The 141896-nt window shown below is 26.1% G+C and overlaps 2 protein-coding genes across 3 annotated transcripts; one reads left to right on the top strand and one right to left on the bottom strand.

Moving 5' to 3' along the window:
* Positions 1–1091: 1091 nt before the first annotated feature.
* LOC107173570 (uncharacterized) lies at positions 1092–6267 on the top strand. The gene is made up of 3 exons (XM_015524154.2): positions 1092–1761; positions 4758–4991; positions 6103–6267. Exons 1-3 carry the CDS (start codon positions 1504–1506, stop codon positions 6220–6222), a joined length of 612 nt encoding a protein of 203 aa, XP_015379640.2. The 5' UTR covers positions 1092–1503; the 3' UTR covers positions 6223–6267.
* A 34818-nt stretch (positions 6268–41085) lies between these two features.
* Positions 41086–141195, bottom strand: LOC149057780 (uncharacterized). Of its 2 annotated transcripts, none has more exons than XM_089224358.1 (5): positions 141028–141195; positions 137080–137454; positions 71913–72017; positions 50798–50918; positions 41086–41676 (listed from the first exon to the last, which is right to left on the bottom strand). In XM_089224358.1, the coding sequence occupies exons 2-5, from the start codon at positions 137334–137336 to the stop codon at positions 41512–41514; spliced, it is 648 nt and encodes a 215-aa protein (XP_089080484.1). In that variant the 5' UTR covers positions 137337–137454; positions 141028–141195; the 3' UTR covers positions 41086–41511. The 2 variants fall into 2 exon arrangements, with proteins under 2 accessions (XP_089080484.1, XP_089080485.1); XM_089224359.1 differs by having other exon boundaries at positions 137080–137451.
* Between the last annotated feature and the right edge of the window lie 701 nt (positions 141196–141896).

The following is a 141896-nucleotide window of genomic DNA, read 5'->3' as shown; positions in this document are numbered from 1 at the left end:
TTAATAAGTAAGTGTCATATTGAAATTCTATTGACCAAAATAATAAAGTGATAAGAGTTCACTGTATAAAATAAAGTAAAGATTAATTATCTATGAAAAACCATGTGTTAATAAACATGTGAAAAGACTTAAGATTTTATAATTTTGATTTATATTTAAATACATTGTTAAAGTAAATATTATATTTTTGTACAAACTAAACCTGAATATATTAAAATTTTATATTTTACATCAAATAAGTATAATATTATACTGATAAGAAATAAAATTTAAAAAAGATACATTTATTTTATAGATTTGTTTTTATTTGATTTTTCCTATCTTTTTATTGGCTGGCCGTGAGGTTAGGAGGTTATGAGACTTGTTAAATTTTTTTTTTCTGATTTAAATATTATGAATTTTACCATTGTAACATATTTAATAATACATAATTAGCTATTCATATTTTGTAAGCCCAATGGCCTATGCTGCCGAGGGCTCTTTCCTAATAATAATAATAAAAAAAAAAAAAATACATAATTAATACTTCATATTATTTTATGCTATATTGATGTTTATTATATGAAAAGATATTTGAACATATTTGAACAATAATTGTAATAATAAAATATAAATTATATTATTGTGATTTGTGTACAATTATGCTGTTCGTCAAATTGACGAGTTACTGAATATTGATAAAACAAGTTGAGATTGTTTACTAAACTGTATTTTTTACACGCAAAAAAAAAATAATAATAATGGATGTTATGTTTGCGATTATGAATTTGTAAACGGTATATTTTCTGAAAGTATTGTTTGGATCCAATTAAACTGTAATCCCTGACTCAATAAAAAAAATTATAAAATAGGTTTTTATATTCATTAAAAAACATCGGCAAAATATGTAAAATATGTAAAATATGTGTTATATATATTTAATCATATTTTAAATTCAATATTATTATCTATTTTTGTCAGGAGCAAAGGAGAATACAAAAAATTAATATAAAACCAAGGACTGCTTTTTCGTGATTATATAGTACCTATGTAATATTCTTGTTCGTATTTAACTCCACTGTCAATTCTAAGTCAAGCATTTTTATGCATTTTATACATTTATGTATTTAAATATTAATATTGTAATATCGTTTTGGTTGTATAATTTTTCAATTACTCCACAAATCGCAAACACTCTCACTTATAGAAGTAACTACGAGAAATAAACGCGTGTATTTACTGTTAAATTGGATGAAAAGATAATTATGTACAAGACACCAAAATCACAGAACTGATTACCACTGATTTCGGAGCGAGCAGGTCCGACTATAGTCCGACTAAGAATCGTGATAAATATCGTATACTTGCGATGCACAACAACAACATTGTTTATCGGATCGTGTCGACTACGTATTAATTTACATGTTTGGTATCGTCGTGAAAGTGACATATATTATTAAAAGTCATTTTTATGCACATTAAATGTATTTATTTTATTGATTCACTATTTTACACCGATTTCAGATGACAAATAATTTTGACACGACAAACCGTTCGGATTTTACGTGGCCTTTTCTGGCGGAGAGACAGCGGATTTTTGATTGGGATCGATACGAATTTAAAGCCGAAGCGGAACATCCACATTTTCCGGTACCACAGACATTTTGTAACGTAGAGACACTCAAGACGATACCGTACTCACAAAGGTTGCCTTTCGATTTCGATTGCCACCCGAAACCCATTTTGAGTAGCCAGAAACCTATCAGTCACTACCCCTCCGAGGTATGCAAGACATAATATTATTATTGAGAAACGTATCTGTCAGATAAGTTACTCAACTGGAATGCTGCACTGACTGCCACAGTCGTATAATTGTTTAATATAGGTAGGTACGCGCTGACATCAAATTCCGTGTTTAACTATTAATTGACAACTTTGGTTATTCAACGCCACCGACACGGCTTGGTTTAATATCTCATTATTCTCCTGTTTTAGCTATTATAGTATCCCAGCAGACACCCATAAAGCACTCACAACTATACCTTTTTGTCCATCTATCTATTTATTTATCTAAGATACACAATCTAATCACATTTTTTTTTTTTAGGTTTTTTTACTTATCATTATATTAAAGAATACAGCTTATTGGGCTTCTTTCATATGTGTATCAGCTCTTTTCTTTCTTTTATGAGTGTGAGTTCTCTCCTAATATATATGTAGTTTTCTTCTAATAGGTTACATATTTAAATATTTTACTTTTAAATAAGTAAACGATACGTAGACATTTTCTCTCTTATGTATTATTTATTTTAACCATAATTATGTGACTTTACACTATTCCTATTAGTTCTTAATTATAATTAATTTCAAGTTCGTTAAATTATGATTTGAGAATGTATGATTATATGTATAATTTTTTGTTAAATTAATTAATTTAAATTTTAATAAAAATTCTCGCAATAATCATAATTAATATTAATTATTGTTGTAATTAGTACGAGAAATAGTAATCACAGACCAGTTTTGAATAAGATGATCGACATTTTGTTATACAATATAGGTTTAATGATTTACCATTCTTATATTTCGATCATTATTAACACTAGTATAATATTATATGAGTGTATATTTTAACATAGAGTTAAATTAAGTTCAATATACTGTAATAAAATATATATTATAAAAAATAACTTTAGTAACGAAAATTTTGTTGGTAATGGATTTAATTTTTAATTTTTTGTCTTACATTACAGAATCACAACTTAAAATCTATGAAAATTTAAGCAAAAAATATTGGTTACACATATTGTAATACCTACCGATGGATATTTTCTCTTTTTTCATGAGACAAGCATTAGGTATCTTAAATTCGTTTTGAATAAGCGATCAAATGTTAAATGTCGATACTTTTATCTACAATTTAAAAAAAGTTATAAATTACGATTATTTTTTTAAAAACTAATGGATAAATAGAGATAAAGTTTTGTTTTAATTTTTTTTTAAAAATATATGACGAACCCATTTAGGTTCAATTACAGAGTTATAGTCTACAGATTTAGGAGTTGAATGATTTCGTCGCGTGAGACATACAGATAAAACCAGATATATCGTGTGGTTTAAGGCCATTTATGATATTATATCCTTCGAAACACTTTGGTCAAAGTGCTGCCACTGCTGCATCTACTATGATTACATTTTTATTGAGTTTGAACGTATATTATTTCAAGGGAATCGAATTCACTTCGAATTATTAACTTTTAGGTTTCATTTACTGTATTTCTCTTGTTATTTTAAATTAACACAACCGTAAATAAACACCACAGAGTTTCGATTGGTTTGTAATAAATAATATCAATTTTATCGAATTTTACAGATAATTTATTGTAGATTAATTATATTAAGCCACGAAAAGTGAAATATCCGACCTAAGAAAGTTATTAAATAAGTATTTATAGGTCTTCCGGAGTATCAAAATCCCTAAATTTAGTTCTCCATACTCCATCCATGATTATTATATATTTGCTTATAGTACCTTAAGGTACTCTAAATAATAATATTTTCAGAAATTTTACTGTATAGAACAGTTTTGTGTATTTATGTATCAATTATTTGTGGATGAGACGTACAACTTTCTAGAATCAAATAGGTATGGTGTGTTAAATTTCTGATGGAAAATGTTATTTATGAAAAATTGAATTTTTGATAAAATTAAACAATCCAAAAGTATATGATTTTCATACGTTACTTCAATATTGAACTACACAATATTATTCTTTAATTTTTGGTGAATTCATGTAATCTATTATGATTTGCAACCCTAATTTTGATTGACTGGTACGTTTCATTCCAAGTATATATTTCATATGCAAACTGATCATAACGGAAACAGAGAATTTTTTTATGCATAAAGCAACTTTTTTTAAAATTCTTTTCGTTTCTTTATGAAATATAATCGGTCACCCGCGAAACACACACACACAACTACACAAGACACCCGCACGATTCTGAATAATTGACGTTTCACCAGTTCAGTTGCTATATTAAAAGAAACGTAGTTCACAAAACCTTCTTGATTGTCTGCGATCAAAAGGATAGCTTTGATCTGTACACCACACATGGGAAAAATATTAATATTATTTTTCATCATGCAATGACTATTCATTCTATGTTATCACAAGCAATGTTCCTTATAATGATAATGTAGATTACCAATGTAGAACCATCTTTCTCTTTTTGATAACTATTTATTCATAGCTCGGTAGGTTCTTTATCTTGTACATTTTCTTATTTGTTATTAATTAATTATTTAAAGCTATAATTCATACGTTAATACTTAATACATTATAATATTATGTAAATGTTATTGAGCTTCCAGTCAGTATTATTAATAAAAAATATAAAAAATATAATACGTAAAAATAAACACATTTTAGTTACATTTTTACATCTACTACATTGTATATGCATTTAAATACGTTTTTGTGATATATTTTATTATAAAATGATAGTAGGTAGAATACCGTTTCTATCAATGTGCTTTACTACATAGTTATTTATTCTTGGGCCAACCACACTATTATGCGGTGTTGTACGAACTTATATATATGCGAATATACTCGTATATAGGTATATATGTACGACTTTTACGTATAGGAGAAAATCGGCCCGAACTCAAAACGCATAAAAGGTCGTATGTGTAATGCGTTTATAAAATATAATATATTCTTATGTATACGTTGTAAATGGTAGGTAGTCTATACATTTGCATCGTTTTACAGAAAGTGATTGAGTACGATAAAGATAGAGCAGATGCAAGATCGAATATCCTGAGGACGAGACCCAGAGTTTTCAAGTGTCCTCAAATCAGTCTCGATGATGTATCGGCCGACAGGCGGGACATGGTGTGCACCTTCGTGTACAGCACTTCAAAAACAATGAGTGAACTAACTTCTGGCGTGCCGGAGGGTCGTCCGATTCCCGTCGACGAACCATCAAAACCATTCACGGACCCGGTAAAATAATTACGTTTTTTCCCCTTCGTGGCTTCGTGTCCACAATAAAATGAATATTAATTATTATGATTTACGTCACCATGCGTGTTGGCAATAATTAATCGACACTGCATGTTAAGTAAATATATACGTTATATGTACCTATACTATATACTACAAGTAACGGCACAGATTCATAATACATATTGTGTGTATTATATCCATATAACAGTCGTTTAGCTCGCACATTGGTCCAGTGGTGGTCATCACGGTAATATCGGATATGTTAGACCTTAAAGTAAAAAATCTGCCCATGCGCCGTTTGCAGCATTACCATCACACCACAGCTATAATGAAATATTTAATATATCTAATGTTATATTTATATATTATCGGATGAAATAGCTGTTCAGTGTTCGTCAACCTTCTAATGGAACTTGCGTTATAGCCACGGCGGGTTTAATCAAATCGACTAACTCTCAGCAAAACGCACAGAAATAATTTCATCTCTCTCCATGTTTCCCCACTTCTCATCATATACATTTTAAATTATTATAATGATAAAAATTTAGAATGCATTGGAATTTAAAACTAAAAATAATAAGGTCGGTTGCTTTTATTATAAATCAAAAGTTAGTTTTAAAATGTGTATACTGAAGAGAAGGAATATTTTTTTCCTATAGTATGATAAATGTGCACGTTATAATATATTACGTTAAATATTATATTTATATAATTATATGTAGTACGTGCCTAACGTATAAAATAATAGGAACAATTTGCAAATATCTATGTAATTGTTTATTTTCTTGTCTTGCACAAATTATTGAAAACTATTATCTGCAGTATAATTCAATAACACGATTCACGATTAAACGTTTATTAAATATGTGATGTTTTTTTTTTTTTTTAATTAATTTACTTATAAATAATAATGTTTATAGTATAGTATTGAGTATATAACAAGTGATAATAATCTAGTTTCATATAAATGTATAATATTTTTTATATAACAGGATGTTTGAATTCATCTATAGTTCTAAATTGCAATTTTCAATTTATTTTAACAAATAAATTAAATATCGTGTGTATATTATATTTATGCAAAACATTTTGTTTGTTGTGTGTTAAGGGGAAATTCCAAAAACAGCCATTATACAAGACCATAAATCCTGCAAAAAATTGGCGACGTGTCAGCATTGAATGGGATGAAACGCAGAGACGCATTTTCGGTGGCCGGTCTATAAACTGATATCCACATTAAATTATAGTTAAATTGCTTATGCTTTATTGAAAGGTGGTATATTTATTTTATAAATTTTATACGGTTTAGATTTTATAAACACGTAAAAATACAAACAACTAAGTATGATTTTCTATTTATGATAGTACTATAAAGAACTTATTTATGAAAAATAATGATAAAAATAATTGTTTATTATTATTATATAATGAAACCTTTCTTTACGAACACCTATTATAAATAGTAGACATTTAAAAAAAGTCGATGTTTTTTAAAGAAAAATCTACATCTTTTCTATGACCGAACCTTCTGAATACCAGACATCTCCTCCAATTGGTGGACTGGTGGACAAAATTCAGTGACCGAAATTATCCGGGATTTAAAGCCTTAAAGATTTTACTGTATCTACTATCTATTACACATAATATTAAAAATGACACTTTACAATGAATATATGCCGAATAACTAATCTTTAGTAGTATTATAATTATTACATAGTCTCAAGACAATCCTTTTTTTAAAATAATATTATAAGTAATTTACAATCTATACAACATATTATTATGTACAATGAGAAAATTTGATAATTAATGGTAAGTGACGGGAGAATTTAACATTTGTGGGCAGGTATTCAGCAGCACCACCCAGCCGAGTACATTTTTAGTATCGTGTGTGTTTTTTTTACGTTAGTATGTCTCTAGATCACTGGCTTTTCAGTCTTCTACATACACTATCAGGAAGTGAGGTGGAAGAAAGTTGATTTATTAATGAGTTACTGTGAGAGTTCAAGTTGGTGTGCAATTTAAAGTAATATAACTTTGCTAATTGATTGAGTGTAGGAATTTTAAGATCGTTGTGTAGATTATTGTTTTTGAAGCATCATGGAGAAGATGTTATTTTAGTCTTAGGCAGATGGATTGAAAAGCCTGAAGCGTTTTGGGAAGACTATAATTTAGAACTAAAATATACGTTATTTTAAAACTTACTATATTACATATTATATTGTAACAATGTTAGAAATATAAATGCATATAGAAAAATTAATTATTCTATTTAAGTTTTACATTATTATTTTTTATAAATTTGTTTTTCATTTTAACTACTTATTCAAGTTTAATTATATCAATAACTATACTGATAAAAGAAGATAAAATCTTTTTTGTATTATATAATATTCATAAAACACAATATATTTCCTCAATTGTGGCAGAAACTATTATGTTTAAAACTTTTTTGTTGAAAAAAATAGGTACCACATAATATTTATCCTCTATCCCGAGGCTACCCCCTCCCATTTGTTTGTGTATACTGATATTATTGCCTAACTAAGCCAGTAAGCTACGAAGTACAAATTCACAATTCCGGGGCGTATATATCATAATTATACTTTATTCGTCTACCACCTGTACCTTTATTTTATAAATTACACACTAGAGTAAAATTAGCCAGTTTCACGTCACTGCTGTATATTGTTCCTTATTCTTAATATAAATTATTATTTCGTGGTTCATATATTATAATACTTATAGGTTTTTATTTATATGTTACCTGTTATTTTACTTATATGTATAATATTATATTATGAATTATGTATTGATGAAGTACCCCGTAGTCATAGATAAGAAGATAATAATTTAATTACCAGGAGGATTGTAATTTCATTACTGCAAAAAAACGTCACGCCCCAAGTTTATATCTCTTTTTAATTTAAACTCTGACAAATATAACATATTAATTAATTTATCTAATGACTTATATTGGTATTACTGGCGTATTGTTGTAGGTATTAACTGGATAACATTGAGATTTTATCGAAGAAAATGATATACTTGTCAAAATAATAATTGTATTCATTTATTTTTAAAATGTTGACATTATATTATTGTTTTGAAGTATATTATGATACTAACTACTTACCTAAATTTTTATGCAGATGTTGGATACGAGATGAAATCCCCATATCCAAATAGGTACATAAAATATGTCACTAGCTACAGTGGTGTGTTTGCAATTAGTATTCAGTCAGGGTTCTTCACCGTACCCGCCAGAGTGAAATATAATTCTCGATTTATATTTTACTTAATCTCGGTTATTAGGAAGTTATTATTTAAAAGCGTTGCTCATAATATAACGTATCTTTCGAATTGGTTTAATTACGAAGCATTTAAACAACCTTTGTTGATAATTAGTGTTGTGCCATCATTTAAAGTTTAATTATAATTCACTGAATATACACGTAGTAGTGTAGTACTTATATATAGGTACTTACTATGTTTTTCATTACTTATAATTTATAAGCTCGTTATACCTGTTTGCGTCACCACTGTAAAGTTAAATTAGATAATTTTAATCCATCCGTCTATATTATTGTATTTCATTTACAAATATTGTGAATAATTAGCATTTGGCAACAACGTCAGAATGTGCACATTGGTATGTATGTATATTATATTGTTATGATTATTTGAATATTATAATTATGATATTATCAATATTGGTATAAGGACGAAACACGCGGATTTTGCCATTTTGGATTAAAGCTTCTGGCTTTGTTGGTCTTTGGCATATGATGTGAATATATTATAGGAATTATGATAGGTATACCTTCTATACCGCGTATCGGTGAAATGTGATCATATAAAAACATGGATAGGTACACATAAAACCACTATAAGTGTTACAATGATGAATCCGAAGTAAACTCTTAAGATATGGCAATGTGGCATATGTTCAGTAACCAACACCCCTTCCCCCCACAACCACAAAATATATTTCCAATAGGTCAACTTAAAGACAAAATTCGATAAATATTGCGCCCCGTTAAGAGGATGTGATTATATGCATGCAGCATGTGTTGCCATACAAACGTACAACATAGTCAATTTCCATTAAGCAGAATCAATTTTATGCTGTTAATTATAATATATTATACAGTCGATTTAATTTTTATCGTATAAATAAAGTTAAGATTATATGTATTATTTCGTCAGTTCTTTAATATTTCAATTTTAAAGTGAATTAAAAAACTCTTTGTCTTAAAAATATAATATTTTCTTTAATCATAAGAATTCAAGAGAAAACAATTGCCAGTTACAAAAGAATCAAGAAAAAAGAAATAAATTAATAAAAAAAAGGAATTTTTCACGTAAAACCAGTTTTTGACCAAATCGAATTTCGTATTTTTGGTGTATTTCAAAATTGAAAAACTCTAGACTGTTCTGTAAACATTTTAATTTATATATTTGCATTTTAAAAGCGTTATAAATATTCGAATACATTCGAATATTTTTGTGCTACTTACTCATTTATATTTTTAGACATTTTAAACTTTCTTATTTTATTATTTTGTATGTGTTATATGATTTTTATTTGCGAATTAATGTAATGTAATTGTAATTAGGTTACAAGGTTGCTCATCATATTATTAAGTTGGTCTTCCAACAAGAAAACAAACTCAAAAATAAATAAATATATTTTTTTTATAAATGTTTCAATTTCAAATGTCTACGATATTCGCAAATCCGCCATTTCATTTATTAATTAGGCTAGACAATTTAATTCAAGGTTTATTATATAAATTAAATATATACATATTATATTACATTACATTTCAAATGAAAAATAACAATTACCTAAGTACATTTTGTTGTACTCAGTTTATACAATTTTATTCGAAAGGCCATGACATTTTTCACCTCTACATATATTATTATTTACTTCATATTCACAATTAAATTTAAAAAATATTTAAATTTATTTTAAGTCATTTTTATACGGCAAGTCTATTCATACTATTCTATTGAGTGTACGAATTATTCGTAAAGGCATAACCAATGGGGTAATAATACATTGAAAATGATTTAAGTAAAAAAGGAACAAAATAAATTAAAATAATGAATAATAATATTTGTTATAATAACAGTAACAGAGCTATAATAATACGAATTTATAAGTTGAAATTTAAATATTTAATCCATTTAATAGCTTCAGGGGTTCATTGAAGATATTCTAGAGTTTAACGTTGAATTTTATCTTTGGGTAGACTCGTGTGGTACGCACTATATAATTTGGTTAGGATGACCGCAGCTACTGTAGTTTGACTTATGAACAATGACCCATTCGCGCAGGTATATGCGGTTCCCACATCTCTTACATCTTGTTTGAATCCAGTTAGTTATACTAAATAAAATAATATTAAAATATTTATTTGAAAAAAATTTATAAGAATTTTGTTGATAAAAATTAGTGTGACATTCAACCGACCGTATTAATATTTATATTAACAGAAAAATAAATTACTTATATCAATATAAATAGTGTATAATCTAATAAGTTCTTCCTTAGACATATTGACTGACAAGCTACCTTCGCTCAGCATTATATTTCGTGTACCTACAATAATTAACATTGAATTCAAATTTTAAATTTAATACAATATCGATTATAGCTAGCGATCTTCTTAATGGCGAGATATACTCAACATCTTCTGTATAACAGAGCGAATTTCACCAGTTTATTATATTATAAAAAATGTAGGTACCTATTGTGGAATCCGATCTTTGAAAATTATACAAACTATATTTTTCAAATATTTAAAATAGTAAACGTAATATAAATAGTATTTTTTTATTAAAAAATTCGACAAAATAAGAAATGCCCGACATACTTAAGATGTATAAAAAAAGGTTTATCGGCTCAATTTAAACATTATTATAAAAATTTTAAGTTGGTTCAGCTATTGTTATCAACTATTTAACACTGTTCGGGTGTATTAGCGAAAAATAAAACATTTCAATTTGATGTCAAACTTTACCCGAGGAATCATGATGGCTTTGTAAATCGAACATTTACTATAAAACAGTATTTACGAGTCTCCTTTTTTTCGTTAATAAATTATTGATTAGCTTTGAATGATGTTTTTTCAGTACAACCATGACCCATGGGTGAATGTTTGGGGCGGAGGTTGAAATCTATAATTAATAATCATACAGTAGCATTTGAAAGCAGGGCTTTGATTCTTTGATCCTTACAATTACAACCTATGTTTTTTATAAACTCAACTCACTATTTACCAAATATTATTATACGCAGGTACAGGTATATTTGTATAGAAGTTTTCCGTTACGCATTTTTTTTTTTTTTTTGTCAATACAGTATTTTAAACACTTCAAAACACTGAACGAACGTATTCTTATATTATGCTGGTATATGCATATATATATTATAATAATTAATTACGTTCTCGCTGAATGCAAGTGACTTTATTCGCACGTATATTTAAGTAAATAACGAATACGTATACGTTTTAATATAGTCAACATTATTCGACTTTCATTGGTTTTATGTGAACACTGCAGACACACAACGCACGCGGCGGCGCCTCTGTTACTCTCCCGCTATAGTTAGTCACTCGTAGCAGCATGCTATTAATATGGAAAATTTACGGTCGAAATCGCGTAATACAGGATAGGCCGTCGGAAATGCTGCAAGTGCGCTTTAGTTCGATGGCCATAAACATTTTGATATGTTAGAAACACTCGGCACGGATTAACGGTTAAAACCTCTTTTGCCTGTAATATGTAACATTAATTATTATTATTAATTAGATGACGTGTGCGCGCGCGGACGGTTTTGTGTACTTATTTATTGTGAACCTATTACAAAGCGTATCGTTCGGATTTGCGCGTACATTGGCCATGGATGCGATGCGAATCTTAAAAACACTACACCCTACCCTGACGCAAATAAATAAATAAAAACGGGATATGCACGTCGAGCTCTAATTTTCGCTCAACTCGCTCGGCTTGGCTTTAAATAGTTTTGTTCGAGAATTCGCGATGTTAATTTGAATTCAATCATCGCCGTTGACAGTTGAAGGTTGTCAAAAATCACACGTATCAGCATTTCACTTGAGATTTCCATACACACGTTACGTGCACTTTTATGTCTGCCTGACTGCGTGGTTCTCGAATTCTACATATATCTATATATACTCGCGAAAACTATAAACAAATTTGAAAAATCCTCTTTTTGAACTCCTGATTTCTGGTATTCGTCTATGGTTTTATAATTACGTTTTGTGACAATATTTTTGAGCAATGGAGATTTTTATGACCAAAAGTTTGTACTTTTGTAGATATAGTAATTATAGGATAATAATAATAATGAAAAAATGATCATTATTGTAAAATCGATAAAATCATATTTTCAGTTGGAATCTGAAGAAAAAAAATACTATATCATATAGGCTGTCCGTGCTGTAATCTTGTAAAATAAATACAAACATCGGCGGAGAGTGTGTTGCTAAATAGAGTAGAGCAGTAAAAACATATATATATATATATATTATACCAATTATAGTGGTAGATGTAAAAGCGTACATATTATAATATTATGTAATTTTAATCGAAACGCCGCGGCCAAAATGTTTATCGTTATTCGTTTTAGTGTTTATTTCACATTAATTCGGTGTTTATTCCCGTACAGAGAATACATGTATATACATAGATATGTGGGCCGACGCTCTTCAATATTCATGGAATACTTTGGACGGCGGACAAAATATGTGTACGTCCCTTGTCGTGTGGCTTAACATAGGACAATGTAAAATTATTTTAAACAATAGAAACTTTAGAGGTGGAACTTTCCGAGATAATTTATATAACACATAACATTACTTCTGAAATAAATAATAATAATATATCGTGTTCAGTGTTTAAATTTTACTTAGATATTGTTACAAAAATATATTTTGAAACAGAGAGCCAGGAAGTTGGAATATCCTACATTCTATTAGAAGCCCTTCACCCGAAAAAATTATGATATCCTTTATAATCAAGTCTTATTTAATTTTAGATCGTATTTCGTACATTATGAACACAGTGAAATTTAATGTAACGTAAAAATGTATATGATAATTCACTACAGTTAGTGGTCATAATCACCGAGGCGTCATTTAGTTATATACATATTATTTTTCTTGTAACGGACGAATCTCGGTTAAATCAATTTCACTTATTGTTGAATGATTTTTCTTCTTATAACATTTCTATTATATATCTTGAGTTAGTATGACAGGTATGTGCATATTGTATATAATATGCATAACATTAGCATCGTGCGTATAATTTGTAGTTTTAGAATATATAATATACGACATTACGATTGTATAGGTACATTTAACCTATTACAAGCTACGACTTTTCCAAAAATTAAATTTTTTTTATTTTTTGAAGAAAAAAAAACATTATTATTAAATCCGATAAACGTCTATTTGATGTGTTACGAAGATTATTTAATATTTTAGATTTAGATGCTAAAAAAAAGTTCAAAATATTTATGAATTATTAATTAAAAGATAATAATACAATCACATTTCAATTTATTACGTAAAATGTGTTTTATAGTTGTTACAGTTCCATTTGTTTAAATATTGTCATTTGTCATTATATATATATATATATATATATATATATTTGTTTATTAGCATTTATAACCTTTTAGTTTATTTAATTATGTAAAATTCAAGGTTAGGTACATATAATATACATCTGTTTTGTGATTTAACTCCTGTAAAATTCATATTTTGTTCAAAGTTTGCTTAATATAGTTTACTAAGCAATAAATTTATTAAATATGTTTATAAACTTCTGTATAAGCCCTTCTCTCCACACAGTGTCGTACGCAGCAGATATATCAATAAATGCAACATTTGTCTTCAGTTTTTTCTGAAACCGTGCCTCGATCATTGTAGTGATCGCTAAGACCTGTTCCACACATCCACGGTTTCTTCTAAAACCTGCTTGTTTTATTAGTGTTTATCCAGGGTTGGTTGTATTCAGTTTAATATTAATCTCTCTAAAAACTTGTATGGCACACTATCGTAAGGAGTGACACTGGTCGATAACTTGATGCCTCCGTACTTGGATTTCCAGATTTAAGTAGAGCTATTATTTTTGACTTTTTAAGAATGTTAGGTATTTTCCCACATTCTCTGACCCCAATTTATTTAGTATAACGCCCATGCTTTCCGACTGGAATGAGTGAAGCTTAGATTTTCCGTTGTTTTTTGGTATCGTAACTTTCTGTTGTCATAGAGTGCTCTTATTATTATCGCCAATTCTTAACCGATTAAAAAACTGGACACGGAAGATATGGACATACGATGTTCAAGTGGAAATTAAAGGACAGTCCAGAATGTGATTGTGGAAATGACATCCAGACTACTATGAGACATATTACAGACGAATGTCCGAATAAAAGATTCGAGTTGGGCATTAATGGGATTAACGAAGTTACGAAGGAAATATTTGAATGGATAAGGCCTTGGACATAGAAATCTAGATTTGACTAGATACTGAATAATGTACCTACTGTTATTAACATCACGTATAAATGTTATTGTATTATTGTTGCCATACGAATAAAAAAAAATGTATTAAATTGTAGGTACAGTTGACAAAATTGAACAAATAATTTACTATAACTGTTAAGAACCTAAGATAAGTAAAAATGTATAATAATCATCAGGGTTTAGGACTTATAGCATGGGTGATGTAAAATATAGCAGAGTGATATACAAATACGTTTTATATAGTACGGACGATTCAAATATGAAATTTTTTTTTTTGTCATACTGACGCATATTTAACGATTTGTATCGATTGATGAATAATATTTTTGTTCAAAATGAATTAATTAAAATATTGAAAGATTAATTACAAAAGTTCTTTTTGAGTGTAGTCATACTGTTTGTGTAGCTATCTGTCACAAAAATGTTGCACATGAACGCGATTTCCAGTTCGGAAACACCTTATAATTAAATGCAATCACAAGAGTAAACATTTTACTAACAAACAACACATTTTTAGTAAATATTTACCTATGTTATATTATATAAATGTGTGTTTTTTTCAGAACATTCAAAACCCGATTTTAAAGATTTTATTTTTATTTTTTTTTAAATTTATTAATTAATAATTATATTTAAATCGCAATTTTTTTTTATATTAAATGAAATAAATCATTTTTTTAATGACTTTTTAAGTGCTTTTCATTTCTAATTTGTATTAATTAATTTATACAACAAATGTGAAGGTTTCTAATTAGTGCTTGTACATTATTAAAATACATAATAGGTATATATGTGGAAAGATTTTCATAAAATATGTGAGTTAAGATAGATTTAGCAAATATTCTTTGTTTTTTCCTTTTAACAGCTAGGTATCATAGAATTGTGCACATTTCAGCTAAAAATTACGGATGTTATTGTTATTAAATGTAAGTAAGTAATCGTACTAAATACCTATACCTACCTACCTATTACATTATTATTTATTGAATTATTGTTTTCATAAATATATGGATATGACATTATATATTAATTATAGATTACCTAATTCTAATTTTTAGATTCTGAACGAAGTGATGAATGTATTGATTTTACAATGATGTGTGTTTTTTTTTTTTTTTTTTTTTGTGTCTGTGTACAGCATAACTAGTCGAAATAATGCTTCGATTTCAAACTTTGGGGGTGGTTTCCGATGTAAAATTGAAGATCCTTGGTGCATTATAGAGGTCAAAAGTAAACATTTTCCAACAGTTTTCAAAAAAATCGAGAAAAACAAAAAAAAAATGACAGAAAAACGGGAATTTTTACGCAAAATCAGTTTTCGACCAAATCGATTTTTTTATATGGTTGTAATTCAAAAAATAATCACTTTAAATACTTGAAATTTTCACCAAATGTTTATGTTAGTGTTCTCTATATACAGTTTAATTTTCAAAAATTTTTGACTTTTTTTGAGTTATTTATAGACCACTGAAATTTACACTTTTTTTGAGAATTTTTTTTTGAAGTGTCGGTAAAAAAACGTTGGACGACCAAAAAAACTTGAAAATTTAATACAAGGTTCCTTATGAGTTGTTCTTATTGTAGCTAAAAAAAATTAAAAATCGTAAGTCACAATTTTTTTTAATAAGCTTTTATAGTTCAAAATTTTACGAAATCTGTCGAAAACGTGAAAATTTGCAAGTAATTTTGAAGTTGAAAAATCATAAAATTTTTTGCGTTTATAACTAAGGATTAAAAATACAACACTAAGTTTTCCATAAGTTTTCCTTCAAGTAGCTATAGAGAAAACTCGAAGTATCATTATAGAAAAAATTTTAAGTGCGTTTGAATTTTAAATTTTTACGAAATAGCGTAACGATAACGATTTATCCTGAAACGATTTAAAATATTTGTTATTATTCAAAAAGTATGAGTCCTAGATACTTGAAAATTTTACCAGTTATTAAGATTGGCATTTTCTTTACATGATTCTTACTGGTTCTTTTGGTTCTAGCAGTAATAAATAAAAATAAGTATTAACTTATAGGACTATATATGCGTATATGCCACCAGTCCCTAAAGTATTCAAATTTTCGTATTACACACATAGTTCCAAATCAGTCAAATCTAAATTATACATAGTACGTATCAAAATAATAATATGTATTTACAAAAAATTTTTTTTATATAAAACTCATTTTAAGGCTTCTAACACATTTTTACAATAGCAGGTGAAAAATAAAATAAAAATATAGTCACAATTTTTATTTACGAGCTTTCAAATTTTGAATTTTGACAACATACGTAAAAATCATGAAAATTCGTAAATTATTTTATGCTAGAAATTCATAAAAAAATTTCCTTTTATATCTAAGATTTGAAAATTTAATATAAGGCTCCTAACATATTTTTACAATAGCAGGTGAAAAATAAAAGAAATATATTGGCACAATTTTTTTTTACAAGCGTTCAAAGTTTGAATTTTGACAACATAAGTAAAAATCACGAAAATTCACAAATTATTTTAAACTAGAAATTCATAAAAAATTTTCTTTTTAAATCTAAGATTTGAAATTTTTTAATAATCTATAATATATCCTAGACAGATAAACTGTCTTCGTTCAGAATCGTTTTTCGTATACAATGATATAATAAATATGTTAGTATGTTTTATAATAATTTCAGCACCTGTAAGTTGCAACTATTAAACATTAATTATTATATTTATAAATTTTAATTAAAATAAACTTATTAAATCAACGTTGTTTCATGTAAGCAATAAGATGTCTCAAAATGAAACGGTGAGGAAGGATGGATAATTGAAGTTTAAATCTGAATTTCCTGTTTAAAGATATATTACGATGTAGGTACCTATAAGCTATCGTGTATTGCGTGTAAGCCATAAATTAGAACACACGCCTGGTTACCCAATTCTTATGTTAATGTTTTAAAGATATCTTGTGGGTTAATATTCAATGAAACATTAATATTGTATTACCTAGGTATATACGAAAATAAGATATAAACTTAATTTTTATTTCGGACAAAACAAAAGTTAAAAAAGTTTCCAAAATTGAAAATTTTTTTAAATTGTTTAAAAATATTAATCAACTATTCCATACACGCTAGTGTATCCAATTTCCTATCGTGAAATGAGATAATCATCAATCTATAAAGATTAAATCAGTATAAGCCTATTTATTTTTCTTCATTTCATGTCGTTTTTGGTCGTTTAATCCAGATGTGTGTTTAAGCACATATCATATATATATATAGAGTATTTAACGAGTGGGTACTTAAAAAGAGAACAGATAAATGTAAACCACATATATAGTATTATGCTTGATAGATGGTTTGGATATATTTCATGCTGTGAAATTTCTGGTAATAGAATTTCTGGTAATAGAATTTCTGAATTATAAAAATTGTACATTTTGAAATATTTTACTATTTGAGTATTTAACTAATCACACACCAAAATAAAACACAAAATTTATTTAACTTTAGTCAGTTTTAGTTTATCACATTTAAGTACTCGCCAACTTAATAATTTTAGCTTATTTTGCGTCCAGTAATGTACCTGTTATGAATGGACCAGAATTTGAAAAATAGCGTCAAGTTGGTATATTTTACATGCACAGTAAAATAAACACACTTCTCCACATTGTGATAAAAATTAAAGCCCTATGCAATTTACTTAATTAGGATTCATATACGAAGGGAACCCATAATATAAATAGAACATTATACGGTTCAATAAACTTTTTATTTTACCCCGTGACAGCCTACTTTAAATATTATATTACATAGTTATTTGTTGAGCCTTGTATAATTTTAAAAACTAAAGGGTACTTTATGAAATTTAAATTAAAAAATGTTTAAGTTCACAGCGGTCGTTTGCAAGACTTGCAGATTGTTGCAATTTACAAGGAAAATGACGATATTATTTCTTACATTTTGATGAAACTTGGTTGTGAGGTACGCCTGTACGAAAAGTTTGTTCACTTAACAGTTTGTTAACATTACATTGATGAAAAGGCAAGTTTTACATACTGAATAGGTAGTAAATATTGATTGGTATTACTGTATCGGTTTGAATTCTACATACATATTACATGAAATGTGAACAATTCTACAAATGTGACTTGGTATGGCATACGTATACTCGTAATTGTATGATACGATTATAATTAATGAATAATAACGTTATATTATGCATGTAACAATATTTTATGATTTAGTATAATTTAATATAGATATATATGACAAAAAAAATACATATTATATATTATATAATATTGGTAGAAATATAAATAGGTATGATATTGGGTTGAACTATTTAAGAGTGGACATTTATTACTCCAAAAAATATTATAATGACTTTTTTAGAAGTTTTCTATTCGATACATTTTTATTTATATGTATTTAATGTACTATGTAGATCAGTGGAGTTGTATAGGACATAGGTGATGTATCTCAGTTTCATAATGTACTAACCGGTTAAATGTTAATGATTATTGACACGTATTTTTTGTATTAAAATTTTAAATAGTAATAAATTAAAAATAATTCATGTGTATGATAAGAAAAATACTCTACTTCTGATTACAAAATTGGAAATATATATTGTATAATACTTTTGTAAATTAGAATTTGATATTAGTTCACATATAAAATAAAAGTTAACGAATTGTAAAAGCTACATTTTCATGTATTTTAAATTTTCTCAAAAGGTAATGTCTAAAAAGTTAATATTTATATAAAAAAACGAGTAAATAATTACTGTTTAATGAATCATCTTACACCTATATAGATGTATAAGATATATGCATATTTCGCATAATGTATAATACTTTATAGACGACTCCTTTGTCCGATTAATGTTTAGTGTTCTATATTATATTTAATAATGGTAATCAAATTAAAATTCGTGATTTATAATATGCCACCGTATTTCTTGGGTGAATTCCCTTATTTGATAATATATAACCATATAAGTATGCTGCTGCTGCTGCACCTCATATGATATATACTCGTAATCATGTTAAAATTATAATTACAGAATAAGTTTCAAGCGTGTAATTATTTCTATTTACCGAGACGCGTGTTGTTAACAGATGATAAGAAAACTTGAAATTTAAAAAAAATTAAATTAACCTTTTCGAAAAAGATGCAGACATCTTCCGATGGATAAAATCATACAGTTTTAAACACGTGTTATTTTGTTTTGGACAAATAAAAAATGAATCGTAGAAACTTGAAACTTTTTGTTATGAGGTATATATTATACATTTTTATTTTCTATTCAAATTATTAAGTTGTACTACGTGTAATTGAATTATAGTCTATAGATTATTAATTATAATAATATCAGTAAAATGTATTATGTAGCAATTTAAATAAAAGTATTGTAATTTTTATTTTAGTAAATATAATTGGTATGGCAATAATTTTACATATTAATAATAATAATAAAAAAAAAGTTAAAGGTGGCGGTTACTGGGCGGAGTACCTATTTAGACAATATAACCTTGCAATTATTAATAAAGTGAATGCGATGTTTTGGGAAACATTCAAAAAGTAAACAATATCATAAATTAATATACCTAGTAAAAGTACACTAATTTACGCTTAACAACTTAATGATGTTAAAAATTCTTTATTATATCAATAAGTTAGATGACCTTGTATGTCAGAAAGACTTTAATTTAATAAAAACAAAAAAAAAATATATAAGCACATAACTTAATTTTTTTATACCATAATTTGTGATACTTACTCGTAATTTAATTTTCCTAAATGTTGTATTATAACTAAAGAGGTTATCTTAAGATTATAAAGTTCTTAAAAGTTTAAAAAATGGTTCTAATATCCTCCATAAAAAAAACTTTAAAATATTCTCTTAATAATGCTCTAACTAGTAAAATATGCTTGTTTTTACCTTTAACAATTTAAAAATATGTATACTAGTTACAATAGAAACGTATTATGTAAAATATAAAGGTAGTATAAGTTAACATTATACACTATAAATGTATAATATTTACATTTATTACCATGTAATAATAAACTTAAACTTAAAAATAATTATTGAATAGTGCATACATTTTCTTTGATAAATTATTTAAATTCAGTCATACTTTTTTTTTCCTGTTAGAATCGACAGCAGAGGAGGATCTGTTTGCACAATAAATTCAGTCAAACTTAAAACAACTAAAAAAATCAATTTAGTTTCAGTTTCAGTACAATAAAAATAAAGAACAATTTCTATCATTTTTGATGAATATATAATTAAATATATTCTTAAATATGAAGTATAATCTGAATATTCTTTAATCGTTAAAATATGCAATTAATTATAATGTACAAAATACATTTTTTTCTACGAATTCTGAAATGAATATGTTTAAATTATTTACTCCCGTTGAGTCGCGTAAAATCAAAAAATAGATGTGAAAACCGCTGTTCAATTATAAAATTATGTATACGCTTAACATAGATTCACCTAATTTTTATAAACTTTGATGTGTATTGTGTTTATGCTGTATATATAATATATTATTGTATATTGCATTATACGCATTAATGGGCAAATCGTGTTTAATCAGGCGATAAAACAATGTTTTTTTCAATCCTTTGTATACTTTGCAGTGTATATTACAATCACAGATTTCGAACGAATTAAAATTTAAAATTATTTTTGTATTGACAATTTACAGGTACAAAAGGTATAATCCTCGTGTTACTAAAATACACAGAATTTCGATGCTATAGTACCACCACCATGTAAAAAGCTTAAGTGGAGCTTATGCTAACGTTTTTTTTTTTATTAATTTGGTATAAATTCAACTCTATGTCTTTTAGAACGAGCTTGTAGAAAATAATTCGGGTGACGAACTCACGTAATAAGGATTATGGTGTTGCATGCGGGACGTATTTAAGCCGTTTTCTTACAGAACAATATAATATATAAAGGTGTATAAAAGCTTTCATACCAATACCTTGTGAATTAATAACTATAAATTATTTCCATTTTCGTCATCCTTATATATCACACGTTTTACAATATCTGAATATTACCAGTAATCTGCAGCTATAATTAAATCATATTCAAACGTAATACTTAGTTAAGTGTTTTCTGTTAGAAGGTCAAATATAAGAAATATTCCTATTCATTTTGGCTTATGCGATTCTCTAAGCATTATTTACTAAAATAATTTGGTGGTAACAGTAACCCCGTAAAGTTATTATTAAAATGTTTCTTAAAGTTGTGAATAATATGATGGTGACTGCATTTATCAAGATGTTGAGTTTGTAAAGTAGTAGACTTCTTAGTTTTACATGTGTAATTTTTCTGTAATTGGACTGATTCTGATTACTGTTAGTATATATATTTTAGTTTAAATATAATTTTGAATAATTAAATAATAATAAGTAATTATTTATAAAATTAATGACTACATTTTAATACATGAATATTATATTTTTTTTTGAATATGAGGATAAAATATTATTGTAGATCTATATAACTGCAAATGGCGCAAAACACAATAAATTTTATGTTTACTCGTAAAGTAATCCATTTTTCACTGTTGTTTTTAATCTAAAGGCAAGAATGTTATTAAAGGACCAAGTATTATTTTTACATACACAAATGGGTACAGGGATGCCTTTGCGCTATATAAACAATGATAATAGAAATAATACAATGTATTTGTGTTGACGAGGTAACACAACATACTAATGATAATTTAACTAAAGCTTCACTTAAGGACTAATAAATTTATAAATTTATACTTTTGAGTCCCCAAAGTAGAGACAAACCAATTTTCTACCAGAAAAACCACCCTCAATGTAGAAAATAGTTTTAAATATAAAATAGACATAAGTTGTTTTTTTTGTATTGATTTGTAATTTGTGGTGCAATTTTGGAAAAACGAGTCTTGGAAATGCATCCGTATTACTTCTGGTAGATCAACTAAAGTGCTAGGCAAAACTTTTTCCCTACAAAGTATACATAAATATATAATATTAGAGCAAAACAAAAAATGTTTCAACTGCTGATCATTAAAAATGCAAAAAAATAATACGACTCGGAACCGCACGTTCGCATCCTTGTCATAGCCATTTAGTGTCATAACTCATAACTGTTTGTGGTTAGAATTTTAGGAAACTTATTTTGTAATATCTATCGTTATACCAAAGTAGAAACCTGAACGTGTATCATATTTTGTATTACATGTATACATAAAAAACAAAACAAAACAGCCAAAGAAACTCGCCGGGTAGGCAAATCCAGGAAACCCTGTCGCTTTCGAACACAGCCAGGCCAAGTATTCTATATTGAACGAAAATGTGACCCAGTAATGTTAATTGTGCACGCGCTCGATTTTGGCAAGCCCGAAAATGGCCAGACATTATAGCTTGCTTACGCTTAAACGGCTACCGAGTGGAGTTTATATATACGTAGGTTAAGGTAGGTATTATTATTATACTGCACTTAAACTATACGATACATCGATATAGCTAAGAAGCCAGCAGTTTACAGTCATGAAAGTGTGATGAGAGATTAATATGATCTGCAGATAATGTAATATTTTACTATCTACCTACAGATATTGAGATATTATGCGTGTTTGTCAGCTGTTCATTTTACAACACTTGCTATTTAGAGAATGTAAGTGATTTTTTTTCTCTCTCTATTCCACGTGCAGAATAGCAAATTTAACGTTTACAATAATGGTTTTAATCATAATAATTTCTAAAATAAGAGTGAAATTATCTGTTATAAAATTTAAAGGTTAGAGTATTGACTATAGGGTATTTCATAGGCTTTTTATTATATTTTAATTCTAAAGTTATTCTAAAATGTGCAAACAATTTAAAATTGTAAAATACTCATAACTCGCTGACCAAATACGGCGCGACATCCTCTTAAGAAATAATAGACATTAAATGTAAACCATGTAAATTATAATCTGTATTTGCATTTCGGTATAACTTTAGTCGGAGTATATTATGTGATGTCCAACGCCCCACATTTTTTGAAAATATTATAGGAGACTTGAGTATCTTTTCAAAATAATTGCCAATTGGACTTATTTTCGCCTAAATGTATAGTTTGTTGATTCTTTGTAAACTTTTACTAATTTGAGTATTAATATAGTAGGTGGTCATCATAGGTATGAATTATAATAAAATATAATATTAAAGGCTCCTTTTTATTTGATTTGAATTCCTGCAGTAACCAGTTGTAATGCATACCTACATTTTGATATGGGTAATGATGTACCTGTATATAATATGATCAAATAAACGGTGATTTTTATTGAATACCTACATTTAATGAATTAGAACCCGTTAAAACAGCATACCTATAGAAGAAGATAATATGCGATATGGTGTTGCGTACAGTGATTAGTACCTATGTATATATATACTATGTACTGATAAATTACAACGAACAGTCCAGAAATTAATTATTGTTTCCATCTATCTGTACTTACACCTCGGTATTATATATGTATACAATATACATAACAATAGGTTTATGCTTTTCGAAATTCCCGTTTTACATTTAAATATATTATCATCGTATAAGTAGGTAGGCACTTAAATATATTATACTCGGTGTGCATGTGCGTCCGGTGGGTGCGTTTAACGTTTTAGAAATACTCTGATCTGGCTACTGGATACACCACGTATATAATAGTATAATAAATTATGCATACTACCAAGTTTTATACAAACAATAAATTAATCATCAATTATCAACTACGGATATAATTTTCATTAACCTCCTAATTGCAGTTAAAATTATGAAGATTGTTTTTTATTTCAGATTCCGAGCGGAGCGAGGAATGTATTGATTTTACCATAATGTGTGTATGTTTTTTTTTGTCTGTTATCACGTTTTGGGGCAGTATAAGTGCTTCGATTTTCGACATCAGTATCTATCTCGTTCGATCAGAAAGTGAACTTAGTCGGTAGTTTGAGAGTCAAAAGTAAAACATTTTCAATATTTTTCTAAATAATCAGGATAAACAAGCTAAAAACTAAGGGAAACCAAACGTATGGTAAATAGTATTGTAACCGTTTATATTATCTACGCGTATACTGTCGTATTATACAGTGTAAATGGGTAAGTATTATACAAAAATTATAGCATGTAAATTCACCGAGTTATATTTTGCATTATGCAATAATACCATGAATAACAATGTATTCCTACTTTGTGTACCTAGTATACAAAATGTGTAATAGAATAACCTGACAAATGAAATAGCTTTTGTTCTAATCAATAATCAAGACTACTTAACTGGCACTTGGTGCTTATAAGTATACTCATTGTTATTTGTCAGGTTTTTCTATTACATACTATGTATACCATTCGCGATCTACTTGCAGGTTTAAAAAATATATATTTTTTTATTTAAAGAAAAGTCGGATCAGATTTTTTTTATAACCAATCATGCGGTTCCATCGCCTAATGTCAGCTTTTATGATGTCACAAAATACACTGTACTACATAAGCTATTAGGGAGTATGTTATAACAAAGGAGCTAGGTTTGTAATGGTATAACAATTCGTTATTTTTTGTACTAAATTGTAAATATGACTGCAGACGTTTTTATTACAGGTATAAGGTAAATGCATAAAACGGCCGGTGTTTTATTTTTTTAAATTTTATTTAAATTGTTTTTGCATTTTTTCAAAGTAGTTAATTTCATTTACATATGTTTTCATTACAGATAATTACAGTGATGCCTATAACTTATCAGTTGTAAACGTCAGATTTTTTTCCACGAAGGTCAATGTATTGTATATTTTTCTGCGGTTTTATATTTAAACACATTTAAAAAAAATGTTTATTAATACCCATAATCAAGAGCAGGCAAGAATTAACTAAGCTATACTAAGTACTTTACGTTAAAATGAGTGTGATGGACAGGATTACACAAGACATATTATAAAAAAGTAGGTACCTAGCTATAATAATGTCTAACTATCCAAAAAAAAATTTTTTTTTTGCAGTATTTGTTGATTGAAACGACCTTTAGGTCTTCGTCAATGCTTATCACAAATAGGTAGTAGGGCGATAATGTGATTTATTTATGTATGTATATATCACTATATACATGATAGGTACTACCCCCCTTCTCCAAGAGGAGACATGAGCGGTCTTCACTCCCAGTGTAGTGGGACCTAGTTGGAAACCGGATGACGCGACAGTGTGGGGATTTGGTGATCACGTAGAACCACACAATTTTTTTTGTTGCACTTTGTTATGAATCGAACCGATGACTGTGTGAGTCGTAGTCAACTGCGTGACCAGCGCCGTCGTTAGGTTTTGCGAGGCCCTGGCAACATCTTTAAAACTGACCACAATCACGTTTAATAAATTGTTATTAATCAATTCAAATCAAATGTTTTACTTATATTTTTACATGCTAATTAAATATTTAAGAATTAATTTCTAAAAACTATTAAATATTTTTAGCTTACACTGTTTAGTAACTAATACTACTGATATTATTGATTTTATTACAATTAAATATCATAATATTATTATTATAATAAATATTGTTTGATAAATAATTATATTAGATTTTAAACATTATAATATTATAGTTTACGAAAAATATGGTTAAAAGAGCGAGGCCCCGGCAAATGTCCGATTTGGCCGGGTTCACACGACGGCGCTGTGCGTGACCACTGCCCCACTCAGGCCCCTAAACAAAAAAATATTAATAATAAAAAAAAACTCGACACCCAACTATACTTTTGAAGCGGTTGCGATGTACAATTAATGAATAACAATAACGACAGTGATAATAAACTATTATTATTATTATTATTATTATTTGTATAGTATTGTTACAATAATTCGATGCGATTTGGCGGGTACACCGGGTGGACCTGCAAACACACGCAGTCGGTCGTCTCGGCCGCGACGGAAATACAACAACAACAATAATAATAATAATAATAATATTAATTTATACGGAAACCGGTCGCATAGCGCTATCTAGCGGGTATTAAACGCGGGGCCGCCACGATCGGCGGCCGGTCGAGCTATGCACAGTAACGGTTTACGATCGCTCTACCTCGTGACGGCATTAGTCGGATGCTAGGTATATATACAGCCCATCCGTAACAGAAACTTGCGGAGGTCTGACGCACAGCTACCGCCCCAAATCGCCAAATGGTGAACCAACCACGACGGGTGACTAACACTGATGACTGTATCAGCGATGACTGATAATAGTAATAATAATAATAATCATGGGGTGAGGTGTGTGCGGAAGTTTGATCCGGCCGGCGACTTCTGCCCCCTCTCCACGGAGAAAACTTGTTCAACTGTGAACAATCAACGTGCGAGGTGTGAATACACACACGCTATGGAGCAGCTGTGTTTGTATAATACCACCTAAACCAAAGTCGCGGAGTTGTGCGTAATCCTCGACCTCCAAAAAATTTTTGTTTTTTTTTCCTACTGTTTTTCAATTTGAGATTTTGGCGTTAAAATTAAAATCATTTTTAATCCTCGGCAGAACTACAAAAACTGTTGCCAGTTGGCAGTTATCGTATTTTTACAATCACTAAATACTAATAATTGCAAATAAATAATAATAATGACTATTGGTTACACGTAGGTACATCAATATTTTAGTATAATTGTTACAGTGATTGTTTTATCCCTTTTACTTACTAAACCGTAACAGAAGAATCAACAACTACCTACATTTAATCGTTTTAGGTAAAGCGTGTTTTTGAACTGTTAAACCCTTGTGGATATTGTTTGATAATTTCAGTTCGGAAATGTTTTATTTACGTCATATAAATGGACTGCCGATCAGCGATGTGTAAATATGTATTCATACGCTTGTATGTTACAATATTTGTATATTTCAATTTCATACCTAGGCATCGTTTTCATTCGACAAAATAGTGAAAATAATATTTGCAGCGAGTTGGTCACGTCATGACTAAATTATGAAAATTATTTTCGCGTTTTTAAATTTAAACATAGAACAAAAAAATAATGTTGGAGAATATATTATAATATATTGATAATTTATCAACTAATAAGGTAGGTTGGTTGTCGAGAGTTACTGCTGGGTAACTACCTCTCTCCTGAGGCAATTCACTAGCTGCCAATTAATATAATTTTTTTCTCCCATATGCTTATTGTAATTTATATTTTACAGAATGTATACTATTTTCTAATCGATGTAAAAAAAAAATTAAGTAGAAATAATAATTAGTGAATTTAATTATTATTCATAATTATTAATATCTTCGATATCATTACTCAGTTCTAGAAATATACTTTGCCAGGCCCATGTGTAGGTAACTAACTTTATTTTTTATGCAAAAGTTAAAATAAGTAATAATATTAATAAAAATGTATGAGGATACAGAATACAAATCCATAACGATTTCCATGTCAGTTTAACTCATTTATTTCTACTATTCTACTCATTTGAATCATTTATTAATGCATATAATCAATTTAAGTGTGTATTTGAATATTTGCACGTCTAAATATATAAATAAATATGGTCTATAATATTCTAGACATCTATATCGGTACTTGTATTATAAGCTTATTAGAACTTTATAAAGACCATAGGCGCAACTAGACCTCTGAAACGTGGAGTGCTATACTATTAAAAACATTAAATTGATGTTATTTCATTATAATTATAATTATTAGATCTAAAATATCAAGGGGTGCTAAAGACCCTTTTGCACCCCCCTAGTCGCGCCAATGATAAATACTAAGTTTAACTTATTGAAGAAACAACAAGATAAAAATTCAAAAAATATCAACTATAAATAATTACAATTATTGAAAGTTGGTAAATATAAGTAATATCTAATGAGTTTTGATATAAAAATCACATGAATATATAATTAAAAATTGTTTAATTGATGCATTCTTTTTTATCAGTTATAGCATAAATACTTGTATATGAAATTGACTATTATTATTTAATGAAAATCTATTATACACTCATAGCTTAAAAACTTGGTACTCACTAAATGTATCATTGGTCGGTTATACAAAATAATTCAAAACTGTCATATTTGTTGTTATGTTTTTTTGAACAACAAATTGGAAATGGAAGTTCTAAAACTGGAATTAAATAAAATAATTGTTTTGGTTATTTATTGTACAATATGCTGTTTTTTTATTATTTTTTTTACAATATTTTTATATACCTAAGTTAATAATCAAATATTTATTAGATTTTACATTTTTTAGCGACCCATTTAAAATTATTTGCTGTATACCTAAGTTTTATACTTATATAGGAATAATAGGGATATACTTATAATATTCTAATAATAGGAGTAATAATATTGGTTTTAATATATTTACTCACAGTTATAATATTATATTGATATATTTATAAATATAATCAATTGTTTGGTAGAGTTCGATTTTCGCAATTTTTACTTAGTATAGAATTAACTTGGATTGAATAATTATTGTCAACTTATAGGATCAATATTGTGTTATGAAATAGTATATAAATATAACATTTTATAATAGTTTTTTATAAAACAATAAGAAAATATTAGCTGTCAGCTGTTGTATTGTGTCACGCATATAACACAATATCACACATGGCATAATATTCCATTAAAAATAAAAGTTGAATTTTAAAAATCCTTTTATTTAAATATATTATGCATACAAAAAACGAAGTATTCAAAGTTCTAGATTACGTTTGAAGCTAACTATATTTATCTACACAGAGTTTAATAATTCCCTATTCAAACATCCATTAACCACCTACAGAAAAACAATATAATTTATATTATACTGCTTATTTGGTTTATATTATAGTCTTATTGAGACTAAATGGCAAATGCACGCTCGTCGATCATGCATGAATGATATTCGGGTTAAAATTCCTATACACGAATGGAATATCTGGGATATATTTCTTAAACTCAAGTATTATATAAACTGACACGCTATACCGTTTTTAACAATTTAATCACCACACAGCGTAGCGTTTTAAAATGGTGGTCGGCGTTGTGAAAAATGTTTTATTGTTGACAATATGCTCATTGGGCTACGCAATATAGGTTGGTTAATGGATATTCAAATACAATATTATTATACACATGATAAGTAGGTACACTTTAATATACCAGCTACGTGGTAGTTTAATATGTAAAATAAATAATAATAATAAAACTGTTTTTGTGTAAAGTATTTAAATATCTATGTAACATATATATTAAAATTATAATATTGAAATAATAACCCATTTTTTATTTTTACGCTGCATGCAGCTGAATAGTTCTTTTATATTAACTATTGCATATTATATTGAGTGACTAATAATCTTGACTAATATTTTACATTCTATCTACTCGAGAATCAGAAATCGTATTAGATTAGTTAAACTTTAATGTCAAAAAATCCAAATCTTCGAAGGCTAATTCGGGTGTACATGCTTTTAAAGTAATCTGGGAAGTTTCCAGTAGGAATCAATTCCGATACAAATATTTTTATGTGAAAACAAATTCGGAAATACTGGCGATGCGGACGAGTTACATTATGGTGGTGGCCGGAGGATGATCGTTTACTACATACGAATGCACACATTGAAGCACTTAGAATATTGCCTATACCTACCGAATTCCTAAAAAGAAAAATCCATGGCCCAAATCCCCTGAAACTAATGTTGTAGCTTCCGGTAGATATGTTTTTATAATAAATATTTGTTTACTTAGCTTAGTGAAAAATTTGAATTATGTTGTGTGCTTCATTGCTTTAGGATAAATAAAATATAACTACAAATATAGCCTACACGTATATACCTACTCAACGCGTGTCTTAAACTAAGTTTTTATATCTATGTAAGGATAGTTATATTTTATAGTTTAAAATACACATAAGCTTGTATAGCTAGTGGATAAAAAAAAGAATAATTCAGAAATTCGTGGTACAAAAATATTTTCTTGTTCGTATGACGTATGTGTAGCTTAGACGCTTAGTCGTATAATAAAATATTATACTCTTGCAGTTATATTTTAAGTAATAAATTGTTTTAAAATCTAAATCATATTTTATTTACCTATATTATGATTATTACAATTTTACAAAACTTAATAAGATATTACCTAAGTAAAAACCAGCTACAATGAAACGTCGATTTCCTAAAAACGAGCAATGACAAATTAATAAATACAATAAAATATACCTACGTAAAAGAAAAATTGTCTCGCGAGATTGTGACCTACTAGAATGTAGGAAAAATGTTTATACATTTTTAAGGTATTTCAAAATATTTTTTAAATACCATATACGGTACACCTTTTTGCGGTGACGGTCCTTAAAACGTCATCATGTTTGTAGGTAATCTGTGTATAATATATTATGCGTAGGTACCTACTTATATGACAACACGTTTACACAGTAGTGATCTAAGGTTGTTATTATTATTAGATCATTTGATATATTGATCAATTTATTGTAATTTCATAAAATAGACTTTATCTTTATTCTTGTATTAAAAATTAAAATTATTCCTTGTAATTGAGTTATAACATATAAGTTTATAATGTATAACGTATTTTAATTTTTTTCATAAATTGCAAATTATAGTGGTCTATATAATTAATAATTATTGAAGGTAGGTATACTTTGATATTCTATTGTTGTGATTTATTATTATTGTCTCAATATTTGTTTAGTATATACTGTCTTGTATGTTGTATACTCTATACTTAATAGGCTGTAAGTATAGTAGTCTTACATTGAAATATAAATAATATTTTAGCTCTTCTACAAGTTTGATTCGTTTGCTATCGCATCAATGTACGTCGAATGTACGTGTGTGTGTGAGAGTGTGTATACCTGCGTCCTTCACACGTGTAATAACAATAATAATAATAAATTTATTTCGGTGTTAAGTTTAACCATGTTATAGCCTGTAGTGTTTCAACTACTGCAGAGTGCAGGCGTGTTGCGATGAGAAAGAGCGCACATCGGGGATAATCTCCTTTAAGTTATGTCAGCCGGTAGGTTTGATTTTAAATATGATATAGTATTATTATGTATTGATGTTATCCGATAACATCATTGTATAACTGTGTTTTTGATTTAAAAATTATCACACACATACTTCATTGACACTTTTTCATAATTTCGTGAAAACTGACAGACATCTATGCGTTGTAATTAATAATTTTAACAAATAAATGAACTGTTTTTTACCATACATTATTAACTGAATAGTTTTTGTTTATTGGTAGTTTTTTCTACAACAAGTATTATTATTTTTTTTTACAAAATCAAGTCCCATCTTGTTTGTTGAACAACGAAAATACATTGAAACATTTAAAACCATAATAAATTCAATTTGTGATATCGATAACTAAATAAAAAAATATTGTTATGTTTTATATTGTTTATAATTATAGTTTAATTGGAACGTGTACTTATTCATATTCTCGTATTGATATGTTGGTAACAAAGTTTACGATAAAAAATGTAGTTTGTTATGAAACTGATATTTCACTTAATACCTACGTTTTTTATATAGCTAACAAGCTCTAATTTTATTTTAAACTTTATTTTTTTTTTTATTGAGAAGTGCATCTTTTATTTATATTTGTTATAAAAATATATTGTCATCATTATTTGACAGCAAAAAAATGATTGTTTTTTATTATGAAAAACGATTTTTCATGGATATTTAAAATAAATCAAAATGTTAACTTAAATTTAACTAGAAAAAATTTTTTAATAATATTAACTAATAGCAATACTAATAATGTATTGAGATAAAACGAATTAAAAGGGTACTTACCTACATATTATTCAACGAATACTTAGTATTTATTTATCATTTATACAATTATCGAATTGTTGTTGCTGTAATATTTATGTTCTGGACAAAAATTTAAAAAATTTTGTCAGACTTGAAATAAACCCGATACAATTTGTTTGTCACTATAAATACGGGATGACAACGTTAGGGTCGGTAACGGGTGCATTTCTCCTCTGTCCTAAACTTAATAAGAGCATCACAATGAAAAAGTATTAAAATCCTGGTTGATTTATGATTACAATTTGACCCTATAGTATTTGCAGACACATTTTTCCCGGAAACTTGCAAAACATAATAATACAACATAAGATAGGTATTATATACGCCATTTTAATCAATATCGTTTAATCTACATTTTTCCAACACGTCCTGGAGACCTGCATGAGACATAAATGAAAAAGTATTTGTTTAACGTTTTTTATAATGATTATTTATATAAATGTTTGATACTGAATGTGTTGGGAATTATCTAGGTAATGTTTTTTTTAAATTAATTATCTTTTAAAGTATCTAGATAATTATTTTATGAATTTATGATTTATCTTAGGTTTAGCTTAGATAAAAAATGGACTTATCCAGATAATTTGAATATTACAATGTCCCAACAAAAAATTATAATTTTTTTTAAATTTCTATATTATATAATACTACAAATATGAACTATGAGGCATGAACACCTCTATCATGTTTTGGCTAATGATATTGAATAAAACCGATTTCCTAATTTAGCCAAAAGACTAATTTCAATTAATTATAAAATTAGAAGAATTAAAAGGACATCGTAACCGCATGTGTTAAAAATAATAATATCAATAAAAGACTACGTACAGCCTTCAATAATAATTTTACCTTAAAGTTTTATAATAGATTAAAATGACAGCATACTATTGAAACTTGTGAACGAAAATGTATAAGCATTTGACATGGTTATAGGGAATTAGGGACACAAAAACCAACTTTTCCTTGAGATATATTTTTTTTCTTAGTTATTATATGCCTATGAATCAAGTGTTGATATAAATGTTATAATTAAAATAAAAAGCACAATCCATAGTTGTAATAAATATTATGCTGTCGTGTATATATAATTAATATAAATCTAACAATATAACAATAATAAATACCTAGCAGTATATATACGAAATAAGTCTAAAAAAAAATAATAATTATCTATATTTTTATCTAGATAATTTTTTAGTTATCTATTCCCAACATTGGTTCTAGTGAACATAAAAATAAAATATTTTATATTCACTCCAGGTAATATAGTTATGATTTTGAGGCTTATATTTAAAAAGTTTAACCTCTAATCATCTATTGAGTACGTGGGAGATGGTATTTTGCGCCACGAAAAAGTACATTTATAATAGGTACATTTAAGTATGTATGTAATTTGCACCAAAATATAAAAATATAACATGTATTTTGCGCCACATATACTAATTAATTTTGGTATTTTGCGCCACTAAAGAAAACAAAAGTTATTTATATTATTATAATATAAGTGGCGCAAATTACAATTTTAATAAGGTGAACAATGGCGCAAATTACAATTTTAGTAGGTATTCTAGGGCACAGATTACATAATTCCTTTTTATTTTATTTTATTTAGCGCAAATTACAAATTTAAAAAGTGGCGCAAATTACCAAAATACATTTTTAGATGTGGCACAAATTACATACGCCCGAGTACTTATATGTATCTTATTATAATATGCATGTGAATAGGATTTTAAAAGTAATATTATTTTTATCATAACTCATTTAAATAGTTTAATTAATAATAACTTAAAGGAAATCATTGCATTAAACTCAAAAGACGTCAACTATATGGCTAGACCGTTAGAATTAACAACGATTTATATAAATGTTAAACGTTATAAATTATATTGACAGTTAATGCAATTTGAATTTTACGTGTATTGAATTCATATATTCAGTAAATCGTGTTAAAAAATAATACCTAAAACGATTTCATAACAAATATATGCATATGTGTATTCGGCTATTGAATGTTGTATGTTATAATATTTAATTTTTTTTTTTTTACATGCATATAAACGATTCTTGTATAAAGGACTTTGTAAAAAATAAAAATCACGGTAGAATCAATTTGGCAGCTCTGCTATTTATAACACAAATGAGTTGTTCACTTAAAAGGTTTTTAACTAACTCTCGAATATAAATATATTCTTTTCTAGCCTTCTATGTAGGTTAGGTATCTTAAGTCGTTAATAGTGTGAAGAATGTTCGAAAAAGATTTAAAAGCTATTTTCGGTAGGTATGTGTATATTTAAAAGGTCGTATTCACGATTGACAAACATTTTTAAGCCAATTGACTTTTTTTGAATTTTCTTGTGTTGATGGAAAGTGAAAAAAAGAATTTATTGTTATAAAAAATAGTATAAGTCAGAAATGACTGGCAGCGGTTCGTTTTAATAACAACGCAATAGCGTTGCAAATTGAATTTATTTTATTATGCTATACCTATTTAATTTATATTTAAACAATACATTCGTTTAGTTTTTTGATCTAGAAAAAAATTAATTTAAGAACAATTACTGACATATATTTCAGTATAGTACGTGTATAAATTTCAAAAGATATTCAAGAAACTATCTAATTTATAAAATACTTAATTTAAAAAAATATATATATTTTTTTTTAATCTAGAAATTATACAATCTGTACATAAAAAAAAGTACAATAAGCATAAATTATGGTTTTTTTTTTTAAAAAATTATAATTAATGAGCTTGAATATCTTGAGGGAAGAACCAACCAGCGAAGGCACTTCGGTAAAATATATTAGTTATTATATTCTATATTGGCTCATTGGGTTTTATAAAGGTAAAATTATTAAAGATTACTTACATGCTATTAAAATTGTTGTACAACTGAACATGTGGAATTTTATACTATAGACAATAATTATTATTTATAAAGGAAATAACAATAACAACTATTGCACGGTAAAATAAACATTTAATATCTCACCACATGATTTTCTTTAAGTTATTATTAATTAAACTATTTAAATGAGTTATGATAAAAATAGCATTATTTTTAAAATCTTATTCACGTGCATATTATAATAAGATACGTTACATATAAGTATTCAATAAATGATTAGAGGTTAGGTTAGGTTTAAACTTTTTAAATATAAGTCTTAAAATCATAATATTACCTACTACCTGGAATGAATTTAAAATGTTTTATTTTTATGTTTAATAGAACAATGTACTCCGAGTACACAATTCGTTTTGTGTAACAGATACTTCAAAGGCTAAACTTTTATTTTGAATTTTTAGCATTTTTGTATAATTTTACTAATTTTTAGTGTATGTTGAAAAATTGTACGAGCTTTTAGTGTAAATTTAAAATCTTATATATCAAGATATATTGTGTTTTTAATATATTATGCTTTAATCAATTTTAAAACGTTAAATTAAAAACTGTAACTAATGGCTTATGATGCCGGGTTGTAAAATAATAGATCAATAAAAAAAAAATGTTTTATCAATCTGCTACAGCGGTTATCGGATGAGGTTTCTCACCAGAACTCAATAAAATACCAATTAATTGGTTAGTTACATTGTGATCGCATTTATTTTGAGTACAGGTACCCTATATTGTTTAGTTATTGTACGTACCTTGGTAAATCATTTTGTTTTTGTTATAGGTATTGTTAGTTTTTTATAAGATAAAGAAGTATCAAAAAATTCCAAAGTTAAATTGCTCATTTCGTTTGCGTGCCTATTAAGAAAAAAGTTGGCGTCGTTATTTAAGGTCATTATTGCGCTGACAAGATATTGTTAAAGGCACTTTGGATTATTCTTTGATAGTTTTTAAATAATTTAAATCCATGTCCTAATGATTACACTTCATACACTTCATAATATTATATTATGCAAGTATAAGAAAAGAATTGTGTTAATTTTATTGCTTGTACAATCAGTTATACCAAATAATTGTACATACCTATTAACTATTTACACATTATATTGGTTACTATAACAGTAATAAGGAAGTTGAAATTGTAGACATTCCAGGGCGCAGATAATAATTAACTAGTGGCGGCGATACGTTATTTTTCGCCAACGTTCTCTCATATTTATTTTAATTAGGTTTCTTATGTTCATTGTATTGTATACATCATTTTAAAAACACAAATTTCAATTTTAAGCTCCTGGCCAAATAAAATAATCTACAGTTTTAGTGAAATTATTTTATATTAGCTTTTAGCGTCGCAAAATTCGTTTTGAGATGTTGACTGTACTCGTCATTGAGTAAATCAGTGTAATGTATCTCTTATATTAGAATTCAATGATAAATCATTGAACAACAATACGATTCTGAACTACAACGTTCAATCAGCCTTTATTACTACGCGTATATTTTATACAATGTAATAGAAATTAATTTATTTCACTATTAGTAATACAGTAGCCAGTAGGTTGAATTTTTTTAATATATTAAAATTCTTACCTAAAAAAAATCACGTATGTACCTTTGATGTTTTTAAATATAGCTATAATAACTATTTCTGAGGAATTTTAATTGAATTTTCAAGTTTTAGACTGAGTTGAATTTTATTATTGTATTTTATATAGACGAAAACTATAAACAATCGAAAGTATATTTCAAAAAGATGAACTGAAAAGATGCTGAAGTATAAAACCTAATAATTTTGTTAACTATAAAATTGTCTTTAGACACGAAAAAAAATGTAACATTGAAAATTCAATATATTCATCGCTTCGTGACATTATGGTATTTTGAGTGCAATATTTTTATTAGTTGAATATTTTATAAATGAGTTTAAATAATTAGGTAATTTATTTTTTCAGGATGTATAACATTAAGTTATCATAATCATGTAATTAGTAATAACCCACGTTAAGTATCAAATAGTTAAATTTTAGAAACCAAAAATATTACACATATTACTATAAAAGATTTCTATTTTATGGTAACTATGTTAAATTTTTAAAATTCATAATTTTTACTATTAGAGTTTATTCAAAATGTCTGTACTTAAACTATAAATATATCACAATAATTAATATTATACCTTTCATAATAGTATGTATAGCCATGCAATACTTAATTCAAAAACATATTTTACTCCATTAGTGCAGATATTGTTAATAATTAATGTTGGAATAGTTTCTTCGTTTGATCTAGATGCAATTCAACATGAGTAAAGTTTTCTACCGACCGGTATTATTATTATATATTGTAACCAGAGCTCAACTTAGGAATTTTGGATCCCGGGTCAAATTTTCTAATGGGGCTCCAAAATTAATTATTACCTAAATTTTAAATTATCAACTTAAATTATAAATGTAGTCTTTATGCTATATAGATTTGTTATATTCAATTTATTTTATAAGATTATAAATCAATTATACCATAATAAAGGCTATAAGTAATTATTTAATGACAATTAATATAAATAAAACGATGAAATTAAAAATATAAATATAAATAAAGAAGTGTTGGTAAAAAAATTGTTATCATAACGATATAAAGTGCTTTAGACCAACTTTATCTTAAAACTTAATAGCTTATTTTATCGATTAGAGAATAATGATAAACTCCGTTATACGTACACCGATACGTGACTAACGAAACTACGACGTAACCAGTAATATCATACAATTATTTCAAAATGCCACTTTAATCATTAAATATCAACAGGGGCCCGGGGCTGCAGCTCCCCTAGCCCCCCTCTAAGTTGGGCTCTGATAGTAACCAGTAACCATGTTTAATAAAATTCACATCCACGGAGACGACTACGGATAAGTTAGTTTTATATACATATTATATCCAAAATTGATCTTTTCCATTTCATAATGTTGTACTAAAATAAATAATTGTTATGTACTTACTATTTAAACATGCTGATTTAACTGTTTTGTACTATTGTTGTCCTGTTGTTTGTTGAAACATGTACAAAAACGTAGACGTGTATATTAGGTATCCATCTCGTGTTATATATTTATGAGCATCGGGCGATGAAGGATAAAAATATGTGGGACTACAACACACTACTAGACTAAATATTTTCATGTAGTGGCGTAGACAAGGAGGGGGACGTGGGGGTCAGACCCCCCCCCCACATTAGATTTATCTTTGCTTACATTATGTAGTATGCACTATAATGTAATATTTTTTCATATTGTGAATTTTTTCATATTGTGAATTGTGATCTATCGAGCTATTGAATTTTGACAGTTTTTTCAATATACTGATTACTGAATACCATTATAATTTTATTTTCGTTTATTTATAGCAAATTAGCAAAGTAAACAGTAATATTTATTATTTTATTTGGTCAAAATGGTCGATGACGATTGACGACTACGATTATGCTTTATTATAGCTTAATGTCTTATTATTTATAGAGACAACAATATATTGTATATAATATGTATGACGTATGTCTATAAAGTTATGTTTACATATTTTGAATTATTCAATTTTATAATTTAAAATTTATTTTTTATTAATTTTATTAGACTTTAAATAATCATGCTAAACATGAATACCATAAACATTAAACTAGGTACCTTAGAAAAAAAATTTGAGAGGGTAGGGGATTTTCCAATTTTCACCTCTCATTTAGTTGTCGTTTTTTTTTTTTTTGATCCCCCCCCCCTTTCAGAAATCATGTCTACGCCACTGTTTTCATGTACGTACATAACTCAATAACTGTTATTATAGGAAATTTTATTATTACCGCAGAAACGTACATTAACAGTGTGTGATTTGGGTTCTTTAAAAATCTAAAATCGATTGGAGTTATTTTTGATGTCAATATTGGTGAAGTTGATGATTAGGGTTGCTTATATTTTTAATTATAAAAAAAACCGTTGATATTAATTGATTAACAACTATAATACAGTGACAATACGGGTGGCCATATAAATATTTATTTTTTTTTGCGTTTATAATAATTCGTGTGATAAATGTACAATATAATATTTAAAATAAGTCGTGAATGTCGTTTTGCTGTACAGTAGGTTACAAGTGGGTTACTGTAATGAATGGAATTAAATTTGAATCCAATGCTATTATATCATTGTAGACAAAAAACGATTCTGAGCGGAGACAGTTTATCTGTCTAGGATATATTATTATAGATTATTAAAAATTTTCAAATCTTAGATTTAAAAAGAAAATGTTTTATGCATTTCTAGCTTAAAATAATTTGCGAATTTTTGTGATTTTTACCTAGTTTGTCAAAATTCAAACTTTGAATGCTTATAAAAAAAATTGTTAGTTTGTTTATCCCGATTATTTAGAAAAATATTTTTTTCGAGAATTTTTTACTTTTGACCCCCCCAAAGTACCAACTAGATTCACTTTCTGATCTAACGAGATACTGAAGTCGAAAATCGAAGCGCTTTTACTGCCCTAAAACGTGTCGATAGACACAAAAAAAAAAATACAAAAAATACACATCATGGTAAAATCAATACATTCCTCGCTCCGCTCAGAATCTAAAATATTATAATTAAGGATAAGCGTTGGATGTAATCAATATTTATTATTGACTATTTGACCAACATGAATGAGATAACTACAATAGGATTAATCAATAGTGTTTACTATATTAGGTAATAGAAAATAAAGCCCAAATTCTATTGCGAATAAACATTGAGGAAACAATTATAAAAATAAAATCAGATTTTTGTCAGTCGTTACCATCTGCGTCAACTCAAAGTAGAATACTAGAATACATATAAAAACGCAACTGAAAAAATTAAAAAATATGTCCTGAAAAAAAGCACTTTCAAATTTAATATTTGGAATCGCTGTCACATAACATAAACTTCCATCGCTTTTTGCTAGATTTTATGTCAATTCAAAAAAAAAAGCAAATGGTATTCTACCCAAACCCTGCAGATTATAATAATCGTTTTAAATTTAACTTTTATATCATATTCATTGTTCTCATATATTAACTTAATTATAGATTTATTCGTCAAAGATTTTTAAATAAACATTATAAGTATAGTTAATTGAAAAAAAGTATTATTTGAACTTATTGAATGTGACATTTTTATTTCACACAATGTTTTTAACGACGAAAATAAATTTATATGATTCAAAAAAACTATTCATACACAAGATATACTTATAATATATTAGTGTCATTTTTTTTTTTTTTTTTTTGAAAGTTTAAAACATCATGTTTATTAATATTTTTTGGTTTAATGTAACCTTTTGAAAATATATTGTAAATGTATACCACGTGACCGAATCACGAAATAAATTATTTATGTAATATCAATATTGTATTACCATGGTAAAATGTATTAAAAACGTACACATGTGTTGGAATGAACCATTCCATAAATTAAGTATAGGAGCTTTTGGATGGTTTGGAAAAAAGTTTGCTTTTAACGATCTTATTTTATAATTTTCCATAAATAGATTATTTAAAGTTAAGTCATCTTGCTTCATTCGATTCAAGTAGTATAATGTCATTGTAATCAAAAATATTATAATATGATATACACCTATATGTATCATATATCGTGACTATTCAATATAATAATAAAATTATTATTTATCAACTTTTTGTCAATGAATACTAATAACATAAATAATAATAATGCATTAAAAATAATTTTAATAATTTCGGAATAGGTAAAAAGTATAACTCATGTTTCAGTAGTTAAATTTCATTCGTATCATGTTTTTTTATTTTAAGCCCAAGCAGCATAATAACATGGTCATAACCGTTCACATTAATGCAATAATACCTACATCATTATAATATTATTATCATAACTATTATATTATGTATTTTAATTTAACTATGATTTGCTGTACAAACAATGACGATATTACGTAGGATATTGACTTTAATGAATAAAATATCGTGCGATTTCTATAGTAAATAAGATAATGATATAATGAAATATAAATGTCTAACAAAATTCCCGTTGCGAATAGTAATAATAATCTTGTCTAAGTTCAATTGTATTGAATAGATAAACGTTGTATTGTTTATAAAATAAAAAAAGAAAAAAAAATTAATTCACAAAATAAAAATAATAATCATTGGTGTGTACAAAAAGGGAATGGTCGTTTAAGTGGCTGTTTTCTTTACTCTGAACCTTTCTTCCGCCGCCATTGAACCTTTCATAATATACGCCATGTTCAAAAACAATGCTGTCCACGCCGCGTGCATCTCTTCAGTCCATCGGTCGACTAGCGATGGCTGTATAGCCATAATGAATTGAGGCCCGATCAACTGTAAGCAAATCACAACAATGGATAATATAGTTGAAAAATAGCACTATACTATACTATACTATATACACAATACTATATCAAGATCAATCATTAATGTACCATTAATAAAGGTTACAACTTATATTAATGATACAATTTTAAATATTTAAATATATTTTAAGTTCTAAACGCAACAAAATATTATAACATAATTAATAGTATAGGTAATGTATTGGTTTTACTTTGAAATTATTTACTTCATTTAAAAATTGCAAATTGGACAGCGATCAGTTAGCAATGATTTAGGTTTACCGATTTTATTTATTTTTCTATAACCAATAAAATATGAAAATTCTTCATTTTACTTGTAACTTCACCAATGTGAGCATCGTAGGAAGATATGTATAGTGTGTATACTATATTATAATATCTTAGGGTGTATGGTCACAGTAGGTGAATGTTGACTCTGACTGTCACTGCTAGGCGGTCATAGTCCATAACATATAGGTAATATACATATGTAAAGGAAAATTAAGAAAGACGAGTTCTAACTATATAAAGTTATATTATGTTACATCATATATGTTAATAATGGTGTAGTAATAATTGATGATGTTATTTGGCGATATCCTGTCTTGTTTTTATTTTTATTTTTTAAATTAAAATTTTTGGGAAAATAAAACGATTTGACGATAACGTAATGAATTCACACTAGCAACAAGGTCCGTAAATAGTTTGCATAGAGCCTAGGTACGCAATCCACAATGCATATTATACATGTATGACAATCAAACACCACATAGAACATACTAATAACGTTCAATGCTTTGCAAAGAGCTTTCTAACTCTTTGAACACAATCTGTCGCGTATAGGAAAGACATTTATACTTATACTTTGCACGCGGCTAATGAGCATAAAATCTTCGTTTATCTAATTTTACTTATAATACACGATTAACAACTATATTACATGGACGAATTTATATGTATATTACAATGTTAAGCGGTGATGGCGGTGTTCAGCGCATAACATTTTAAACTTGTATCCAAGGCTGGGCATTAACGAGTTAAAAAGTTAAAGTTAAGTTAAAAAGTTAATTTTATCTTAACTTTTTAACTTAACTAGTTACTTTTGGATATTCATTAACTTAACTATTAACTTATTAAATTTATTTTTTAATTAACGTGAAATTAACGAGTTGATTTTCATTTTATGGAATAAGTTAAGTTAATTTTAAAAAATTTTATATTTTTCTAATCACTCTGTACTCTAAAGGAACACCCTGTATAGTGGTATACATCAGAAAATAATTTATAATAAAAGGTTTTATATTATTAAATTAATTATATCAAGTTACAATAAATATAATATAGACATAATATTGTCCCTTTATGACTATATATGGCATTATGGCTATACCTATATCATGCGGGTATATTAGTGTTATCGACGACCGAAGTCGTCATTTCGGGAAAAAATAAATCCAACAAGTCTAAAAATAAACAAAAACCAATTATCGATATTTTGATTTTGTGTGATGTACTGATGTGGGCCTGACATTTTATCAGTATTCAGTTGTGAACTTGTGGTTGTACACGAACGTCAAATAATTTTTTAGTATAAAGATTAATGCTACCTATTTAAGTTTAAATTTATAGTTTAACTATATGACTGAAATGTGTATGTTAAAATAATAAAATATTATCCAACTATTTCAACTTATTTATTATCTTTCTATTTAAATTATAATATGTTATATTTTAGTATTTTAGTAAGTATATAGCCATATAGGTAATACCTAGTATCTATTTAATACAATATTTAGTGATTATTTATTAAACACAGTAATACTCTATTTCAAACACACACTCACAAATAGTATCTGTTTACAAGGCTTGATTAAATAATATTAATTCATTATTTTTAGGTATTTATTACTTGTTATATATAGGTAATTACTGTTCTTTTTTTAGAAATGAAAACTTCAATGAAATACAATAATATACTGTATAAAGCATAAACATTTGTTATATAGTCATAAAAATTAGTTTTGGGTTTCAGGGTTTGTAAAAAAAGAAAGTATGTGTAAAAAAAAAAATTAACTTTTTTTTAACTTAATAAAAAGTTAAAAAAAAATGTGTATTAACTTTTAACTTAACTGAGTTAACCTATAATTAAATTAACTTTTAACTTTTAACTTTTTGTAATTGGTGCATATTAACTTAACTTAACTGAGTTAAAAAAAATCATTAACTTGCCCAGCCTTGCTTGTATCTATATTTGATAGTATTTTATACGAGATATGGGACAACGGATTTTCATGATTTTTCATAGCCTATGGCACTAAAAAAAAAAAAAAACAGGAATATAATATGATGGATCACATTAAATGATTTTAAATGTAATTCATAGTGGATTTGGATATACATGTTAGGTATTTTAAATGTACGTTAGTATCGCTACCGATCATCGTGTTTTAATTAAACACGAGCGCAAATTCGAAGAATAATTATCGTTGGGACTACATTGTATGCATAAGCGAAACGCTCGTGTATCGGGTATCGGTGCTTAAAAAAAAACTCACATTTTTCCACATCAATTGAAGACATCCCTTCACTATGTAATGTGCGATTCAACGACCATTAATAATTATTTTATTAGCTTTTTCAACCAAACATTCGCGGCAAAGTAGAATTTGAAATAATTGCTTTCGTATCCGATAAGTACCTTTTTATATTCACCAAAACAGATTAATAAGGGCGGCAACGATGGTCACGGTAATCAAAATATGTTGTGCTCGGTCGTTGTGTGCCGTAACGACCACGTTGTCCTGTGTATTACACGAAGACCGGGTGTGGTCTAGGTTAAGTGCACAAGAATTATCGTCCGCTGCTGGTGTTTTTATTGTTCGGGGTCGTTACGAAAAAAGGGTAAAGTTTACCTATAGTGACCAGGAGGAGGTCTATTTTTATAATATGCTTTATGGACTGCGGCGCGTGTGTAATTATTACACCCATTACAATTCGTAGGTCCATTATCGTGCAATTAGTTTGTCCCCTGCAGAGTAGGAAACATTAAGTTTTCTACGAGAAGCTGAGAGGTGATTTTCTTTGTTTTGATAAGAGAATAAAAAATGTATGTTAATAAGTATTATACTCATCAGTTATCATAATATAAAAACAAAGGTAATTAAAGAAACTGTGATAATTGAGATTTGTTACTTAGTGTTTTCGTTGAACGAAAGAATAAATACGTAAATTGTTTAAAATGTTATTAATAGTTCTCTAACACACAAAAAATATATTTTGTTTAAGTTTATTATACATTAGTTTTACACAATATGACAAAACTGTTGAATTAAGTCATGTACAATAATTTTCACATGCCCATGCACATGTCCTATATATAATTAAAGAAATTTAATTTAATTTAATAATATTATGTATATTAAATTATAATAATTTAAATGTATTAACCTAACCTTGCGAAGAAGATAATTTATACGTAAAACACGTTTTCAATTGTGTTTTAGGGAATTATTTATTATTTGTAAAAAATATAATTTCAAATTTGATTTAAAAAAAAAGTGTTTTTTTTCTGTATTTTTATTGATAATAACGAGAATAAAAAAAAATATTTTTTTTTTCGTAGTGATTAGTAAATTTTATATTTATATGATTAAATGGACTGTATAATTGTATACATATTGTGATTTTACGTTGATAAAATTTTACTAACAAAAAAAGACAGGAAGTAGGTTTGCAATAATATAAACCGTGGAAGTGGGCTTCGAAAGTATACCTCGTCCTTCTATTGGTCACTGTAAAAGACGTTAAACTGGAATCAAATGTTTAAAAAAAGGCGGGTAAGTCGTGCCTGTCGCTCTGCTGTACAGTAGGTTACAAGTGGGTTACTGTAATGGATTGAATTAAATTTGAATCCAATGATATTATATCATTGTATACGAAAAACGATTCTGAGCGAAGACGGTTTATCTGTCTAGGATATATTATAGATTATGAAAAATCAAATCTTAGATTTAAAATAAAATTTTTTATGAATTTCTAGCATAAAATAATTTATTCGTGATTTTTACGTATGTTTGTCAAAATTCAAACTTTGATCCTTGTAAAAAAAAAATTGTGACTATGAATTTATTTTATTTTTCAACTGCTATTGTTAAAATGTGTGAGAAGCCTTGTATTAAATTTTCAAGCTTTTCTACCGAACAAATAAATTTTTATCGATATTTATAGAAAAAAAAAAACTAAAAAAGTTGTCAGTTAACAGCTCAAAACAAATCTAAATATTTTGAAAATGTTATCAAATATAGAAAATGCCTATATAAACATTGAGTGAAAATTTCAAGTATCTGCAGTCATTTGTTTTAGACTTTTAGAGTTACGCCAAAATAAGAAAATTACTAAATGTGAAATCCAGTGGAAATCCAAAAAAATTTAAATTTCAAATGCTCATAAAAATGTAATTTGAATATCCGGTGGACTTTTTATTTGTGATAAAGATTGACAAACTTGTAAGGAATCTTGTATTAAATTTTCAAATCTTTGATTTAAAAATAAATTTTTTTATGAATTTCTAACTTAAAATAATTTGTAAATTTTCGTGATTTTTACATAATATGTTGTCAAAACTCAAACTTTAAATGCTTAAAAAAAAATTATGACTATGTATTTCTTTTATTTTGCAACTGCTATTGTTAAAATATTTTAGGAGCCTTGTATTAAATTTTCAAATGTTAGAATTAAAAAGAAAAACTTTTATGAATTTCTATCTAAGATAATTTGAACATTGCCGTAAATTTTACGTATTTAGTCAAAATTTGAACTTTAAATGCTTATAAAAAAAATTGTGATTATATATTTCTTTTATTTTTCAATTGCTATTGTAAAAATATATAATGAGCCTTGTATTAAATTTTCAAATCTTAGATATAAAAAGAAAATTTTTTATGAATTTCTAGCTTAAAATAATTTGTGAATTTTCGTGATTTTTACATAATATGTTGTCAAAACTCAAACTTTGAATGCTTTTAAAAAAAATGGTGACTATGTATTCCTTTTATTTTGCAACTGCTATTGTAAAAATATGTTAGGAGCCTTGAATTAAATTTTCAAGCTTTTCAGCTCAACAAATAAATTTTTATCGATATTAATTTAAAAAAAACTAATAATGATCGAACATTTCAAATGCCTATGAATAGTTCAACTATTAAGTCGAAAATTTTTGAAAATTTTATGGTGGATAGAATATACTTATATAAACATTCGGTGAAAATTTCATGTATCTATGGTCATTCGTTTTAAAGTTACATCAAAAACCAAAATCGATTTTGTCGAAAAATTAGTGTGCGTAAAATTTCCCGTTTTCCCTTAATTTTTAGTTTGTTTTTCTCGATTATTTAGAAAAGTATTAAGATTTATTTACTTTTGACTCCCCAAAGTACCAACTAGATTCACTTTCTGATTGAACGAGGCACTGAAGTCTAAAATCGAAGCACTTTTACTGCCACAAAACGTGATGACAGACACACAAAAAAAAACAACACACATCATGGTAAAATCAATACATTCATCGCTCCGCTCAGAATCTAAAACTGCATTCAAAAATACAATTCTGAGTGAATAGGTAAGTCAGTGTCTAATTATTAGGATATTTAATAATTTATTTATATTATTATTGGCAATGGATAATTTATAATTATTAAAGTAAAACGGTAGGTTGAAATTATTGTTGCCAATAAATCACACATATCATATTAATTTAATATTATAATATAATATACTTGTATATGATAAAACGATTAAAATTATAGATGTTGCATATAAATAATTTAAATTTAATCTAAATATATTTAAAATGTAATTAAATAATGGTAATTAAAGTAATATCTAGTCGAATGATTCGATGAGTTTCTATGATTGTATTACTTTATAATTTGTAAAATTAACACACTCCAAAAAAATTCAATTTAAAATATTCATAAAAGTTGTATACATATATTTTTTTTTATCATAACATTTATTTTAATTTTTGCAATCAGTGTAAAATTTTTTTACAATAAGCGCTATAGATGGAAGTATACATAAGAGGGCTTGGTTGGCTTGGTTGAAGAAGTTATTCAATGATATAGTACTTCATGGTGTGGGTAGAAGTGGTTAATTGACTAGCCGATTGATAACTCAAGGCACCAGCTACGCTTTAAACGTCGTCGAGGGTCACCTGGGATTGTTCGGAAATAGAGGGTTTGGATGAGGGAATTTCGGTGGTTCGCTAGTTTAAAGTAAAAGCAATTCTATGGGATTTTAGCAACGTTTTCGACTGTTCGGATGAAGAGGTCCCCGTGGAGAGTATCATTCTATACATAAAAATGAGCTTTAGTTATCTTCTGGAGGCATTTGGATTGAAATGTTTGGATTCTATTTATATTTGAGTCTTTGGCTGATTCTAAGAGTTGAATTCCGTAGGACCAGATAGGTTTGAGGAAAAGTCGTGTATAATTAAGTTGAATCCGATAAATGATGAGTCGTTGTACTCATTAAGTATTTTAATTAATTTATTTTTTATGAAAATAAGTATCTCAATAAATTTTAAAAGTTTTAAAAATTGAAATTTAATCTTTGAATGTGTAAAAATATTTATATCCCGTCTGAAAAAAAATACTTAAACACTAAATCTGTAAACATTGACACGGTACGCAGCAGCAGCCAGTACAAAGTACAGGCACCGCCGCGACCGATCTACGACTTTATCAACCACCACCACGGGTGACAACGACGCGACACCGTCGATTCTCCCTCCACGCCGAAAAGGCTAGGCGGGACGGGAAGACAAGTCGCGCCGGACGAGTACCGGCCGCCGGCGACATGGTCTCTCGTTCACCGACCGTCGTACCGATCTAGACCTCTCACCTACGGACAAGAACAACCACGACCGAACGATACTAAACCACGTGATTGCATCAACATTAACCAACGCTCGACACCGTACGCGCGTATTAGTGTTATTTGTGATTAAACTCAATAAAACGCCTTGTTAAGACGATACCACCAAATAGTGATTGTGTTTCGTTTTTTCACCACCACACCACCACATTAAATCAGCGACCGGCCTTCCACGGACCATCACCACCATCGTCACCATCGAAGCCGCGTCAACATGAATAATATTTTTAATGTCATATAGTATACTACAATAGTATTTAATTTCTGTAGTATCTCGAATTGCAAAAAAGTTCTGAAGTAATGAAATAAATGTTCTCCTTGCAAGGGAATTACACCATTATATAGTAAGTTGTAAAGTGTACAACTAAAGTAAAGTGTTTACACACACTAGACAGCTGGCAGTTTTTAGGTATACCGTTTTCGTTGCACATAAGCTAAAGTCGGTATCTATACACGAACTTCGACAATACCATGCCGTTCGTACTCGTTGCAACCATGTCGGAGAAGTTCAAAACAGTAAACTACAGTTCATTTTTTGATACAGATAGTATATATCTACACGAGGTTGATCATTTATTTTTCGTTCAAAATTAATGTCGACATTTTGAATTTGGCATATTTTCTTTTTCCTCTTTATTAAATTACCAAAAATACGCGTGACGACCGAGTATTGGTATTTGCTGTTAACGTTGTGAGGTGATGCATGAAATGGAATGCCAAGAGAATGATAGTGAGAGAGAGAGAGAGATAGAGAGAGAGAGAGAGAGAGAGAGGGAGAGGGAGAGAGTTATAAGTATAAGTATAATATTGCACCTTGGAATATGTATACAATTCGTATTTGCACAAGGAGCAAGCAGTAGTAGGTTGATACATTTCTACAGCATTAACAGACTGCCTGAAGAACAGGGTCGTTAAATGAATACAAAGTAAATGTTCGTAAGTCGTTATTTACTGTGCAAAATTGTACATATATAGTTTCTATAGAAACTGCGATTTGCGTTCGAATCTTTCGACCGATTTAGCGCGACTTTGACGTAAACTATATTAATATTTATTTCGATTCCATAATAAAATAATATACGCATAATGCATTATAATTGATTAAATATACATTTAATTTAAAAGTATATTTATATAATTTATAATATATTATAAATATATATTTAATCAATGGCATCATACATTATTTATCACCTAGGGAACATTGAAATTGCCTCAGCCGAGTAAAGCCGTGTTTACAGCTATGTTGTTTTTCGTATCGTTTCCAAAAGTTGAGATCATTTTGAGAACTCTGGAAATATCTTATAGAAGATTATGGTTAGAGGGTGATACCATGGTTGTCATGGCCAATTAGAATACCATAAGCCACACGACACGACAGACAACATAGTCGTAAACTTGGCTTACCGTGGAATGAGAAATTGAAAGCAGAGCACATAGTAAAATAAATTATTGTTGATTTATGTGAGAGAGTGGGAGGGTAGGAGGAAAAATCACCAATGTATGGTATTAAAATTATTTCAAATGTAATTCGTGTATGAAATAAATGATAAGTAAGTTATAAGGGAAAGTGTAATATGGTTTTGGTATGGGTATAAGATATGTGGAAAAAAGAAAATTTTAAACGAAAATAATGTTTTTATGACTTTCATGGAAAATGTGAACGACTGGAGAATGAGAAATAATCTAGCAGGTACTGGCTATAAAATAGTTTGATACTATCATGGTAAATTAATTTATGTTATAAATTGATTTATAATTCCTGGATTTTTTAAAATTAAACTTATCTTATAAAACGATTGAATATTTAAATAAATATAAATATTATTTAGCTTAGAGCATTAAGAGAAATTAATTGTAAATTCCATATATTTAACCATCATGAAATTTGTTCTTGTCACAACTCATCAATTTGTATATTATGAATAGATCTCATCTTAAAAAACGAAAAATGTTTGGTTTGATCATAATGCATTAACAGTATTGTCAGTATTATATTATTTTAAAGTATGTTCTGTAGTCGATTAACACTTTATATACATGCATAATAAATTACACAAACATGTCTACTTTGTATCTTTTAGATGAGTTGAAATGTACAGTTTCGATTAATTTCGTTTTGTTGGAATGTTTAAAATAATCATTATTAAGATTGTATTTAAATCAATTATACTCACATCTACGTATTTCTGTTTGGCGCCATAATGATAGTGTTTCTTGCCCAAGTCCCTTAATAGAGTTTCCAGTTTATCGGGTTCATATAAACGTGCGACAGCTTTTTGTACAAACGCCATAACCCTAAAACAAACACATAAGTTAGTTAATAATTATTGTAATATTGATTTTATATTGAAACAGTTTATTATTTTTAAATGTTAAAAGGTTTTTCTTAAGATGTTACTGATAAGAGATTATCCAAAGTTGAGTAGACTTTTTGGGTGTTGCTTGTGAAATTACGTTAGGTATGTATAATGTGTAATTTCACTATCAAAGACTATATCATTATAATTAGGGCCCAGAACTGCATGTATTTACATATTTCTATTTATAAAAATTTGCTAGGTAAGACAAAAATTTGAATCTTAACCTAATGTGTTGGCGTGCAAAATTAAATATTGCATATTTGGAACATTTCTAATTTTTACGTATATTTTAGCATTTTTCAAAAATATAATGCATATTTATGAAAAAATAGTACTAGATCATTATACAAATACTTAACACTATTTTCTATGTAAACCCTGAGAATGTGAAAAGAAAAAACTTTAATAAAAATCGACGTTCATTTTTCTTTGAACATTTATTCAAATCTTTAGTAGTTAACTGTAACTCTCCAGGTAACTTTGAAATATTGTATTATAAAAATGTATTAAATTTGTTTTAATTGATTTTTGCTCATGAGTTTTTATTTAGACAAGTGAATTTAAAAAATGCAACACACATTTGAATACATCAAACAAAATACAATTAAATTATATCAACTAGGCATTTAATACATTATTTTGTTCCGTATTAATTATTTACATTTTGAAACTAAACAAATTTAATTTAAATGCATTTTTGTTCATATATTTATGCATATATGTAAGCATATTTCGTATATTTTTAGTACATATATAATTCCAGCGCATAATTATAATTTATTATGTGCATTAAAATAAGGTAATCATCAATACCAACTAAAATAGTTGGTCAATGAAATATAATATAGTAAAGGATTCAACGTAAATAAATTTTAGAAAATAGTTAAAGTTTGACAATAAATTATATGATGATTACGTAGTTACAAATTTTTTTAAAGTTTAGTTTAACTATACAGGCCCATTTTTCTTAAGAAGTTAACCATATTGACCATATTGTTATTATGTATCTATTACCTAACAAAAAACCGATTTTAATTCAATGTTTAGGACAAAATGATCGTCAAATAATATCAAATATCATCAATATCATGCTGTTGGAACCACGGAAATATAATAGGTAAGTCGAGACGATGAATAGATACGGACATGACTGGAATATAGCTAATAGGTTCAATATGACTACCTACTGATATAGTATGGTAACTTAAAATATTGACTTTATCATGATATGAATACTTCGTGGAACTATGACAAAACCAAATACTTAACAATAATAACGAAGTTTTCATTAGTAAATTAAGTAATCCCTAACAGGTTTAGAAAATAAACGATAAATGCGTTTTATCATGCATACTCTTATGAAAAAATATAAAATAGTTCACCTTAATATCATGATCTATTGTATAAACTATAAATTTATAATATAAATAAATAATTGCACTTTAAAAAATAGTTAATTTGTATATCGATACGAGTTGTCGACATTATTTAATACATCGTACCTATTATATACAAAACCTTCACTCAAAGTTTCTTTTATCAAAAAATTCTATTTTTCCTTCTATATTAACCCGTCATATGCAAACGATAATAATATTTTATAATGAGTTTCACTGCGAATGATGGATCGTTTCAACCTGCCTCGTACCTAACTAGTAAATATAATACGTGTACACCCGTGAATTATTGTTTTTGTTTAGTGTGTTAACTATAAGCATATTGACTTATGTTGCCGAAATAACAGATTATTGCAGTCCTTTACACACGTTATATCGCATAATAATAATAATAGTATACAATTCGTAAATTATTCAACTATACATGCAAGACTACGACATGTTAACGCGCTTTCGATCGTCCAATACAATCATTATTTTTAAATTTGTTTATTATTATTACATGTCAAAAACACATAGGATAAAATACAGTATGATATCATAATATTATATTATATGGAAATTAATTGGTATTTGGCTTCAATAAGAAGCGTCAATGAACATAAATTATAAGGATCAGAGGTTTTTGACTTTTTTTACAGCGTGCCAAATTTCAAAATCTGTGAGAAGCTTTGGCATCAAAGGCCAAAGATGGGGACAGATAGATAATGCAATTGAAGATATCGTATAGTATAGTGAAAAATGTATATAAAATAATAATATACGATACATAAATCCGAAAATGTTCAAGCCCTTACGATACATATTTTTCGTTTGATAATCTATTTTCGGTACGTATTGTACAGACATTGCTATATAACTATTATATTTCTGGTGATCGTTTATTTAGTGTTGAGTTTTACGTGCAGCCTGTCGGACAGAGTTTTTTTAAAATTTTTTTTTATTCAAGATTTTACTTCAAAGGTCACTAAATGATAGCTCACGGAAAATTTTATTCGGTCCCAAACAAGAAAAATAATTAAAAAACTATAATATTATACGTTCTAGTGTTATAATTTATAATTTTTTTTCATTGGATTTTACCGATCTTAGCAATTTTAATTGACCGCGAACAATTTCCAGATTTCTAATGTGGCTCTTCAAAAATATTAATTAGCGACCCCTCAGAAAACTGAGTTTACTTAATAATATTGGATTAATTATATTATATTATTATTACCTTGTGGAAATACCCGTCAACCGTGCAGGCTTTCCGCAGAGCATCCGAGTTTCATTTGAACACAGAATTTTGAAGACTCGCGGGCGTTGCACGGCTCAACACTAATGTGACAGATTTTGATTTTATGTCATGTTGTATATTGATATTATTATTATTAATATACATTGTTCGTGGTTTCAAAAACAGGGTTGTAAACATTGTAAAACGTTTAACATGATCTTACTTTGCATCAGAAATATTGTCGTGGTGATGAGCAAAACAAGGGATCTCTGTGGTAAACACATAACATACCTAATAATAATACACCGTAAATTTTTAATATTTATGTAATATACATCACGCATAATATTATGTATAGCGATGTTTTATCGCACACCGTGAAGTGATTTACCGCGAGGTGTGTTTACACGTGTCAACAGTGGATATAGGGTTTCCATAAAAAAATATTATGTATATGCACACACGAGCTTTCATTAATAATTTATCAATGTTTGAGTCACGAGGATATCTGTGCACGGTTTTATGCAAACAGAGGTTTTATCTGACGGACTTATAAACAATATTTCGTTTCGACCCACGTCCTACCTATTAAGTCGATACAAGTTTAGGTAACCGTATTGCATTATACGTAGGTATTACGAATAAAATGGTATACTTTTCGAAAACAGTAGGTATTTTAGATTTTTGAAATAATTAATCAGAATTTGAACAAGATGAGTAGGCCATGTTGGTATGAATAATACGAAAAGCATATTAACAAAGATACACTGTTGTAAGTAAGCTCCATGTCTCCGGCCCCTCACTTTGGAATTTCGAAACAAAATTAACTCCATTCATTTGTGTTGGTTTGTGCTTCTAACCCCATCGTTTGCGCTCAAATCCTTCAAAAGTTGTCCAACCTTGAAAGTTGGGGGCTGAAATGCTACTTCCCAATGTGAGAAAAAATTATTTTGTCATGTGAATTTGATCACAACTGTTCACCTAACCATTGTTACTTACTATGTATATGTTTAAAAAAAAATAGGATATAACTTTATTTGTAGGGTAAATATACAACAGTTACAGATTACTTAATATTTTAATATATTATATTACGTATTTATGAAAACATAATATGTATCAGATAGACACGTGTTTAGATGAGTTAATTACGAAAAGTATAAGAACGTTATATTAAGTATGTAAATGTTTTTCTAATCCACATCAGTTTGATTTTCCAAAATATATGGAACGAACGTATTTAAAGTATAACATGTATTACAATTATATTTTTGGTGTTAGGTTGCAAGTCCACTTGTTGAGTCGCAAATATTTTTTTATTTCGTAAAATGGCGTAAGCCTAAAAAAAAAAAATTATAATTTTCTTATTCACAGGTGTATGGGTTTTTCTGGAAAACCAAATATTTTACGACTAAAGAAAATAGAGGTAACAATGATTATGTCGAAAGTTGTGATCAGATTTACATGGCAAAATAATTTTTTCTCACATTGGGAAGTAGCATTTCAGCCCCAACTTTCAAAGTTGGACAATTTTGGAAGAAGTTGAGCAAAAAGGAGGTGGTTAGAAGCACAAACCAGCACAAACGAATGGAGTTCGTTTTGTATCAAAATTTCAAAGTGGGGGTGGCTCGGGACATGGAGCTGGCAAAGTTCACGAAATTAACTTACTCAAATAATGTCGCTTCTGATATTTTGTATTCAAAATAAATATTGGAAATTTTAAATCAAATACTATTATTGCATACGGAAAACGGCTGTGTAAGGCTCTATTTTTAAAAATATTTTATAATTTATTTATATCAATATTCATACTTTATTTTTCTATTAGTTGTACGCCTAGTTTCGTAGTTGCACAAGTTAGACTTATTTTTAACAAAACATCGTAAATACCATATAATATAGTATTTATTATTATTATTATTTCATTATTAATGTGATTATTATAACTAAAAATTTAATCAATGTAACGAGAAATATATTTGGTTTTACAATCAATGAAAATAAAAAAAATGTTGTGAGCATGTTCAAAAGTCAGAGGATAATAATATGTTCCAGTTGAAATATGACCAGTGACCACGACGACTACGATGAGGTGATAACGTTGAAGGATGACTATGAACTTTAGAATTGAGAATAGAGAAGAAATTGCATTATACATAGAGTTTTTGCACAGAAAGACGTTGTAGAAGCGTCAATGAACATAAATTATGAGGATCAGAGGTCTTTGACTTTTTTTACAGCGTGCCAAATTTCCAAATCTGTGAGAAGCTTTGGCATCAAAGGCCAAAGATGGGGACAGATAGATAATGCAATTGAAGATATCGTATAGTATAGTAAAAAATGTATATAAAATAATAATATACGATACATAAATCCGAAAATGTGCAAGCCCTTACGATAAATATTTTTCGTTTGATTACCTATTATCCAATTGTAAATTGCCTACCAATAATTTATTATAAAAAAAAATCCACGTATTTTCGATTATTTAAGAGTACTGTAAGCTAACTTGTGAAGAAACTTTTTTCGATTTGCAAACATTAATTAGCTATTAAAATTGAAAATCGTATTAATTTTTAACTTAAGAATAATTTGAAAATGTTCAGATTTTTTTTAATAATTTTATACGGTTTGTTGAGAAATGTGATGTGTTAAGAATTAAATTTCAAACGTCAATAAAAATCAATTATAGCTTTAAATTTTTGATTCTTTAAGGTTTTTAAAATTACAATTTATAGTAGTTTTGTATTACATTTTATTTTGAAACTTTTTGACTGGATATGACGTGTTATAAACATGTTTTATATATAAATAAAACTAAAATTAAAAAAAAACCTGTATATAGCTAAAAATTAGTCTTTGAAAGTTTCTTTGAGTATTGGAAATGGACATTTTAGTTGTAGCGAAACATTTCAACTTTCTAGAGTTATTCATTTTGAATTACAATAAATCAATAAAATCTATTTCTTCAAAAACTGTTTTTTCATTCATATTTCAGTATTTCCGTAATTATTTTTTTGTTTTTCCTTATTATTATACAATTTTTACTGCTCCAAAAATAAATACACATTCACGTACGCACACACAAACACACATAATTGTAAAAACAATACATTCATTGTTCTCCACTGAATCTAAAATTCTATATTTTCATACCTCATACGTCATAATATAATTCAGTCGAACTTGGTTAACTCGAAACCGTCTATACCGCAAACTTTTTCCGGTCTTTAGAATTTATTATTATTATATTATCCTTGGATAACTCGAACTTTTTGGTCAATATCTTTATCTTTAGAGTTTAGGTTAATTAAGCCCGGGTGTATATTAATTTTCACACAAAATATAATGATATGAATGAAATACATTAAATTATTATTAATTATTAATTAATATTATTAAAATATTTTATTGTTTTAATTGAAACGTAACGTATGCATATTATGTCTTTCGATATAATATCATAATATGATGTTAAAGTTATATTATGAATATAATATAATAAACTAAATATCTAAGTAATTTCCAATTTTTATTTTGAAATATGAGTTTTATAAATATATAATATTGTATTGTAGAGTCGGAATAATATAGGTCATAATAACAATAATCGAACGACAGACGTCGTCACTTTTCCAAAATTATTGTATATATTATATTCTATAAAAATAAAACCACAAATAAATTAATGCAGTGAGTATAATTTTGATACATTTTTAATATAAAACAAAACCCATTTATGACGGAAATGTTAGTAATTTTATCATTTGTTCAAAATATATCTATGAAATAAATCGAATACTATATTATTTATCGTTGACAATTAATTAAATTATCAACATTATACAATCATTAGATGATATCTTAACCGGTTTGTGCTATAAAAAGTAACAATTTTGTTATGTTGTGTATTTTAGTATATAATAGTCAATAGGTTGTATGATTGAAAAAAATCAATTTACTCATAGTTTTATTATGTTTATAATTTAACGACGGATATACAATAGCGATATAATACTTTAACAAAGTTTTACCATGTGTGTTTGTTGCTGTTTGTTGACACCATAAACATAATTTATTCTTTAATGAACATGGTATAAAATATTGATGGATTATTACTATGGCTCAATAACGTAATAATATATCATTTGTATACTAAATGTGATATGCAAACATGATTTTGATAATTATGAATTTATGATGATTAATAAAAATGAATAAATAAGTAATAGGTGTGTATTGTGTATATAGGTTGCCGTTAATAAATAATTCGAATAGCTATAAAATATATTTATTTTTTATTTTTTTTAAATTCTTTGTACTCTGATTAAAAACAACGATTATTTCTCGTCTATATTTTTTTGTTAATTACAGTTCAGTACCTAATTTCAACAAAAAAAAAAAAATGTAAAAACGGGCAATTAGGTGATTGATTTTTTGTCGAGTAAGCCCCATCAGTTGATAAATCATTGCACACCAACAGAATTTGGTTTTCCCGAATATTTTGATAGTAATTACTGGTAATTTTCACTTTCATTATCTTTATTTTAATACTTTTAATATTTACATATTTTATTTTCTACCGGAAATCCACCTCCAAATTGAAATATTTTTTCTACTATAAAACGTGTTCACAGACAAAACAAACCTGTACATCATTGTAATGCCAAAACATTTATCGTTCTACTCAGAATCTAAAAATATATGATTCAAATTATTATAACACGTTGAGTACGTACCTACATAGTGTATTTTGTAATATAATTATAAATTGTGATATGTATTAATAATATAGAGTGAACTTTATAAGGTGAAAGAATTTTTACTCTGAAAGTAGAGAAAACTCAGAAAATTATCAGAGTTATCGATTCAATAATGTAAGATATGAGTATATAAGATTTAAATCTGAATGAGCAATTTGAAACTATATTGACCTTATAGTATACTCAGTAAGTGTAATATATGACTAAACAAATAAATCTTATTTTGCATAGTGAAATATTTTAGGTATTTAATCTGAACTCTATCCAATGTATGTTTTTAGTTTTTATTAAATAAAAAATAAAATAAAACCTTCACTGATAATCCTCCTCTAAAAGTAAGTGAAGTCTAAACACGTCATAATAAAACAAAATCTGACAGGACGGGTAGTCTTTTATACTTTTAGGATGAATAGGTATCATATGACATGCAAAAACAGATTAAAAATAAAACTAATACGTCCACTAAAAGTGTTACTAAAATTCTGTAGGCAGGAATGGTTAATTATTTTGTTTTTTTATTTAACTGTTAAGGACTGTTTCATTTCAAGTGGGTTTATATCATGTGTACGTAGTATTTTTTGTTTTCATGTAATCGGAGAATAAAAACTATAGACTTTGGTTTATTGTGCTGAGATATCGGATATTGTGTTCATGACTTTTAAACTAATATATCCAAAGAAAAATCCATATAATTCATGAATATTATAACGTAAATCTACATCGTCAACACGATACTCCTTTAAACGCCATGTTGGAAAAAGTGATTTTGTTCTGGTCCTTGTAAATTGTAATGAATGGCGCAAAAAAAAAAAATCACAATACATCAATATGCAATTGATTCTTGATTTAATGATAATAAAAACCAGTTTATATTCGATTATTATTTGTGAATATAATTTAGGTAATAAGTTTAATCATATTCTATGCACCAAGACACTATAGGTACCTCTATATTCTAGAGTTTTCAGACAAAATATGTTTAAACATTATAGGTTACCAATATATAAAGTGTTAAAAACTAAAATTAATGTCTTGAATAACTTTTAGTGTTAAATTTGTATGATTAGTTAAGAATAAGGACAATTTTATTGATGATATGTTTAAACGTTGATACGATGGTCAATGGCAGTAATAAAGTACTTTTCAAATATTCAATTATCGTCTATACGTAACAGTAAGAAAACATTTAGCCACTTGAAGATTTTTGATAAATGAAATTATTAAAATATTTTTTTTCCAAATAATATTCGACCGAAGAATTTAATGCGTGTACTTGATTTCAATAAACATCATAATATGTACAAAGAAACTATTTAAAAATGTTTTGAACCATCAATGATTTTGAATACTATCTTGAAATTATGAAATCTATATTTAAAAAGCTAAATTTTACTTTAAATCATTGTGATTATTACGAACAAATAACTATAAAGATTTTAGGCAGCGAATGTTCAATCGGTATACTAGGTAACAATAAAGCACGTACATTTTTGTTAGATGTAAAATAAAGATATTGTTCAGTTGTGTATAGATGTAAATGATAATTGCTTAAAAAAAAGCTTTGATAATTGCTGTTTCTCTCAATTTTTTAGTTGTAACTAAGCCCCTCATAAAATTCTTGGCTACAAATTTGACCTACTTTGTCAACGTTGTAATCCCCCCTCCAATGCATCGTAAAAATCCTTCTTTTGTCCTTAAGTTTTTTCTGTCCAACTAAAAAAAGATGTCTGACACTAATTTACTAGTCCTTTTTAAGGAAAGCTCTTAAATCTGAACCCATCTAGCACATGTATAAGGGTAGATTAAAATCATTACATTTTTCAACGTAAGAATCATTAAATTATAAATAAATTATTTATGCCTTTATATTATATATTCTGGACGTTTATTATTTATTGTTTAGATCAAGTCATTTGACAGTTAAAAGAAACGTACTTAAATCGATGGTTTTACTTACTTTAAAAAAATCTTACTTTTCAACAAAATCAAACATTAACGAGTATCAACCAAATTTATAACTTTTTTTGACATACGCTTAATTCAAGTCATTAAGCCTTAGTTTTTTACAATATAAAAATATTCTAGAACAAAAAATAAATATGAATAGGGGTGCATTTATTGAGAATATCACTACAGAATTGTGATTAAATTGTTTTTACCAAAATTCTAAGAGTGTATTTTAACACTTAGATCTGAATAATTAATCGAATTTAGTAAAGAACTTATAATTAATTAGTTTTTCCCCTCTTATTTTTACAATACTTAAAATTTACAACGCATATTTCAACATTCTAGAATTAATTTGTTTAAATAAAAGGTACAAAAAAAAAAAACGCTGGGTGAAATATATACTATAGGCATTTTTATTTTTACCTTAAATGGTATTGGGTGAAATTTACTAATGATCATATTAAACAATGAGAACATGAGAAGCAGATTTAGTCATGTTTAAAAATAAATTATATATCATACCAACACTTAGAACAACAATTTGGCTTTATTATTGAGTAAATGGCCTATAACCCAAAACTTTTAATGTATTGATGTTTATTTCATGATTATATAAAGGACTTGTAATAGTTTTGTAAAAGTTATCTATATTTTGTGTTTATTATTTAATAATAATATATTTCAATTATATACGCTTTAAGGTCAAAATCATGATGATGTGATGATGCATGATACATAATATCAATATATAATATTTTTTAATAATAAATAAATTCATATTAAAAATATGAATGTTATAGTAAAATATGGTCACAGTTTTACTAATTGCATTATATTTAGATATTATTATTTTTTAACACAAACTCCACAGTTAATCAGAATGTTTCGGTCATATATAAAATACAAGTGTAAAATATTTTATCTAATTATAATCACAATTTAATGTAGGTACCAGAAATAATGTAGGTAATAACTGTTTACTGTGACAACCCCGTCAATGTCGATTCATTCGTTTCGACGCCTTTCTCAAATAAATATAAAATAGACCAACAATTAAACTTAACGTATCACTGTGTGTTTCATATGCAATATTACACATAATGGAGTAAATGGGTTTAATGAGACAAGTGTTTACTGCATTATTATAGTTGTAGATATTCAGGGTCTAAAGATACGCCATAACTCTATGAATATTATACGTGATAACCGATTTTCATATGGTTTCTGGTAGACGATGTGAAGAGAACTACTATATTTTTTGGAACAATCTAATAATACTCAGTTTTGTATTGAAAAAACGTTTTAAACTTAAAAAAAATATTAATTTTTTTTTAGTACTGACCATTGGGTCCTCCTATAATACGAGTAAGCGATCAGTCGGCCAATTGGAAAGTTTGAACTAGTTTTGAAAATGTTTGAATCACGCATCTGCCGTTTTTGGCCGAAAAATATAGCTGTATTTAATTATTGCAAATTAAGTTACATAATATAACAATGTTTATATTATATTTTTGTTGCATAACTATTTAATTTCGTTATAACGCTTAGAGCATGTATAATTCGCACGTCTAGAAGAAGACTGCCGCAACTTAACATTTATAATTTTGAGAAAAAGCAATTTGAAATTAGAATTAAGATAATTTTAAGAGTTTTTTACCTATAAGCTTGAAACCAAAACTTAAATACTTTCAAACATACTTTACAATATGACTATTTCAAATGTTATGAAATAGGTACTCTTTTAAATCCAAAGTTTATACTTGTGGCCTTTTACAATTTTTTAAATAAAAAGACTGCCATATTTTGAGATGTATTGCCTGTAGAAATCGATTTTAAGACAGCCATATATTAAAATATGGCAGTATTGAATTTCATATTGTGCGTGCAATATCACGAATTATAAAATATACCATCACCTTAACTCTAAAATATATTGCTGTTCTGCACTCAACATATCACACGAAAATTAGTTTTTATAAAGTGAAAGACGCTACAAATCAAATTGGCAGTCTTCAATTTTGATTTCACCGATTAATTGAATTAATTAAAATAAGATTACGGCCATAAAATAAATATGGCTCTCTTACTTTGAAAATCAGCTAAAAAATAAATAATTCAATACTGGCAAATATTTTTTGTGGTTGAATTAAAAATGATATCGAATATGACGTTCTTGAATTTTATAGTTATTTTTCAATATTCGAAAGTAGTCATCACTCAAGATTAATGAATTTATGAATTTTGAATTGTAACAGTTTTGTTATTGAAACGTAAATATTATTAAAAAATTTATTGGATTCCAAGGTATTCACACTATAAACAGGAAAATCGCAATTACTTTTTAATATTTTTAAATAATTACAAGGAAATTTTATTTTGGAAGATAATCAAGATGTCTGTTCATAATTATTATTTTGGAAGAAAACGGACTCTGTAATGTCACTAACTGCGTTGAAGTATAACAAATCAGACCTTGGAATGTTTGTTTAAAAATGTGAACTGGTTAAAATAGGAATTAATAATCGAAATTGTGAACTATGTCTATTTTTTTTCTGAATGAACTTGTTTTATTAAAGTCAATTATTGAATAAATTATAAATTAATTTTAATTTTTATAATAGGTATATTGTACATAACACTAACTAGATTTACGATGACATAATAATAATTATGACTATATTAAAATTAAGCGTATACTTTAACATTATTATCAGACATTTTTATCAGTACTTTTGTTTTAACATGCCCGGTCATGTTAGAACATAATAATTAATTAGTTGGAAATAAATCAAAAGTGTGAATTATAAATTTAAATATAAACTGTTGTTTGATTTCTGATGTTGTATTCAACAGTATTGTCATAATGTTATGTGGATATTTGTGTTAAACAATCTAAAACATAATAAAATATATCCTACTAATTTTGTATTTATGTATGCTTATTTTTATATTTTAAATGAATACTATTGTAGGTAACAATATATTTGTTTTTTTCTTATCTTGTAAAAATATAAAATTATATGTGACTGTATCCATAATAAATGTCAATGGTGAGAGGATCCGGTGCTCACTCCAGGTGGCAGATTGAGACGGGGGGTTAATATTTCACTAATTCATGGAGTATAGACCAAATGTTTAGAAAAATATGTATTCTTACACCTGAACCATGAAAAATATACCTTGGGCCCACATATTGCCCATTTGGCAATATATTTTATTTATAATTTCAGTTGAAAATATCCTCAATTTAAGCGCCATAGATTATCCCTTACTACAACATTAATACATTGTTATTTTTTAGTACCTATCTATCATTTTATACTTAATAATTTTATTATTACTGCATGATTAATTAAAATTGGCTAAATGTATATTATCCCGTCCATTAATTCATAAAAGAAACAATTAATTATGCAATTGAAAGTTATTAGTTTATACATTGTAACTAGATATTAGATCGTAGAGTTGCTCTTGAGATTTTAGTTCAAGTAGTGTTAAAACTTGAATTATATTGAGATGATAAAATATGTTATAGCATATACGAGATAATTATTAATTAGATTTTATAGCATAGTTCTGTAATATTATATAAGAAATATATAATTAAAAAACTAGCACCTGATAATATAACATTAAATGTAAAATAATATATGAATATTTGTATAATTTTATATTATAATATTATAAAATATTACAATATTATATTATATTAATATTTTTTTGTATCATATAGTTTTCAGTTATCTCAATTATTCGAAACATTTTTTAATTACTTAAAAACTTAACACAGCGTCATAACGATCCTTTGGTGCATTTATTTTTTGTAACCAGTTAAAAAACATAATTTATACATTATATTGATACTTAAAATATATATATTATTATAGTGTGTTTTGAGCCAAGCAGACCAATGATCATAGGAACAATTTCTGGTTGGTGTTGATATATTTCTATCGAAATATTTAATATTTTTAAATAGAATTCCACCAAGCAGTTTTGTGTCGATTTATTAAATGTTTTAAATTGTTAATATTAAAATAATCCACTCTACAATTTTATTATGTTGATTTGAAATTAATAAAACAAGACCAGAGTCCTTTTACCAGTACAGTATTCTGTATAGTTTTCGATAATTTTATTAAAAATAAAGTGTTATATGTGTGACGTAACAATAGCTTATAAATTTTATGTTTTATTAATGTGTACATAAATGTTTTACTAACAATATTTTAAAATGTTTGATAGTCTTTTTGTATTATAATTTTATGGATTATTTATTATACCATTACTACGTACATAATATATGTATTTTTTAACTTAGAAACAAGTAATTACAAAATTTTCAAAATCTCAAATTGTGTTAAAATATTATATCACTAATGCACCAACCACTTTGAAATTTCAATATCTAGCTGGTAACCAATTGGCAATTGACAATATTATTATTAACTGTGGCTACTTTATAGCTATCTGGAATAAATTGTATTATTCATTGTAGGAGCCTCATGATATTGGGTTACAATGGTATATTCTATTCATAAAATGGTCTGTTCTTTGCTGTTTTAATGATAACAAAATTTGACGCCAAATAATGTTATTCAGAGCCTCAGAGGATGAAAAAGTACTCTACTTCATTGGTCTCATAGTCTTCAGATAATATTTACTCATTCACGTACGTCACACCAGTCAATATTTTAATTGTTTGGTCATCTATTAATATAATCGGACGATGATATAGTTCATTTACTCCATTTAACATAAAGGTTCCAGGTTAGTAAGGTACCGAACCAACATTTATTATTAATGCATATATGCATATATGTATTTAATATATTTGCAGTAGGAAGTATATTATTAATGAAAGAATTTTACAGTTATGAAAAACAATTATTTACAAATTCGTGAATGTAGTTCTAAAGTCTCATATTATTTTTATAAATAAAATGATTTATTTAAAACATTGTGAAGCCTTTTAATTGTATTGAAAATTGATATTTTTTGTTCCATTACAATTAAAAATACTGTGAAAGTAGGTACAGTGACTAAGTGAATAAGATACACTTTATATGTATAAAAACAGTTTGATACTTATGAAGGGACTAAAGAATATTTTTTTTTTTTTTCATTTACATGTTTGAATATTTTCTAAGTATAGTATATTCAAGTTTTAACTTTTAAATGTATTATAAAATGAAAATGTTTAAATAAAAAAGTAATAACATTATAAAGAGGACAACAAATTAAATTTTGCTCAGAAGGTACAACAGTAAGAAATGTTTAGTGTATTATATAAAAAAATATAGCACTGATTAATCTTTTTTGTTTTAAATATTATTTTTAAGTATTTACATAATTTATGATACTTTAAAATGATTTACTCATTCCAAAAAATTTTATTTATACTAATTGTTTTCATAGTTTTTAAAAAAAGTTTCAATTTATAATCATATGAGCAATAACCTTAATTAATTTTTAGAATAATTTACAGTTTATTAAAGAGTTTCAAAAACATGTTTTGTTTCATTAACTTCGTTGTTCTATATTCAAACTGGGACTATCATTTCCAAAATTGATAGTTTATATTATAAATAATTTATCAAGTATCTATAATAATATTTTTTTGTCAAATAGATGTAGGCAGATAATTTTAAAAGGAATATATCTACATTTTACAGTAAAATGCCATTCTGAGGCTTGCCGTGCACTCACTATTAATTATAAAACTATATTAACTATACTTTTTGAAATATCTGATAGCAAAAATGAAAATGGGGATACAAAATATAATGCAAAGGTGTTATTGAAGAAAATGTTGAAAAAAGAAACAGGCTATTTGTGTCTATTTTGGAATGACATATTACAACATTGTAATAAAGTATCTATTGATTTACAAAGCAAAATCAATGATATTTTAAAAGCTGTGAATTTGTTGAAAAGTTTAAAAAATGTTGTTTCAAGTTTAAGGGATTCAAATATGGTCTATGAACGTAGGTTAAGTTGGAGGGTTGGGGGGGTTCTAGGGTTGGAGAGTTTTGCTCCCAAATAAGTATCATAAATAAAGATGAAAATAAAAGAAAAATTATAAAAAAATTTCCTGATGGTAACAATAAAACTTTAACTGCACTTAGTGGTATTGATAAATTTCGGGTTGAAACACATCATGTTATAGTTGATACATTTTTCTCAGAACTGGACAAAAGAATAAATGCATATAGTGTAGTGGTTGAAAATTTTTTATTCTTAACTAGACTACATGTTGAGTCTACTATTGATGTTGAGGAAAGTGTTAACAAATTCATTAGTGTATATAAAGATGATGTCGATGATTCAATAAAGTATGAAATAGTACATTTTAAGCAGTTTTGGGATCAGTTAAAACCAACATTTGATGGAAGTGATGAACTCAAGATATTTGAATGGATGACTGAATGTAATGTTATTAATATTTTCCCTAACATTCATATTGCTTTAAGAATATATCTTACCATTCCTGTTGCTAATTGTACTGCTGAGAGAGCATTTTCGAAGTTGGCCAGAATTAAAAATAAAAATAGATCTTCTCAAACACAAGATTATTTGTCATCATTAATGATTTTATCAACAGAAAATGATGTTCTTCAAAATTTAAGCTTCGATAAAACATTAGAAATATTTGCTACTCAAAAAGCTAGAAAAAAAACTTTTACTTAAAAAATAATTCATTATATTTGTAAATATGTATTTAAAAAAAAAATTATGTTTTTAATATTTTTATTCTCATTAATTATCATATATTATCGTTTATTATTATTATTATCATATTTAAATAAAAAGGTTTGAATTTGTTTTATTGTATACCTATTTTTATAATTTTAAAGAATTGTTTTTATTGATGGGGGGCCCACAACCGTTTATTGGCCCCTGGGCCTCTGAAGGTCTTAATCCGGGCTTGATTTTACTGATGGAAACGTTATAAAATATAAATTACTCACTAACTAGTTTATTTTTATTTGGCTTTTCATACTTAATAATAAAATAGTGTAAAATAATAAAAATTATATGTAATACCACAACTTAAGTTATAAGCACCTACTAACCGAATTCCTCCTGATGTAGAAACCAAGATATAGATAAGCTCTTCTACAATCTATGTTAAGTCGTACTATATCACCAAATCTAGAGACGACATCAATTCTTTCTTTCTCAAAGAAACGGACGTGGTCCAGAAAATATAACATAATATATAGGTGCATAGATCAATATTATATTGTATATAAATTAACATAAGTCTTTCATGTATCATACTTAAAATATTTGGTATAAGTCTTTAAAAAGTAGTGAACTTTATAAACTCAAATAATCTTAAGAATTGAGGCGTATATAATATATATATTTGATATTATGCACGAATGAAAAAAAAATATTATTATTTTAGGCCATTCAATAAAAATATGTTTACTAAAATATTTTTAATACTCTATGAATATAAAACTTAATAATTTAACCAGCCCATAACTATAGTAATTAATAATAATTTTAGGAAGTTATTTAAGTTGTGTTTATCATTAACTCGTCAGTGAAAAATTCACCAATTACACTAATGTCTAATGTTATTTACATAATGCATATAACTTCTAACATTTAAAGAAATTCAAATATTTAACAAAGTGTCAATAAATACACTAAATAATATGTTTAAGTGAATCACATAAATGACATTATCAGTATTCGTAACCTGTATGACTGTATGTTAATTAATATAATGACATGCTATTTGATTAATAAGATAAGATAATAGATTTAGAATTGATACCACTGTTAACAAATGTCATATTTCCTTTTTACCTAAATATATAATAGTTTATTGACATTCGGTTATCAATTATTATGATAAAATATATAATTATTACGTGACCATAGGCAGTAAAATTTTTTAAAAGAGTTGATTATCATTTATCCTTACTGAATCTAATGAATATTTGATAATTTCAATAGAAAACCCCCAATTAATACTCTACCAAAAGGGCGGTGACTGGTGGCAGTAGTTAAAGTAATAATTATTATAAATCGTGAAAATAATCATCCGGTTCCGGGATCTTAATCTGTTCGAATACAATAAAGGGACTGACCGAGTTGACTGTCCGCCTATTCGGTTATATAATATACATTACACACACACAAGCCCCCCGTGGAGTGAGGTCTTTTTCTTTATGTGTTTCTCTTTTGTTAACCACGCACAGTAGATGTGTATTATATATTTTAATTCCTTTATATAGATAATACAATTTGTTGCTAGATACAATATTTTTTTATTTTGACTAACAAAATTGTATGTTTATCAATTTATTTATTTTTAATGTCTAATCACACATAAATGAGGTCTACGGATATATATATATATATATAAATATAAAGTTATCTAAAATACTGTTAGATTTTAAATATATAATATTGTATAATTAGTAATATAAATTAACATAAAAAATAGGTACCATATTCATTCAGGATTTATTTCTAAGGTATTATAGATATATTTAATATTTATGATATTTTTTGTCAGAAATTGATGTTCAATTTAATTTTGTGTTAACATTATTACAGTATTATTTCAATTTTATATTCAACCTTAGGCAAAAGTAGATGATATAAAGTATTATTTTTACAAGAGTTGTTTATTTTTCATAAGAATAAAAATGGTTAAGATGTAAATTTTTTTTTCAGACCATATTTTTTATTTCATAATATACAATAACGATATTTCATAAAAGTTCCAAGCCCATAGTAGTCATGATTTCATAAAAGTAAGTTACAATTAATTTTATTCAGTCTACAAATATGTTGTATGTATTTTTCTCGTTTAAACAATGCTACAAATCTACAATACATTATAATTTTCTTTTTACTTCTAATTTATTTTAAACAAGGTATCAAACATCAGCGTTGAATATAGTTTATAATTTATGTATACCTAACCATGAAAATATATTTAAAATTAATTTTAACTTCAATGAAAACATTTTTGTATTTTATTTAAGTATTTACCTAATTAATTCATTTTTTCAAATTACTTTAATCAATGACAAATTAATTTTAAATGGGGTCTTAAGTTAAGGGTAATAATCGTATTATTATTAATTTATGTTATTAGTTGTGATAAATGTTTACTAGAAGTTTAGAACTTGTAACACTGTCTAATAGACAAAAAATCATAATAGGACAACAAATTATTTGAATAATTTTTATCTTATATAGGGATTATAAAGTACCAAATATTGTTCTAATTTGAGTGAATTTGAATGATGACAAATAATAACTGAAGAAATTAAACACACAACCGAATAATGGCCTACACCCCCCAATCGTTTATTCGTAAAGATGAAGCGGTAATCAATAACTAACAGGCTGTGAATAGAGCAAACCAAGATGTCATAGTCCATCTTATAAGAAGAAAGTAAGAACCTTTCAGTATTCACGCCAAAACTATAGAACAAACCTAGAAATTCCAGAAAAACTACATGAAGTACTGAACCCGCAAGAAGACAACTTTAAGATCTAATACAATTATTTTTACTTTATAAAAATAATCAATGTGTAAAATTCAATTTCGACACTACACTGCGTATATACACTTTTGTAAAATTAGTTACTTACCTATTCATTTTTTTTATCAATAACATTAACAGTTGAAGCTTTAAAAAATACAATTAAATACAATGCGTGTATATATTATTAATTCAAAACCTTTAAAAAAATATATTTTAGTTATTTGTTTTAATAAATTAACTATAAAACAGTTATGAAGAGTTCTTTAAAAAAAAAAAAAATGAATATTTTTAACGATACTTATTCAAGAAAAAGTCTTCTTATTTATAGTATGCTGTGCTATAAAAATAGAATAATCTACAATTTTTTTCCTCGTTTATAAAATAGAGTACCTCTTTTATGAACACTCAAACATTATAATATGTTTTTCACCGAATCTCTTGTGCCAGATGCAAGTTTTTTTGATAAATTATCCATTTTTTAGTTTTAAATTTTGAGTTTTTTACTTAACTGACAGCAGAAAAAGCTTCATTGTTATTAATAGCTGTCACCTGTCCCTTAACTATTTGCAGAAAATTTCTAAGAAATGCTTTTTTTTATAATCTATTATTTTCGGTGTATTTTTCACCGAAAATAGGTACCAACTATGTTTCTACTTTCCTCAGTGATTCCTACTTCCATTGAGATTGAAGTTGAATAATTGACCAACACATCCAAAGCGTTTTTGATAGTTTCCTTTGTCTTTGGTATTTACTTTATTAGTTCAAGCTCTGTTGGATTTTTTTTTTTATTGACTGACTCTTTTTTTATTTTTTACAAATTAACTGTTCAATTTATTGAAATGTTTATTGAGCATTTAACATTTCACGAATTTAAATTTGTCTGTGCTCGAAGCTATATCCGAATTGTACCTCGATACTTATTCAAGAATTTCAAAATATACGAATACATTTTTATTGGATGATCTTTTAATCCATTTAAAGTTATTGTTGTTTTAGTAGGTATTTAAGATACTTTTCAAACATATTATTTCGTTCCATTGTTATACATAATAGTTACGTAATTTTTGTGTTTAAAATGTACTATAATGATTATTAGCATAAAAATTAATACGTTATAATGTTTCATCGCATCTAATATGTTAAAACCAATATTTGCATCGTACTATAGTGGATTATATAATATATACTCTACGTCATGTATACATGATATTAAGAAGGTATTTGCTACGAAAATATTGTCGTTTGTATATTATGATAATTTCAGGTTAGGACTTGATTTTGGAATGTATCTTATGTATACAACTTCAGACTGTTTTGCTTTGATATACCTTTGGCGTTAAGAGGTTTGTTGTCTAACCTAACACAGTAACTCGTGTCCAATATATATCCATAGTCCATTACAAATCACAGAGAATTTGTTTTTGTCTCACATTGAAATTTAAATCGACATAGGTTAGGTTAGGGTCTAAAATTTGAGTAGGAGATTATTCGTTCTTGTGGACAATTTTCTAGAGCAATCATAGTAACACGGGTGTATATGGAGATGTTTGATTATACGAGCTTCGTTATTTCCCGAAAATAAGAAAATCAAAACAATTTACTTAATTGTTAAAATATGAAATAATATATTAAATACATAAAATTAAATTCTAAAATTCTAAATACTAGTTATTTCTATTGAGACTTAGTATCATGCTAGTTGTAGCCATCGTTATAATTGGTCATTGTTATAATTCATTAGGATTATATTATAGGAAGAATATTTACTTATATTACAATGCTATTAAGTTATAAATTATGCAACCATAGTTTAATATTTTCCTCAAATCTCGAAAACGTTATATCCTTAAAACTTCAGTGCAGAATCAGAATAAATCAAATCAATTAGAATAGCTAAATACTATAATATTGAGTAGGTATAATTGAGTGTAACTTTTTGATTACTACGTAGGTAAGTGATTATTTTTAGGCAGATAATAATAAATTGATTAAAATAATATTTAAGTTGGTATTTTTTCAATCTATTATAACAAGCGTTATTGAAATATATTTTTATTTTTATATTATTTATTGTACCTTAACGCATGGTCTCTAAGCTGTCTGCTGTGTTTCAGGTCCTCTAGGTCAACTCCTCTAAACGGCATAAAGGATTGTTGAACATCTGGATGTGTCTCGAAGAGGCTGAAAATAAAATAATGCATTATAATTAATGTCGTAATTCATTATTAGTACTCAAAACATGATGTGTTTACTGTTTATAGTTGTAGTTGTGTAACATTCGTAAAATCGGTGTTTTTTTTATGAAAACATTTTTTTACACTGGATTAACAATATTCTAATGAACGATAAGAACATAATATTATAATTAACCTAACGATTGTGTAATATTATGAAAAACGTTTTTGAGTGATCAGACAGCCTATATTATTACTAGGATATTGTATTGTTTTCAATTATTAAATAAATTGCATATTATATTACAAAATAATTATTATAATAGGTATACCGTATAATAACATGAAGCTGTTACTAATTTATTTGTAATTTTTAGGCAAGTTAATATCGATGAGCTGTGGTAGAACGATGCTAACATGTCCTTGGTATAAATAGCTTAACATTAATTTAAATATTTCAATTCCATTTTGCATGAGAAATTATAATTCAAGTAATAAAAATTATCGTTAATCGTTATCGGAGAAATCGTGATTTTATATGTGAATATCCAACATGTCAACAATTGATATTTAATCACTCATAGAAAGCGGATGTAGCTTTATGCTAATCTTTTTATTTATTATAGTAAAACAAATGTATAAAGAATATTTTATAAAATATTTTAGCCTTAGGTATTAAGATTAAAATTGTTATGAATTTCAAACTTTAAGATTATTTATTATTTATTATTTTTATAATAAATAATTTTGGCAAATTTTATAAAAAGTTAAATAGAAACAAAAATAAGAATTGTTATCTATTTTGTTAGAACATTAACTTTTTACCTTTACGTATATTACCGTTAATTAATAAAATAGAATAAACAGAATTTTCAAAATATTAAGTTTAATCTTAAGTTAATATTTATAATGTAATTTGTAATGTATTTATACCTAAGTATATAATTGTGATACAATGCTGTAATGATAATATTATATGCGATGGTTTTCGTATAAATTATTTCATCATAACATCACCTGTGTCCTGTTGCAACTAGAATTATAAATAAATTATAAATTACTGCGAGTTTATAATATAGAAATAGAGACTAAAAAGAGATTGACACCGTCACTTGTCAAAATGATTTTTCGTATGCATTGATTTATCAAGTCAAATTTAATACATCCAAAATTGAGAGAGTAGTATAGTATTCGCTTACCTACTCAAAAAGAGTTATACTTACAACTTTCTGTTCAACAGATCATCGAGAAACTTCCCTTGTTTTTCTTCTTTTAAAATAGAAAATTATCGATTGTTTGTTTCGTGCGTAATATTATCATTTACCATTTATCATCAAACAAAACAATTGAAGCGAAATAAATTATAAATAGTGAAGTCGTGTACATGTTCTAAACTAATAATACGTTATAGTGATCAACCGATACCTATACCAACGCGGAGACTTTTACAGAAAATTAATGGAAATATAATGGTACGCGTCCTTCCCGTCCTTACTTAAAACCTTGTGATTATTTTTTGGTGATAAATGGTTGTTATTTAATATACTTTGGAATAACTTTTATACAATTTATGTGATGAAAGATGAATTATGATATCCTCTGACACACTGTCTGCTCGCAACACTATTGTTATTTTGTATTTTCACGAAACTATTTTTAACAGATATCAATCTTCCGTTCATTTATGTTTTTTGAGATGATGTAGATTAAACCAGAAAAGTAAAACAGATGCAACATTGACACTATTTTGTGTAGTACCTACTTGTTTGAAGAACAAAGTGTCGAAGATATTATTTTTATATTAATATAGTGTATAATAGACAAAAACATCGGAAACATATTATTTCAAAGTACATATAAGTTTTAATTAAACAAAATATGTTTAGTATAATTCATACTTAATAAGTAATGACCATAGTGTGATTAAAATATTTAAATCAATGATAATCAAAAACATATGCATAAAAGTTTTGTAACTTATATAGTATATAAGCGTATGATAAAATATAGGTGGTATAATAAACTCATTGATTAATTTTCCAGTTGTTAAATTCAAAGTTACACAGAGAGACAACTAGTTGAACAATTAATTTTTTTTAAACAAACCTTCGTTGTATAGAACGAAAAATTGTAACCAATATAGAAATATGCGTTTTAGACCTATGTACCTATATTTTATGTTGAAAAGTCATCGTTTGTGTGTTAACATTTACTTTTCCCTTTAGTTATGACGTATTATTTTTTGAACATAGTTTATTTTTTTTTTATTCAGTTATTCTTATATTTTATTAGTAGGTAGTGACAAATTATAAATATTTTTTTAATTTTTAATGAGTGTTAAACCAAAAACTACCCATATATTGCATATAAAGTGATTATATTTGGTATTATTGCATACTATTAAACTAATAATTTACATTGAGAGATCGTAATTCTACTATAAAAACTAAACAACTATATAGAGTGTCTTATTGAATATTATTAGATTAATATCAAATAGTTACCGTATTTTTTTACTGATATTTTGGATTTTGGTGTTGGTTTATGGAACATCTGCTTTAAAGTATTGAGTAAGTTATCGGTTTTATACCGGAAACTAATTTTATTAGAAGCTTATCGAATATAGGAAAAAATAATATCGGATCATATCTACTCACTTTATCACTTAATAAATAATAAGTTTACCGTATTAAACATTTTAAGTTTAAACGTTATATTTTTATAGCAGGTGCAGGACTCAATGCATTTTTCAATATTAAAAAATATACTTGAATATTGACAAATTAAAATGTGCAGACTGCAATATTGTTTTATGTGTAAAAACTTGAGTCATCACATAAAAATATAAATGTACCTACATAGTATTTAAAATAATGGAAAGGAGTACCTTATACATAAACATTTTATAATATGAGTAAATTTAAAATTGTAATTATCTTAAAAAAAAAATGAAATATGCAATTTAAAAACAAGAATTGAAACAAAAATCATAAAAATGAGTTTAGAATATCACTTTATCATATATATTTGTGATAATGAGTATCAATGGTACTACAATTTCACAGTCCAAGTGTACACTTAATTATATTAAGTATCTATGTAACTCTATGGAATATGCTAATTTTATTGTATCTACCATATTTATTTATTAGAATACTAAAACAATTATAATTTGAAAGATTAAATTGTGATACAATAACGTACTTACTCATAAAGTCATAATCAGATATTATATAAATTATAATATAATATTTTATACAATCTATGGTTTAATTGTGAATTAATGCAAGGTATTTAAAACAATAGTGATGATACAACATTCAATCAGCTAGGGATAATATCATATTATATTATTGATTGACGCATTTGCTTTTTTTTTAAACACGCTTATGAAATGTTGGTATTTAATAATAAATATTGTTTGGTGTTGAGAACCAAACATTATCGATCAGTATTTATTAAGTAAACTAATATCGTTAATATATATATATTTATTCCGGTGTATTATTATTATCCAAACAGGAACGGTCATTTATTCTAAACTTTATAAATTCTGACGTGGTCCCTATAAAACTGTGACCGCTCCTTATCATTACGTGCACGCTACACCAACCAGACCTTACCCCACCGACTGATGGAAATCGACTATATTGGCAAAATTTGGGGGAGAGGGTGAAACGTTGTATGCAACCAGCTCGACCTGCTTCGACGGCGAACCACTACACTGTTTTGCTTCACACATGCCATCGCATTTAATATTCACGATTAACCGAAACCGACTGACAGTGAAACATTTAAGTATTATGCGTCTTGGAGCTACAATTACCCTCCCCCCCAACGAGAAATTGGCATAACTCCTCTATGCAGATACTACTACTGCAGATAAATATATTATTTAATATACTCGTATAGTAAAAATATATTTTTTAGTAAGTAAATAATAATAAATAAAAAATAATTCAATTTTTTTATGGTGATGCACGAACATTATTATTTATTTATGATTAGGTCTCATTTATAACCACCGTGTCTATTGAGTGTAGCGATTGATAAATCGTATAATAAATCATTCATCTGAACTATCCAACCGTGATTTGTGTTCAGATTCATCCAGTGAATCATCATAATCTGCGGAATTCTTTATAACTATTAGTAAGATATATGCATATATATATAAAATAATTAATTAAGTTGTTAAAATGGTAGAAAATATAATTTTTAGAAAAAAAAATTTTACAATTAACTACGTAAAATAATGAAAAATGAAAACCAATACATTTATCGTGGAGAAATCGACTATTTGGTGAAAAAAATCACTTTTCAATCAAGTACAGTGATTTCTAAATTCAATTGGTGGTTTCCATGACGATTGTTCAAAGATCAAATTCTCAACTTTGATAATACTGTGATAATATAATTCTTCAGTAGAAAGAAGGTAAATATTATTATACTATAAATAAGCCGTTCATGAAAAGGCATTATTTTTTTTTTCTTTCTTTAAAACCATAGTTAACCGTGTACAAAATGAGCAAATAATCTGGGAGAGGTTTATTATTAAAAGGGAATGGATTTACGTTCACGGGAAAGGTGATAGAGTATAACCTTCTAATGGTGTCCACTATCCAGTGAAGTAATAATGGAGACCCCTGAAAGTCATGTACCTAAGACGAGGGTTTTATTGGCCAAAATTTTGGTGGTAATTATGCTGCTGGTTTTCTTCGTGGTCAATAGGTTAGGGGTAGGACGGATGGATACATATAATGGGTGAGACATGATGAGGTGGTAGAATTCTGTTATAAATTATTCAATGAAATTTACAAAAAAGTACGTAAAAACAAACAAAACCCTTGCAAGACCCTAATGAGTTCCTTTCGCCGGTCTCTTGGGTTGACAGTTCTGCAAGCTTTACATTGGCTACATTATTCTTCTCGTCTCATCTATATTCATTGGAAAATAAAACCATCTATTGCGCTATAAAAGACGTTTAGAGGGAGCGAAATTTTCGTTTTATATTTTTTGCAACCTTTACTTTCAAGTGTATTTTTCAAGTTTGTATTTTATTTTTAATCTGCTTTGCCCGTAATAATGGCTTTGCTTAAAATGGTGTCAGGGGGTAGAAAATGTGATTACACAGTAGAAAACTAAATAAAACAGGATTTTTGTTTGGAAATGTTTTGTTTGCCAAACTGATAAGCATGCCACGTTTTTTGGTGTTTACCACCTTCAAATGTGTAAATTAATATTATAAATAGGTAAGCGTTCATCTGAAAACAGTAAAAACAATATTATAATGTTTTATAACTTTATAAGTCAAAATCCTTTTTTTATTTGTATAGCTCTGGGTCATTATCATTTAATATATACTATGTAACATAAATAAAATCACGCATTTAATCTTTTTTTTTTGTACAATGATAGCTACCAGAGTTCCACCAAGCATCAATAAACTGGCTTATCATTTTCACAAATACATGTCTAGAAATTATGTTTTTTTTTCTATATTTACTTATCATCAATATTCATTTATTATTTTTATTTGTCGATCTGAGTTAATTTACAATTTGTAATTTAAATTAATGTGTTTGAGATCATCAAAGACAATAAATTCATAATTGTATAGAAGTTTGAATTGATTAATATTTGTTTTTGTTTTATTTAATCCATATTTTAAAACTATATGTACCTATAATAGATAGATAGATAGATACAATATGTTCAGAATATTTTATATATCTAGTTCGATGTAATTTTATTTCTAAATAATTTTTTGAATATTTTACTGAATAATTGTTTAGTTGATTAATATTTATTACCAATATAAACCGTATTACTGAAATTATCATTAATCATGTATTATAAATCTTGGGTAGGTACTTATTTGTTACCACCCAGTTATATTTACGTGAAAAATGTAACACTCCATCTCAATCAATTCGGAATACTTGAACGACATTGTTTTTGAATTACAATCATAATATCTTTCATCCACGTAAGTTTACTATTAACGAGATATATTTATGACAAAAAAAAAAAAATCATAAGTTTTGACTTAAGAGGGTACATATGTGTAATATTATATAAAAACACCATTTTAAGATCTTGTAAAAAATACAATTTAACGATTTTTCAACGTGGCGTGTACTGTTTAGTAAGTACTAAAAACTAACAATTGATTTTTCAAATAAAAACATATAGTTAAAACAAATTAAATGTGTAACAATGGTTTATATAATAATGACAATAAAGTGCTTTTATAGGAAATGGTCTAAGATGTTTCAATGTTCGTCTTTATGTGAGTTTCTGTCTATAAATTATTATTGTTATCTAAATGTGCAATAGTTAATTGTAAACAATATATTACTATTACTTTATTGCTATGTTTTGTATGATACTTATTTAAAAAATATATCTGAATATAACGGACGTTAGTCTGGCGCTTGAGTGATAAGAAATAAGTACTTTATCAGGTTATTTAGTGATGTATTCATGTATAAAGAGATATATACATATAACATATTACCATTCCTCAAAAATAAAAATAATAAATAATTTTGATATATTCTATTTTACAAATATAAATTGAACAAAATTCAGCTTTTAATAAATATAAAATAATTCATTTTCATTTTGAAATATGTTTTTTTTATTATATTCATTTTTTTTTTTTTGCTATTGAATTATTAGAATTACTACCCATTAAATAATTGTACCAAGTACACAAAATATTAGTGAAACATTTATCATACCTAATCCACATTCCATTATATAGAACATATAGCAATCATTCAAAAATTCAATCGGATCCAATGATAAGAGAACTGAAGTACCTAAGTAGTAGATATTAGACCATACTTAAGTAGACTTTTAACTGAACAAAATTTAGATGTTTAGTAAAGAGCACTCAATTGTAAGTTTATCAAAACTAAAACATATAAATATATAACATTAGTTAATCACAGGCGAGAATCTTATATTAATAAATACAATTGTATTAACAGTTTATTTTATTTCATACTACTAATTGATGAGATCGGTTATAACATATTAGCTAATGAATTCAGGTAAAATTTGCTAATACTTACAACTTGAAGTGTAGGTATATAACTTTGAAGCTCAAAATGCCTTAAAAATTAAAAAATATTTATTATTGTTTACTTAAATGTTTAAAAAAAACTTATTTTGTATGAAAAATTATAAATAGAGGAATATCTTTATGAAGAAAAATAACTTCACCTAGCTATTTATTATTAAACTATAATTTACTATAGTAGGAAGTTATTATTTTCAATAGAAGTTGCTATTATGCAAAACATTTTTTTCATTTTCCTCAAACATAATCTTAAATTTTATTTTTATTAAAATGTCACTGATAAGAGCTTAACTTCATTTAAACTGCGTATATAAAAATTATTTTAATTGTGTTTGTATTATTTATGAATATTATATTATTTCCCCTTTATGATAAAATATGTAATGATAATGCAAGAATGTAAAGATTATTTTATAGTAATTTTAGTCATGTACTTAAATATAGCTATACAATATAGTGTACATCTTTCTAATCTTGAGATTTATAGACATACATTTATATTTAGAAACGTTAACGCTATTTTACTACAACGTACATAATAAACTATAACTTTGCATTGAATTAAATTTATGTTTGTATATAAGAATCTTGTCAAAGTTATCAGGATATAAAAATCACCACACAGTAAAATTATAATAAAAGACATAAAGCAATATCATCATCTTTAAAATATAAGGAAAATTTAAATTTATTTTAATTAATTTCTATAAATTAATAATAATACGATATATTTTACAGAATATATAAGAATACTAAGAATACACTTTACTTTAAATTGGACAGGTAGGTAGGTACTTTTGTAGTTTTGTAATAGTGTGCTTTCAACATAACTACCATATACATAATAACTGACGTTTGACACCTGAGAAGTGTATGTACCTATGCATTTGTCAATACATTTGCTGTTTGGTACGATCACCGAATGACGTTACTACTTACAAGTCAAATATTATCTGAGGCCTGTTTCACACATAACTATATATATTGATTTAGGACTAAAATTCTCAAATAAAAAAATATTTTCATTCCGGAATTTCAGTTTTGCATTCCCTCACGGATTACAGTATAGTCGGCGTTCACGTTCATACTACTATTATACGTTTAATACGTGTTATTTATTTGCATTAAATTACCTTAAATGTATAACAATTATAAATTCCAATTAGATAATTTATTATGAACCAATCTATAATTACATGCTAGAACTGATATTAATTGTTTATATTTATGATGCTAAAATCATTATTCATGGTATGTAAAGCAGTTGAAGGGCTGTCAAAAGAAGCCATTAAATTCCGATTATACAAATTACTTAGATGCAGACAAATTCTTTTATCAAATACCTACAGATAAACTCGCGTATGCGATCGTATAGGCTGTAAATAATATTCCATTTATGGTAACTTAGCTACTTAATACTATCTACAAAAGATATAATAAAATACAATTATATATTTTGTCACGAGTAAATAATTTTAGAAATACTTGATAATAATATGACACGTCATGACGGTTTGTAGTTTTGTATAGAGAATTGTATGCAGTCATCACCAAGTCACGTGGCGTATCGGGCACGTACGTAACTGAGAAAGCGATATAGTCCTGGAAAATATTCACTAGCACGTGTCACTAATGGCGAACACCGTTCACCAGAATCCAAATTTTTCTGCTAGAAGGAATAGCGGTGGGCCCCAAACAATAAAGTTTTCGAAGACGTTTCGATTTTATCACCCGAACTGAAATCCGTGACACTTAGATGTAATATTGGTCTATAAAAATACGCGGTAACACATACGGTATACGCGGGACTTTAAAACCATTCAATCGAATATGCACCGGATGTGCAGACTTTAAACGTATACCACGACGATATTAAACTAAAATACTATTATACGTGGTGCAGCTAGTGTATGTAACATTATTATTGACTATGGTACCTAAGAAGACCAAGATCAACAAAAATCATTACAATAAACTACATTTACCGTGAATAAATATAAAAACAACAGTAATAATACTTTAAGTATATTATTATTATTATGGTCAGTTTTATAGCAAAAACATTTTAGTCACGATAACTATGACGCTTATAGATACTTACAACAATCGACCGAAAAATACTGTTATTATTTGAATCGAGTATCAGAAACGCAAATTGTTCAGTTAGTAAATACCCGTGGAGGATTGAGAAAAAACTTTGGTGTTGGAAATTTGTAAATAGAATGCTCGTTGTATTGTAAACCTCTTTATGTAGGTATACAATATTTAATATCCGATTCATTTTTGGGTTTAATTTTGACCTACATTATTTAAATAAATAGTTAGTTGAAAAACTACATTTTTTTAAAAATTATATAGGCTAAAATAATAAAATACGGGTTAATTATGCAATTAAATTGAATTTTAGTGTTTACATACTGCTTGTCCGCTTAACTAACCTAATAAGAAGCAGTATATCAGAAGAATCATAAAAGGAATAATTATTACAAAATACCTACATAACCATGATTTATCTAAACATTGTTCTTTGCAACTGTTCATTGATATAACGCAACTTTTAATTAAAAAATTATCTATCCCATTAATAAATAATGTTTGTTATAATTTACAAATGTATAGTAATGAAATCATAATTTAAAATTATAATTAGCAAGTATATAGGTATATAGGTACTCATGCCCAAAGATTTTTTTTGTTTTCTTGTTTCTTTGTCAAAAACTTATTTATAAGTACTTTAATAAACTTAACAAAAATTTAAAAAAAGAAAAATGAATAAACATTATATAATAATATATTACTCATTGTTTACTAGGCAATTCATCGGAAAAACTTTCGAAATCCTGGTGAGCTGATATACCCCTGACAGTTACGTTCACTTAATTATAATATTATTGTTATTAACTGTTCAATAATAAATACTGTGGTTTTAACTTTATGGATATATTATACAACTATCTATAAGTTATATATATCTAAATTTGGAATGCATTGTAAATATACTATAGAGTAAAACTACTGAAGTGGATTTTTAATGCTATTCAAAAATCTAATATTGAAAATTATGTTCCAATATACCTCCAATAAACCTCCAATATTGGAGTAAATTACATAGCGTTTTGTGTATATTTTTTTTGTTTTGGTTGTCTACTTATGTGTATATGTGAGAGAAAATATGTTCTAAAGATAGCATAATATAGCCTTCAAAAATATTTGCACAGACTTTACCGGAGGTCAAAAAGTTAATCACATTTTTAAAAAGTTCACTTGAAACAGTAATAATATCATTTTTAGCATTTTTTTTTCTATAAAGAACCATAAAATTAAATTATAAGTATAAAAATTTTCCAAAAACATATTATAAATATAAGCACCAAAATTTAAAATTCCCAAGAGGCTGATAAATAACATAATAATTAAAGTTAGGAATTAAATTATACAAAATTAAATTACAAATTCAAAATTTGTAGGAATATACCATATTTATTTATTTTAGTGCAATAAAAGTTGTAAATACCACGAAATACCACCAGGATTACTTAACTAATAAACATAAACAGTTTTTTTTTATTATTGCGGTTATTATCACTATGATTATTATTATTATTTATAGAGTATACAATTTTTAAAAACATTGAAAATAGTTAAATTACTGTCAAAACACCAATGACATTGATGACGATCCAAATTAAAAAAATTAAAATAAGGGATGCGATATCACTGTATAACTCACCATATTAATTAATATTTAATCGTAAGAGAAAGGGTTGATTGTCCTGAGGACGCAATTACAATCAGTATTTACAAATGTCCGTCAATATGCCTGAAGCCTGAATAGTTGAAACTTACAACATGTAATTTTAATGATTAAACGCAGATTAAAGTTCTAATATATTATACACATATTTGACATACATTTTTATCTAAAAAATGCATAAAATAAAAGTTAAAAACAATAAAAACTGCATAAGAACAGAACATTACATTTTTGATTTTAAAAAAAAATAAAATAAGAAAGAAAGATTTATTTTATAAAATATAAGCTAATAGTTATATTTTATTATTGGATTTTATCCCCAACAGAATGTATTTACATTTACATTGTTGACAATGTATTTATGAAAAATGCAAGGTAAATTCAATCCGTTGTTAACAAAATCTGTTTTTATTTTTTTGGAGTTATTCAGAAAGTCATAATTACAGAATCTATAGATTTTTAAAATATTGCATATTATATTATATTAAAGGTCATAATATAATTAAACCATTTTTTTACTATTATACTACGAATATTTGTAACCACATAGTATAGAAATATTGTTTTATTCGGTTTCCGTTTTATAAAAAATAAGTAATTTTAACTTAGGATACTTGATATTAGTTTCGTGTATACGGATCTAACGGTAGTAATTTAATCCTGTAATAATAATAATAATAACATATCAGTAATTTAATCAAGACCTTACCCACATCATATTTACAATTTAATTTTGTTGATATTAGTGGTTGTTTGCATCACATGTACCTACCTAAATATATCGTAGCAAAACACATCACTGTTGTAAATTTGTAATATCATGGAAATTTATTAATTTTAATACAATTTCGATATAACATCACTTATACGTTATTACTATTTACTTACCTACTCAAAGTTGGTATGCCTTTCTATCATTCACGTGAATAATTTCAGTATTATTTTATAACGCTTCTAGGCGTCTAAGAGTGAAGCTAAGATAATTAATTTTTAGAGCCTTAAAAGTTAAAATCATCAAACACACTTTGAAAGTTTGAATTTAAAGAAATCTCAGCTACGGATTACGAAAATCGTAGCTTATAGGTTTTCGTGTTTGTAAATAAATTAGAAATACCCATACAATAATATTTCTAGAGTAGGTACCTATAGGTAGGTAATCAATTATAATTTGTATAAATGTATTCATAAAAGTGTTGGAAAAAAAAACCAGTACTTATACATAATGTGTTATAAAACTGTTTAGATATAATGATATAAGCTAATACAACACGACGATTTTGTCGCCAGGAGGTTGGATACATAAGGGGATTTCTGCGTTTTTAGATATATCGCTGTTAGTTAGCTAAGAGACGTATGCGATGACAAATCGCTTTTTCGGCCAAGCCATAAAAAATACAGCTTAGGATTTACACCTTATTGCGTTAACCGCGCGTGAGTCAATTTACGTGAGCGCCGATAACGACGATAAGATGTTTGTTTCGGCCAACAGCAAAAAATAAATAAATAACAGTAGGTATATAGACATTAGACATATAGACCCAGCAAAAACTATCAATAAAGACGGCTGTTTGTTTCATTAACATGGAACGGAGAAAGAAGAAGAGGACCTTACGCGAGACCTTTAAAGAATATGTGGAAATTACGTACCCAATACGCACGCACGCGCATTCATTGCTTACTCGAATGCGCTCTGTTCCGGTTCATTATTCATCGATAGCATAAATCTGTTTTTCTCCCGCATCTAGTATTCAGATTCATGCGTAATAACGGTTTTTTTTTTTTATTATATTTTTTTTATAGACTTGGCCTTACCGGGTAAACGCAAACTGCAGTGTCCATAGATAAACGACGAATTCAACTTGGACAATTTACGGTAATGGTTCCTCTTTTGCCGTTATATAAATCTATCTGTGTTTGGTCTGCACACAGGTTAACTGCCCTTCGGAGAATTAAGTTGTCAACATGTATTTTATTTATTCATAAAAAATATACATGCCATTGAGACTTGCTTGATGTTTGTGCAAATAGCATGCATGATAATATATATACCACTATAATACATCAGCATTATGATAATTATTCTAATAATTTACCGTACAAACCCATACTAGCCTCAGAAGTGCAAAAATATTTTTTTAAATTTTTATTTAATCGCTATCTAGATATTTTAAATGATAAATGTTTTTTAAAATTTATTAATGAAATACAATATGGTCTGTACAAAATCGTTACAATAAGAGTATGGGCTAATTGATAAAAGGAAAATTGAAAATTTTGAATGAAGAAACCACTCTCCGATAACACTTAAATGAAAATTAATGATGAGACGTATATTATAATTATTTCCGAACAAACGAAAACGACAAAAACGAACAATTATCAGATTCATTTATAATATAATACTACGGAATCTGTACTGTATTGTACGTGACATTATGATTTCGGATTTACCTACTGTTTAAATGTACAATATGGTAGATGATATGTCGAATTTTCAATTTTCATTATAATTAATTATGCTTGCAATCCGCTGTGCTCACCTTTCCATCTGAATAATATATTTACCTGTTGTTATATAGATTACGCCTCTTTTTGCAGCGTACAAAAATAAATTTTTATCACGGGCATGGATAGGAAAATATATTTTAGAAGGGACTCCTCCGGTGAATTTCATACTGAATAGATAGTAAATCACAAAAAAAGGAAAACACCCACTTTGAAATGTTGAACACAAAATTACTAAACGTAAAATATAAATAAGTTGAAAGGTAGATTGTGATTATTATAATATTAGGTACCTCAAGCGATTTATTAAAAAAATCTAACATTTCGAGGGTTATTTCAAAACTTTTAACACTATTATCTTCTCCATGTGATGATAATATAAACGGTGTCATAACTACTGTCCTTTTATCATAATTTTATTGTTTACTGCGGGCGTGCGTATTAAAGTGGTCGCGAAAATCGGGTGACATGATAATTTTTTGGAATAAAGGTTAAAGAGACAATTTAACAGTTTTAGTCGAACGGGATGATAACATTTTAAATAAATAATTTTTTTTTCTCACTTTGAATGACAAGTGACAACAATAATACAGGAAATATAAGAGTAGGATTTTTTTCGTTCTATATGAAAAATGATACGAATGTACGATAAATTGTATCATTAATAAAAGTTAGATATATTTATGAAATTGTCAATATTTGTTTCAATTCTTTTGTTTGTTTTAATTTTTTTTTATATATCACACTCCTGTTTTAATTAATGATTCAATTTTAGCTATTGCAATGATTTTAAATGCCTCTAATATGACAATTAAAATATGACATGTATAATATTGAAAAATGTAAATAATAATAACTATTATGTTTTTTACGGTTTAAAAAAAATAATATGTATAACTATAATAACATTATTCTACGTAAACAATCCAAAACTTATTTAAAGTTATTTTTTAGTCATTCTATATTAGATGTAATTTTTATTTAAAGCTTATTCTTTTACCATACAATTATTTACAAATTTATATAATTCAAAATTTTATTCCTTTTCTAAAAAGGCAAATTTACTTTAGACCTTTAAATATTACCCTACGCAATTAATTAACTGTAATATAATTTGATTGTATACAATCCATTTGTTTTGTTATAGACCGCTAGAATAATGAAAAGATACTTTATATCATTTGATGTAAAATATGCTTCCGGTTCTATTCAGATAGAATACTAGGATATATTATGTCTTAGCCGAATGGTCATTTTACTTCCTGTTGTAAATCATAACTATTATTAAATTTATATAATATTATTATGTACCGACCACAAAGACATGCAAGTAGTCAAATCGTGGTAGTTTATTATCTAAATACATCGTTCATAATAATATCAAATGCAATAATGAAAATTTGTATAGATTTATAATTTTTTGAATTCTGTAATAGAAGAAACTATAATATCGTTTTTACTGTGGAATTTTTTATTTTTTTTTTGTCTTATCTATTCGCCATTTGGTATTTCTATTTCGGTAGAAAGAGTGCTTCAAAAGTAACATTTAGCTTATATTATACTATCTATTGGACATTAAATACTGATTCCACTTAAAAAGGTTTATACTTAGAATTTCTTAATTGTTTAAAAAAAAAATGTGATACCCAACCACAGTTATTATTTCGGATAGTTTTTTTTAGTATCTCCCTTTGATTATAATATAGTTTAAGCAACAGCGTTGATATTAAGTATATATTTTATTTCTATCCTGTTCCATAGAAATATAACGAGAAGCAAAAATCACTAAGAAATGAGAAGTTATATTATCTACACTGTGAGGTGTCAAGTTAAAACCCATTCAGTATCTAACACTTAAATGATTACGAATTTCCAAATAGTAATTAAATAATCAACCGAGCCGATCAAGTGTTTTTAATTATGAATCCAACGTTTCAAAATATGTATTATGATGTGTTATACATCAATAAATAAATGAGCTAAGTTGGAACATGTATTTTATGCAAGAATTATTGAAATTTTAACTTTATATTAAGTGCTCAATTTGTTTACATTGAAGATCAGTGAATACTTGAATAATATTATGATAAAATATCGGTAGGTACTAAAATTTTATTAATATGTTAATATTTGTTGAGAATCATAAATCAGATAACCAATTAAAAACCATAAGATTTTTATTTTCCCCTTTTTTTATTTTATATGCAATTGTAATAATTTTTTTTTATCATTTATTATAATCAAAAGTAATTTTGTTCATCTTATCATTACCTCTAAACTTAATTAGCAGTGTATTTTTTTACGTTTTTCTTACATATATTTTATCAAATGAAGTCATTAGTTTTGAAACTGGTAAATTTCTGTTTATTTATTGATGAAATTACTCATTTAATGTAAGATTAATATTATATAGGTGTTTAAAATTTTTTTACATTTTAGAAATTCTTGAAATTCTTGAATATTAAATTATAATAATTAGTATAGGTTTAAAGTCATCTGAGTAAGATCGATGTTCTTGTGACTCAATTTTGTTTAGTAATAGAGTGTAATAATATTTTACTAACAGTTTCTAGCTTCAGGACCCTAGATTCTAAAAAAAAAAAACAAACATGTACCTATATATGTATGTGGCAGTAATTTGATGTTCCTTGGTAGCAGCTGGTTATTACATAATTTAAACACAATTATTCCTCAAATAAATCCATCCGTTTACTTAACATGTTAAGCATATTTACATATAATATTGTTGTGTTAGTAAACATAAACATTTTACTTGCATAATTATTATTAACTAATCAAGTATTTTAGTCTATAGGTATTAAATAAAATGATTTTTATACCTTCTGACCCATTACTCTATGAAGCTAACACAATTTTATGTAATCGTATAATAACCCATAATTTTATTATTTTATTTATAGATTTAGTTATTTTGTATAATTAGTCAGATTTCGTCAGGTAATTTCATGCTACACCAAAAATATAAATATTTTAGGCATCTTATAAAAACCTATATACTTATTATATGAAGCGTGTAAGAGTAGTAGTGGTAAAGAGAAATCATCAACATGATTATGATCAATCGATTATGAATCAAAGATATCAAAAAAAAAAAAAAAAATAAAAAGTGCCGATATCCAAAAACTTTTTTATTCCATCGTTGACCTTAGTAAAGAAAATTTTTAATCTCTTTAATGGTGGTTTACGTCAAAAGTTGAGTAACATCTAATGTACTACATATCCATTATTTTTTAGTACCCTAAACTTAAATCTAACTAAGAGCAAATACACTAAAAAATACTTTAGAAGTGTATGACATGACATCCCACCAGATTTTTACTCATTCTATTTCTATTGATATTATCAACATTTTTTATCAAATATTATTTTTAAAAGATAAACATTAAATTATCTGTTTAGTATTGACTCAAGATTGTAAAATAGACAATGTCTAACACTTTTATTCGTAAGCATATCTAAGTTAAATGATTTGTGACCCCGTTTTCCGTATCAGTAAAAAATTATTTAGGTGTGTATTGAAAATTATGTTACCTCGTTTTTTAAATATATCATTAATTAATTACACATGTATAATAATTGAATCAGCCAATATTATTTGACACTTAATTAGTTTTAATTAATTTACAATTTTACATACCAATACTTGAGATGAAGAGAAACAAATTAAGAACTAAGTTTACACAAAAACAAATATTAGATACCCACAAGCATAATATGTTAACTGAATGTATCGGCTGTACATTTTACAACTACCTACTTCAATAGTTCGTCCAAAACTTTTGTATTTAATAAAAAATTGTATACAGTGTTGTAGGTAAGTAGCACGTAACTGTTTCATTTGTAATTAAGTGTTGTAGAGATAAGTTATAAATTTAATTCAGAGAAGTGAATATGTATTAATATGAGAACCGAAGTAAGTTTTCCAAAATTACCATAACCAATATGCATATTGCATGAGCAAATACCTATTCACTGAGCTCAAATGTAATAAATATAATAAATTCTAAATTAACGGCTAAACACATATTTATTGAATAATACACGAAAATTGCACTCCAACCTTCATTCAACTTAAACTAATTATATTAGTAAAAGACGATCATGGGCGTGGCTAAGAAGTAAAAATCATTGACTTCCTCAATAAGAGCAAGATATATCTCAGTATACTATGCTCACTTTTTCTATACTTATATACAAATAAGTTTTGGTACTTCTTGTCTTTTATACTTGACCTGTATGAGATTATATTATGTTTTAAGTGTAATTTGTTTTTTTATTTTTATGACATTAGTTTCGAAACTATAAGCTAAAACCGCAAAAGGTCAACAAAATATATTCAATTGAAAACCAGTAGGAATTCATAAAAAACATTCAACCGCACAATTTGAGAAAACCAATCATTTATCAGGATTATATTTTTTTTTCTTAACTTTTGTATTGAATTTATGCGTTTGCCATAAATATAAACGAGAATGATATAATTATGGGCTGTGGTATTTGGTGAACGGTGATGTATCATACATATCACAATAAGATTATCACTGTATTATGAGAGGACTTGAATTTACGTCTAATCGTAACCTTCGGTGTACTGCCTGCAAACACCAATGATAGGATGGCGCAAAAACCAGGTGAGAAAATAAATTGTTTTTTGGATATAAGGGATGGTCGGATTGGTTTTTTTTTTGTATGTGTTCATTGTTCAAGCAAAACAAAAATAAAAATTGCAGTTCAAATGGTTGATTGAGGTAGAGGACGTGACGGTTGTCTCATTCGATTTTCGTGTAAATGAATTACCTGCCAACCACGTTGACGAAACGAGGTGACACAGCTATCAATATTCAAAAACGTCCATTTGTTCTATAAATGTATGTGTTACTGTTCACGCTTTACGAAACCTAAGACCCCACATCATTGTAATACAGCAAAACCATCCTAAAAATACATAACACGTATCCACAAAATTAAGGTTATTTTTCACGCAATATATGTAGTATCATCGTTTTTGCTCCGGGGTGATAATAGTTTGTATTTTAATTATTTAGCATTTTTCTCTTATTATTTAATATTTAAGTAATTTAAGTGTTATTTATACGTCTGAATGATAGTTTTTTTCATATTTGATAAGTTTAGATGTATATGCCCATCTACAAGTCTTATATATTATTACTATTGTGAGGAAAGGAATTATATTATACTCTAAAAACAAATTAAGTGATTATTCTTATATACTGTAAAACATTTTATGTTCAAATACTAATGCAGTATTATGATTGTGTTTAAAAATCAAAATTTAATATTAAATTACACTTTTAAATAGATATTTATATTTACAATAACCGTGATTAATGAGTTAGGTTAAAATTTATTAAAAACGAAAACTCTGAATGTCTATAATATAAGAATCTAATAATATTAAAATTATAGTTCAAAACATTTGTTTACATAGCAGCAAGTTTTATCTTCTTGAATCTAAAAATTGTACAAAATGTAAAATTTTTTCCTTAATTAAAAAAAAGCCTTAATTTTTCCAAGCACCTACCTGCTTAATCAATAAAAAAAAGTCTAAAATGTGAACCAAACGTGAATAAAATCATATTATATTTCCCATGATGGTTCTGCAATGTGCTTTAAAGTTAGCATGTCACATACAATATCGTTATGTAAAAACACGTATTGGTTTGCTATTTTTCTTTGATCATAAAAAAAATATATAGCATTGTTATATCATAAATGTCGCATTTAGTACCTACTTGGATATTATATTATGTAGTTACACCCTTAAGGACATACACATTTTATGACACATTACAAACGAAATTATATATTATATCGAACCGTGTAAGTGTAATGGAAATATTTCTTAAGTTTTCCAAGAAACAAACTCGTTAAAACTTTCCTGAGGGTCTGCTACTAATTACAAGATTTGCGGTGATGAATACAATATACATCTGTGATTTAATTGCGTATCTTTTGAGAAACTATTATCGTGCCTTTCTTAGGGGCTGGTTTATTGAAATAACTCGCATGTGAAACGTGTAGCTCTGAACCACTATATACACATAAGTGGCGAAAACACTGATTTTAATAGAACTTAATCTTGAGTATTATTATAAACGTCGAAAACACTTTTAGCAATCCATTAAAATCTTTGACATAATTTGGCAGTATCATTTTTCCTAAATTAATTTGATCAATGCATGATTGAAATCTTAGATTTAAAAAGAAATTTTTTTATGAATTTCTAGTTTGAAATAATTTGCGAATTTTCGTGATTTTTACATATGTTGTCAAAATTCAAACTTTGAATGCTTGTAAAAAAAAAAGTTGTGACTACGCATTTCTTTTATTTTTCAATTTTTATTGTAAAAATATATTATGAGCCTTGTATTAAATTTTCAAATCTTAGATATAAAAAGAAAATTTTTTATGAATTTCTAGCTTAAAATAATTTCTGTATTTTCATGATTTTTACATAATATGTTGTCAAAACTCAAACTTTGAATGCTTAAAAAAAAAATTGTGACTATGTATTCCTTTTATTTTGCAACTGCTATTGTAAAAATATGTTAGGAGCCTTGTATTAAATTTTCAAATCTTAGAATTAAAAAGGAAAACTTTTATGAATTTCTATCTAAGATAATTTGAACATTGCCGTAATTTTTACGTATTTAGTCAAAATTTGAACTTTAAATGCTTATAAAAAAAAATTGTGACTACGCATTTCTTTTATTTTTCAATTGCTATTGTAAAAATATATAATGAGCCTTGTATTAAATTTTCAAATCTTAGATATAAAAGGAAAATTTTTTATGAATTTCTAGCATAAAATAATTTACGAATTTTCGTGATTTTTACACAATATGTTGTAAAAATTCAAACTTTGAATGCTTATAAAAAAAAAATGTGACTATGTATTTCTTTTATTTTTCAACTTCTATTGTAAAAATATGTTAGGAGCCTTGTATTAAATTTTCAAATCTTAGAATTAAAAAGAAAAACTTTTATGAATTTCTATCTAAGATAATTTGAACATTGCCGTAATTTTTACGTATTTAGTCAAAATTTGAACTTTAAATGCTTATAAAAAAAATTGTGCCTACGAATTTTTAATATTTTTTAACTTATATTGTTACAAAGTGTTAGAAGCCTTGTATTAAATTTTCAAGCTTTTCTACCGAACAAATAAATTTTTATCGATATTTATAGAAAAAAAAACTAAAAAAGTTGAAAAATTAAAATGTCAGTAAACAGCTCAAAACAAATCTAAAAAATTTTATCAAATATATAAAACGCCTATATAAACATTCAGTAAAAATTTCAAGTATCTGCGGTAATTTGTTTTAGAGTTACACCAACATAAGGAAATCGCTAAAAGTGAAAATCCAATGTCGTAAAAATTTAAATTTCAAATGCTCATAAAAATTTAATTTGAATTTCAAGTGGAATTTTTATTTGTGATAAAGATTGAAAAACTTGTAAGGAATCTTGTATTAAATTTTTAAATCTTAGATTTAAAAAGAAAATTTTGTATGAATTTCTAGCTTAAAATAATTTGTGAATTTTCGTGATTTTTACGTATTTTGTCAAAATTCAAACTTTGAATGCTTATAAAAAAAAAATGTGACTATGAATTTCTTTTATTTTTCAACTGCTATTGTAACAATATGTTAAGAGCCTTGTATTAAATTTTCAAGCTTTTCTGCCTAACAAATAAATTTTTATCGATATTAATTTAAAAAAAACTAATAATGATCGAAAATTTGAAATGCCTATGAATAGTTCAACTTAAGTCGAAATTTTTTGAAAATTGCATGGTGGATAGAATATACTTATATAAACATTAGTTGAAAATTTCATGTATCTATGTTCATTTGTTTAAAGTTACATCAAAAACCAAAATCGATTTTGTCGAAAAATGAGTGTGCGTAAAATTTCCCGATTTTCCCTTAATTTTTAGTTTGTTTTTCTCAATTATTTAAAAAAGTATTAAGAATTTTTTACTTTTGACCCCCCAAAGTACCAACTAGATTCACTTTCTGATCGAACGAGGTACTAAAAATCGAAGCATTTTTACTGCCCCAAAACGTGATGACAGACACAAAAAAAAAACACACATCATGGTAAAATCAATACATTCATCGCTCCGCTCAGAATCTAAAATCTAATAAATATTATAATAATAACAGTATCAAAATTAAGACACAATATTGTTTGAAAATGCAAGTATAGATATTATTTATAAATTTTATCAATTATGAAAAAAAAAATGTTATCATTTATAAGTTGGCAATGAATGGACATAATTTTTGATTGAAGAATCTATAATTAAAACTTGTGATAATCTTAATAGGACATTGGGCTGGTTTAAAGTTATAAATTATAAAGAAAAAAAATTGTTTATTTCAGTTCGTTATAAATTATATATTTGGTAGGTAGGGTGGTAAAAAAAATGATTTAATTAATAATATGCAGTGCAACTTTCAGTGAGATACATCAACAGAATAAATATTTAACAGGAAGTGATTTAAAGTTTTCAAAATGAGAAGAGTAATTAATTGTCTTATTTTAAAAATTAATATGTAAAATTTATTGTAATACGTACAAAAAAAAAAAAAATTAAAATCAGGAAATAGGTTTAAATCTAGGCTTAAAAGCTTTTCTAATTAAATTAAATAAGCACATCGATTAATGATTATAAGATTTTGCTTACTGTAAAATAATAAATAATAATTATAAATTTATTGTGTTATTATAAGTGTTTTATAGATGGATAAAAAAAGGTCTAATAATTAACAACATTAATGATTTTTTTTTTAAATATACTATCATAAAAAAAAATACTTTTTAAAATAGCTAATCGTTTTGATCATAAGATAATTATATATTTCAATAAAACAAACGAACTATTGCTATTATATTTTAAAATATTAGTTATTAAATGCTTAAAATTTAATTTAATCAAATATGATATACAATTTTCATTTCAAGTACTTTATTTATTTTTTATTTATTAATAATGTAATCAATCTAAATACAATCAATTTGTCTTTTTTTCTATCGACTTTGATTTTATGATTTTCAATTTTTGATACTAAGCTATCTGGATGGTTGAGTTATAATCAATTCAGCTAATTTACGCTACAGTGTAAGCATATAAAATTTTAATAAAATGTAAATAAAATTTAAATGGTTCAACTTAATAATTTCAAAATGTAGTCTTTAAAGGTAAAAAAAAATATATATAATTAATTTAAGTCTGCATTTTTCTTTTATTCATTAGTTCTGTTTGTGAAAAAAAAAAAAAAAATACATAAAAACATAAAAACAAGTTTTAAAAGGCTGATTATATATTTATAATACAATCAAGGAGGAATTTACATGTAGGTAAAGAGTGAAAAATCTAATTAAAAAAATATTAAAAACAAAAACCAGTAAAACATTTATTATAATAGTTCATCAGATGACCTTATTAAAGTAGTTGACATGATTGTACATATTTTGTAATTTATATTAACTGCCTTTGACGTTTAAATATTAATTTTCCTATAATCTGCAAAACAGTTGTTTGAAATATGATTTTTTATATGACCTGTGCCAAATTGATTAATGCTAATACATCATTCATATTAGTTTCAAGTTAAAAAAACATTAGAAATCTAAATTATTAGATTTTACGTGGTACCTTCATTATATCATAGTGCTATATTACATTATGATAGGTATTCAAAACTAATTTATGAATAATATGATGATAAGTTAAAAAAAAAAATGTCTTTTGGTACAGTACTGATGTGAACCACTCAGTATTATTTTGTTTATAAATTTACACAGTTTATAGTTTATTTCTTCGATATTGTAGAATACGATTATACAATATACATATAATAATTGTTATTTTTCCTATCCAGTTATCCTCATATTCCATTAATGGAATTAACAGTTCTTTGTTTTCAACATAGAATTGTGTTTCTAAAATTTCTTCGTATGCTTTAATAATGTTGTCTAGTAGAACATAGGCCAAAGCAGCTAATATACGAATATAAAGAGCAAAACTGAGATTATTAATATAATTTTTGACTAGACCAATATTTTGAATTTGTCGCCATATGCATTTAGAAATATGAAAAAAACAACCTTGTTGTTCAGCATGTGGAAATACAGTTTTTAATGCATTTATTGAGGCGTGTTCAAAGTCCGTTATAACCGATGTAAGATTTAAAGATGGTTTTATTTCTAACAAATATTTAAGAAAACCTGAGTATGTTAATTTATAGTATTTGAAAAAGAAATTATAAAATTCCGCAGTTTCGCTATTATGCATAATTGCTTATTTTAAAATTCGCTATTATCAATTCACGGTTTTTATATTCACGGTTAATTGTTTGGTCATTTTGGCAAAGACACAATTGATATAATTAAATAAAATAATAAAATTTGGTGTAACTAAAATGAAATATACTTTACGGAAGAGGAATGAACTATGCAAAAACAATTTTAGTTGTGGAGTGAGAACCTTTGTTGGATAATAAACATTCAGTGTTATAACAAAATATATAATCACAAAAGATTGAATGTTGTTTAGAAAATTGCCCTGAAAAACATTAAATAAATAATTATATTATTATTTTTTTTTTAATTGTTTGGGCATCAACTGCATGGTTATTAGTCGGCGTTACATATTTAATTTACATTAATTTCTTACATACTTGCTTAATTTCTACTTATTACCTATATTTACAGATTTACATTTTAATCTAAGTTAGAATGTTCAAATCAGTTGACGCAGTTCTGTTGAGTTGACGAAATTTAGGAGTTTTTTGGTCATATCAGGAGTGGGTGATAGTATCTCGTATAGTATCTCAGGTAGTTTTAGTTCAATGCGCCTTTCACTAAATTTAATAACATTATTATAGTACTATTCTATTAAAGATGTGATGATTACATAAATAAACTAATAAAAAACATACAAATGTAATGAATAAAGCTAAACAAATTACATTAAATATCATATCGGTATTAATGGTTATAATATTAAGTAACAAGATTTAAGATTGATGTACCTATGTAATGTGTATTTTATATTACAGGCACATAAGTTTTTTCAAAATATTTGATACTTAAGCTAAGAATTAAGTTAAATTTAGGTCGTTAATCGTTTGTCTGTACATAAATTATAAATTAATAATTACAAATTTACTATATATTAAAGTGTTGTGATGGTACTGTGATAAAAATTCCAAAAGTAGACATACATTTTATAAATGTCGTTCAGAAATGTTTAATACAAATAAATATTACAGAATCGTAACATTTTCTAAGTCAGAATTTATAAATTTAATCTCAATGCACTCCTAAGTGAGTTGTATTCTCGTGGCATAATATTTAGGAGAAAATGTGAATTTTATATGCTTATGCTATTAGTTTTGTATTTTAAATCTAAAACAATAAACAATTTATAAAGTATTATATTAAAAGTTTGACAATAAATTCTTTATACTTATATTTAAAATTTACTCTTTGTTAAATAAAATCATAATTAAGATTGATTTATGAATATAATTTATAAATATATAATATATTATGAACTATAATATATACCTATATATGAGTTGGTAACATCCTTTATGTTTATCATACTTTTTTTATGTACAAATTGTATAAAACACTAGATTTAAAAATGAAATAAATAGATAGAAATGTTTATAATATTAATATAATTTAATACTTACATGAAATCAATTTATTTTCTAACACATCATGGGAACAATACTTTTATAGTAACACAGTTTGCTTTTATTCTATGAAATAACTCAAATCGTTGAACTTATCTGCTTATTGAAATAATACTAGTAAGATACAATTCAAAAATTCGCATACAATAAATTGGAATTGAATGAATAATAAAATTGACAATTATGAGTAAAACTAATTAATATAGATATAACAGAAAAAATAATCATAAGCAAAATAACTTCTAAAGGCCTATGTTATAACGTAATATAAAAATTAAAATGAGGTATGATTGGTAAATTAACTGTCAAATTAAATCATTCTTAGAATTGTACCAAATTTTAAATAAATAATAGAGAAATAGGATTAATATAATTCCGAGATTAGTGATAGTTTCACTACGACACTTAAAATACCTTGTTAAATACCGGGAAAACATAAATTTATGAATTTTGACAAAAAAATAAGAGTTTTCTATTCGCATATCTATATGCTAACAATTTTATATCAAGCAAACCAAAAACAAATAGAACATCATGTAGAGAGCCATCTATATTCAGTACAAAAGAACTGAACTAACAGACGTCCGTTATACTTGCTTCAGCTGACACTTATTGACAGCAGTGAATGGATTCCGGACAACTGTACCATACTTTAAAACATAATAATTGATGGAACAACAAATAATTTATAGAGGGAGCCAATTTATGATCAATACAAAAATGCTTTACTACCAGTTACCACAACAACTTAAAAGCATTTAGATAATATTTTTCGAATTTATTGTCAAACTTTTAATATAATACTTTATAAATTGTTTATTGTTTTAGATTTAAAATAAAAAAAACTAGAGGATTACGAATTCTTTTATTAATCGTATTCGTAGCATAGCAATTACAAAACTGTTTTAACTGCCCATATAGGGCCATTATGTATACCTAAGAATACTGGCATTCAGCGAGGGAATTCACTCAAAGTAAAAGGTTGATATCATTAGCAAAAATAAGAAATTGACAATATTTCAAGATAAACGGAAGACCATTAACTAATACTATACCAAAAAAGCTGACAATTGACTACCAATTCATCATGGAATGACAGAAGGAACAAGGAAGTAATCAAATTAAACACCATTAATCTGAACAAATTGATTTCATCAAATTTAGGTATGAACTAAACCACGATAGAAGAGGTTCGCCGAAACAAGGCTCTTGTATTAAAACAAGCAATGAAATATACAATAAAAACCTTTAGAAGAATTAGTCTAAATAATTTCAACCTAAAAATGATAATTAAAAGCCAATTTACGTAAGCAAATTTGTATTAGAACCAAACATTGTTGTACATTGTGGGCTCTGTAATCATTTTAAGTATGTGAAGTTGATATTATAAATTCTATAAAAAGTGATTCAACTGTACAAAATTGAAAACAAAAACTTTATTACTATATCCTACATGACTATATTATGAACTATGGATGCTCCTAATTATTCATAACGAATTGTGGATCAATGCATCGAAATTCAATTTTCGAATCGAAGTGAACGTAAAAAATCAGATCACCATCGCCTCTTTTCACAGACCTCAATCCTTATGATAATAACAATGAAATATTCAACATATCGCCATTAATGTAGTTACACAGTTGTCAAGAGTGGTCAACCACAGTGACACAATCTTTAGAACTAGCAGCACGTTTTAAATGCCTGTAATCATGCTTACCACTGCGTTGAATATGGGGAAGATCGCTTTTTATACCACTGTACTAACTATAGAAGTAGCAAAGTATGTATGTCTTAACTCTTATGTGGGTATGGTCTCACATCCAACACTTAAAGTTATGTCTAAACTACAAATTAAATTTCTTTCCGATTTTACTTTGTTAATTAACCATCAACTTACGTTCTTACCGCTGTATTATGTATACGAAATTCTCCGTATTGTATACCACCGTATTGTTATAACTATATTCATTATAATATACTTTATTATTGTACATGTACATCATTATCACGAATAGTCTTCATTGTTATAATTATATTTTATAAACAACAATCCAAGCCTAGTGGCACTAATTCTTGAATCATGTCTGTAAACTCACATCATAATATAATAATGTGTTTACTTACTGTACTAATTTTACAGATGGTATAATTGAAATAAAGGAAAACATAGTAACAATAAAATGTGTGATTAAATAAAAATCTTATGTTTTTAGCAAACTATGTTGGTCATAAACATGAATATTTAATTAGACTTATACTAGAATATTTTATGATATCAAAGAGTTTAAATGTTTTTTTTTTTACTCTTAATACAATATAAAAAGGGATAAAAGAAAGCATTGTTTGAATTATATTTTTCTCACAGAATTTTTCATGATTATTACGAGTTGATTACAAGAAAATGTTATTTTGTCACACAAAAATATAGATTAGAAGAAATTTTTTAGGCCATTATAATTATATACTTTGAGTAAAAAATGTCTTATAAACTTCATATATTTTTCTGAAATATTTGTGAGTTAAGTCAGTATATGTATTGGGAAATTATAAAATTACTAAGTGTATATTTTTTTATTATATAACTTTCTATTTTAAATAAAAACTAATTACTTTAATATAGAATAGTTTTATATACTAAAAAGTAAAATAATTAATATTTAGTATAACGAATTACAAAATAATTTTTCAATATCAGGGTTTTTGTATCACTGTAAAGACAAACCTAACCGTTCTTCTTTTAATATTTTAAATATTTCCGTAGGTAAATTGTACTGTGCGCAACTTTTTTGTATGTATCTATACATTTTTAACTTGAATTTCGTTCCATTCAAATAATCAAATTATTTAAAGGCGATCATCTTGTGACATATTTTTAAATTTTAAAGAATTTATTTTTTGGAGTGTATAAAACTAATAAGTAATATTTAGCTCTAAAATATCTTACAATTTTGCATTATAGAATAAAGTGAAATTTATAATGCAACTTTTATAGAAAAATATCATTGTAGTAACCAGTGTTTTTTATAAATTATACAAAATAATAAATATTACTTCATTTTTCCCTTCTCGAATAGATATTATAATTTATAATCACACAACACATCGACTACAAAGGAATTATTATGTTATGCGTTTATTATATATATTTTATTTTATATAATATTATTATAAGTGAGCGTCTATAATGTTTATTTGGGGCATGTAAATAAATTAGATAACTACTGATATATTCAAGCTCTTTTATCTCAAAAGTAAGCTAATTATTAAAAATAAATATAGGCAAGGAGTTATATTATAAATAGCTAATTAATAAAATAAATTTCAAATTTAGATATGTAGCTAATGACGTTAAAAGAATGGAACACTGAGCTATTTAGTATTTACACAACTAATATACTACCTAATAAGTATGTACAGTATACACACGACACCAAACTAACATACAACAAATTGAACATATTTATATCTTCAGTCTTATGTACATACCTACCTCTTCTTTAATGTTCGTTACGAAACACTTGGGATATGCAACACATTCAGTAAGGATTTCAAAACAAATGTATACAACAGTCGGCTCGAATGATTTATGTATCTAAGAATGAAAAAAAATTTAAAAAAGGACAGTTCAACATTGTCCAGTTAGTCGGTGGAAAAACTACGCGAGTATCTCGAAAGACATAAAAACAACCACACTAATATATTTTTCGATATTATAAAAGTTTTCATCGTGTTATAAAAACTTTTAACCTCATTCCTCGTATTGCTTTTCCTAAATAATACTTTTTTGGTCCCAACTCCCAATACGTGATCCATAGTATTTGTTATTTAACTTAACGTGGTTAAAACAATAGAAAATCACAACAGATGTCATTGCATCTATATCGGGTTGATAATAATTGTGTTTTATAAAACAAGGATTTAAATTATAGTTAAAAACACATGCAATCATTAGATGAAACGATATAGATAACCGATATAGCTCAATATTATGTAGAAAAAAAATGTTGATAATATGTCCAGTTTACATCTTATTTCTTGTTTATAATACATTTGCTATCTGACTTATCAGGGCATTAAAGGTACAAAGGTACTCTTGATAAACTCTTTATCTATAGATTCTTGAATAATTCATGAAAGAGGAACTATTTTTGTTGTAATTACTTTCTAGTTTCTAGTTATTCACTGTATTTGTGAAATTTTAGGAGCACCACCGTGTTAAATTGTATATCAGATCTACCCAGTAAATATATATTATACACGTATCAAATTAGTATGATGAGGTAAGTTTTATTAAGATCTTAGTTAGATATCATTTATTACTCGTAATCTTCATTAATCATTTAGACTTTTGATTCATTTTGATTTAGTCTTCTACTAAATAATAATTCAAATGTTTAGTTTGTAATTAATTTAATTAATCCAGAGTACTTCAATATATTGATTTGGTCAAGAATGAATACATAATTTATTTTTACATTGATAAAATGTCCTTCAGTTTAGAGTTATAAAAATTGATTTCCTCTTATTTATACATTTATTAGTTTTTTTAAACTTATTTAAATTACATTGAGACTTGAACTAAGAAGTCATAATAAATGTATGGATAAATATCATACAAACATTTTGAATTGTGTTAAAATAAAATTTATCGATATTGTTATCCGAATAACAAAAAATATAAATGCATTTTTTCAAACTCTGTGCTTATATTTTTAAGACTTCATACTTACAAAAACAGAGCATTAAGAATAATTCAAAATCTAAAAGAAAAATTACAATAATAAGGAATATAAATAATATATTTTATCATATTGTAGACTTGTTTAATTTCGTCTTTGTTGCATACAATAAAAAACTTAATGGGAAAAATATGTTGAATTAAGTTGAGAAAAATAAAATTGATAAACAATACGAATAATTGCTTATATTTTCATGAATATTTTATGAGCATATAGTAAGGAACTGGAAAGATTCTTTTTAACGTATTACAGATATTTAATATCTCATAATAAATGAATAAATAAAAAATGTTATTCTAAACTATGAAAAATCGTTTTTATTTGCAATTAAGATTAATTAATTTTAATATTTATTAGCTTTTAATATTAAAATTGATAATCATTACTTTTTGTTTTGAACTTTGAGTTTAAATAAAAAGCTATAGATTGTACAATAAAATTGTACGAGGGTTGATGTATAAACTGTTTGAAGATAATATTATGGCTGGAGGAATATTAAATTAAAAAAGTTTGAATATTCTTATTAGGTAACTAAGTTTCAAGAAAATTTCGATCTGCTAAAATTAACCATGGAAATTACATTTAAATATTTGATCATAATATTGTGTGCAATAAATTTGATGATACGTTAGTTACTGAAATGTATGTTTTGTAATTTACTCAACACGTGTGATTATAACTATATCATCATCTGATTATAAACTGTCAAATGTCACGTTCGATTATTAATTTATAATCATACATTGTACATAAAACTGATGGGCAATATGATACAATCATTTATTATACACGTCAGATTTAATTCATTTGTTAACTCTGATATACATTAAGTTTTATTTTTTTTCAATATCAAATGATTTTTGTTTTATTTTTACGTTTATAATTTAATAACAATAGTAAAATGTTCTATAATCAGAAAGCATACACATATAAAGTCTTATAATAATGGTTGTATTATCTAATCTAATAAAATATAATTCTTTTTATAATCAACTTTTTTTTTTTTTTTTTTTATTATTTAATTAAATTAAATTGTTCTGACATACACCGTCATCTAACTTATGATATAATAAAGAATTTTTAACATCATTAAGTTGTTAAGCGTAAATTAATTACATTTATATTCACCTAGCTCATAAATTGTAAATATATGTAAATTTCGTTTTGTTCATATTGTTAAAATTTTAGGCTAATAACCTAAGATGTTGAAGCCTTATCATTATTAAAAAAAAAATAATAATATAATTCAATTGGCAATTTACATGCAGCTTATAAAAATATTTGAAATCATATATTACTTCCAACGCTGTGCACTCCTTACACTTTGTTTGGGTTTATTTTTTTATTTGAATCACTGAATCCAATCTAGGCTCAGCATATAAATCCTGAACATCATAATATGAAAAATATGTGCGTATTTGGATTAAACTTACTGTGAAATACGTGTTGTGAGACAGTTCAATACTACAGTAATTATATACATACAATCGATGTGATGAAACTCTATATTGACTAATGTCATTCCCTGCACGATATAATAAGTTTTTAATGCTTATTAAAGCCTTTCAAAATAAATAATAATAGATCAGTAGTAGAGTATTATTTTACTAAAAAAACCTCATAAAATTACTGAAATTACTAAAATTATTAAAATTAGTACCTATAGAATCTTTATACAATTATACAAAATATATGGACATCATTACCTACAATATAGCTTAAAATAATGAAGTAAATAATTTTATTTTACTATAAGTAATATAAATTCATAAATTCACAAAAATTGTAGATGTAAATGTTTTATTAAAACGATAATAATCATGAGATAAGTTTACTTTTTTTAACAAAATATCTAATTTAGAACTGAATGTATGTACAAAATGTGTATTTTATAGACAAAATTGATTTATCATAATAAATATGAGGTACGTAATCAAAACTCATCTTTAAACTTGATGGTTGTATCTAGTTTAAAATATGATATAGTTGATACAAAGAAGAGTTTAATGTTATTTAACATTCTTTAAAAAATTGGAAACACATAAATATATATTACAAAACAACATACAATGCTAATACAGTTATTATAATTATTAATTAAAAACTAATGTTTGAAATGCTCACCAAAAATATATCGATATTTCCTGTCAGAGCTATTTATGGACATTGAATAGGTCGACTATTGTTATTAGTTTTTTTTTTTTTTTTTATTTAAATAAGGTTTCAACTCCTGAGGTTATTAGCCTGTAACAACTAACAATTACAAAATAGTGGTAATAGGTCTTAAAAGTTATTAGTTTTATTTTCCAAAAATTTTAGCACTTAAATTTTACACTGGCAAATGTTTTGAAAACTATAATTACGATCTTCTCGTATCTCATATTAAGACTAAACGGAAGCTAATTTTGGCATTGTCTACTTACAACTTAATTACGTTAATATAATAATTAATATATTAATACGAATACGGTATAATAATACTATACAGAGTGATTCACCATCATGTTAGTACCTAATAAAACAAAAGTTCAAATGAACTAATTTTTGAATTAACTAACTTTTGTATTATTTAAATTAAATATAATAGATATTAATTTCACTATTCTACAATTTACGATAAACCTGTTGTTTCCATACACTCGAATTAATTATTCAACAAAGAGGTTAGTTACATCCGTGACTTTCTCCGTTTCTCGATTTTTTTCAGAAAAAGTTGAGTTATTAATCAAGTAGTTTATAACAGTCCATTTTTTTTTCTATTATTGAATTGATTTTTGGGATAAAATGGCATAACCTATGAGAAAAATTATTTTACAACCACGTTTTGAAAATAATATAAATATTAAAAGTATTCTAATAAGGATATAAACGATAAACGTGCTGAAACAGTAACTGTCAAACTTAAAAGATAAAAGCAATTTAATTGCCTCATATTATCGTTATAATTTTTTTTTTTTAATTAACATTAAAATTATATTAGTTATACTATAAAATATTTAATTTATGATAAGATGATAATACAATAAAATTTTTATCTTATGATTTAAAAATAATATGCATTTATATTAAACATTGGTAAAAATTATGAACTTAAAATTTGTTTATTATATTTAGCAAAAAAGTTTTTAAAAATGTGTATACAAATAATAAAATAGTTGGTTATGCATTTTGATTTGAAGAATAGTTTATGAATTATAAATAAAAACTTAGATCAATCCCAAAATTAAGTATTAACCATTCTAAATCGTAAGTTAAGCAAACATTGTTATATAAAGACATGTTAAAATTATGGCTACAAGTTTTTTAATAGATAGGATTTTTCTAAATTTATTTTCCTAAACAATTTAATTATGTTTAGCATGCTTCAGAAAGTTATTCTAAACAACTAACAAGGGACTACCATTATGGTGTTATTAATCTTAACTATAAGTAACATACTTTTTGCACACATTAATTGAATAATGTGTGTTATAAATCTGACTCTAATTTTATTATGCGTATGTTAATTTATTTTGTTTAACCATAAGCTATTATAGGGTACAAACATTGATTTATAGGTACCATAATTTTCAATTTTTTTATCGCAGAAATATTTAACTTATGTTGATAATAACATAATGATGATGATAAACTTGAAAAATCTGAATTATAGTTCTTTAAATGTCTTTGAATAAAACAAAACATTAGTCACAATTTACAATTAGAGAGAAAAAAGACAGTTTTAAGATAATTATTGTCTTAATATAGCATTTATGAAGCACAAGTAGTCCCACAAAGAAAATTTACGGGTTAAGTATCTTCCAACACAAAAATATATCATATCAAACTCAATATAATATACAAAAGTCTTAATAAACATGATTTCCTATCAAACTAAATTCTCAATTATTAGCATCAGATTATGTAAGCTTACATAAAACAATTAAAATCATTCTAGAAAGCTAATTTAATAATTTTCATCATACATTTAATAAAAATTATTTTAAAATATACTAATATGCAGGTAATATATCTTTTAAGAAATAGTATTTTATATAAATTTATCTTTTTAATTTGAAGTTTTCAATAAAAAGTTTAAATATTATACTCCAACTAAGTAATAATTTAGGTTTCATTAACTGGAAATAAATATGTTAGTAAATTTCAAATTGATTTGTTGTTATATTTGGAAAAAAAAAACTTTTTATAAATCCTTTTAAAAATTATTATTAAAATACTAATAATCTAAAAATATTTTGTGGCAACGTAATATACAAACATACATGATATTTCAATCCATATATTTCTAATAATATATATAGCTAGATGTTGTCCATAGGGAATTGATAAGTTTATTATATGTGTTTTGTTTTCTAGTGGACTTAATAACAATTTCCCACAATCAATTTTTTAATTTAATTAAAGTTAAGGAAATACTTTGAAGTACAATTTATTAATTTTTATATAAAGTCTATATAATTAAGCTTTTTATTACATTTAATTTTTCATTAATTTTTTTTCAATTATTTACAGTTATTCGGGTTTAATCAATTTTTTTCTAAAATTTTTGTGTTTTCTATTATGTTTTGTTTTTTTTTAAATATCGGCTTATTATAATATGTTATTTATCAACTTTTTACAATTAATATAAGTAACGTTATTATTTTATGATATTTTTATTGTGGCTCTGCGTCAGATTCAGTTCAAGAACGTGTTCTGACTTCCAATATTTTACGGGTAAAGTGGAGGTAGTCGGGCATCATGCTCAGTGCCCACCTGCAGTCTCGGGCAAAAAATAAATTAGTAATAATTGTTGACTGTGACTGGTCATTCTAGAGAGGTTGAATTGCCCGACATACTTTTGGTCAATGTAAAAATGCACAGAATAATGTTTGTAGAATTTTTGAAAATTAGATACTCAATGGCGAGTTATTCTCAACACCAGTTATACAGCTGTATGCTGTAGAGTCTCTCTATATATTATCATTTATCAGAGGTAAAAAAGGTTTTTATTTTTTAGTTGTGATCTTCAACATATTTTAGGTGTCATATTTTTTATTAATTTAGAACTTAATATTTATTCTTATTTTTAAGTATGAATGTAAATTTATATTAGTAAGGACTAAGTAAGGAAAAATAAATCAAATGTATAGTTGTAACCAATTTAAGTTATGCAAGGAGTCTTTTATTACGACTGATGAAGTTCATAATTTAATTTAGCATAATTTCATTAAGAGAGATACAATTCTAACTTAGATGGTCAAGATTATGAAATATGTGGTTGTATGCGGAAGTGTCAAACAAAAAAAGTGTAAATATAAAGCAGCAGTTAAACCATATAACTCTAAGTGTCACAGTAGCTATCCGTGCTCAAATAAATAAATATAGCTGTTTTTAATGTTATTAAACTAAAAAAATAAATCATGATTATTATGTATGTCAATATATAATATATATAATAAAATCAATAACAACAAATAAATAAATATAATATTTATTTTTCAATAAGTACCTATAGTTTTATACATGGTAACATAAATTATCCTTCACTCTTCGGTCATTGTGCACAACGTTCGAGCAATGTGCTTTAGTTTCACTTTAGCCTTTAAAATTGGGCACTGTGCACAATTCCCGACTACCCCATTTTGCCCATAACATATAACCTATATTATATTCTTAGTTTGACACAGCGGAATATATAGGCAAATTAGGTACGTGAAACTACGTGGTCGTGTACGTGGTATTCAAACGGTAGCTCGCGTTGTTGTCGATAAACCGATTTAATCACGTGAATCTCATTACAATCACATAATAACATATTATTATTATTATTGTTATGATCATACCAACATACTGCCGTCTGCCAAACACCATGTGGACACGTTTCATTATTAAACAACGGAAAATGTATGGATTCCAAACATGAATACAAGTAGACTGATGACAGTCTATAAAGTCACAAATCACGTCATTATAAGACTTAAAAGAACAAAATACCATCCGTGTTTACCTAATAAACTATACAGCGAAATTCCACTACTCAAAATCAAAACGGTGCATCTAGAAATGCAGTATTATATTGTGTATTATAATTTTATCAACTTAGTCCAAATTTTAAGATTTTAATATTGTGTTTGATAATTTATTATGTTTTTAGTAAAATTTTGTCCTAATTTACATTTGTGAAATAAGTGCTGTATTAAAATTTAATATTATGATAAAACGTTTAGTTAACGTTTATTATTCTTTGTTGGAATATATTTTATAAATATATTTTGACATTGTTTTATTGTTCATCGGATAGACTGTGACGGTATATCTGGGTATAACATCCAATCAAGTTATTATAATGAATACATTATGTAATTATAGAGTCTGTCGTTATATTTTAGGATACGCCGTTTTGTCTTTGAATGAATTATGTTAAAAGTAAATTACTTAATGAGGCGGTAATCCAATCCCTATTTTTGTTTTACTTACAACAAATAATACTAAGTACTTATTTAATTAATTATGAATGAATAGTATGGTAGGTGTATTTGGTGGATTGGGGGTAATAAAAATGGCACCTCACAAAAAATATTACCTTCATGAAACGCTGTAGTTAGATACTTTGATACTATATTACTATTTCACATTTAACAACTAAATTATAGAACACTGCAGACGCCCAATAAACAAACTTAAATTTTTCTATCTATTATATTATTTGAACATGTGAATAATACATAACAATGTATTTTGATTAAAAAAAAATTACTTGTAATTATTGGTATTATAACTGGATAGTACACAAGATTCATTAACTGAATGTGTACTTTATATTGTTCTTAATGACTTAAAAGGTGACGTGTTACGTGTGTATTATACACCCATCGTATATACATACATTTTATGGAATGTACATTAATTTAAGAATTCACGTACACTGTCCATTTTAGTATAGACTCTTTACATTTCATAGTTTTATTTTGTGTAAATTATTCATCTCTAGTTTAAACTGTTTAAAGTATTCTAAACTTTTGGAACTGGCAATATAAAATGTTGTATACTGCACAAAAACGTACGCATTTAAACAAATACTAAATATAGGATATTCAAAATATTATACTGGGTACCTACTTTATATGATTTAAATTTAATTATAAAAACATTTATTTCAGTGTTAAGGAATAATAGAATAAGTTGAATAAATATACATATTATAAAAATACATAAATGGCTTGACACTTCACAAATGAGATTCTATTATTAAAAAGTATTAATTTCATACATTAATTTATTGACTTATTGTCTTTTATTATTTATTAATTTTTATATATAATTACAGATCCACATATTATCAAAAAAACCCCAATATACAAAGTGCAATAACTGTAATCTTACTCAGTAAAACAAATCAAATATTATTCTCATTCGGGATAGAATAGGTCATAAAAACCGTAATTGGGATTACTTATGTGTCATAATATTTGTTACATTGTGGCAATTAAATATTTTATTTGCGGGGGATTAATTATATAGTTCATTAAACTTTAATTAATATTATTATTTATGGTTTTATAAGGTATTTAATTTAAAAAATCAAGATATGATTTGCGATTAAGCTTCTTGACAAATTATCCAGAAAAGACAATTATAACACATTTTCAATAAATTTGTTTAAATGATGAAGTATTCTTTAGTGGAGTATAGAGATATACTTTTAAAGTATAATATATCAGTTTTATAGAATCATAACTAGGGGGAAAAATCAATCTTCAATCATCTTAAATATAACACAAACGGTTAATAAAAAATAATGAGTGTAATTTATAATAATTCAAGTCATCACATTACCAGCATCGTAGCGTAATTTCAAATCAGTGATTTGGTAGTCCACTAGTCCATTGCATTTTAAAATCAATTTTGTTTATAGTTTGGTTTAATAAATGTAGCATTTTTAAAGGGTTTATCAAACCGTATATTTTTTCAAAAAAATTAGTTAATATAATTCCTTTTGAAGTCAATTGTTGAATATGAATACAACACTAAACAACGTATCATAGTATTCTGTTAAAATAAAACAGCAGTTCTAATTTTTCTATGTCATAAAACCAACAAAACAAATTTTTTTCGAAATAAATATATTTTTAGCACCTCAGCTTAAAATATAATTTAATTTCTATTGAAAAAAAACATATTTTTTGGAACTTAGACCTCTAAATTTTTTATGTCAATCTGGAGTTTACCTTCATACAATGAAACTTATGGTTAGAATATACACAATAAGTATCAATACCATTCAGTTCTTGTATTATATTTTTAAAAAAAGTTTGAAAATGAAAATATAAAATTGGTATTGTAAATAAAATATACAACTCATTGTAATACAGTTATTAATAAAATGTTTGCTAATCACTATTCAGTAATCACAAATGGTTATTAATACCAATATAAGAAAAAATTAAATCAAGAACTATAATTGAAATAAGTTGAATAATTTCAGTTTATTATAGTTAAACAAATTAAAAGTTTCTATTATTTTTTTGGTTTTTTGGTAACTATATAATTATTATTTACGTTTTACAATTTATAATGGCTTACGGCTTACAGTTTTTAGCACTCCGTTAAAGTAATTATGTGCTGTTAGAACGGTTCTTATCAACTAACTTTAAACATAAAACAAAATAATATTTATGATTCGTTTAATTTTATATAACTTTATCAACGAATTATTGTACTTATATTTATTAAAATACAAAATATCTTTATTAAATATTTAGTAGATCTAGGTGTAACTTACTTTTCAAACAACTTTTAACTTTCAAAATTATCTTTTTTAATAATTAATGTATGACATAAATTTAAAACGGTTCAAGAAACACATTTTTTATCAAATAATTTTTTGAAATTTGGTAAATATTGTAACGTCACAGTAGTGATAAATATGTCTATCAACCCATAGCACTATACTATCTCTACATTATATTATATTATCACTATACCTGTCGCGCGCTATAAATACCAGCCAACTAACTTTGTTATGTCACCTATGTACAGCTCCCCCCTACCCCCTCTGCAAGGTTAAGCTATTTCTCATAACAGTCGTAGACAAACTGGTATTGTCGTTCGAGGCCGCCGCGCCGCAAAGTGGCGTTGACAGGGTAACCTGTGACCACTTTACTATAAATTAATAACGACTCTCCCCACTCTCCACACTGCAGTTCACCTAACCATCTACAAAATGCCGTCCAGACGTCTACGTCGCCACCGTCGGCTTTACTTTTCCAACAGACCTCTGACTGTGCCAACGTCAGCCTACGTCAATTCCCCGGGCTCCGGTCGCTCTGGTTCTGGCCTGCATGCCACCCGCCGATCTGCTCGGATTGGAGAGACGCAGAATCAAATCCCGACCGCTCGTCGTATTGGAGTCCGGCAAACAACGGCCTTCCAAAGCAACCGCGAAACGTGAAGCGAGAAACGATCGGTGCCTGGCTGGCTAGATGGCAAGCAACCTCGAAAGCGACACGGACGCGCTGCGTCATCCCTGACTTGGGGAGATGGCTGGGAAGGACCGTCCCGCAGGTGCTTCTGACGTTTCGCATGACACAGGCACTCGCGGGCCATGGTTGCATCCAGTGGTACCATTGGCGCAACTAGGGTGGGACTTGGGGGGGCTTATCCCTCCCCCCCCCAATGTATTATAGCCCCCCCCCCATTTTTTTTTATTATTTAAAATTTAATGATAATTTAAGCATGGGATAGTGAAATACATACTAAATAATATTAGAACCTATAGTATATGATGCAGAGAGTTATTCAAAAGTATATTGTACAAATATAAAATAATATTGATATAGTTTATTTTGGAATTCCTACAATCCTACATAATAATATTCTTATCTACCGATAATAAAATGTTGACACCTGCAGAAATGGCTAAAACTGTATCATCTAACACTTTTCCAAACTTGTATAAATTGTTGAACATAGCTTATACAATTTCTATTAGTAGTGCTGCTTGTGAAAGAGCATTCTCTACTAGGCGGCGGGTAAAAAATTGGCTACGTTCAACAATGTCACAAGACCGCTTTTCAAATTTAGCTTTATTAAGCATTGAATGAGATTTAACTAATAAAATAGACAAGAATACTGTCTTAGAATATTTTATAGGTAACAATAATAATAATAGACGGATAGATCTAATTATGTAAATTACAAATTATAATCTATGAGATTATCGATAATGTCATAATATTTAAATATTTTATGTAAAACATACTACGTAGAAGTAGGTACATGATTTAAAATAATATAGTATGGTAATACTCGTAATATTTTATAATTGTTTTTATTTAAATTAATAATTATTTTTCTGTGGCTGCGGCAATTGGGGTATGGGGGGCGAAGCCCCCCATGGCTCACATTGACTAAATTTATTTGTAGGGCTTCAGCCCACCCCCCCAATATTTTAGACCTAGTTGCGCCAATGAGTGGTACCTCGCCAGTCCGCGTATCTGGCAGAGTGCTGATGACTCGAACACCGCCGAACACACGTTATTCCAGTGCGTCTACTGAGATGGATTCCGGGAAGCACTTACCTTCCGGCTAAGTCGTCGTTCGAACACCATCGACGTGCGTGCCCGACGTGATCTGCGGTCCAGCGTTTGAGACTCTGCCGCCGGATCTAACCGAGAAGCACGCGGTTCTTAAAGAAGCGGAGGAAGTTTTCAAACTTTTTTATCGAATGATGGAAAACATCCTTACTGCTTAAGGAGGATAAGGAACGACGTCGTCAGGCCGCAGAAAGACCTCCGGATTTACCAACCTAATGATAGTGTAGTTAAGTTTCATAAAAATGTAGTTGAAGGCAAGCTCTCGGTACTATTGAACATAATACTACCTACTGTAATAGCTATCGAACGGGAGATTGGCCGGTCGCAGCAACGTAAATGTGTAATTGGTTATTAAATATTATCAATAAACGATGGTGACTGGAGGAGAATGCTGGCACCATGGTTTCTCCTCCGGTTCTTGATACTAACGAAAAAAAAAGATAATAATATGGCTGTTTCTTCGGCAAAGCTTAATAGTAAATATATTCATATTAATTGTTGTTTTTTTTTTTTTTTTTTTCTTGATATCATAATACAGCACTCTGGGTACACCACGTGATCACATGATATGCGAAGAACATCACTTGAATGATAATCAATTTTAACTTTTTTGAGTTATGTCACTCAATCAATATTTAAACAAATTAGTTACTAGTTATACCTCTTCATATTCTATCATTCTAATATTTATAATATTTGTTTAGTATATAATAATTCATGATTTACACTGCAATCAAGAATTTTTTGCAAAACTAAGAAAATATTTAGTACCTAGTTGATAGTTTTCATCAATATTTTTCAAGACAAAAAAATCAACCATAAAAAGTGTATGTCTTATAGACAACCTTTTTCTTAAATCAAATTGTTCATTAGAGGAAAAAATCAAGTACACTGTGCAGGTTTTCAAAATATATCGTCAAAACAAATCGATTGGAGATATCTACATAATAATTTATCATCTACCTACTAAATAATTTCAACGCTACAAATCTTTTTTAAGGCTTAAGTATAATTAAATAATTAATGTTATTTGGTAAAATTTATAATTTTATATAGTCCGCATTTCTTTGAACAACTAATTAGTACTAATACTAACTATTTACCAGTGAATTATTAATAATTCATATCATAATAATGAACAGATGAACAAATCAAAATAGGTATTATGAGTTTTTTTTTAGTAATCTATACAAACAAAAACTAGCTACTGACACTGACATTTTAGAAACAACGATTGAACGATTCCATCATTAAATATCACACGTCAGTAAAATATTATTATATTGGAAAGATGATATATGTCAATACGCATACATAAATGAAATAGGTAAGTTTGTATGACAGACGATCATGAATGATGTAATGCACGTTATATATTATTATAGGTATGTATATTGTATATTATAATATACACTAAATCTAATCATGTAATAATACGCTATTGTCAAACGTAATACTATTGGACTTTTATTTTCTTATGAATAAAAACATTTTCGAACACACGTAAAAGAATATAAAATATGTGTATTATTATTGTGGTATTTACAGTTTGAATGTTTTAAATTTTGGAAGGTGCTAGAAAACTATTGCTTTAATAATTATTGTATATTATCGTGTCTTTTTTATTAAAATTAACATTTAATTAGAAGTTATAATTATCGATGCAAAAAATTATCATTACCACAGATATTTCATTTTGCATAGATCAATGATCAATACAGTAAATTTATTGTGTTCAAATTAACAAATAAACTACAATAATTTACCATCTTACAAAAACAATACGTTTCTGAAAAATGAATAATTTTACTGCTCGGAATTTAGGCTTAAATTAGTTGATAAGTTAAATGTGGAGTATTTTTGTTAACGAACAGTGTATTCTCGTGTTCTTTTTTAAACTTTTTTTGACGCACGTACTAAGTAAATTCCCAAAACAACAATTTTTCCAAGACTTAATAATCAGCATAATCTTTTAAATTTATTATGTAACGAAATTTGTGTAATCATTTATCAAACTTATAATTTAATATACGATCCACTACCTTATAATATTAGGTCCATACTTTTATAAAAATTTAAAAGCGTGTAAGTTTGCTATGACTCGATTAATCATCGGAAATAAAATAAACGTATCTAAATGTCAACAATATTATTACACTGAAGGAAAAAAACAAACATTTGGTTTCGTCATTTTCAAGCTGTTGCTTCAAGTATGTGCGTGATAAAATATGATATTTTTTTTTATCGTAATTGATTATTATTATTTATTTTTTTTTATGTGTGTGTGTGTGTGTGTGTGTGTGTGTGTGTGTGTGTGTGTGTGTTCACTAATCACAATCTTATCACAGAAATAAATTAAATATATAATTATAAAATTATAACATATAATATATAATTATGTGTTATAATTTTATAATAAGAGGGTAAATTTGTGTTAGTAAAAAAATAATATATTATAGTACATAAAAATTAATATTATTTTTTAATATGTATAAATGCTAATATTTAAGTTTATAATTCTAAATATAAATTACTAGTATATTATATAGATTTTTATCTTGCTTAAGAAATAACTATTGGTAATATATTTTTTTTATCTTGATGGCGTAATATATTGTGCCAGTGACAGAAATTGAGGAAACTATATTAACTGATTTCAATCAGAAAATAAGATGTATTATACAGTGTGATTCGCTAAGTATTCTCATCTATACATTTTTTCATTTAATAATTAATCTATTCAAATTTAAAAGAATTTAGGCTTATACTCATTTAAAAAATAAATGTATTCATAGCTTCAAGAATCTTATCAAATAGTGCATAAAATCTATGTTTTCATAGATAGTATATAAGTATACTTAAAAATTGCATACATTAGGAATTGAACAAAACCGTAAAAAAAAAACAACAACGGGGTGAAAAGGCGTGGTGAATCTCTATGTATATGTTTTAAAAACTGATACTGAAGGCAGTTTGATAATGGTGTCAACAGTCTGAATCAAACCAAATACATTTATATTTTCTACAATAGTTGAAAGTGAATTGTTTAAAATAAAAAATTCAGAACTAGAAGTACAAAGAGACTAAAATGTATCAAAGTATATTGACTATGGAATTAATGTGGTCGTAATGTAAAGAGACACAAACAGTATCTTCTCTTTAACGCCTAAATAATTATCATACGATATAAGTACCACACAAGTATGTTATTAAAGGACATTTTTTGATGTGTAAAATATATTAATATCAATGTTTAAACAATTTTTGACTAGATTTTGTGGATAAATCAAAAAGTAATTGATCAAAATTACCTGATATTTTTATGAAAATATATTGTATGAGCTATAACTTATGGAAAAAGTCAATATGTGGAAAATACCAAAGACAAAATATTTAAAAAAAAAAAAAAATGAATAGAAAATAATATGTAAATATAAGAAGTATATTATGATAATATTATATGGAAAGAGATTTAAGAATAAAAATCAACATGATATTTCAGAAGATTGTATATATTTTTATCTTGAGGTTTATGTTGTTTAATAACGTACACTATACTCGTATTATTATGGTTTAAAAAACTTTTTAACATTTTTTCAAAACTTTTTATTTAAGATTAAAAATTTAGATATTTATTGATTTTGAAAAAAAATATATATACCTACACAAGCAATATTTAAATCATTTTTATAATAATATGTTAAAGAAGTAATAAATCATACGTCTAATTATATTAAATTAATTTTATGATAATTTAATTAAAGAAAGAATTTTTGACAGTCAATTTTTATCTTAATATAAAATGAAATAAATAACTGATATTTAAGAAAATGTTTCAAATATTCTACACTTTTTTTAGTTGATTTTTATTTCACATTGAAATCTTAGTCATTAACACTACACGATAATAATAAATTATATTATAAATATAATTATCATCTTGGCTGTTGGTCTGCTGATACTACAATAATTGCGCTTTTTTGTTTTTTGACGATTTCTGATGTTTTACTTTAAATTTAGAAAAATTACAAAATAAATAAAACCGCAATTATAAATTTAAAAAAAAAAATTAAATTTCTAAACAGTAAATAAAGCGACTAGACCATATTTCGTTAAATCGTGTTCCTATAAAAAAATTATTCCAATTAAAATATCATTATCGTAAGTCTTGTTAAAATTTAAAATGTTTTTAAATACTTACCTAGATTTTTTTTTAATACAAATTATTTTTGAACAATTTTGCATAATATTTAATAAAAATAAAATTAATGTGTCAAACAGTATTTTAACTTACAAATGTTCATTTTTATTATTAATTGGGTTTTTAAATTTTGATTAACTATCGATTAATTACAATAGCAATATAGAAAATGTCTTTATGGTAAAAGAAATTATTTGGGTTTTAGATAAAGCTGATCCACAATCAAATTCAAATTTTCCGAAAAGTTATTTACCGAACTTAATCTATAATAGTTTTAAATCGGAGCAAGGCTCATAAGACCCTTGTAAACTCAAATCTATTGTCTTACAATTGAATACATTAAGAGTGGATAAAATAAAGAGAAACAAAAAAATACTTTTAAATAAAATTACTAAATAATACCAGATAGCATATAGGATAAATTAATTATGAGAAAATTATTATTGCTATAAGCTATAACGTAATTAATTTTGTATTAATTTGATGAAGTATTAACATTGACAACACTAATTTTAATGCTTTTGAATAGCTAGTTTAATAAATTCAATAAGTGTTGATTGATTTTATTTTAAAAAGAAACATTATTATTCATAAGTATTATTGTATCAATTATATTATTTAATACAGTGAACAAAATAATAATTTTCTTACACAATAGTAATATTATTCTAATATATTATAATATTGTAATGGAAATGTTAGATTTTCAAAAATTAAATAAAACAGAACTTACCAGTTATATTATGTTGAATTTAAAATATGTTATGATTAAATTACTAATTAAGTTATATCTCATAATATGTAATTTTTTCAAATATATATTTAACTTAACCCAATAACGAGGGGCATGTAAAATATTTATGAATACTGAGGTTGTCAATTTGTAAATAATTAACCATTTAGTGTTTTAATGACTATCCAAAATAAATATTTTGTCTTATTACTGCTGTGGTCGATATCGGTCGTAGGATTATTGCATGATATAAATTTTTAATTTATTGTGGTGAAAGATGAAATATTTATTGAATAGGCTTATTATTATTTAGTAATGAAATAATTGCAATTAGTTAAGAAGTTAAGTACAGAAAATATCACATTATTATTGATAGTTAACTAGGGTTAGTTTTACATGATTCTTTTCTGTTTTTTTGTTGGTAAGTATTAATGTTATGATAAATAAATTAAATGAATCTATAATTTAAGACTAATTGTAACATTTTATAGGAATGTCAGTTTAGTAAATAAATATAATATTATGAATGAGTAGAAACATATTTTAGATTCTGAGTGGAACGAGAAATGTGTTGATTTCATCAAGATGTGAGTGTTTTTTTTTTGTGTCTGTCATCACGTTTTGGGGCAGTAAAATTACTTCGATTTTCGACTTCAGTACCTCGTTCGATCAGAAAGTGAACCTGGTTGGTACTTTGGGGGGGGGGGGGGTCAAAAGTATAAAAATTCTTAATAATTTTCTAAATAATCGAAAAAAACAAATTAAAAATTAAGGGGAAAACGGGAAATTTTACGCACACTCATTTTGCGACAAAATCGATTTTGGTTTTTGATGTAACTTTAAAACAAATGATCATAGATACATGAAATTTTCACCGAATGCTTATATAAGTATATTCTATCCATCATGCAATTTTCAAAAAAATTTCGACTGAAGTTGAACTATTCATAGGCATATAACATTTTCGATCATTATTAGTTTTTTTTTGAATTAATATCGATAAAAATGTATTTGTTGTGTAGAAAAGCTTCAAAATTTAATACAAGGCTCCTAATATATTGTTAGAATAGCAATTGAAAAATTAAAGAAATACATAGTCACAATATTTTTTTATAAGCTTTCAAAGTTTGAATTTTGACAAAATATGTAAAAATATGTAAATTATTTTAAATTAGAAACTCATTTTTCTTTTTAAATCAAGATTTGAAAATTTTTAATTATCTATAATATATTCTAGACAGATAAACCGTCTCCGCTCAGAATCGTTTTTCGTATACATTAATATAATATCATTGGATTCAAATTTAATTCCATTTATTACAGTAACCCACTTGTAACCTACTGTATAGCAAAGTGACATCCTCGACCTCCCGCTTTTTATCCTATAAATTGGGAAAAAATAAAAATAACCTTTATTAATTATATAGATTATGCTTAAATTAAAATTTACTCTCATCAAAAACTGAATGACATAATTGCTTTTGAAACCTACAAATATAGAATAGGTACTATAATAAAATCATTTTAAATAAAGTATTAAGTTATGCAAGATATAAAATAAACTAAAATAAGAAAAACCTACTTAAGATTATTATTATTTTTTTTTGATATTTAAGTAAATAAACCGAAATCGTTCAGCAGACATCATTCACTTACATAAATGACTATCGTATTTTAAAATCTTATGACAGATATAACAATAATATGCATACAGTTTTTACTTTGTTTGTTGGAAAAGTTATGAAGTTATATTTTTATTGAATAGGCAAACAATAGTTAGATCATATAAAATTCATCATCAATCATGAATATAGATAGGATAAATATTATTTAATCGAAATTTTCAAAAAAAAAAAATTGTTCATCCTTAGTAATGGTTAATTTAACATAGGTACCTTCATATTATTTTAATCTATGTTAAAATATATCTTGTTTCAGCTATTGACAAATTTACAAGAGATACGTTAATTTTAAAGACAATAGTACCTCGAGTGGTTGACTCTCGTCACTCCGCTCCACGGGGTCAGCTCTTCGTCCCCGTTTCCTTTCATAAAAACGTCAAATATGTCACATTTTTATAAAGAAAATAGGTCAAATGTAAATTTATAGTGGTATTACGTTTTGCACTTTTTTCTTAAAATAAATCAATAGCAAACTTTAATATGAAACAAGCATGCCTATTTCGATAATCATAATAATTAATATTTCATTTTTAAATGTTCCATGCGTGTAGTGAATAATTCTCCGACATATAGAACATAAACCATCATTTAAACTAGTCCATTAGTAGAAATTCGACCATACAATTGTTTTTAATTGTAAAATTATGTCTCAAACATTTTTTTTCACACATATAGTTTGATATCGATATTTGGGTTACATCTCTTTTGAATTATTTTATTGACGTTTTATATGAGAAAATATGTATTTCATATTTAGTTTTTCAGTCTTTAAGCTTCAAACTTATAAACATCGCATTTTGATTTGCAATTAAACAACAAATGACGATATTAAATATAATTTTCCTTTTATTATATTTTACTATATTTGTTATGTAAATTTGTAAAGTTACTGCTTTTTATATTTCGTAAACACTACACGCTCGATAATTTTTTTCGCTTAAAGATGGTACCACTCGTATGTTTCTATGTTTGTATTTTACCTGCCTTAGAGTTATTATATGTATATATATATAATTTTTTTTTGTGCAAATATACTCAACAATACAGTTTCAGTGATATATCTATTTCCTCCCCCTAACTAGAGTATTTTTTGAAATTCTGAAGATAAAAAGACCGTAAAGTTAAGATTACATCATAACTTACTCTTAATATAATTTTTTAAATGTTCAAAATCTGTTAGCCATAATTTTATTTGGTGGCATATTTTAAATAAGAGAAAAAAGTTATCTTTCACTATAATAAAGATAATCCAAACGTATGAAACAGAATTTATCAGGTGACTAGATACAAATCAGTATTTCTGTCTGCCTTACTAAACAAATTTGAATAAATCGATAAGTTAATGAATAAAAATATAATATCAAAGAAAACTAATGTACTACGTATTATTTTAAAATTATTAAATACCAAAACCAGAATTTACTATTTATATTTCCTCAGTATTTTAATTTTTAAGTAAGAAATAATTTTAAATAAAAATTAAATATTGATTTATTATTTCAATAAATTTACTTTCAAAATATATGTATGAATCATAATTATTGATCGACAATACTTGTATGTTATAAATTATTGTTGATGTAATAATAAAAAATAATTTTTTATCGTGTTTTAACCAATAATATTAAAAAAAATTTATGTAAGGTAAAATATCTATTTTTAATTCCATTCAATGAAACTTTATTTTTATTTCCTTTTTTGGGTAATTTAACAAGTTACTCAATCAGTCAAAAATGATTACTTTTACATAAAAACTTTTTTTTAAATTCTTAGTTGATTTTAAGTTCAATCCAAAATAATTGTATTCGTCTTTTGTTCCGTAATTTTTACTTGTTTTAAACGTTCACGAAAGGAATGAAACATATTATACATGGCACAAGAAGTTGAAAAGAAAGACACTGCAAGAACTTCAAATAAAAGTCAAATATATTTTTATGCATAAAATTTGACGAGAAACTTTAAAAAATAGTTTGATAGAATTAATTATTCTAAAAAAAAGTTTAAATGAGATGCGTTACTAAATTTAGCTTAAGTTTTTGATAGAGTCAACCACTAATTTTTAAAATGAAATCAATCGTTCACATTTACTACTTTCTTTTATGTAAATCTTATCTAGAAAAAATGTCATCATGTCTTTGGAATAAAGATTAATTTAAGCTTATTTATTATGTTAAAAATTAAAATCATTATAGCGATAACAATGAGTCCATTTTGATCATGAATGCTTTTGAGCTTTCAAGTTCTAAGACATATTTCTATGTGTACATTGGTATATATAACTTACAATTATTTACTCAGGTAGATATCACCTTATTTAATAAATATTAATTTGAAAATATATTAAATTATAAATTATATTATAATAATTAATTGATGCTCAAAAACATAATAAATTATTGTTTTTTTTTCAATTTATTTACGAGTACTTAAGATTTCAGATTTACCAATTTAAATAACTTTAGTTTAACAAATGTTTCAAAAATAAATAATATTGAATTAAAATAATATTTCTCTTCATTTGTACAAAATAAATATTACAGTCTCGCGATTCACGGAATAAATAATTATTAGATACACACTGAATTTTATTTTATATAATTACAAACAAAACCAATTGGTTCTGTAAAAAATATCATGTATAATATTATGTTGTAGGTTAATAGTTATTAACATTATATTATTCACAAGCATAAATGTTTCCTCAAGACATTTATCCGTTGTTGAGCACTTGTTAAGACAATAAGAAGAAAACTGTTAATTACCTACCATACTTAGCAAACTTAAGACTTGAAAAAAAGGACAATCATAATTAACGGTTTATAGAATTTGATTGATATGCTAACGTGTAATATTTATGTACTAAAGCATAGTGTAAAGGACATAATTTGGTATTAGAAAATGTAGAATACCGTTCATTAAAATATATGGATGAATGATTTAAATCTGGTGCAAAGTTGTGGCACAGGAAGCCTGTAAACCTAAAAACCCATGTCAAACTTCGAGATACGTAAAAAAACGTACATCTTATAGCAGTTGACGCAGTTTTTTTTTATTATAAACGTATAATTAATTTTGTAAATGTGTAACAAAAGTTATCTTACACTTAGCAGTAATATTTAACTGATTGGATGATTTAATTACACGTAGTAATTAACATAATTAACATAATTTTGATAGTTTTAATCATGTTTTACATTTTTTAGAATTTCATGACGTGTTGTATGAAAATATATTTACAATAAGAGAGATTTAACTCGTTTCGTGAATAATAACGGTTGTGAAGGGAATAATTTAAAGTATGAACATACTTGTAATATACTAAAATGTATAATGTAGTCTTATACATTTGTAGATATGAAGTTAATACATATCACAATAAATAGTTAATTTATTGTGAATTGTAATTTTAAAGTTGGTTATTTTACTTCATGAGATTTTTAATACATTTTTTTTGTTCAAATACACACCACAAGGCACCACAAACTATGATAATAATCATTAACCACTAAACCACGCCTTTACAATAATGTACATAGGATTGGCAATATTGAACCATCGTTCACTTTTCATGACACAATATTTTCTATCTTAAATTGTTCTATCATTAATTTTATTAATATTTTTTATTTAACTTAAGTTAAGTTGATTAGTCACTTAAACTATTAGGATACCATCCATATCTTATAGATAGATAAATCAATGTGTACATTTAACCAAGCTCCATTCAGAACCATTGAAATTCGATAATTTCGTCATCACAGCTTTGTACATTTTTATTCTGAGAGAAGTAATACGGCATTGTATTTGTATTCAAAACATATAGCATGTACATAAATATACAGGTCTTTTAAGCATGCTAGAGGTTTCTATTAGAAAAACTGAAATTTGTATTATTGTAGAAGCATATTTTAGACTATATTTAGATCCTTTTTTGAAAAAAATGTCAGTGATTTGAAAAATGGTCTTCAAGTGTATTTAAAAATTCCAAAAATCTGAATTTCAATACATGCATAATTTAATCATAAAATAAGATGAGGATGCTTAAGAAATCATTCTGTATACTATGGTAACCATACTATGGTCTATATGGATATAATAATTATTTTAATATGTTAATTAGTTATTTTAATTATATTTATTGTAGCTTAATATTTACTTTTATTTTTATAGTTATTTATTATTGAATAGATTTAAACCTTAATATAAACTTAAAGAATCTAATATATAAAATAAAAAAGCTATTAGTAAGTTTATTTGATGTATCTAATTATATATTATATATTAAGTATAAACAATATATTACATTTATATACAGGGTGTAACAGAAAGACTTAACCAAAAAACAAAAAAAATTATGCTAATTCAAAGTATGATAAAAATTGTTAATATTATATGATAGGTAAATAATTTAAGAAATATACTCATGTCAGCAAATTTTCATAAATCATATTTTTAAAAAAGTAATTACGTTCAAAATTTGTTTAACCAAAAACGTATTGAATTTAAAAAAAATTCTAAAAAATTAACTACTTGACTTGGATATATCTTTTATCTAAATTTTTTTATTTTCAGTACTAAAAAATAAACATATGAAAAATTAATTATAGGTAAATGTAGCGCTAGGTTCACATAATTATCAATAAATAAATAAATAATATTAATCTGAATAAAAGTTATTCCAAAAGTCAGTTCTATCTGTTACACCTTGTATATAAAAATTGTTTATATGGTAGTTGAAAACTATAACTATTATAAGTGTTATATTTAAACAAGTAGATCAAATTTCCAATACATGTATCTGTGCATCACTACTTTAATCAATTCTGTGGCGTACATGGCACAGGCTCAGGCAAAATACTATATATTATATTATATATATGTATAAATATGCACTTAAAATATGCATTAGAATATTTATGCATATTGTACATTGCACATAACATACGATTTGAATAAATGAAAAGAGCTTGAATAAAGGGATAGATAATATGACTGAGAGAACATTATGAAAATGAGAAAATAATGGATCAGTAAAAAAGAAAAATTAAAAATGCTGTCAGTTTTCAATTCGTCATATTATACTCATATAAAATCAACAGTATACCACACCTTCCGATCGCTAACATGTGATTTATGAGCTCGTAGCATTCCATGTATGTATCCTAACATCAAGAAAAAGCATCGATAAATCAACAAGAGACCCTTTCTTATCTGTTCTTGTTTACAATTTAATGTGGACATCGATTTTCAGACTGAATTTTCTTTATCTAACAAAACCATCATAACGTTTATTTTAAACAATTCATATTAGAATGACTGTAAACATAAATTTGTCTAGTGTTAAGTTAGACGTATTCAATCACTTTAATGACATGACTAAAATAACGCATTCATAAGTGTCAATTAATTAAAATGTATGTCATGTATTCATTAGTTACATGACCTTATAATATGAAAATATAATTTTTTGAACAAAGTAAATAATTTTAAATAAATTGATTTCTAGGATGGTATGCAATAGTAAGTTGAATAAAACAAGAAAAAAACATTTATTACAAATAATAACTAATAAGCCTAAATAATTATTTATATATTTAAATAAAGGGTTATTTGTTGATATTTTTAACATGTGAATGATGAATTCAATACTTAGAGTTTAATTAAACATATCAAAATTATTAAAGACAAACCTATACTAGCCATTATGTTATGTTTTTGAAAATTAAACTATACAGGATACAGGAACATATAATTATTGAATATTTCAAAAAGGAAATTCCATGTAAACCATTCTTCACTTATAATACAGGTCACATGTTTTTATATAATAGTTATTGATGGAAGCTATGGTAATAATAACGGAAAGTATTTTCAATTCTGTTCCTAAATTGTTCTTATTTGTATTTTTTTAAATTTTTAAGTGAATACCCAATTTATTAAAATGCACCTTGTTGTTGTTAATAAAAACATATACTTTCAATAAAAAATAGTTCTTATATTTTACAAACGAATTTATAATCTAGTATAGATAGACATTAATTAAGTTTATCTCATTTCAACAATACATTTTCATAATTTAAAAATCCATAACAATAAAAAAAATCTGGTTTTAGGACTTTTAGGTAAACTCCCACCAATTATTTTAAAATGTTATATTTTAGTCAAATAAACTATACCATAGCTATGCAATAATCTTAAATTATATAATTGATGAGTTTAGGTAGAAGTTAAGACCGGAGAATTCACTCACTGACGGCATTCCCGGGTTAAACTAACCAAATGAAATTTTTTTTATAGCAATAGTAATGAATTGTTATAAATAATCTATAGTTTGACGGGGGTAAATTATTGCAATGTGGGTTTTTTTTAGCACTGAGAATGGGTTTATTTACTTTAAAAAATATTTTAATTGACTATTGATGTAAATAATAGAAGAAAAAAGATTTTTTTTCAAACAAGTAACTACTTATGTGAAGAAAAATGGAAACAATTCCATTGGGATATTTAGACAAAGGACAAATATTATGGTGAATTACCTAAACGAATAAAAAAAGTAGTGTCTAAAGTATTTGGATATAGCACTTTAAGTTATAACAATAACTCCTGTTCATAACAACAATTTATAATACACAATAATATAAAATATCAAAGAAAAGAATATTTTAACAAGGAAATACCAAAAATAAGAGCGATAGCAAATATCCATTGTAAATTCGTTCTATCGTAAGTTATGTTTTATTAGATTTGAATTCGATTCAAATACATTTTTAGACCTACAAAAAATATTTATATTTTCTACAAAGCTCAAAATATTTCAGCCTATTGAAAAAAAATACTGTACTATTGTAATTATTTGTAAAGTAAATAATATATCTTATAGCAATATAGCTATTGATCCCGTGCTGTTGCTTAGATAATTATTAAACGTTTTAATTTAAAAGACATAGAAAAAGTTTGTGGAAAATCTATCAATCGTTTCACAAAATATGCAATGTTGTTTTACACGTTTAAAAAAAAATTAAAATCTTGTTTAAATTTAAGTATGCTTTATATGTGCTTTTAATAAAAAAAATTACCAAAAAACCTATATCAAATATTTAAATATAAAATTTAACTAATTTTGCCTTGAAAAGTTCTTATAGATCTATGAAATTGACTCATAAACTGCCACGAAAAGTTAGAAGCTTCTCCACAAATAACCAAAATAATGAAGCTTCTTAAAAACTAAAATACGATAAAGGTTATAATGAACAAACTCCAACTTTCTCTTTTCTAGATATTATATTCTAAAGTTACATTAAATTCTAATAAGTTAAAAAGTACTGATCAATATATATAAATATAGTACACAATTAACGTTGATAAAAATAAAAAATGTCATCGATATTACGTTCCTTGACAATATTTTGAATATTATTATAATTATAAATTAATGTTAAACTTAATGTTTTTTTTTTTTTATTTGCTTATATGCACAACACAGAACCGTTAAAAATAAACAAAAATAAAATATTTAAAGTGTCGAAATCTAAATTTTTTGTATAACGTTTGACAATAAAACCATAAAAGAATACTGAATGTCCAAATGACAAATACAGTAACAATAATAACAATATTTAAAAAAATATTGTATGAAACAAAACTGCGTCATTTTCCTTTTTGCTATACTATGTAATATTATTACTCAGAAATAGTAATAAAATGTAATTTACTTTTATATAATAAACCTAGGGGTACGAGCCCCTAAAATAATAATAATACAAAAATGAATTGAAAATCTTCACATTCAATAAACCATTTGTTGCATTAGTCAAATATATGATATTTTTAGGAGTCCACTTAAAACCTATTACCTAATATTTATTGTGATAGTTAAATTATATTGTATTCATATTATTAAATTACGTGATCACTATTATGCTGTAATGCTATTTCAATCACCAAATTATTGTTATGTGAATGTGTTGAGTTCCTACTATATTATAATAAATATTGAAGTATTTCAAAGTATTTTAACAATACAATACAAAGGTTCTATAAATAGAATATTATGTAGATTGAAACACGTAGACTTTAACATCACAAACATTTTAATTAGTAAAATGAAATGAAACCACGTTTTAATCGTCTATATTGCATGCATACTTTTTATCACTATTCAAGCAATCATCTAACCTATTTTATGATAAAATCTTTCGCAAATAAAAACATCAATATGTGTGACACCTTATTATAGTAGGCTCAACTACCAAAATGCTCTGAGTGTACGTACCAGCCGGTGTTGCTAGCTCTTGGATGGGTGACCACCTGAATTTTAACAACAAATCCTTGCCACACATATACATTACGTGTTCCAAACCAACCGTCTCCCCTCCTACTAACAGCTAATGGTCATGGTTGCCGGGCTTACGATTAATAATAATAAAAAAAACATCCATAACATGTTGTTTCGAGTCTAGCAAGTGATTCAATTTGATTTTCAATGCGTGGATATTAAATCAATGTATATGATTATGTATATTATCAACCTAAATTCTATAGGCTATCATAATTCACGTCAGCCTACAATATAGCCTACATACATAAAGCATGATAATTACATATTATTTTCTATATAAATATTGTGTATTTAGAAGGAAAAGGACTACATTTATTTTATTTTTTAAAACAAACGTAAGTATATAATTTAATGACCCATACTCGTTTTTTTCACGAGTAATTTGTAGTTATTTGTAGAACATAAAAGAATAAAAACTAGGGTAGAATTTTTATATTTAAATTTAATGGGATTGAGATATTTTGTAATAATATTACTATTTTTTATTTGACATTTTGTATTTTGAATACAGAATAAATACTATTACATTAGACATAAAAACGAAGCTAAAATAAAAAGTTCCTTAAGTTTTTACGCTTGAATTTTTAATTCTCAAGAAACAGAGATTCAATTAAAAACAAAATGAATTAATTACCTAGGTATTTTTTCAGCCTTCGAATAAATAATTAGTCTCGGACGATCAACATCAAATTAAGCACGATCAAAAAAATTATTTAAAGAATTAGTATTTTTTAATAATATTATCAAAGTGGGATTCAGGTATAAAAATAAAAAATATTACAAATGGATTTGCCGTTCGTTTCACAGCCTGTTGTTTTAAATTGAGGGAACAGCTTCTCTACTAGCTAGTGCTAACAATAATTTACAGTGAAGACAGAAATTGACTTATATCTTAAAGACTAAAACCTAAATGTATGTAACTATAAACTATATTAATAATTTTTTAGCTTATTAAAATACAAAATTATGTTTACATTCATATTATAAGTTTTATTTGATATCAGTTATTTAAATTGTTGTTAAATAAAATAATATATATCCCATATTCCTGCATTTCTGCCATAAGCACAGTTTTTAATACATATATTTATTAGTTCCAAATTAATAAATTTAAATTCATAATCCATATATGTATTACAAACAGACCCCGTGCAACCCGTAAAAAATGCACTCTTCAATACTTTAAAATTTGTCCAACTTATTAAGTATTTAATATTCAGTTTAACGGTGTTTAAAAAAAAAAAATGGTTAAAAATGTAGAATACGTGGTTATGATTTAACCAGTTACCGCATGAATAAAAATATATATAACCAAATATAAAATACAGGCCAAATATCTAATCATACTAACAATTTTATTTTATGTAGGAAACCAGTGGCAACCATTTATATAAAAATAAAAATACAGATTTTTCTCATGACCTACGATTATAATCTGTAACAAATGATAACCATTTATAAACAAGAAAAAACATTTTCTTATTTTCACTATGAATTTCAAAATTTTTATATGAGGGGCTCTTTAAAATACAAATTTAAAAAAATGTTTTCATGGTGAATCCCAAACTGGAGGGTGGTAAGAAGGTATTATGAAAATTTTAATCTTTAGCCTAGTTTAGTATACGTTGATCAGTCAGTCAAGAAACGTTCAATCGTATTTATGTATTTTTTTTTCATCTTAAATCTCAAAATGTCTGTTTGAGCACCTCCTGGGGTTGGGCCTATCATTTTTTTAACTTAGCTTGTCTTTTGGCCATAGGTCTAATATATCTCTGTACCAAATTTCTTCGCAATCGATCCAGCCGTTTAGGAATGCATATAGGACAATCAGAAAGAAATCCATTTTCATATTTATATAGATAAATAAGATAGAAGATAATATGTGCATATAGATTGGTTCATATTTATTTTAAAGTAAACTAGTGATGATGTGAAGAACATTGTAAAATGTATTTAATATTATAAAAACTAATAAAATATATTTTAAAAAAATGAGTTAACTTAATCGATAGCAAAACGTAAGATAAACAAGATCATTTTTTAATTTGATTAGTTGAATTAAAAAAATACAAGTAGTTCAAATTCAATTCATTGATATAAGCAGTATATATCGAATACATAAAAGTCAATATTTTATTATTTATTCGTTCCACATAGACTTAAAATCTACTGAACCGTTCTCAATAAAAGTTATATTAATAAATTCTTTGAGACTTTTCGTGGGTTTTGAGTGTTTTTTTCAACTCATGCAGGTTGGCTATAAGCTGGCTCACCCATGAGATTCGTTTCGGCTCAAGATAATCGAATTTTTTTGATTTTCGCCATTGGTTATAGATAATAAAATTGTTATTTTAATTGGATATAGTTTAATTATATCAATATATTTTTTTGTTTAGGCTAATAAAACTATCATATAAGAATATAAAATTGAGTATCAACTATTATATATAAGTATATTAGAAGAAAATGGTATGATTAAGGTTTATATTAACCTAACAGAAAACTCGATTGATTTTGACGAAAAGAAATTGAGAATATATGAACTGAACCAAAACAGAAACTATATAGATAGATAGATAGGTAGATTATAATAATAGATGGTGGCTTATACAGATACCTACTATTAGTCGGGTTATACATATTTATATCTAAATAACGCATATGAAAATCCATAGATTTTAATCAATTGCCAACAAATATTGTGCATATATTATATGAGATCCAGTCGGGTTGTAATCGTATTATACAGAATAGAAAACACGGGTAACAGCTATTATATTATATAAAAGGCAAAGTGCTGAAGGTTATAGCATCAACAACATACTTGACCGATTATGACAATTCAAAGAAGGTTTGGATAATATATTAAACGAGTTATTTTAGGGTGGCTCGCCCGTTATTAATAATATTAAAATCATAACCATATACTGTATTATTTTTGTTTGAAATATTAGTTGAACTTGAGAAAACAATTCAATTATTACTATTTATTTATTCTTTGGGAACGCCAGCTATTCATGTGGTATATATTATATTATACAAACATATAAACATATTATATAAAAAACGTAGGTATATCAATAAATATATAAAATTTAAATACACAACCCATGCAAATATCAAAGAACTAATAACAAATAATTATCACATATAGCATCAAATAATTTGTTTAGGTTTCATTGAAAATATACTTCACAATGAACAGTAAACACTACATACTCGTATATTCGGTTCGTGTGTCCCTGTTTGAATTATTTATTTATCGTAATGTTTATCTAGACTGTATTTATAATAAAAAGTATTTTTTTTTCAAAAGTCAGGAAATTAATATGCAAACAAATAAACAATAAAATAATTGATGCGTTTACTAATTGTGAATACGTGTTTTGGTCACTATTAAATAATTTAGTTAGTTACAATATAAAACTACACATAATAGTATCTAAATATTTTAGAAAGTTCATACATTTAACTAATTTACACGCAAATAATAAAAAATGTAATCTAACAAAGGTTTACAAAACTTAACACAATATTTTGGTGCACAAGTATTTTGGCTAAACACAAAACTAAGAAGGATTTTAATATTAACGAATAACGTGCATTGTTTATGATACTGGTAGCAAATTCAGCTGCTGTCCGTGGAATATTTGATACATCACAAATTATAGATAACAAAATATTTACACTTAAAACGTAATGAATTCCATTTTAAAGTTATGTAGAGAAATATACAAAGTGAAAGTTAAATATCAAATTATACACTATGGACTTGATTACGAAATTCTCTGTAGCAACATATCATGGGATATTATTATAATAAATATAAAATACCAACCCACCCGTTTTGAAGACGCAAGTATATTCATTTATAATATACGCAAAATAAAAATAATTTCCGCCATCAAACGCATATTTTGTTAGATCACTTACTGGATCATAAATTCTGAATGATTATATATGAGAAGACAAATTACGATATTTTTACATCAACCACGGTTCAACAGTCTTCTGGGGGTGCACCCAAAGTCAAGAATTTTCGGCTGTAGTCAATTTGCACCAAAATTGACCCAAAATATTTACAACATGTGTAATTTGCACCATCCTCAGGTAGTAAGAGATAGGAATGTATTGTAATTTGCACCAAAATTAAAATCGATTATTTTTTCGATAGTATTTCGATAGTACAAACTTACAAGTTTTTATATCCTAATATCTTAATATAAATTTAGCTTAGTTTTTATTTATAAAATAGCTGAGCTTATACACATATTGATGTAAGTATTAAGTTTATATAAAATTTTATGATTATGAATATAAAAAAAAGTTGGCCAATTGAAAAATGTATATGTTATAAAATCGTATTATTATTATTATTAAAATTATTATTGTTATTCGTGTCAATCTAGTCTCAACGTCTACGAAGATACCGAGGAAAAATCGAATATTTCAAAATCGAATATTCGATAATCGAACAAATAAATAATAATTTCGGTGCAAATTACAAATTCTATTTTTGACTACCTGAGAGTGGTGCAAATTACATACGCTTATTTTGGTGCAAATTACAAACACTATTTTTGGCTACCTGCAGTGGTGCAAATTTCATATCTTTAATTTGGTGCAAATTACAAACTCCCGAATTTTTCTATGGACCGTTTTAATACTCATACAGTTATCAGTATAGATTGTTACAGTTTGATCATTATTATTGCTTTATATAAACAAAATATAATCCTCTGGTTATATCGATTATAATATACCTATTTATATTTCTAGATTACCTTTTTTTAATCCAATAAAAAACGTTTTATTTTAACAACTAGTTTTAAAGATTAATTTTCTCTATCCAGATCTACATCCCCGGAAAAACTGTGAGATAAAATTATTTTATTACTTGGAATATAGTATATACTTTGTTTTAGAAACTATACAAGAAAAAATAAAAATCAATAATAGGTATATTGTTCATGTTTCAAAACTACTCTAAACAAATAAAAGTCCAATAATATTATTCCATAATAGTATTATTATAGTTAAAGTAAATATTACAAGGTTATTTAGAAAAGAAAAATATTTAAATTTATTTTTAACTAAAACAAAATATACTCACAATACTATCAAAGAAAAGATTAAAATATATTTTAATCTATTCTGTGATACTATGAAGAAACTTGTTTACATAACTGCAGTGATTTTGCATACCCAATGAGCCGGTATAAGTTTTTTTCAATTAACCACCAAAAATTAATTTTTAATTTTTATTAAAACTCAATCCAAAAATTTAAAACAAACTAGAGAGTTTTCAGTGTTTTTGTAGTTTAACACCATTCAACTATGATGGACAAATATTTCAAATTATATTACAACAGTGAATGTATAAGTGTATGTATGCTATGTTAGTTGAATTGTATTCACTTTAGTCTTTATTCTTAACTATAGTCTGTAAGACTTACAGTGTAAGTGTTAGCTTTTATACAGTAACGCTTTCTCCAATGATTCCAGAATGTCAGCATAAGTACAAGATAGAAATACGTGTTTGAATAATGAATACTTTTTCATGATGAAGATGTTCCTATTGTTATTTGTTACTTATTTACGTCCCCCTAACACGCACATTATATTAGTATGACATAATTTAATTATTTTTATCTATATGTTATACACTTACCATAATTTTCTTGCGTCATACATTTTATTTTAATAGCTGTGTTTCTTACTTCCTTGATAGAAATAATAAAATATCAAACTGATTTTCTGTCCAGTTTATTTTATCTACGTGATCCCAGTACAAATTAAAAGAATTATATTAGTTAAGTTTTTCAGAACCGTGTTGAACATATTTTTTTAAATTATATTTGTTTAATTATTCAATACATTTTACTACCTGCTATCCTCATACTTCCGAGGTACTAATTTATATTATTAATATTTATTTTGTCAATACAAAACAGTGATTGTGAGCATAAATTATTATTTTTTATCATATTCGTATTATTTTACGATTTCTTCTCTACCATAGCCATTTGTATTGCAAATTTTGTTATTTGCACATAAATTTTCTTTGAAAATAATTTTAAGTTTCCGTACATATTATATGTCACAAATGCAAATATTAAAATTATTAATACTATATTTTGCTCAACTTTAATTTTAGTAGCTTCGAAGGTTATTTCTTTGAAAATATTAATTTTATGCGTTGAAAGAGTACTTCTAATTAATTTATTTCATCACATTAGCACTAGAATCTTTATTGTTGATTTTTAATTTCAGCAGTATTATATTATTAAGAAAATATTATACTGTACTTTGTACAAATCTTCGATGTTAAAAGTCTACCATTTTGTTCAGAATTCGTATTTATTATAATATTAAGAACATTATTGTTTAGTCAATACTGAATATAAAGTAAAGACAAATGCTATTCCAATATTCGTGACATTTCATCTTGTTATTTATAAACACATTACAATATAGATTTCTAAAGGGTTATAAAATCTACGTTAATATTTATAGGTATTATCTACTTATAAAGTGTGTTCACTAATTTAGAGAACACTGGTTTTCTCGGCACGATTATATTGGAATAAATTGATTTTTTTTACAAACTAGTTATGTATAAATACACAATACACATTTTCAGGCAAATTTAAAATTTATAACCCTCTTGGTACGTGCATACGCAATACAACTTGCATTTTTTTAAATGGCTATTCGGATAGACTGATATTTTCTAAAGTCATTTTGATTTAAAAATGCAAGTTATAATGTGCATACGCATACCGAGAGGGTTAAAAATTTGAAATTTGTCTGAAAATGCGTATTTATATAGGTACCAATAGCTTGTAAAAAAAATCGATTTATTCCAATATAATCAGGACGAGAAATCCGGTGTTTCCTAAATTGATAAACACACTGTGTATGAGATGTTTTATACATATATGTGTGTATAAGACTTCATAACATTTAAATATTTAGTTATTTTTAAAAGCTCAATATTCTTAAGTTATATAAAGTTAAATTCAATGAAGGGTATGTATTATAATATTACAAGAAGTAAATAATATTATGCAATTAATAACATGTTACAGATACATGTTTGAATTCAAATTAATTACTTTGACAGTTAGGTAATTTGTGTTGAGTGAATCGTGTAATTTTATGTAATCCACATTCTAAACCTATATAATTGCTGATTGATTACATAACAATAAATTAGTATTTTGAATAGTTATGATTCAGAATTTTTATTTATTTAATCCGTCCATACATTTTTCAACTTCTGATAGGATACAAATTGATACCTACATAATACATGACGGGTGATCAACTTTTAATTTAAACAAACATAGCTAGTGAATATACAGCAGACAAATTAAGTAATTCGTAAAATTGTATAGGTGCTTATATTTTATTTTATTTATTTATATTTTTGGTTTTGACTATTATGTATATTATTAATATTGTTTAATTAGATAATAATTATATAATTTGTATCCCAAATCCACAAGAATGAACATTAAGATAAAAAAAATATAGTTTCACTGTTTGATTCAATTACATAATCTACCTGAATGATTCATACAATTTACAAGTATAAGAATAGCGTCATGTAAATTAATTATTAATTATGATTCAGAAAGTATAATATCTTAATAATTAAATGTCTACCTAGTTTTCCACATTTTATACTTGAATATGCATATCATAACGATATTATACAACAATTTATAATATATTATATTATACAACATGTTCGTTATATTACACTTTTGTATGAGCACCTAAAGTCTTAAAATGTATGTATAACAACAAATTTATCCTACATATTATATGTAGTAAGAAGTGGGTTTCAACATAATATTATAATCATTCCATTATTTAATGAGTACTAAAAGCTTAGTGTAAACTCTATGATTAATCAAATCTATCAAAAAGTACTGTATCAAATTATAACCATTTTCCATTAAATTGTATTCAATTATTGTATCATTTGTATCTTATGATAGTTATACGAATTAAAAAGTACACAACTGTAAAGATACACAATAATACTTAATCTTACATTCTTAACTCATATTATGTCAACGAGTATCCTGACGTATCATCGAAGATTATCCTACTAACCACTACCAAAATACAAACGAACTAAATATTGATAATCTTCTTAACATGGCTATATAGTTGTATGACATCCGAATATTGGGTTTTGCCAAAAATCCAAACATTCCAGTCAAAAACCTTTGTATAATCACGAATATCCCTTATTATATCAGAAACCATGGTTTCAATTCCTTTCTCTATGTGCAAATAGTAGAAAACAAAGGCTTCTGCCTTTATTGTATTATGGTATTAACCATTCCTCATCTCTAAATCACCGAAATCCGCTTGTAAATTGTAGGTATATGTAAGATGAAGGCACCCTGTCTGAGTATACTTCCCGTCGTCTCAAAAGAAAATGGTTTGTAAAATTGCATTGATGCACTAATGAGTTTTCAAATATTTATTTAACTATTTAAAAACTAAAAAATATGCTTATTGTACAAACAAATTATGCATAGATCGCTTGTATTTAAATAAAAACAAAAATAAAGTTTACAAATGAACAAAGCATAATCAAATAAATTAAATATTTTAACGTATATTAAATCATCATAGGTACTAATTTTAGTCGTATAATATATGGTATGTACCTATTTGGCTATGTTCTATACAACATTATAACATAAATAAATTCATACATACATGCAGTTCAAAGCAAATTTTTGATTAGCAATTTAAAATGATTAAAAAAAACTTTATTCATCAAATAACTATATTTTAATTATTACATTTTTAATCAAACTCTATATTATATAATTATTAATTATAAATTATAATATACCAATGAATTACATACAATTATATTTGTGATGTACCTAAAATACTTTAAAAAAAGATTTTTATATTTCAGTTTATATCGTTTGAAATTAAAATCGGAAATTATAATTTTCAGTGTTTAATTAATTCAATTCTATATTTTATTTCAATGCCCTTATAATTTACAGAAATAAGATTTGCCTTTAGTTAAAATTAATTAATAATGTGTAATTATTTCAAAATGTGATTTACCTACCTAGAATTAAATTTCTGAATTACGCTCATAGAATATTATTATAGTAATATAGTATCATCCGAATTTATAAACAATTAAGACTACATATTATTGTTTAATATTTTATCTACATATTAATACTATGATATTAATGGGTGACTTATTTCAACAAAACCTCATGACCTGTTATATTTACTATAAATTTACTACAATTATTTAAAAAAAAAAAAACCATATAATTATGAAACATCAAACAATAATTTGGTATGTATTATTTTATAATTTAGAAGTTTAAGTAATAAAGAATCTATTTTTTAACCGTATTACATATACCAATAAATTATTTTTAAATACACAAAATATATTAGTATGGTTTTATTTTTATAAATAATCCACCTATTTAGTTTATATATTATTCCAATTTCAATAATCATATTGGTTCATTTTAAAATTAAAGACGGGAGGTGAATTCTGAAAAATATTACCATATTATAAAAGCGTAATAGGTACATACATTGTAGATTTCTGAGATCAGTTTTTAACGATAACACTATGCATTATATCTAAAATTAATTTTAATATCTTTATTTAATATACCTTACGAACGTGATGACACCGACTTTTGCGATGTCTTCCTCCAACAATTTCCACATTTCAGTGAGCAACTCTTTCTGCCGCATAGTCAACGGTTCCGGCGGAGGCATAACCGGTGGTTCTGGAGGAAATTCTTCTTCTTCAAGAAAAGTATTTTGCCTGCTCGAAAGCCGCTTGTTGTGTCGTGCCGAACCATCTTCACCCGTAGAGTCTTGTTTAGAGAATATCGATCCTCTTCTTGTCGTTCCCGCGTTTCCCATTGAATTTATAGTACAATGTACACGGATACACGGGAAACAATTATATAAGACCAAGGATGATCACTAACACCAATTGTTCATGAACATCACTTCAGATTATTTGCAATCCAAAAGTCTACTAAAATAGAAAAAAAAATATTAATTGCCATAATTTATTTTTACACAAATTTATCAAAAAATTTGCTCAAGGCACTAGTATGATTACGTAGATGTGGATTTGCCGATTTTTTTAATGTTATCAAATTGTATAGGAATATTATCTTTAATATTTTGCACGTATAATTAAATACATATAATAAAATAATGTAAATAGTATACAAAATAATGTATAATATATAATAGTAGGTAACGATTTTTTAATACCCACAAGAGTTTTAAAAATTAAACAGAAATTCTAATATGTATAAGATTAAATCAAATCATTAAATTAGTTCAAGGAATGGTAGACAAAATAGGATATAAAATTTATATAAGCATATTGTTATTTGTCATTCTCCAACAGAACTATCATATGGAGTAAAATCCACCAAAAACTATAACTTAGAATAAAAATATAGAAATATTGTTTTTCCCTAGGCCTAGCCTTTAAGGTAAGCCTTAAAAAGTATTTTTACAAAAATACCGTACTATTTCAAAAATGTCTTATAGTGCAACCACGTATGCATCTTTAAGATATTTGAGATGTGATTAATATAAAATTTGTTTTATCGTTGGATTTAACATATTAATTCAAATTGTTTTATGAAGCAAGTACCTACTAACCTACTTACTATAAATATTAAACTATACTGAATATTGATATTATTTCTCCAGTTCTGCATAAAATTCTTAGTAAATTTTATGTAAAACATGGATAATAACAATTAAAAACAACTCTTAATACTAGGGTATATATTGTACATCTGAATTATATAATTATTGGGAAAAATCAAGGTGGTAATTAAATGCTTATTTACCTTAAGCTAGTGTTTATAGGTATTTTGTCTTTCAACGTTTTCGTAATTTTATCAAATAATTTATGAAATGTAAATACTAATAAAATTAAGTTGTCAAACGTGCAAGTTTTTAGATATAGCTCATCTATAAAATACGTAGTTTTTTCATTACGATTAAATTTAAACTCGAATATAGATACTTGATATAAATATTAAAATTAATAACATATTTACCGTCGAATTTCCATTTCATAAATTATAAATTCGAAAATGTTTACTATTGTACACCAACAACTTTCATGCGTATATCACTTTATTATTTATATTCTGAACGTTTTATGAAATTTACAGTGGTGGCTTGTAACAGTTGTAAGTTGGTATGTAAATTATTTTTAATCTCATAGGAGGTCAATATCATGATATTTTACGATGGTTAAAATTATTAAGTGAATGCCATAAAAAAAAAATTATACTTAACATAATTATACAACATAACTCTTAAATTAAAATATACTGATTTAATTAAATAAACTACGTACATTGCATCTCACTTTTTTTGTCACCATCGTTAACTTATTTTTGAATTAATATTTTTTAAAACTCTAACTACATTTATAAACTATATTTATTATAGTGCTGATGAATATTTTTGATATAACTTTACTCATAATGAAATAATAACAATTTATTGTTGTTTCTTAAAAGGTACCTACTGCAGATTTAGAATCCTCGCCACAATGGCCGAAAAATATCCTTCAGCCATGGCTATCTTGCAGGTTTCATGTATAATCGTACTTGTAATAATTTGATTAAAAGAATTATGTTTTATATAAAACATCGTTTAAATAACTTTTATTTCATTTCCCTGAGTAATCAATTCGTAAAAAAAAATATAGTTTTCATCGTGAATTTCAAGATCCCCGTTTGACCATATCTTTAAAATGTGAATATTTGGTTTATATTTTATGTGTAGATAAATTATTATAGTTTCATATATATTTACACGTTTAAATGCTTATGTTTTATTGAACCTAACTTTTATTATTAATTTACGAAATGACTAAAAATAAGAACAGACCCTAATTACTTCATTGATTCATATACTTTTTTTTACATATAGGTATATATAAGCTTTTTATTCAATTTCTTACAAAATAGAGCAATAAGAAAAATTATGGAATATTTAATACAAATAAAAATAAAATTATGGATTAGACAGACTGTAATAGGCCTCTCAGTAGATGTACTACGTAATTGTAAAAATAAGCTACTTAGGCTAGTAAAACACCACTTTCTTTTAAGTCTTTTGATTGGGTTACCTGGAGTCTCTGATCTATTATCTATCAATATAGATTTATAGAACTAATCGACTTTTGAAACGTTTGTAGTGAGTTTTACGTATAGGATATTTAGTCGGAGTGGAGAGTGTGGTTTGAGGTATAGAAATGCGCTTTCAAAATTGTCGTAAAATTATAGATTGGATTTTATGGGTAAAGTTGACGTTTGATATTTTGGCAGCGCCCATATTTGTATACCATATATCTAAATAGACATTATTTTGAGTTTATACAGTAGGAGTTTTTTTAGAGAGTTTCAACTGCATTGAAGTTAGAAGTGAAAATTAAAAATTGTATTTTTCAATACAGTTCGTGTGGTGATACGAACTTCAGGGATTTGGTTCATTCCAAATAATACTGGAAGCTATTATATCAAGATTTAATAAGCTAAATAACTTTTAAAACTCTAATTGCTATTCTTCAATTAAAAAAATGTATACAAATTTAATATTGAAATAAATTAATTGATCAAAAACCTAACTTCGATTTTCGTACACTTTCGACAAGTAGTATTAACAGTCAACAGTTTTAATAGAATATTAGGTATATTCTATTAAAACTGTAAAGTATAGTATAGAGTATTATATATATATATATATATAGTTTATTAGTAATTCATATTTAAGTGCTTGAAAAATATTCTTCTTGTAGATAGGAATAACTAATAAGAATGAAAGTGGATAGTAAAGCAATGTATCAGTACACCGTAATTGAGAAAAATATAGCTTAATATCAAAATAATAATATTTTTAAAGTTCATAACCATTTGTATCGAAGTTCTAACAATTTTTAAACACTTTCATGGATATATTTCCATGGATGTTGTATGACGTATAATTACAATAATAGATACGAACTTCTCATATTATTTAACTGCCATAAGTAAAAATGACAAGCAAATAAAATATAAATAAATATAAATCAGATGTGAAAGAAACGAAAAGGAAGAATCTCATATATGTGCTACACTTGTATTATAGTAAGCATCTGTTTTGTAAACTTCTAACAGCAAAAGTAAAACATTACTACAAAACAACCGATTTGAATTAAAGTCCAACCACTTAAATGTACTAGACACTGTGAATGTGTTATATTATTTTTTTTATATAATATATAATTTAAATATACGCCAACTGTATACAAAATAATAACAATAAAATACAAACATACAAGTAACTATAATGAAATCTATAAATAAATAAATGCTTAAACAATGTTTAAGTGTAAAAATAGTAAAAACAAACTAATCACCAAAAAAATTAAATTATATATTTTGAAAAATATATAATACAATATTGTTTAATATTATGCTATTAAAATAATGCGTGATCATGATTAATTACATATTTAATTTTATAATAATATAATATATTATAATCATACCATACTGTAATAATAAATAGTGACCGTATTACGTACCAGTGTCGATGGAAAATAATATGATTTGCTGGTGGGGAAGAAAAATATAACAAAGATAGGGCGGCTGGCGTTTGCGATAGGCGACGATTTTGTGCGATACCGACGGAAACGGAAGCAAAGTTGCGACGGCTGTGGACGCGGCGGTACGACTGACCGCCGCGCAGCGTCCACGTGTGAAGTTCTCGCGGTGGCATGGATGATGCGAAAGTTCGGACAGCGCGTGCGCGTCACGTGGTCGACGTACGGGACGGCCGAGAGATGCCGCGATCAGTTGAAACGGTGTATCCGTGGATTTTGCGAGACATTTTTGATCATTGTCCCGAAGGATCTTAGGCGGTATATTATGTTCGAACTTCAAATTTGCGCCGTATATTCACCACTCGCGGTAATTTACTTTCCGAGAATATATTACTCTGTCGTACTCGCATGTTATTAACGATCAAACACACATGTAATAATGTGTATTCTGTTTGTTTTTGAGCAGATGTAAGGACTTTCCACGACATCCGATTTTAAGTTATTATTGCGCCTAATAATATACAATATAATTCATCTTGAAAAGCTTGTCATTCTCAGACAATGCCGTGTCTAGTATAGTATAAAACATAATTCCAATTGTTTGAAACGGATTCGCAGACCATAAAATCGATCTAACAAAGTCAGTGCCGCGGTGTGGCTTCACCATGAACTAGGAAGTATTTCCAAAAGCCACGGCCGAAATCTAAAAGGAAATTGATAGGTGGTATACCTTCGTTATCGACGATTGTCAAAATAGGCTGATCGTTGTGGCGAGGACAGAACGATGGACGTAGACTTGAACACGGCCGTAGACACTCCGACGGGGCGGTGGTGCGCCTCGATTTGACTGT

Source organism: Diuraphis noxia, unplaced genomic scaffold (genome assembly GCF_037042655.1).
Source record: "Diuraphis noxia isolate RWA-SAM2 unplaced genomic scaffold, SU_Dnox_SAM2 contig0003, whole genome shotgun sequence".
Lineage (NCBI taxonomy): Eukaryota > Metazoa > Arthropoda > Insecta > Hemiptera > Aphididae > Diuraphis > Diuraphis noxia.
The sequence above is the reverse complement of the archived record's forward strand: the minus strand, read 5'-3'. Positions and strand labels throughout refer to the sequence as shown.

Coding starts and splice junctions, on each gene's coding strand:
- LOC149057780 (XM_089224358.1), bottom strand. CDS start 137,336: ATGGGAAACGCGGGAACGACAAGAAGAGGATCGATATTCTCTAAACAA. Junction 50,919..71,912: donor CTTAGAGACCATGCGTTAAG/GTACAATAAATA, acceptor TGTTTGTTTTAG/GGTTATGGCGTTTGTACAAA. Junction 41,677..50,797: donor CCAAACAGAAATACGTAGAT/GTGAGTATAATT, acceptor ATTTGCTTACAG/TTGATCGGGCCTCAATTCAT.
- LOC107173570 (XM_015524154.2), top strand. CDS start 1,504: ATGACAAATAATTTTGACACGACAAACCGTTCGGATTTTACGTGGCCT. Junction 1,762..4,757: donor TCAGTCACTACCCCTCCGAG/GTATGCAAGACA, acceptor ATCGTTTTACAG/AAAGTGATTGAGTACGATAA. Junction 4,992..6,102: donor CAAAACCATTCACGGACCCG/GTAAAATAATTA, acceptor TTGTGTGTTAAG/GGGAAATTCCAAAAACAGCC.